Here is a 144179-nt window from a genome sequence, read left to right as displayed (position 1 = left end):
TTCAGGACAAGTTGTCTGTTCACCCCAGGGTGTGTGCCCTTCTCCACAGTGGGTCAGCACCAGACTCGTGCTGCTCTCTGATTCACCCTGGACCCTCCTGTGCAGAGCTGTCACCCAGACACTCGTTCTCATCCCATGGCTGTGCAGCTGTTCCCACCTCAGTGAAAGGAAATGTGTCTGCATCAGGGTGGACATGGGTGCTACTGGTGCGAGTCTGCCTGAATGCTCCATCACCAACAGCCCAGGAGGACTTGGACAGAGGAAGGGGGTGAGGGAGGGGATGCACAAAGATAAAGTGAGTGTTTTGAGTTCCTCAAATTCAAAATTTGTTTCCAGGTCTTCCAGCACGCAATAAAGGCTTTGTTTAATGTTTTGGAATTCGTTCATTCTTTTGTTTTTACACGTTCTTATTCTGCATTTTTAAATTTGACCCCACCTTGCAAATCCAGTTTCTCTCACACCAGTTGTGAATGCTGCAAATCAAGCTCTGAATTAATATATCTCCTGGATTCAAATAGAGAAGCCATAATACTGACTTCTAAGACAAGCACACAAAAAAAGGGGAAATCAGTTTTCATTCTAGCTGGAATATTTTTAAATGAAAGGGCAGAAAAATGCATATCCTATCAAAAAGTGTAAAAAAGATCTCCTACTTTGTGTCGGTGCTCAAGGATATAGAAGCAAATGGTGCTTGCAGTTCTGGGGAGGAGACATTGCATACCAAGGCATGCAATATGAGTGACAAGTTTGGATGTTGGGAGGAAAGGAGTCCCAAAATGCTCAAATATTTTTGGTTGAGCCAACCTCTAAAAAACTGGAATAGTGGTCCTGTGTCCAGCTCGCACTGTGTGTATGATTTGAGTTGCCTGATTCTGTTTAGGCCAACCAATGTGAGTATTTTTCTGCTCTGTACCACAGAACATTGTCTCTCTGTATCTTTACAACATGATCTGCTTGACTCTTGCCAAGCAGATTAGTGGAGGGACAGGACTGGATACAACAAAACAGATCAAAATAGGCTGTGAACTGATGGGGTAGAAGTGATTTTCCAAAGGACATTTTACAGCTGTGCTGTTTCCATCTAATTGAATTGATTTTTTTATTTAATTACACAGTATCCATTTTCCCTTAAAACCTGCCTTTTTGTCTTCTTAAAAGCTTTATAAATTTTTCAATAACTATTGGATTAATATGAAGTGCAGAACTGCTTCCTTTGGCTACCTTATCCTAAGGTACGAATTTCAGGACTAAACACAGTTCTGCCTAAGACATTAATGTCCCAGACTAAAGGAGTTGATTTCCTAGAGGAGGAGACCATAGAGATGGCAGTCTTGTGTTCCAGACATGTGGGACAATGCCAGACTGGGTTCCAGTCATTTGAATTTTGGATATGTGGGATAAAAGACTTCACCTTAGTAGGAGGCAAAAGCCTAAAAACTAGTGCAAGGAAGGGGATACATGTCAGTTTAACAGGTGAATAATTACAAACTTGGCCATCAAATGGTTTATACCCCACTGGCAACAGGGCCAGAGGAATCGGTTTAATCTGTTGACTTGACAGAAAAGCTGCATATGATGTAATAGATGATATAACTCCCATATTTTTTTTCAGCAGTTTTAGAGAGTTTCAAAGACGTTTACAAAGGAACTATTTGGTTTCTGCTAAGTATTGTGTAAGCTTTGAAGCAAACTTCTTTACAAGTCTGTTCTCTTGCTATAGTCTCTGAATTGTATTACTTCCATCATGACTCTTGAAATAAACATGAAATGAAAATAAACTTAAATTTTGACCTTCTTTCTTGTTCCTACACTTCTGAGAGGTTCTAAGAAGATTTTAAGATAATTTTAAATGTTCCTTAAAAAAGAAGAGCTTATAGTGTCTCTATCTGCTGCTATTTGCCATGGAAAATCCTTAGAAATACAATGAAATGTAACACATAAAACCCACCGAGCCACCATCTAATCAAATGAGTAGATTCATAATGACAGAATACCATTAAAATGCAGGCAGAAAACTTCTCAGTGCTCTTATTCTGCTCTTCTTTTTGTTACTTTAAGCCTTCATTTAGGGAGGAATGGAAGCAAACTGAATAATGAATACAGTTAATACAGTCTCAAGGAGTCTCAATTTCTTTCTCTTGAGCTGAGTTGAAGGTCAAATAGCTTCAGTATAGTAGAAAGCACCAAGATGGTCCTTTTTAGACTCTTTTAATGACTACAATTTAATGATGACAAGGAATAATAATGGATAAGGAGATGAGATATTTTAAAGCTTTAGTTTGCTTACGGAAAATAAGAGAATAATGCATTCCAGTTCCTTAGGCAAATGACAATAAAATAATCACTTTGCTAGTTTTAGGAGGTGCAGTGAATAGCTCAAATCAGAAGTATAGACAACTGCTTTTTCCTTAATGAGTTTATCCCACTGATGAATGAAGACAAGTCAAATGATGCAGTTATTTCTCCATTAACTGGGTAATCATGGCTTGTTACTGAATTTAGTCAATGGATATTTCCATATATCTAGACCCTGCTGTGGAACCCTGCACTGGGTTGAGCAGCTTGTTCCCCAGTACAGTACCTGGGGAATGATTTTGCAGAGTATGAGTGCAAGTCAGCAAGAACACTGCCCAAGGAGACCTGCAGTGGCAACGTACACCCAGCATATAGAGGCACTTATCTATTTTTTAGTAGATGTACTCATAAATGTTATGTGTTGTATGCATATAGCAGTTATAACTAATGGCTATAACTAGCAGCTAGATCTACAGGGCAAAGGCTAAAGAAGATTACTTAGTTCACAGAATCACAGAATGGGTCAGATTGGAAGGGACCACAGTGGGTCATCTGTGGGTCATCCCAGCTTGAGCAGGGTCATCACAGAGCACATTGCACAGGATCCCATTGAATCTCTCAGGGAGGGAGACTCCACAGCCTGTCTGGGCAACCTGTTCCATTGCATGGTCACTGCACAGTAAAGTTCTTCCTGGTATTCAGTTGCAGCTTCCTTTGCTTCAGTTTGTGCCTGTTGCTTCTTGTTACTTGACACCACCAAGAAGAGCCTGGCTTCATTCTCTTGGCACCTTTCATTCCAAATCCCTTACATATACTGACTATTCCTCCTTCATGTTTTCTTCTGTGCCTTCAGCTGGACAGAGAGATGTTCTGCTGTGACCAAGCATGGCCAAGGAAGGATTCATAAACTGGGACACAGGGGCATGGTCGTGCTGAGTTCATGAAAGGAGGGTGCAGGGGGAGGCTTGTTGCTGGCCCTGGAGCTTTTGAACCACTGAGTCAGCACTGTGAGGAATGGACAGGAGACAGCTTAATTTGCAGCCAGGGTGAAAAGTGTTGCAAATCTGAAGGGAGATAACACAATGTGAATGGATGTGAAGCTGTTTCTGTATCTCCAAATCTTACTGCAATGCCAGTGGGCCTTCTATGTGATCAAGGACCAAGGGAATACAATGTGGCAGCACCCACATGGACATCATTATATAAAAAATTGTAATCTTTATGGTTAATACAAATTTATGAAGTTTTTCACTTCCTTTTTACATGTTAACTAAAGCAAGTAATGTGTTACATTTCTCTCTCAAATTGTCCTGTACTTTGTGCCTGATTTGCCCTCATATTGATATGTTCACATTCCACCCTTATTGTAGGATCTCCATGGAAGCTTTGGAAAGCTTTTCTCCAATGCTCACTCCTTCAGCAGATGTTCATGTTTACCACCCTGTTGACCTTGTTAGCATATTTACCACTGTGTAAACAGTTTGTACTCTGCTCAGACTGTGAAGTCTATTTTGGCCAATATTTTAACAGAGGCTTAGTGTGAATATGTGCCTATTAATCAGTATACCAGAGAAATCTGCATATTAAATAAAAAAGGAAGAGAAATAGAAAGGATCATGAGGACAATGAGATTAAATAGTGAGCTTTTCAGTGATCTCATATAGATGGCATATTGAAAGTATACAGGGCTAGACACCAGGTCACATGTCTAGGAACCTCCTTATAAGAATAGTGGAGACATATAAGGAGAAAATTAGAAAGTCCCTGCATAAAATGTCATACATCTAGCAAGGGACATGAAAGGCAACAAGAAAATACACTAAGTTTAGATTAATAGTGAGGAGATTATGAAAGGAAGAGTTGGTCTTCTACTCAGAGGGAGACAAAGCTATTTATAAATTATATTGAAAGGACTGAAGTGTTCTGTTTCTTTTTTGCCTCAGCATTCCCTGGAAGAATGGGGAAAAAGGGTATGAATTCAGGTAGAAATAGAAAATCTGCTGAGAGCACAAATCAGTAGATTGATTTTTCCCCAAAAAATTTCTCTGGAGCTAATGAAATTTCACAGGTAATTTTGAAAATCAGATGAAACACATCTGACAGCAATTAGAGGCTAATCACTGGAAACTGGAGGATGGGTACAGTTGAGAGCCTGCTTGTCTTTATGATGGGGAATAGGGTGAACTGGGGAATTGCAGTCTTGCCAGTTTATCTTCTCCTCCTAAAATATGAAGAAATAATCCAGCCATCAGTAAACACCCAGAAGGTAATGAAGAATAAGTAACAGCTATCAGAGAGTTGTCAGGAGCATAAGATCTTTACCAAAGGTCATTTCCATTTACAGGAGCATGAGAGGCCTCGTGGGCTGTGGGAAGGAGGTCATTTCAGAAAGGCTGTGACACAGAGCTCCTGCTTCTGCACTTGGATGAGCTGGCTGCAGGACTGTCATCCACCCTCCATGGCCAACATGGACACACCAGCCATGCTTTCCATGGGCACCTCTCCTGGGACCCTTGTAACCCAGTGTTTTTGCCGGTGATTTGGTGATAAACTAAGAACTAGATTTACTCAATTTTTAAATAGCAGAATGCTGGGAAGGGTCGACCGTGAGTGTCCTGGGGATGGGGTGTGGTGTGAGAATGCTTCTGACTGATCCTGCCAAAATCAGATGTGTTTTCTGTAATGCTTTGTAGCTGGCTGGGTTGCCCTTTCTGAAAGCCAAGCTGCACTGAAGGCAAAGCTCTCCTTGCTGAGTCCTGCCAAACCTCTTGTGGCCTCAGCACAGGGCTCATGGACGAGGGGGTCTCAGCACCTCGTCTTCCCCGCTCCTGTCTCGGGGTTACACACACTGCCAGCCTGGCTGACATGGGGGCATGGAGATTTTCACCTCCTACAACACAGTCAGCGTGGAACAAGGAATGAGCATAGCCAAGACCAAGCATGATCTTTGTGATCTACTGCTCAAAGCTCACTTTCCTGCACAGGAGGTCCTGTGGATGGGGTACATCCAGACCCAAGCCCCAGGAGGGGCTATTAGCCCCTCACGTTCTCCAGCCAGCCTGCTGCCATGGGGACAGCCTCAACATTGGGACTGAGCCTAAAAATCATCTTAACATGCAGATTTAAATAGCTTTAATAATGATTTTTACTTGGACTTAGAGTTGCATGTGATCTCTATGTTTTGCAGGGACATTTAGTGCTGTCTCTTCTGCTGAGAGAGCTTTGTGTGTGGACAGGCAAGTGCCCAGGCTCATTAAGGGAGGGTGTATTCCCAGACCTGGAAAGCCTGCTGCAAAACTGCTGCAAGACCTAGAGGGAGGGAAGCTGGGCTCTGCTCCACCTGCCAGGCTGCTTCCTGCTCTCACAAAGTCCTTAGAAAAATGAAACCAGTCAACAATTTGCAACCTGCCCTAAAATAAACTTTCTAAATGTGATTCAAACTTTGAGAGATTTCAATCTTGAGCTGTCTTGAAGCAATTTTTTTTTTAAATGTTAATTTTCTACTATTGACCTAAAAAATCAGTCATTTAGACAGCCCTGCTCTGTGCAGAAAGGATAAAGCTTATCACAGAACCAAACACAATTTTTCAGGACCTGTTGGGAAGAGGGAAAGACCATCCTCCTTGCCATTATAGATTCAGAGCATGTTTCTTTGACCTGTCCTCCTCTCAAGATAAGCATTCTGCATATGCAACTAACTGTAATAAATGCATCAACAGGCAAGTGGAAAATAAGCAACTCAACCAGCTAAACTAACAACTTAAAGCGAAGCATCTCTCTCTTCCTGAGAAAAGATAAAAAAACAAGTGTCTGACAGCATGTTGGGCACCTCACCTTGCCTTTTGAAGGGTAAGTCATGGTTAAAGCCTGGGAGTAGTAATGACACTTCTGATGTCCCCCATTAGCAGTGGTGCTCCCTGAGGTGGCATCTCACAGCATTCCCTGGTCACAAAGCACAGCAGTGCCAGCGCAGCCACATCCTCTTTGGGAGTAAGGATGAGGAGAAGAACAGCTCATCTCTGTTTTGCTGTACCCAGAGAACCCAGCACCATGGAGCACCAGGAATAGGCTGGAACATCACCATGTATGCAATGCCCAGCTCTGGACATGTCTTCTGGACATGTCTCTAAGGTTGGACAGACCCCATGTCCAGAGGTCATTCTCCAATTATTTGTCACTATTTCTGTCCAAAATAAGATTTATTCCCTTTTTCCTTCTATTGACAAAACACAAAGGTATTGACAAAGTATTGACAAAGGTAATTTTGAGCACTCGGTTAAAAATACATGCCTGTGCTTACTCTGTGTTAGGGGGTGGCTACTAATGATAGCCACCCTTTCTGAAACTCTGGCCAGTAGTGTGCACTGTCAGGGCTGCAGGCATCAAGGGCCTCTTGTACATCATCCTGTAAAAAGCTCACTTTTTCCTGTGTGCAAAAATGATAGCAAGATGCTATCTAAAATATCAGAGTTACATAAATATTTGTAATCTCCCCTTTTTTTTAATCCCAAATCCCCAAGGCTGAAATTTGATAGCAAGGGACTGATGTCTATTCCTGCTGTTCCTAAAAATAAATCTGCAGGCTAAATATATCCCACAATCAGAAGGAAACTTGTCAAGATGCATTTAAAATGAAAATCTGATGTTGAAAAATTATGGGAATGGCCTGCAGTATCTGACCCACAACTAAACACTGTACTAAACACTTAAGATATGTTAAAACAGGAATGTACAGTTTGTTATCAGCTTTTACTGAGTCAGGAGAGACTATTGCTTATGGGTATTTCTTCATGGGGGATTCCAGTTCTGTCAGAAATTTGCCTCTGTCACCATATGAGCTCTTGAAAAGAATTTTTTCTTCTAGTCATTTTAAAATGTCATTACAAAAATGAAAATGCTAACAGATTTCAAATCACTTCAGGACATTTTGCCAAATAGAAACATGTTGACTTTTTAAACAAATGGCATGCATTCCCTGTAATTAATTTTAAAATATTCATTTTTTCACTGACAGACATCAAGCAGCTATTCTGCAGCTGTCTCAGGATTTCTGAGCTTGACCTTAATAAATAATACAAGGTTTCCTTAATTTGAAGAGTAACATATGCTTTTCTTCATCCCCACTGAAGTGGATCCATTTATGTTTCCTGCAGCCAATGTGTTTGCTAGGGCAGCATATGCCTTTTGCACAATGTGATTACCTTTATGTGGGCATGTAGGCCACCTCATTAATTAAATATTTTCAGAACCTTACATTTAACAAGGACAGAATTATTGTCTGTCCCCTTTCCCTGTATGTGGTGGGGGATGTAAACTGTGATCTTAGAGTTGATGTTTCTCTTTGGCCATAGAGGTTCTGCCAATAGCCACTGATGGCTTTCACCCAGCATGTGCCCATCCTCATGGGCAGTGCTGGGAAATGCGGCTGGGACACCAACCCAGCCGTGTCCTCAGGAGCAGAGGGCCACTGAGGGGCACTGCCAGCTTCTGGGCTGCTTTTGGTGGATCCCCTCAGGGAGCCCTTTTCCTCAGCAGGTGATTATGCTGTGGGTTACATCCACATTAAGCATCTGCTAGCTTCCTGCAGACGAAGGAATATAGACCACTGGTGAGGCCAGCATGTGCTGGTGACTTTGGGTGATGCTGAGTGTCCTGAATTCATTTGGTTTGTGAATTCATCAGTTTTGCCAGTCTCCAGAGCCCAGCAGTCTTTGGGAACACTGCCCAGATTTGCCTTCCTTTGTCCAGTCTTTAGATTGTTGTTTTCTGGTTCCAATTTCTGTAAGAATGTTCACAGATACTTGCAGAGGCCGTTCATCCAAACTCACATGAGGGGGATATTTATACAATCTAGTGCCTTCTGTATATGCTACTTTTAGGGCAAAGGAGATAAGCCCAAGTCTATGGCAGACACCAAGGAGTTAGTTAAAGCAAGGGGGTGCAAGGTGTTTTATTTACCTCTCCTGCCATCACTGCTTGGTGCTGCACCTCCTCGTGGCATAGCATCTGCTGTCAGTAAGCACTGCATTACTTACATGGCAGACTCATTGGTCTGAAGATGCAGTCTGGGATGCATCACAGTCTACAAGTGTCCTGTTGTGAAAAGCTTTTTAATAACATGGCAAAACAAAAAGGCCTCCCTCAGGGTCAACAAATCGGCTGCAAAATGCACGAGATTTGCCTCAGATACCGGGGCTGAGTTGGAGGTTTCTCAGCAGGACATCCTTGCTGCCATAATTGGTAGTCAGACATCAGTTCATTGGCCATGCAGGTGTGGAACACTTTGAGGACCCTTTGGTGCTGGATTTTTTAGGTTTCCACTCCCAAGGGGTTTGCTTTTCTCTCTGGAATACTGGAGGATGCTGTCACAGAGATTTTTGAAGGAGTCTTAAAGCACAGGGTTCCTAAAACACCACAAGCAAAGGTCCATCCCTCCTTGTCATGGCAAGGATATGGGACACAGGAGGAGGAGGAGCACAGTAACCCACACCAACATTTAATCACACAAAACTGCATTCAGATGGCTCCTCACTTCCCCTTCCAGGAAAAAGGTTTTTATACCAATGGAAGACATTAACTGATTGGTGAAATGAAAGATCTGCCTTCATTTCTGCTCCCAGTCACCTGTACTGAGCACATTGTGCCTGTCAGCACAGTGGCCTGGATCACACTGTGCTGCCTGCTGCCATCTCTGGAAAACACCCACTTAAGCTATGTAGAGAAACAGCTATAATTTTTTGAGATTAACTTTATTTTCCATTTTTTATTCAAGGCAGGATCAGACCCTACAGCGTTTATTGTTCTTCCAGTGACAAATCCTCTTGGAAAATATTGCTAGGGAAGACTCTGGATCTACTGTAAACAAAATATTAATCAGCAACAAATACAGAGTAATTAGCTTACTGAATAAATCCTATATGTCTTTACAGATAATAATATTGCTGGTAAAATGACAACCACATAAAAATATACAAATGACCTAATGGAAAAGAGTGAACACTTTAATAAAGCAGAAGCTTACTGCATTGAGGAAGTGTTTCTATTATTAGACCTTAGTAAAAACAGGCTGCATTTCTTGGTTTGATTCTTCTTGAATCACTTAGCAGATGACAATCTAGTGCTCTGGCCAGCTAGCCTGGAACATAAACCCAATATTTTGCAAGGGGCAATTATTCTGTGCCTTCAGGTACGTCCTGGGGTTGGCAGCAGCACAGTCCCTCTGGGAAGGCAGGGTAAGAACAGGCAGTCACTACTGCTTGCACTTACCTGTACTTGCAACTAAGCTCTTGTCAGCAATTAAGGACTGGTCAATGCAAACCAGTGAGTTAGTACATTTTTCCTACACTGTTACTACTCCTTTTCTCCTTCTCCTGAAATATAACACCATGGGATTGTCCCTTGGCTCTCTCTGTGACTCCACTCCCCTCAGTTGTGGGGCAGAGATGCTTGTACATAGGTAGTGCCCACTCAAAAGTGTATCCCATGGGATACAGAGGGCTTGGGGTACCTGTGAAAATCTGGGGCCAAACTGGAGGTCAGTAGGGAGGACATAACCCTGGCCTTCCCTCTGCCTTCTTTCAGCATCAAAAATCTTATTCTCCTTCTTCCCACCCCTGCAGTTCCTACAGTGGTTAAATTCCACATGATGCTGAGGGATCTTGACCACTAATTGTAGTGGTGAGGACAATCAGTATAATAATAACATGCTAGAGAGTAATTGGAGATAAATTCAGGACCTGAGCCAGAAAAAGATGATCATGTCTTAGCTGTCAGATACCTTTCCCTTTAGGTTATGCATGAATGTTCTTAATATTAAAAGAAATCCTGTTGCAATAAAAAAACCCCAAAACATAAGCATTCTAGGCCTTCAAAAGTCTGGATATAAATTTTCTGTGTGTCTGCAATAACACCAGACGCCAAACAGTTGTACCAGGTAAAGCAATTTCCAGTGTATGAGAACAGCCACCAGCACAAAAGGCATGATTCCAGCACCAGATAAATATTTTCTCATGCTTATTATGCCCATCAGTCTTGCAAGAAAGTTAGCCATAAGGAAAAATAAGCTGATGCTGTTGTTTTTGCAAACTAGGAACAGAAGAAACTGAAGGCAAAAGAGCAAAAGGACTGGGAAATCACATTTGATTTTGTGTGCCAGGTGAGCAGGGTAGGTGTTGCTCTCAGGGTAGCCTTGTCTGCTTCCACATTACTGTATTCTTCTGTTTTCACATTTCCCTTCCCAACACATCTGTGTGACTGTGACCAGGAGCCTGACCTCCCCACCTGCTCCTCATCTGTGTATTTATCCAAGGATGTGCATGGAGCCCTGCTAGCCACCCATACCTCACTCATCTCCTGTGCTAGGAGAGATTTCATGGCCATCACAGACTCTCATTTAAGGGGGTTAAAAATCAGCAGATGACCATGGGATTTGCAGGACAAAGAGGCATTTTGGAAGCACTGGGAGTGTTGTCCAGGGAGCAGCTGACTGCTGTGAGGAGGGGGAGGCAGTATTCTCACCTGAATGTCAAGTTTCACATCTAAGGTGGTTCGGTACTTCCCTGAAACCAGCATGCTCTGGATTTGAAGGAAGGATCAGGAAATGTCATTTTGATTAAAATAGAAAACTATTTTTGAAAAAGAACTTTTGTAAGGAGTAAATGCAGCCAATGGTCTCAGTGGGAGCCAGGAAATATTGACAGGCATAGCTCCAGCAGTGAGGACAGAAAGATTCAAATAACAAATCATTTCGTAGGAAGTTCCTGTATCCCATTTTGTGCTTTAGCAACAGTTAGGCACATCTGATTCATGATCTAACTTTAAACCCAGTGATGGCTTAGAGGCTATATATTTCTTTGTTACTGGTGTCTGCTATCACAGGAGAAGTAGATGTGACATTGTTCATTAGTCTATACAATGGTGATGGTGTGATGCTGCATATCGGTTGCAGAATTTGGGTGTGGAGCACCTTGATCATGGTTTATATGAGCTCTGTGGAGAATTGAAGAGCTGCTGTGGATGCTCTTCTTCCATTTTCTCACTTCCACCAAGCTGGAGCATTCAGGTTTTTGGTCTCATTGCCTGCTTTGTTTAATGAATTCAGTTGCCACTGATAGGTGTGCTTTGGAGGATGTTGTGGGTACTCAAGCTTTCCTTTTTTTTCTGTCACTTATGTGCCACAGTTTCCCTGTTCTCACACTGTTCTCTGAACAAGGTGGAGATGACAATGCTAAGTAAAAGGTATCTGGTAATGGAGAGGGCTGGAGATTGCAGCATCGAAGACAAAAACTCCAGTTTTGTCTTTTGTCTCGCTGTCTTAAATGCTACCACAATTCACTAGCATGGATTTAACTGCATTTTATCCCTTGTAGGTGTACCTATATCTAGATTTAAGAAACAATGGAAGAATGAAATACTGAAGTGCATGCATAAGGAGTTTCCAGTAGAACAAAAATCTAGAAAATTTATTCATGCTTTAAATGAAATTTGGACATTTGGTCCACCTCTGCTTTTATTTCCCAAGATAAGCATTATGCAGTACAACTGAGCTATTGCTAGAATCCAGTTTTTAGTCACCATTGACAAGATAATAACTTTCCCAACTTTAGGATCATGCAGAATGTGCCTCCCTTTCATGGCAGCCTCCTCCCCAAGCCTCTGCTGCTGTGTCCCTGCAGGAGGAGGCACTGCTGCCGGTGAGTCAGCGCGCAGCGTGCACTCCTCCTCTCTCCGGGAGAGTGCCTCTCCCCACTCAGCTTCCCTGTTCTCAGTGAAATAAATGTCTTCAGTGCAGACTGAAGGAAGACATTTTATTATCCTAGTGAAAAAACAGGTGCCTGAGTCCCTGGGTGTGAGTCCCCGAGGTGCCACCACTGGTGGAAAGCAGTCAGGAGGAGAGCTCTGGATAAAGCCAAGGAAGGACAGGAAAAGCAGAGGCAGGAGGACAGAGCCTCAGCCACAGAGGGAGGATGAGGAGCCAAGAGACAGACCTTGCCAAGGGTTCTGCATGAGCCACCTAAATGCGAACCAGTGGCAAGAAATCACAACAGATATCTTTTCCTGCATGTGGTGGTTTAGCCCCAGCCAGGAACCAAGCACTCTGCAGCCACTTGTGTACATCCCCCAAGCAAACACAGGTTTTATCAGTGTGCACCTTGGAGAGCAGAGGTGTGAGCTGCCTTCTGTGGGAGGGTGAATGATGGAAATGACCATTTGGCAATCTAAAACTTCCAGAAAATCAAAGTGTCTGCTCATGGGTTATTAACCACGAGGAGTCTGCCCACAGTTTAAAGGAATCCTCCAGGCACCCAAGGTATGAGTATGCTCAAGGAAACAAATTAGAGCATCACACCAGGCCCCAGCCAAGTGCAGCAGGTGAAGAGGTGGCTAGAGACTTGTAAGAAAGGGCACTGAGCAGTGAGTTCAGTGAGGCTCCCTTTCTGCTCTCACTTCTGGTGAACTTTTGAGGTTGTGGAGGAAAATTACTGAGAGAACTGACTTCAAAGAGTTTTGCAGCACTATCATTTTAGGTCAAGAAAAAACAGGAAACTAACATTGTCTCTTAAATCTTTAAGATGTCAGTAAATAAATGATGTGGTTTTCAGAACTGTAAAGCATCTCATTTCTTCTGCTGACTTCAGCTGGTGCCATTGGGTGCTCAGCACTTCTGGAGATAAAATCATTTGTTTGCCAAGCCTCAGAAGGAAAAGCTGAGCAGGCTGACTTGAAGTTCTTGTTCTTGCAAATATGAATATGAAACAGGAAATAAAAATATGAACTGAATATGAATTGAACCAGAGCATGAAACTTATATCAGTAGTGCTCCCTCAGGAAAATCATTATTTGGAAGAAGAGGAAAAAGTGCACATAAAGACCAATTGGTAAACACCATAGGAAAGGAGGAAAGATAGGACTTGTTAGGCATTATTATTACTATTGTTTGCTGTTTTGGAGCTGGTCTGTGTCTGCCTTCACTTTGCAGTATTTGTTGTAGTTCTGCATTGAACTAATTGCTTCTAGCCCTGGGGGCTGTCATGAAAATGTAGGCAGTGCTAATGCTTTGACTGTTAATTAACATGATGGGAAAGCAATTGAGGAAAGGACTAAAATGTCAAGCAGTGGGAAAAAAAAATGAATATGAAAAATGCCAGATTCCTGTGCAGTGAGAGGGTCAGGGGCAGGCTGGAAGTGCTGCCAGTGGGGAGGGGCTCTGCCATGGTGTTCTCCCTGTCCTGGCCCACTGCAGCCATGTGGGAGTCTCCACCAGCCTGCTCTGCACAGGAGAGGTTACAAAAATGTTTTACAGAAAATCAACATTTTCCACTTTTTTTTTTCTTTTTTTTCTTTTTTTCTTCTGTAATATTTCACTGCAAAACAAAATCCCTTGGTCAGTTAATCTGAAATATTCTCAGTCCTTTTCCCTTCCACTGCAGTGTCCCAGCAATCAGAAGAAGTTTGAAATGGGGCACGAGAGAGGTAATCCCTTGGTGTGCTGGTGGCTAAAGGAAGCAAAAAGAGTATGAGATGCCAAGATATGATTTGTCTAATATGGTGCCCACTGGGAAAGCCAAAGATTAGTGTATGATGAAGTGAAAGACTTTTGTCCTGGCCAACATAAAATTAAATTCAGGAATGTTTGATGCATTGATTCCCCAGTTATAATTTGAATATAATGAAAAAAAGGGGACAATACAAAAATATTAGGACAACTTTTTTGCCATTTTTTCAAAAGATTAGGGTTTAATTTATTTTTCTGAGCAGTAACTCACACATTTTAATTCAAACATCCTCACAGCACAATGTTTATATAGATATTAATTTTAGTAAGTGATTTACAATTACTAATCTACTACACAGCAATACTTAGAATCCCTTTATTATATAGCATGCCTAGCAAAGCATTTCATCACACAGAAGGGAGAAATGCCTTAATACACTGTTGTGATGAAAAGAGAGAAAAATAAGATTCAGAGGCTGAACAAGATGTCAAGACTATAGGTAAAGAACAGGAACCTAAAGCTGCTGAAGTAGAATCACTGACAATGCACTGAGACCATCTTTGATTATATGTAGTTTCCTCATTAATGCATTGAAAAAACTTCACAAAGGGAGGCTGATAGCAGTGTTACAGGCAGGGGAGGTAAGGTGGAGGATGATGACTGACTGTCTCTGGCTCACCCTGCAAGCCAAGAGCAGAGCCCAGGTTTGTCAGACACAGCTGAATGTACCTTTTACAAGACTGGGTCCTTTTCTTCTTTGATATGACATGAAGCCCAGAGTGGCTTTTCTCTCTGGATCCTGATACAAGACATGAGTCAGAATAATGAAATAAAATGAACCATCACATGGTCTTCTCTAAACCACGCTATGCATTGTGTTAATATTTCTGCAAACCTGTTTGGCAGTGCCTTGTGAAGCCTTGACATGTGCCTAAGAGATAAGTCACACAAGCCATGGGCTCTGTTCCTTGTCCTGGAGCACTGTCTGCAGTGATATTATTGCTGCTAAGTTACCTGTGGTATCACTGGGCTTTAAATTCCAAAATGACAACACATCCTACCTCTTCCAGCCGTTGTCAAGGGAAGGGGATTTAATGAATTTGAGAACTGAATGCAATAAAACTGAATTTAGGGACAGGACCACTGTGATGCTAGCTGATGTAATTTTTAATTGACACAATTTCACTCAGTATAAGCAGTGCATAAAAATACTCCTCTTGCTCTAACTGAACACCATCAGACCACTGACTTGCAGCTGAACTGAAGGGTGTCTTTGGGAGTAAGGATCCCCAAAGAAATGCCATGCTAATCTATTTCCAACACTTAATGAGCTTTCAGTTGTTTGAAATCTTAATATTGTATCTTATTTAAACTGTGATTTCTTCTTACCAACCTCCAGATGAAGATGAGCCTATGAAATACACTTTTATTTCTATTCTCTGTAATACAGCATAAGGTGCTGGCCCAGAATTACGTCATGTGAAACACCGCAACGGTTTCTAAAAAAATCATATTTATGTGTATCTGCCTATTTTCTCTTTTGGTTATTTATGCAAAATTATGTTTCTAGGCTGAAAGTGCTTTCCTGAAAGGTGCCAATGTTTTTCCAGGATGTGTATCAGCAGATCAGCTCCTGACTCACTCTTTCCCTCTAGGACTTCTTAGACGGCAGCTGCAGCAGCCAGGCTGACTGCTGAGGCAGTTCCAGACATCTGCCTTGTAAGCAGGGATTTGAAAATGCTCCCCTTTGCATAACCTTTGCCTTAGGGTCAGAATTACTTTTCTTTTTTTTTTTTTTTTTTTTAAGCTAGCCATGGTGAAACCTCCCACTTAGGAATGTATTTGGTTTTATTCTGGTGAGAATAGAGTTTAGCAAAAGTAACTCATTAACAATTAACTTTCCCATGCACCTATGTTTTCTTTTTTTCTTGTTTCTCAGTGCTATTGGATTTCCCATGATGTGTGTTTTCATGGGATTAATAACAATGTGATATTCTATATCCCTAATGTATCTGAGCTCATTAGGTACTTTAGTACTTCATTTTGTAAGAATTTATTTCCTCTATTCAGAAGATGTACCCATTTGTTTATCACATTTAAAGGCTGTTCTTGACCCCAGAGCATAGAAGAATTCTCCTGCTGCTTGAAAACCCGTACAAAAGTAATACCTCTAATACCTCCATGCTAATATCTTTCTGTTATATCAGCTTGTGGGGTACCCAATGTACAGAGCAAGCTGAATTCTCTGCCTTAGAATCAGACTGTCATTATTTGTTTTTATATGTGTTTGCTATGATTACATTGCCCTTATTTCCAATATCTGTTTTGAAGCACAATATTAGTTCATTTATTTCCTGTGTCACAAACCAATCTCATGGTGAGCATTGCTTTGCAAATGTATTGACATAATGCTTCTCTTGAGAGCTTTGTCCTGCTGTTTTCTTTGTGCTATTTTTTTAATGTTAGAAGTTTCACCCTTTCATAAACTGCTTTGGTTGCAAATTTGCCCCTTGTGTCGAATACATTTGGATCTTATTCTGACTGTTGTTATCTTGTTTATGGCTTCTGGACCAAGCTGTGTGTTCACCCTTGACTCTGTTTCTCCTTAGATGCACATCAGCACTGCTGCTGTCTGCTGTCCTTTGTGTTTGGGAATCACATCATAGCTTTCCTTCTGCAATGACTCAAGACAAGTACCTTTCTGATAGTACCTTGCTGATTTGTATTACCCACAGTTCTCTCAATTCTAATTAGTCCATATGGTAACATGGCTCCAACTTTGTGCACCCCACAAACTCAGCCACAGCACTTCGCTTGTTTTGGCTTTCCAGGAGCAGGTGTACTGGGGAAATTATGGGAATGCAAGGACATAAATGAGGTTGTTAAAAATTAACATGAAGAACCTCACTGCATCTTCAGATGCTTAAATAACTTTTGAAATCTGTCCTCTGATATTAGTTTTTCTCATTGGATGGTTTTGAGAATGTAGTTATTGCACACACAAGGATTTTAATCTGCAAAATTTCTCTCCTGTCTCTCTCAGAAGCTTTGAAAGCTCACAGTCATCTCATCTGCTCTGCCTGTGGCTTTGGACTGAGCAGTTCAGAGCACCTCATTGCTCCCTTTTTATATGAAGGCCAATCTGACTCCAGAGAACAGAGAAGTGACTCACAATGAGCTTGCTGGACAATGAACTTCATTCCTTCCCTCAAGCACTATCCATGTTGCTCTGCTCAATTTTTAGCACTGGGTCTCAGCAAAATATCATCCTTCAAGGCCACAAGGGACCTTCTTCACCATGTATAATGCTGTTCACACACAGCCACGGGGTTTCAATAAGGAATTCCTGCACCTGCTTTGTGTCCTTCATTGCACTAAAAATATCCAGACAGATACTTACCTTTGATTTAATGCTCTGTGCTGCCAGGGACGTTCCTGTGATTCTAGGTCCATCCTTCCAATGGCTGATTATTTCCACCTAAAGATTTACACAAGGTGTCTTGCCTGAGGACATGACAATGCTTTAAGAGGAAAGTTTTGGTGCTGGGGCCAAGAACAAGGCACTGAGAGAGATGACTGATCCCATTGCTCTAGGGGTGTGATGTGTCCTTGATCCTTTTATTCTGATAATTTTTGAGTTGGGGAAAATTGCTCTAGTGTCCCAACACCCTCTATTGGAAGGTCTTCCCTGGGAGCAGGTGACTGTGCCATCCCCTCACAGGGTACCTTGTCTCCTCCAGGGATTTGACCAAAGCTGATCTTCTCCCTCTCTGCAGATCACAACTATAGGCATGAGGGTTTTTATCCCTTCATTTTCAGCAACTGCTCCAATAGATTTTGCTCAAGGAAAATATAAAGGAGCCAAGGGAAAAAAGGCTCCAAGTCTATGTAGACAAAGAGAATGTTCTTCCTTAACGTTACAGCACAAAATTTTTAAAACTAAACTTCTTTAAGCTCTCATTAATATAGTTTGAGGGGTTGGGAATTTTTTAGGTTTGAGTTTTGCTGGGAGTTTTCAGTTGTTGTTTATTTTCTTTGTTTATTTTGTTTCATTTTGGTTTTAGTTGATTCTTTTTGGGATTTTTTTCTGGTTTTTTGTTTTTGGGTTTTTTTGTTATCCTTGGAAACATATTTGTGATTTTCTAGTAGCTTTTAAAAATGTTGAACCTGAGATTTCACTAAATATATGTGATGGAAATCTACCAAGTGAATTTGGGCTGTCAGAAGGTGTAATGAGCTCTGAACAGCTACCCTGTGGCTCACCAGACTGGGGCTAACACACTTTCCCAGGAACACATATTGTGCATATTTTTCCATTTTCCAGGTTTTTGACATAGGTACTTAATTGCACTAGCCTAGGCAGTATTCACCTTGGAGGCCATGAGCTGTGTGTGCTTCTTCAAGCTGCAGAGAGGAGCTCTTGGCTGTTGAGGGTCTGTTTGTTCAGGGTTAGCAAGTGAGGATTAGTGACAGAGCAGGTGCTGTACCTGCACGTCTCTCTGTGCGGGGGAAGTTGCTGTGTCTCAGTAGCATGCCTCTGCCAGGGTGGAGAACAGAAACTGATGCATGCTCCAAAGCTGCAAAATCTGTGGAAAAAATACGGGCTGAGTGTTGCCCTCCTCCTTCAAATTGTAGAGCAATTTGTGCAGGTGGCAATGAAAGTGTCCCGTGGCAGTCTGGCCTGTGCAGTCCTTGCTATAAAACTCAGTATGGGATTGTCCTGGATGGTGTCTCAGCTGAGCATCCACTTAGACCTGAGGTAGCTGCTGGCTGTGACACTGCTGCAATTCTCTGCTTCTGCCTGGGGTCTTTCTGACACCAGTGGTCACCTGGCCCATCCCTCCAGACCTCAGCAAGAGGAGATGAAATCAGTGCATGACATGTATCCCCAGGTGGGGATTTGGGATGGAGGCAGATTCAGCGCCACACGAATGAGTCAGCCTCCCATGTCAGAGAGTGTTTCTTAATTTAGATGTACCAGGCTACGGTTCCTCCGTAGACACTCATCCCTGGGCCCCTTTTGTGCTCACATTTGCTTTATTGTTGGTTCTCTGATGGTCTCCTATGACTTTCTGAGGATGACTGACAGCACCAGCAGGGAAGGAGGAGCTGTGCCACTAAAGGAAACATTTCCACAACATGACCAGGCAAGCAACATCAATTGCTTTAAAAACATCATTGCTGGTAATAAGCTCCAGAACTTGGCCCACGTGTCATGCTTGTATCACAGAGGTATTGTCCAAATGATCATGGAATCAAGGTCTTTGAATGTGTCCCACCTCAACTAATGCACATTAAGGACAAAGAATTCACTCATATTATGATTAAATGCTGTTAATCTAGCTAATGGGTCTTTGTATTGAGGTCTCTTTTGCTAGTCATTGAGGCAAGAAGTGATGATTTTCTTTTCCAAGTGAAACCTTAATGGTGTCCCACAAAGGGTGTGGTGGAACTCCTAAAATAAACTTCCTCAATCATTATTTGCAGTGGGAGCATGACAGTAGTCAGTTCTCCACCATGTTTGGCTCACCGTTGTCTCTGGCTGTTGTTATCTTGCTCAGTTTTGGATAGGTTAATGGTGAACCTACAGAGCAAGTAATGGAGAGGAAGTAATGCCATTTTATTATTGTTATTAATTATTTTCACTATGATAGCTTCTAGCAGCAGAGGCACAGAACAGGTCCCTGCTGGGGTAAGTACTCTGCAGATTCAATGGAAAGAAAATCCCTGCCCCAAGCAGCACAAACATTAAAATAAAAGATTATGAGAGAAGAGACTAGGTCTCAGTGTCATAAAGCTCTTATTTCCTTCTGCAACAGTGAAAACATGAAAATCAAAGATTATTGCCTGACAGATGTTTCCATAAAGCAATAAAACAAGCAGGGAGAAGAGCAGTCTTCCATTAAGGCAATAATTTCCCTTTGAATGCTTGACTGCTGCTTCACTGGGAAGTTTTCCATGTCCTGCTCCATCCCCCTCACTAGCAGCCAGTCTTTTCTGTGAGTAGTTTCTTGAAGCCAATGAGGGAAAGCCTTGGGACAAGAAAACCTCTGGAGTGGGAAACCTCCACAACAAACCTCTTCAATGCTGTGCATTCTTTGCAACTTCCTATGGGGAAACTTCTCCCAGGGACTTTTTCAATACTCAGCAAAAATAACTTTCCCGTGCTCTCTGCAAAGTCATGTGCCAGAATTACTCCAAGTATTTAATTAATGGGACAATACCCACATGTACTGTAATGAAGCCAGCTCTCAGCCTCTCCATACAAGCAGCAATATTTATACCACCTATAAAAGGGTGAGTAAGTAATGCCCTAGGCACATAAAGCTCTAGGGTGTTATTTTCTCCTCAATAACAGAATGTATGAGCTTTGGATCTGGCTTTGGAGATGAAACTGCTTACTGCATCCCCAGCATTTCTGTGGCCAGTGGGGAAAAGGCAGTAATGCAAATTTCTGTTTTGTGGTATAATCTGAAGAAAGCTTCATTTAGTAATACCCATGTATTATTTAAACATTTATCACTTTGCTCTTTCTCAGAAGTAGTTCTCATCAATTTATCATGTGCCTTACATTTTGTTACCTACATTTTCTTACTTTTGCTAAATCTTTTAAAGGCAACCTGAAAAGTTACAGCACCGACCATGAGCCATTTTTCATGTTGATTGCTGGGTGTCTGAATTACTCTGCTGCTCAGGGTTCAGAAAATTGTATCTGAAAACCCCAATCCCTCTCTTCTGATGATAACATCCCACTGCCAGCACCCTCCATCTCCAAGACACCCAACCACAGACAAGGCACTGAAATAAGACCATAGGGATGTGGAGGAAAACAGCTTTTGGTATCTCTCTCTGCCTCCTCTGTCCACCTTGCAGCCAGGCATGGGGCAGCATTGGCTGGGGCACAGAACTGTGCCTCTAAGGCTTGGAGCCAGCCAGCATCTGGCTGCAGGGCTGTGGTGAACATCTGCAGCAGTGGTACCTCCTGCCTGGACAGGGGGGTGGGATCTCTGGGGGTTGGATCTTTGGTAAGTGCTGTGAGCTGCTCCTCTGGGTCTGGCCTCAGAGTCTGGGTGGTCTGCAAAAACCTGACTGAACCCTGGCCAGAAGGAGCTCCACAGCCACCCTACTTCACCTGTTATGGTTAACCAGCTTCCAGATACCGTGGGGCAGTGAGCACCCAGAAAGTCAGTGAGGGAAGGTGGAACAGTGGTATGGGGCAGCCGAGCCCTCTCTCCTGGCTGGCATTGGGAGAGCTGGCATGTGCCATGCTGCTCGTGCCCATCACCCCAAAGTGTTTCACAATGCACCAGATTCCAGTTTTGAACATTAAGAGCAGGCTGGCTGCTACCTCCCATCACGAAGGAGTTGTTCCTTTACAATGCATGTTTTATTTATAGATGAACATTAGCATTTGCAAGAGGAATGACTTGGGCTCTGAGTTATCACTTCCTATTAACTTGAAATTATTGAGTGTCTGAATTTCGTGAGGAAACCCAGCGAGCAGAAAGTATGAGGAAAATGTTCCTCTCCTTTCCTTGAAGCACAGAGAATAAACAGCCTCCTCCCTTTGGAGGGCTGTGCACACAAATGTCAAAAAAAAGTGACAGCAATTGCCTTTTTAATGAATCACAAACATCATCCATTTTCCATCTCATATGTGTACAGCTCTTAATATATATTGCATAACATGTACATTATCAGGTTCCTATTTGCCATTAATAATTGATTTTAGATTGCATAGAAGGGCAGGTCCAGCAGCCTTCTGTTGTGCTTTACAACCCTTGCTCCTATGAAAATGTTTCCTTCTAGCAACAGTACAGCAGCCTTGGGGTTTTGTTTGAAGAGGATCTGAGGGGCCTAAGGGAAAAAAGTACCCTTTCAGCTGCACAGGGCTGGGCATGGGCATGGGGAAGGGCTGAATGGCTCCCTTGCCCCACTGCTGTGGGGCCAGACCCATTCCCATCCCCAACAGTGGATTTCTGTGTTGGCTTGCAGGCAGCTTGAGATATAGGGCAAGGCTCATCTTGGCAAGTTTAGATACCTACAGTTTAAGCATCTTAATCTGCTTGCCTATGTCCCTCCTTCGTCCTGCCTAGGGGCCTGCTGCCCCACAGAGGTGGCCGAACAGGCAACAGCTGCTCTCCCATCTTTCCCAGCGACAGCAGGGAGAACATCACCAATTAGCTCATGAGAGATGTTTAACTTCTTCTTAGGTTTATAAGTGATCCAGCACAAAGCGTAGGCTCTGAGGAGGAGGGCATTCCTCACACCCCTAGGGCAGACTCTGCAATTTTACAGAAGGTCCCTTGCTGGCCCTGAGTGCAGATAGCAGGGCAAGGCTAGGAAATGAAGATTACTCTCATCTTTTAACCTCCACATCTGAAAGGCAATATTTTTAGTTCCTCATTTTCAAGCATTCTTCCTCTTCATTCAGCCAAATCACGAATAATCACTTGTATTTATGTAGCAACTTTTAGGCAGAACTCTAAAATGCTTTACAGATCCAAGATGGCTCTTTAAATTGCTTTCTTTTAATCCCCCTTATGCTCTGGATAGGGACAAGCTGGTATCAATCAATTTTTTCCGTGCTTATGAACTTCCATGATCGGTGACTGACAACTTTAATAATCATTTTTATGAAGCCTAGGCAGCATCCAGAGTAGCACCTAAATGGTCCCCAGGAGCTGTAATTAAAATTAAACCACCCATGGGTTGCTTTGATTACAACAGGGCAGGCCAGCTTAACCTTCAATTTATGCTGACTTAAAAGATGGCTCATACAGAGAACCTGTTTGCCAGACACAGATTTGAATTAATTATGCTGATTCTCTGGTTTTATTTTACTATCTGATTAGGCTTACAAATGAAATCACACTCCCATCTTTTGCAGAGGCTTTGGTGTGAATGCCACATCCCAGCAGCCTGCTCTGGGATACCTGTGGGCTTTCTATCTGTTGCCCAGTGCAAGGGATGTGTTTGGGCATCTGTAGGAGGTGGTGGCCCGTCACGCACCCACTGCTGAACTATTCCTGGCCGCAGACACAAAGCTTCTAATTTGATCTCAGAACTGATGGGCTGGAAATGTGTACTGAGCATAAACAGCCCTGGCAAACCCCAGCTCAACCAGATGCACTTCTTCCTCCTGCTTCTCACAAATGGAACATGTTTTCAGGCATCCCTTGTCTTCCAGCTGCAAGGAATAGACTCTTGATTAGCAGTAACAGAATCTGAAAAACTAATCAGAAAATACGATTTCTTAGGTAAGATTATTTTCTAACTTTTGTGTACCAAAATACAGCTTCACATAGGGCATTTTGCATAAATTAAGCTAGGTGTCTCTCATGTTGTGTAGTTTGAAAAGCCAGAACTGAAAGGTGGTGGATGCATTACAACAAAGCTGTAATTTTGTTACATTCACTTTTTGAAAATGTCAAAATACAGATATGAAACCTCCCCATCAGCATTTTACCAAACCCATTGCTAACAGTTCAGCAGCATGTAGCATTGCTTATCAAACTTTTTGTGTTAACTTAATAATTATATTTTTATTTCCTTTTCTTTCCTAAAAGCCTATATCATATCACCAGCTGAGCTACAGTCTCCCTCTGACACTATTGCTTTCTTGTAACTTGACAAAGAACATGGAGTTAGGGAATTTCTTTAAACGCCTATTTTCCTCTGTGTCATGGTTTAACCCCAGCCAACAACTCGTCCCCACAAAGTCACTCACTCACTCCTCCACAGGGGGATGGAAGAGAAAATCAGAAGGGTAAAAGCAAGAAAATTTGTGGGTTGAGATAAAGACTGTTTAATAGGTAAAGGAAAAGCTGTGCACACAAGCAGAGCAAAGCAAGGAATTAATTCATCCCTTCCCATGGGCAGGCAGGTGTTCAGCCTTCCCCAGGAAAGCAGGGCTCCATCATGTATAACAATGACTTGGGAAGACAAACACCCTCATTCTGACTGCCTCCATCTCTCCTTTCTTCTTCCCCCAGTTCTACTCTCTGAGCATGATGCCACACAGTCTGGAAAACCCCCAGGTGACCTGTCCTGGTTTTGTCCCCTCCCAGTCCCTGGTGTACCAGTCTTTGTGCTGGTACAGATGGGGCGATGGGCAGAAAAATCCTCGACTCTGTATAAGCTCAGCAGTGACTAAAACATCCCTGAATTGTCAGCACTGTTTCCAGCACAAATGCACGACACAGCCCCATGCCAGCTACTACAAAGAAAATTAGCTCTACCCCAGCCAAAGCCAGCACAATGACAAAATATTATCCTTTTCCAGCAGTAAAGACATTCCATGCACTTTTCCGGCACCTGTGGTAAATTCAGACTGCATTTTTCATTGCATTTCATTATCATACAGACAAAATAAAACTACTATGTGCCTTTATTGGGAAGTATGGCACAAAACAGGCTTGAACTCCCCTGCTGCCTCTTATTAGAACATGAACAGATGAGCAGGTTGAGATAAGAAAATACTAGAACATAGTGACTGCCCGTGTCCAAGAACATGCACATGCTGTTCCCATCACTGATGATCTGTAGGGTGCCACTGTCCACAGCTGCCTAACCCAAGAGACCCATTTTCCAGGGCACACACCTCTTGTGAGGCAGCAGCCAGGTGTCCTGAATTGGCAAATGGGGGAGAAATCTCCCTCCCTCCCTCCCTCTTTGTATCTGTAGGTGGAGATGGATCCCACTTGAGGATAAGGGCACCCCATGAGCAGACCACAGCACCAGCCTGGGCTCTGTGGCACACAGGACTCATGTACAGGACAGGAAATATTGGCCAGGCACAGCTTATTTCTCACATGTGGTTTTTTAATGTTTCTCCTCAAACTAAAGGCTTTTCAAGACACTGCTTTTGCAAGTTTGGGTGGTTAATATGATAATTTCCACTGTTCTTCTGTTGAGGATGTCCTTATATAGAATTACTTCCCATCTTCTGTAAGGTTATTGGCTCAGCACACAAGCAGTTTCTTCAAACACCATCCTAAAATGTCCACTGCAAAGATATCAGCATATTGAGTGCTTTGGTAGGAAGGTTTTGGAGAGTTTAAACCTAAAATTCCTCTCCTCTGTCAGCTTCAAGCACTCAACTCTTGAAGTGAGAGCCACAGTGCTGCATTTGGAGTGGGTCTTACTCTGAAAAGAGAATCAGGAATTTGCCAGATATTTGGCTTATCCTGTACTGCACTGTGTTCTGGATGTTTTAGGAAGGCTTTAAATATAGGGCTTGAGATTCACTTCTTAATTTACACAAATTATTAAACTGCCAATCTCCATATTGCTGGTGAAACCCTATTAAAATTTTTCAAATTATCATTACAAATTGAATCTTCTCCCGTGTGTCTCATGTACTATGAATCCTATTTTCTTAGCACAGCAATATTTCAAGTCTAGAATTAAAGCCAGAAGGACTGGTATAGTAATTAGCCTTTGAAATAACTTTATCTGCGGTACTTTGATGCCTTTTAATATTCGGTCAGTTAATGGCAGAGCTTTTCCTAGCAGCATTTCTGTCTCTGCATTTTTGTAATGCCATTTGAAATGGGGATTGGTTTAACTGGAAAAGGGCTGGGTCCAATCATCTGCAGTAGCTGAGAAATATCTTTGGATGGTGACTATAAAGACAAGGAAAGGAGAAGGACCAGGCTTTGCCTTGCTGTCAGAGACTCTGCGGGACACAGCCTGGCAGGGATGCATCTCCTGTGCCCTGCAACAGCAAGGGAGGAGCCTGGAGCCTGCCTTTGCCTTGCCTGTATGTGACCTCCCAAAGATGTGTCTCAGTGACTGGGTACAGTCCTGCACCTTCTGGGACCCCTTACCTGTGCATGTCACCCTCTGCTGAGTCCTGACCTATGGCAGCCTGGATCATGTCCCATTTCCAAGGCAGCTTCTCAAAAACATACTGCTGACTTGAGCTATGTAAACCTCAGCCACAAAATCACACGTAATGAGGGAACAATAGCTTTCAAAGAAAGTTTTAAACAAGCAGGGCTGTGCAGGGAGGAGAAAGAACCACAGCTACACACAGATTTTGCCCAGTGGCAAACCCATCACTAGCAGCTAGGTGCTGGTGTTTCTGGAGTTAGGCAAACTCTAGCCCATCTCTCTGCTTTAATCCCAGTCTTGTGATGGCTCAGAGGGAAAGTGGTTTAGAAGCTTCATAGTGGTTGGAAAGCCCTTGTGGAAGCATCCAGCCCATCCTTGAGAAAAAGTGGGACAAAACAGGCACAGGAATGCTTATGTCTACCTGAATCTTGAGACCCTTCAAGCAGAGCAGGCTTCCAGAACCCCTCTGGGCAGCCTGTCTCTCACTGTTCCGATGGAGTGCAGCCTTACCATGGCTGATGTGCCAGGCAGCAAGGCTTGGCATGTCCTCTCCCAGCAGCCAGGAGTTTGTGCCACTGCCAGGATGGAGGCAGGGATTACTCCACAGCGGGATTTTGCTCCTCTGCTTTGAATACAAGTAGTTGGGTTCCACTGTTAAAGCTGTTGTGCATCACTACTGGGAGGTAGCACTCTTGGAGACACAACTCTTGGAGATGATGTAGAGATAAATGATTTTTTTTTGCCCTGGGTGTCAGTGGAAAGTGAAGCTGCAGTTGTGACCTATAAGGACATGAATACATTGCTAGTGCAGATAGGTTAATGTTTAATTTACCTCCTGCCGTGTCAGTCAAATGTCAAGAAGAGAACGTGCATCCTAAAGTACCACAAAGAGCCAAGGTATATATGGGAAATCAGTTAATAGTTCAGGTCCTTTTGAAATATTTTAGGTTTCCTTTTCACCAATCAAATTAACATGGCCATTTTCATGGCTGCTTTGATTATGTTGTTGCTTCTTTCCTAGAGCTCTTCAAGCATCATGAGTGTGCAGCTGATAGGCCGAAATAAACTGCTAAGGGACAGATTATTAAGTGTAACAGCTCTTAGACAAAGAATGTTGGAGAACCAAACCAAACAGAATAAGTCAATTGGCTTCAAGAAACAGATTTCAATAACCAAAGAGAGATAATAAATAATAGTTTGTAGAAAAACAATCTAAAAGTAAATAGTTCAAGAGAACTGTCAGTTCCTTGTACAAAATTATGTTAAGATACAATTCTACCAGCATGTAGTCACACTGGAAATTGCAGCAAGAGACCAGTTTGGATAACTTCAGCTCTTCAGTAAACTCATACAAGAATATAACAGAAAAAATGGGAATGAGGTCAAAGTAAGCAAGGATGGCTATCAAAGAACAGCATGTGCTGGAAGGGAGAAAATAAAATTTGTGAGAAAAAGAAATAAAGAATAGCAAACCCCACAATGTGAGGAGGCATCATAAATAGAAATATCAGATGACACATTGGTTCACTACTCACTGCAGAAGGAAAGCTAATGACAAGAAATACCAAGGAGACAGAATGCTTCTTTTGAGTCAGTTGTTACAAGATGCATTGGTAGTGATTGAGCAGCTACTCTAACAGAGGGGAAATGGTTCAAGCTCAGATTAAAACAGAAACATGAAAGATGTTAGAAAGTACAGCAATACATAAAATATTTTCAAATTGTTGGAGCCTCATGGAATTTGAAAGTTGGATGCTTTCCAAAGATACTTTGAGAAGTCCATGTAAAATTTCTGAGTTGAAATGAAGAAGCAAGAAATTCCATGGAAGAAAAGTGTATCTCTTGCTAAGAAGAGGCAAAAGGAGGCTCTGGTAAATGTACGTCATTTTGCTTATTTCTGAATCTCAGAAGAGGAATTGAAATAAAACCATCCTACTTTTAAGTGCTTCAAATATATCATATATACAAGAAATAGCTACTGTAGATTTGCCATACACTAATAGTGTGCATTGATGGCTTTGGGCTGTGATCTTCCTGGCATCTCGCAGATGTCACAGGATGGCTCCTGAGACTGGACTGCTGGAATGGAAGGATACAGGCTCTTCAGGAATGACAGGCAGGAGACATGAGAAGGGGGTGTTCCCCTCCAGGTCCATGGGCAGTGGGAATGTGCAGCCATCACCTAGGAAAGGACAGTGGGAACGGGTGAGACCAACATCCCACCCTGATGCACTGCCCAGCCTGTCCCTGGGGAGTGTGGGAAAGGTGCTTCTCTGGTAATGAGCCTGTGACAAGCTGCTCCAGGCACCTCTCTGCCCTGCAGAGTGGGTGTTATCAATCCACAAGGGATAGTGGCAGCTCTTTGATTTCTTCAACAGCTGATGTGGAGTGACTTTGAAAGGGCCAGGGCCATTTCCCTGCTCCAGCATGTGCATCCATGGGTAGTGCAGGGGAGATCCTCCTGCCCCGATCGCAGCCGTGGCAGGCATGGGAGGAGCAGCTTCCCCTCTCTGGTGTGGGGACGAGCAGGACCATGGCTGCAGGTGACCTGACCAGCATTGTGATATCACCAGTTCAATGTGGGTGTAGGTGACACTTGAGACAAAAGCTGTTGCAGGACATACAGGAATTAATTCAGGGGATTGTCAAACACCATTGATAAAATGATGGAGGAAAACATGTTTTATATACATCCTGCTCTAACAGGTTTTAACACTCTGGGCTTTCCTTTCTAGTTGATTGTTAAGAGACAGACAAGGAATTTTAATCCTATCTGGAGCATACAGTCCTTCAACTGATTTTAATTACCATAAACACAGTCAGAGTTTTTCAAGTTTCAGTGTTCAGATGCAGTAGGCAAAGCCTACTGCATAAAAAATAAATCAGATTGCACAATGTGAAGATTAATTCATGGTCGCTGTCAAGGAACTTGGATATAATAAAGGAGAAATAAAGTGTTTCTTGTAAACCTAATATTAAAACATTGTTCCTTTCTGTTCTTCTGCAAAGAACATTTTAATGGGACTCTGTAGGTGAAAACTGCATTAAAAACAATTATCTCTGTAATTGCTATCTTGCTGCTCTTGACCTCAGAACACACAATCCTGCACTCACTGTAAGAGAATTATTCCTGGGATAGATGCCTATGTAAATGGAGTCAAATATGTGAGACATTTAAGATCAATGGATAATAGCAAAGTAGTGTGATCAGAGGCTACAGGTGAGTTTTTACTTGTAGGGGGATTGTGCAGAGGCTGAGCTCCCAGCATTTCTCAGCCCTGCTGCTCCAAGCACTCACACAATCACTGTGTCTGGACCTGAACAGCCAGGGTGTCTGATAGCAGCTGTACTCTGAACTGCTTCCAAACACTGCACTGTTTACAACTGCAAATGAGTGCCCACGAGCAACTGAGGCTCATGTTCCCTCCTACAATGGTACCTGGCATTCAGTCAAAAAAACCCTGGCAATTGCCTTTGTGTCAGATGATGAACCTCACTCTGGATTTGCTGTGCAAGCTGAGATTTCCAATGGGAGATGCATTAAAACAACAACAAAAGTTTCATCCCAACTTCCTATATATGACAAGATTAATATCTATGGTACTGGGCTGCTGAATTAGGATTCAGGATTCTGGATTCTGTAAACTGTCCTGTGCTGTTGGAGAAGGGATCCCCAGTACCCCTGATGGAAATCATCCAGTTGAGTTAAAATGAAAGCAGGTAACAGGACTTCTTAGAAACTTATCCCCTTTCTGCTTTTGCACTGGAAAGCAGGGAAGCATCATCACATTTATTTTATTTCAATCCCTCTGGCAGGACAGCTCAGTGCTGGTGGCTGCATCCCTGCTGCCTGCTAGCTTGCAGCAAGCTGAGGGAGAGCCAGCACCTCTTGCACCCTCTTGTGTAAGGGCGGAGGTGGCTCTGGTTTTCCCACTCAGCTGGAGCTGCTGCTGACATGCCTGACACCAGTGTCGAGGGGCTGGAGGAAGCTCAGGACAGCCCAGCACCACATGGCTGTTGGAAAGATGCAGCTCCTCAGCTGCTCTGACCTAGAGGTTGTTATGAGCTACCCCCATCACAGATACTATTTTTAATCACTTTAACCATTGCAACGAATTCAACAAGAGAGCCTAAAACACCTGTTAGGTGTGCCTGGTCTATGATGCTCAGCTGGGGAATTTGAGGGTTAAAAGCCTTTATCCCCATTATAAAAATGGGTGTCACTCAGCCTGCTGCCATAAGTGGCATGGAGAATTTCTTCCCCAGGTTTTGCATAAGACAAATAATGTTCCAAGATCTTTTTGTCTGCAAGGCAAACTCTGAAAAACGTCCCGTTGTTCTCTTGAACCTGCAGAGACCCAGAAGCCCCAGCCTGGGGCAGCAACCACCACATTTACCACCACCTTTACCTGAATGGAACACTAAGTGTCAGGTCTGGCCATGCCCCAAAGAGCTGAGCTGTGAGAACTGGGTGGGGTGGCACCCAGAGGACCTGGCATGGGTGTCCTGTTTTTTTCTCAGGGGTTAGAGTATTAAACTGTCCCTGATGCGCTGGAGCAGACAAGACTGAAGCCCCTGCGGAGTATTACAGCCTATCACACACGAGGAATGAGGGAGCACACAGGCAAAGAGGGACTCTTGGCCTCTACTTTTGACTTAAACTGAGTGCAGGTGACTGAAAACAGCACATGAGTCAGGGTTTATCTATAGGTATGACAGCTACCTGCAAGTAGCTCTATACTGGTAAGTGTGTCAGCTTGACACAACACAGCTACAGCAATCTCCTCTGCATGTACCAAGAGAAACTGTGAAGGAAATAATCTGCCTCTATACATAACCTTGTTATAAACATCTCTTTACCAGAATTGAGTCCAGACTCTTCAGAGTGAAATGCCTGCTGGCTCTTCCCCAGGAGAAGAAATGACCTCCCCACAATGCCTGTGCAGCCTCCAGCTGAATCTCCTGCTCCCAGGCAGAAGGCAATTAGGTGGCCAAATTTACAATTTCTGGGTCACATGAGCAGTGAAGCTGCTCCTGGATGGTGTCAAGTGAGTTTTTTCAGTTATACAAAATTCAGATTTGAAATGAGTGGGAATTATCAGTTTTATTTGGTTGCCCTTACTCTCAAAAAGCTCAAAAGGAACTTTCATTTTATTTCTGGTTACACTTTCAGTGCCTCTTACATTCAGAAATGGTTGTTCCTTCTCCCTGCCTGACAGTGTATTAGTCAGAATCCTTTTCACAGGCTCCTTTATATATTGAAATTGGTTTTAGAAGAGGGCACCTTGCCAGTTATTTTTCTCCCATTTTCTTGGAAAAGGATCAGACATATTTATTGTCCTTGTATTTGTAACCATGGCAAAGTATCTTATCTTCTCTAATGCTTATGTGGTAACACTGCTGTTTTCTCCTGGAAGTGTGTCAAATTGCTTCCCAGGGCTTTTAAGTCTGTTAATATTTTCATAGGTGCCTTTCTTACAGATGTATTGGAGTTGAACTATACAATCTTCTCAGCAGATTTTGGGCTTTGTGTTTTGTAATGACATGAGTTCTGTGTTTACATGATCAAGGCTGGAGATCAGTTGCTTTGTTTGGTGGATATGGAAGAAAAAGGAGGAGTAACATTCTCCTGACCAAGAAATGTGAATACCCCCAAGCAATGCCAAATCCCTGGGGCCTGTCTGCTGCAGAGAAAGACACTGTATTTTTTCCAGAAATGTACTAATCAAAAAGCAGAGCTTTTGAGTGCTGAAAAATGACACCAAAGAGTAACATAATAGGAAAGTACAGGTGTGCAGAAACTGTGTGAAAGAAAAAAGCTGCATGAAGAAAACAAAGATAGTAAGATAAAATGCAAATGTTCTACATGCATTGATGCAGTGAGGACTAAAAGGAAATATATTGGAGGAATATTGCAAATTGCTGCCTCCTGTATTAAACCATTATCTTCTATTAAGATCTTCAACAGAGCATATTTTCTTGCTTAGATTTTTGACCACTCTGAATTTCAATGGATTAAGCATAACTAAATCAGTTTAGGACATCTTTAAAGATGACCTGCAAGGGAAGGAAGTACTTCTGCTTCATTACCAAGTAAGCATCTTTTTCTTAATGTCATACACCAAGGGTATATAACACTTCTTGTTCTCAATATTTTTAGTTTTTCATTGTGCTTTGGAAATTTCTAACTGATTTTCACAAGGCATTTGTGTACTTTTTGTTGTGTGCATATACAATCAAATCATACAATTAATTTTTCTGCAAGACTGGATACCAAATATGTTTATAAAACAAAGAGAATGATATTTGAACAACTGAGAGAGGAAGAAGTTTTTAGTCACTATTTAGAAAGGCTTTGACTTTGTTTTCAGGGTTTACTACCTCCAGCTTTCCACAGTGCTGTTTGTATCAGCAAAAATGTGTCCAGCAGGACTAGGACTAATCCCCTTTACTTGGAACTTGTGAGGTTGCACCTTGACTCCTGAGATCAATTTTGAGCCCATCACTACAAAACAGACATTGAGGTGCTGGAGCAAGTCCAGAGAAGGGCAATGGAGCTGGTGGAGGGTCTGGAGCACCAGGCTGGAGAGGAACAGCTGAGGGAGCTGGGGGTGTTCAGCCTGGAGAAAAGGAGCATCAGGAGAGACATTGTTCTCTACAACTGCCTGAAAAAAGGTTGTGACCAGGTGGGTGTTGGTGTCTTCTCCCAGGTAACAACTGAATCAGAGAAAATGGTGTCAAACTATGCCCAGGGAAGTTCAGACTGGATATTAGGAAAAAAATTATTCACTGGAAGATCATCAAGCACTGGAACAGGCTGCCCAGGGAAGTAGTGGAGTCACAATACACAGAGGCATTTAAAAGACATGTAGATGTGGAACTTAGAGACATGGTTTAGTGGTGGATTTGGCAGGACTGGGTTAACAGCTGGACTTGATGATCTTAAAGGTCTTTTCCCATCAACAGTTCTTTGATTCTGTAATATTGCTGCCTGCAGGCAGAGATAGAGCCCAGTGAGCTGCACAAAGGAAAGATCCAGCATTGTAAGCAAACACAGCATCTCACTTTGCCCTGGGCCCTTCATCCTGCAGCTAGCTCTCATCTTCATGCACCTGTAGAAAAGGTTTAATCCTCTTACATTATTGGGATGGTTGGTTTAGGAGCCACTATTTTTAAACTAGAATTGGAGATGAAAGAGAATGACAGAGTCTGTCTCAACAGGGATGAAAGACCCAGAGGGCAGCCACAGTCTGTGTGTGTATATGGCCACATCTGAGCTGGCCTTCTTTTATAGTCACCAGAGAGAAACAGGCACAACCTCTGTGAAAACTCACTTCATTCTAATGAAGCTACCGGAAACAGTCCAGCTTAGTCACACCCTGTGAGAGCCCATTCTCACTCTCCACAAGAAAGGGAGCTCAGGGTCATGGGCTCATCCATAGATATTTGCACCACAGACTTCTAACATTAAGGCAGATGAATCCTTTGATTCCTTCATAGCTAGCTTCAGTTCCAACACCTCCTGCCTCTATGTGTATTTTTTCCTGTCTTCAGAAGTATTATATGACTTATAAGACAAGCTTCTTTGGGAAAGAACAAACACAATTGATCAAAAATGAACTATGCCCTCTTGATACAGCAAATAGACTTGGATGAAATGAGACAAGATAAAAACCTGTCAATATTTGAAGGCCTTGTAAATGATAATTTTAGCACAGTTGTGCTAATTCGCAGCCTGTCTGCTGCTGTAGAGTCCAGAAGTGGCCCCTTGATGCTGTTATTAGCAGTCATTGATTTCTACCGTGCTACAGACATGCAAATTTCTTGCCAAAGAAACTGATCTTTGGAGGTGTGCAGGGTTCAGAAAACCTGTTGACTGCCCTGAAAACTGAGGCCACTCATGTAAGAGATAAGGCAGGCCCCATTGTCTCCACAGTCTGTCCCAGCCCCAGTGTTCAGAGATTTTCCAGCAGCTCCCTTTCCCTGGAGGTTTGAGCCAAATGAATACTCAGGCTGGTATTAATGCTCATGTAAAAGTGTTCATGCTCCTAATATCCCAGCCAACAATTTCTCTTTGAAAAGATAGGCAGTAACCCAATGCAGCAGGATATCCTATCATACAAGCACTCCCCTAGATTTGATTTTCTTCCACTGTTTGTTGGATTTCTTCTTTGCTCAGGAGGACATTAGTTTTGGTGGTTCTCAATCAGCCCTGAGCTTTTATCCCTGGATGCTGGGCTGCTGGTGAGACCAGTTTGACATGATGGGACTGAAAGCTGAGAGAGAGAGCAAAATTTGTGGGGTGTGATCTAAGGTCTTCAGCTAACACCTTCACAGTTGTTTTACTAACAAGTGGTCTGTGCCCCTTGGTCCATTAAGCCCATAAGGACAGCTTACAGGGCTTTGTGATCCCAGAAGGAGATTAAAGCAGATTCAGTCGGCAATTTAAAGCCAGGCTTGAGAGGGGAAAGGAAAGCCATGCTGTCTACTGCTAATCACAATCAGGAAAATTGTGTTCACAGTTGACTGGTGGCACAAAGGTAGGACAGGGATAGATCATTTAGTGCAACACTTGGCAAGATCCAGAAACAAAAATTCTGGCCCGAAAAAAGTGGTCTAAGGTTAATGGAGTCCTCACAAAAAAAACCCACGCTTGTCAGTCGGTGGGACTCTGTCACAACAGTCTTACGTTGTTCCAAGGATCAGCAGCAAAGGTATTGGCAAAAGCAGGTGCTGTTCATCAGGGCCTAGTGAGCATTCCTGAGATCATAGTGCAGCTCAAGGGTAGGGGTGGTTCTACCACCACAGCCCTGAAGGACCATTCTCTCCCCCTGCATGGACAGTCATGTGCTTTGGAGAGGGGAAAAGCAGGCATCACCCTGCTGGGGACAGTGGGGCTCAGGCTGCAGGCAAACTCTTGGTAGCACTTTGGGAACAGTGAGCTGCAAAGATTTATCCTCTAGCCTGTAAGGCCTGTTTTATGTTATCAGTTTTAATTTGGACAGGGCTTGCATTATGCTCTTTCACTGTACCACTCTATTCTTGGGGGAAAAGGCTCACAGAAGTACCTGATTTATCTTCCTTCCAGTACTTATTGCTTTGTGCTTACTGCTGCATCCTCTTCTGTGTCTTAGCTAAAGCCTAATACATCCAACTTTCTTAGTCCCTTCCCACAGCAGTCCCAAGACACTGCTAATGAGAACAAATTATATTTTGGCATTAAAGTTTTTGAGATCCAGGGGAAGGCCTAAGGTAGAAGAATCTAGAAGATATGTACCATCAATTTGTGCAAAGACATTAAAATGGGACTCTAATGACTGGAAGCTGATCCTGGATAAATTCAAGCTAGCAGGAAAACAAAGACTTTCAGCAGAGTAATTCATCAGTAAAATAGCTGGGCTGGGATGATGGAATACTCAGTGTAATTGAAGATGAGCTGTCCCCTTCTGAAGAGGTGAATTGCTTGAATTTCTTTTCTGGTCTTTAAATCTATGTGGGAATTCTCCTTTACTGGCTTCTTGTTTATTTTTGGTTTCGTTTTTTTTTTTTGTTGTTGTTGTTTTGTTTGGGTTTTTGGGGGTTTTTTTGTTGTGGTTGGTGTTGTTTGTTGTTGTTTTTGGTATTTTTTTCTCCCTGCTCAGGCTTGCATACTTTGGAAATTATTTTGTCTAGTTGAAAAATCAATTATCACATGGAAGTCCACAGGAAACTACTGTCATGTTTGCCATGCCAAAGGGAAGACCAGATACTTGATATATCCCTCATAGACTTGTAGGGCTAGTTTTGAGTTTATGCTCTTGTCTGCAACCACCCTACTGCTCTGCTTGCATTTTAACCTCTGAGTATCCCAAGTAAGTTCACTACTTCACAGCCAGGGTAATCTAGAGCTGGTGTGTTGGATTTCAACAACAACAAGGGCTGTTGTAGACACAAATGGATGGGGCAGCTGCTGTTGAAGGTCCATTTTCATGTCCAGATGTTAAAAGATATGCAACCCCTGCTTTCCTGTGTGCTACTAAACTTCAGCAGGTGCTCACCCAGGAGTCACCCAAATCCTTGGGCAGAGGGGCAGATAAAAGCCCTGAGCTGCAGTGGGTTTATGCCTCATCTGCTCAGAGGATACATATTTGTTGACATCACCTGGAGAGCTTGGTGTGTTTGTGCTGGTGAAGCAGGGAGGTAGAGCAGTGGGATCTGGTACCACATTCTACCACAACCCCCACACGTGCTAGAGCAGCAGTATTGCCCTTTTCAGATGGGGGAAAGGACCTGCTCCCAAAAACTCTTCTCTATTTCTTGGCAGTGTCTCTGGTAGGAAAGGTGGTTTGGAGAAGTCATATGAACTTATAGCAGGTCCAGCTGATGGATATTTCTCATGTGCTCCAGTAAAGGACTCCTCCTCAAGCCAAAGAATCTGCCTTGTTTTAGGTATCAGAAAGGAGAACAGCAAACACCTGCAGTCACTATCAGCATTCAGAAAGCTCTGGCCCCAAGCTGAAACCAATATTGGGTGTCAGGATTTCAGGAGGCCATGGCTGTACTTGGAAAGAGTGACAGAGCACTTCTTCTTTGTGTAAGGATTTTTAATCTGTCTTCTGAAAAATACAGGACACTTCAGCCATCACCTGTTGAGGTTATCTTAGGCACTCTTACAAGAATTTCTCTGACCTGTGTTAAACACAGATCATTAAGTCCTTTTACTACAACAGTAATGTCTCCTGTAGGAACTCCTGATGGACAGTTATACAGATGGAAAGAAGACAAGAAAAGGCCCCCTGCTCTATTTGGAAAATATCCTCCAGGAGCCATTGTTGGTAGAGTCATCATCATCTCTCGGCCAGAAGCTGGGAAGAGCTCCTACTGCCACAGAGACACTGCTCTTTGAGGCAGCCAAGCACGACAATGTACTCTTTCAGTGTCTAATATCACTGGTGAAGAAAAGACAATTCCTAAATCCTTCTTAGCTGACAGTGAGATTAAACCTGGGCCAGCCCACAAGGCTCAGCAAATGAGCCAAGAACCAGCTGTCAATCTGAAATATATGGTGATGGCCAAACCCAGCACAGCAGAGTCTCAGCTGAAACCTTTCCACTCATGGGTGACCCCCGACTCTGCAGACAGAGCTGTGGCTCTTGCACCACCACTGGAAATTCAACATGGTTTATTACCATCTGCCTGTTGTCTATTATAGCATTTATAACAAAAGGAAGGAAAATTTTTTTCTGACAGTAAATCTACATCATGGAAACAAAGAAAAAGCTTTGTTTTGACTTGTAATCTGAACAAACCTGACAAGGAAGGAACAAAAAGCGAAAGAACAAAAGGCCATTTTTAATAGCATTTTAAAAAAATAGAAATCATGAAGCTGAAGTAAAACAGCTGAAATGTTCAAAGCGTTGCTGCTAGAGCCATTTCCTCTCTGTATTTTTCTAAAGTCACCTTCTAAATAACTAATGCAACTATTACCTCTGCAACCCTGTCAAAAACATTTGTCTGCTTGTTTGCAAGTATTAAGGATTTACAAGGAAAGAGGAGTTGTGTACCTGAAATTCATTCTCAAAACAGTTAAAAATAATCTAGTTTATAATAATCCTTAATCTCTAGGGATTAAGGATTCCCTGTGAAACCAAATGAGCAAGGCAGTAAAGTACAACTGCCTCTGATATATTTGCTGTATCTTATCTCCTTCCCCTCAGTATACAAGGAATTATACTTTTCAACATCTGTGAACCCCAGACTTGCTGTCTTGACACCCTCTTGATCCCTATTGAAAGTTCAAATAATTCACGATAATATATGTGAGTTTTCCCATACACAAAAGTAATACTGAATTTCTCCCTTTGGTGTTCACTGGATGAAATGCACAGTTTTAGTATAGTAGAGAAGACAGGCATGAGATCTGAATGTGGTCTTGGAAGACAGCAAGCTTTTCCCACTCCAGTGCTCAAGTTACCCAGTATTTAGTGTACGGCCTATGACAAGGGCTGCAAGAACCCAGGAGTCACCAGAGGTCCATGATCTCCAGGTGTGACATAACAAAACAGTACACCTTGAAACCACTTGGCTTTCCCAGCTGCAGCAAAAGCGACATTCATCACTGAAGATTGCTCCAGAGAGTCATGGCACTGTTATCCCAAACCATCCTCAGCCCCAGTCTTGTGCATATCATGGTGGAGTCAGAGCCACATTTGGCAGGCTCAACTACCCTGTGAAGAGCTTCCAGGGGAGAGAATTTGGAGAATGCACCCCATTAGGGTTTCCTGTGTTTTGCTGATGTGTAGAGCAGTCTCCATGTATTACCTTGTTCAGTGCTTCTCCCTGCCTCTTAGATACAGTCAAGCAGATTTCTCAAATGCACAGAAGAGAGTTTGGGAGCAGATCCTTTCCCCAGCCTGGAAAATGGGGATGCTGCTGCTGTGGTACACGAAAAGTATGTGGTCCTGTTGTATCAGACACCACTGCTCAGCCCTATATCTGCCTCCTTCAGCAGGAGAACAAGGCATCCAAAGTCTTGTGGCACAGATGGAACCTCAGCAGCTCTGGCTGCCATGCAGCCCACACTGTGAGGAACTGTGGGCAGACAGGGTTCCCAGAGAGATGTCCATCTCCACAAGCATTGATGACTGCTGGGATGACACTGAAACTATGAAATATCCCAGCTATTTCTTGGAAGTCAACCCAGAGGCCACACTCAGTGGGCCCCATTGTTGTGCTGAAGCAAATACTCTCCTATCATCCTTGCTCTGTTTATTCCAAAGCAGCATGGTTCTGTGAGCTCAGCAAGGAACATGGAGTTAAATGCACCAGGAGATTACTTCTGAGAATGTACATCAATCTACTCCCTTCCTGGCACTCACCTCCACATTTCCTCAAGATCATGTTTTCACAGAGTGCTTTGTGATGAAAGGGGTCCTTGGATGACAGCTGCTCCACTGTCCTGCTCAGGTTACATCAGGTTTCTCAAGGTAACACCCGACTGAGAATGTTGCCAAGAGAGAGGCTGACTGTTCAAAGGAGACCTACTCTCCTCTCAGCAAAACATGTAGGGTTTGAGCTGGCCTGGAGGATGGTCCCTGGTCTGGATGGCTGTGATCAAGGCAGTGCTGGTCTAGAGCTGAGCTCTCAGTCATGCCAGCAATACCTGGTCTGCTCTTCATTGCCAGCTCACTTCCCCACGCATCCTGTGAGCCTCTAAAACCATTCAGATTGTTTCCTCTGGTTGAAATATTTTTAACCTGCCTGAACAGCCCTAAAAAGTGAGATTCTGCCTCAGAATTTTTTTCCTGTGGATAAACTGATAAAGGAAAGAGGACTAAAGAGATGGAAGAGCTCAGAGCTGAAAATAGGACATGACTGTAAGAGGAAGCACAAGAGGGACACATACAAGAAGCGAAGGCAACATGAACAGTGAAGGAGGACAACGCTCAAAGGAGAGTTTCTTTTAACTCTCCTACTAGGAAAGGAAGTGGTATGGAAAAGACAAAGGATTCTCATACAGAAAGCTCTTACAGCATCACCTGAGTTTTGTCCTTGCACCTCCAAAGGGAAAAGGCTCTGCCTCCCACACCAGGGAGGATGTACCACAAAGGCACAGACCCAAATGTAAATGGCAGCAGTGCTTCCTCCACTGCTTCACTGAGGGCAAAGTAGGAACTTCAAAACACAGATTAGCCAAGACATGGAAAGGAATGTGGTCATTTTAAATCACGTATTTAGAGCCACATCCTGTGTCTGAGCCCTGCTCTGCCTTAGCATCCACCTGCTCTCAGTGAGGATTGCTCCATCACCCTTTTCTCCTGACAGGGAAGGAAGCAGGAAGCAGGCAGTGAGTTACAGTGCTCTCCTTGCCGTTCCCAGCTCCTACAAAGAGGAGTCTGTGTGGTACAGGGGCCTCACTTCTACCCAGGGAAGGTAACTGCAAGTCCAAGTTTAAGACCAGAAGCTTCACAGCCTCTGTGGGTGAAAAATCAAACAGAGCAGACTAAATAGATTACACTGATTAGGAGCTGCAGAGAAGAACCAGACAGTACTTTCTTTGGGGGTATTAGCTGTTACCCAGATGAAAAATAAAGTCTTCCCAGCTGATCTGTCCTGGCTAATGTCCTTGCAGATAGGCTTTGGAATAAATTATGCAAAATCAGTGGTTTGGGTTTGTATCTGATTGGTTATCCCACATCTTCTAAGACTTTTGCTATTGAAGTTCATTTATTGAAAGAATAAATAAAACATATGTTTAGTAATTGGAAGGAAAACTAGCACTGTTTTCCCAGCATGTGGAAACATGCAACACTGTCTTGAATTCAGCTACATGAGAGCTAAGTGGTTACATAACCATAGTTGTAGAAGGTTTTGTTCTGCACCCCTTGGCCAGGAGGCTGCCAAGACTGCTTTCAAATTCACCGCTGTCCAATGTGATTCATGGCATTACTGGTGCAGCCCAGGATTCAGCCCCTCACTCACAAGTCTCTCAGTGCTGCAGTTGCTGACAGCTCTATCAGGACAGCAACTGCTGGTTCCGGTCACATCTGCCACACTCATGCTTAAAAATGGAACAGCAGGACCTGCAAGCAGGGCAGGGTTGAGTATTGGAGCTTGGGAATGAAGCAGAACTATCAGGAACAGTGAAAAGAGCTTGCTGGTGCATCCAAGCCTATTTAATACTTCTGGGCAAGTGGCAATGCAGTGTGCTGCAAGCAGATAAACACTTCTGAGATCTTTAGTTTGAAAGGTTTAGTCACATCACATTTGCCACAAATAAATGCTACACCAAGGGAAATATTAGTGGAGGTCTCTTTTCTGACTGAAATTATTTTTCTGACTAAATGATTTTTATGCTGCCACCTGAGCTTCTCCAAGTATTACAAAACCACTCTTGACCACAGTAAGTCATCCCTGTGGGTGAAGAGTAGAAGGATGCTGCTGGCAGTCCCACTGCTGGGCAGTGAAAATGCTAAGCTCTCCTTTCCCCTCTCCTGCTGCCCAAACTGCTGGGCTGCAGGCCTGGCACAGCCCCCAGCCCCCTGCCCACACCAGCTGCCCTGGCAGTGCAAGGCTCCCCCAGGCTTGCTCCTGGTGCCTCCCCACAGCAGCACTGGAGACACATCTTCAGCCCAAGCCACCTGCCCCCAGCCTCACCACCCTGACACAAATCACTGCTTACAGAAATTATGTATTTTCCCCTTCGGTCTCTGTTTTCCCTTGTGCAGAAACCTCCCAGTTAGGGATAGTTTTTTTGGCTGTTTAGTAGATCAGTCCCATGTTTATGTATTAAAATTTTCTTCAGCCTGTTTATTCCACATCCAGGAGTTTCATCAGCAATTGTGCTTAAGGGTAGCCTGTGTTTTTATTATCTGCTTAATCAGATGAAAGAAGGCTCTTTTGTCTTTTTTTCCCTATTTATTCTTAATTAAGAAAATGATGAGACTTGTTCCATAAGAGGAATTCAGCCTTGTACCTCCTAGGCAGGAACATGCAACGCTGCCAGGGGAAATATTTTGAATCAATCTTCCTTTTGGATCTGGTTATAAAAAAGTAGTGGCACTGACATAATCAATTTGATAAAAACCAACTGCTGACTTACTGACCCACCAACCTTGGACAACTTAAAATGCACTTATTAGAACTTATCCCTATTTATTTTTATAGATAAATATATAAAATTTAAATATATAAAATAAAATATGTAATCAATACACAAACACTTCTTTTTTTTTGAGGTTAGTATTGATTCCAGCAAAGCACAATTATGCTGAAAGATAGAAAAAATATAATAAAATATATGAAATTTTAATTCCCTAGAACAGCTCTCTGCTCTTCCCAAACCATCTGCTTCTCAGCCAGGTGTCTCCTGCCCTTGCAGGAGGAACACTGAAAACCAGGCTGCAGAAGAAGGACCCAATGTTACAGCTCCTTCACTACAACTGGTTTTGGGTCAGTGACGACTCATCAGTTTTATCCCTTTAATATTCTCTTCACAGCTTTGCTCTTCCTTTTGGGCATCAGTGCTGTGCCCAGTTCCTTTCCTTACCACTGCAAAGAATTTCTAATATTTCCATGGGATCTTCATCAGTGAGCTCCTTGTGGCCACTTGCACTTCCACAGGCTGGGGTTGCTGGGGATGGCATCTCCAGTGCTGCCCAGTGGTGTCACCAGTGTTGTGCCCAATGGTGACAGTGGTGGCAGGGCTGCACACCCATCCTGTGCTCTGCTTGTTCCTCTACCCATTTCCCACATCCCTGCCATGGTGCCCACTGCCACTACTCTCTGACCACACAAGCCTCCAGACACCAGCCCAGCGCTGCTCCAGCAGCCAAAGCTGTGGGGCTGCCTTCTGATCTGGGAAAGACATGAGAGAAGTAATTGGGTCCCTTTGGCAGAGTGACTGTGTTTGCAAATGCCCTTGTCCTCCTCTAAGCCCAAAATGAATGCTCATTCACACACAGGTGCCAGCATCTTTGCTCTGTCCTTCTTCTTCCACTAGAGCCCACGGCAATAGATGAAATCCTGCAATACGACCTTTTCTCATATCACAGCCAACACTTGACTTGCAAGAGATTTTCATCAGCTTCACAGAGCACTGTCATGGCATTACTTCAAGTGCCAAGTGCTTGAATTTAAACCTGGAGACTTCCTTGGAGAGGCTCGTTGCAGACCAAGGCACTCTGTGCAATCACTTCTGGATCCTCCAGTGGTAATTTGCCATCAGTTGAGGCTGCCAGCTCTGCAGAGAGCAGTATCCAAGGACAGCCTGTATAAGGACAGACTTCCAGCAGAGAACCCAAAGAAGGAGGCTCACCACAAGACAGCTTCTTATGGTTTCATTACTATATGTTCTCTTAATTGAAAGCACCTATTTGGCAAATGCCCTCTTTTTGTGTCAGTTTTGTTGGTTTTTTCTCAGTTCCTTGTGAGGGCAAATGTGAGCCTGGTGATTTCTGACAGCAGGTAAGATCTATGTTACTGAATTTTTACCCATTTCATATCTTTGATCATTGGGAAATTTGCCTCCCTCTCTTTGATGCAACAGGACAGGGGGTTATTATTGCTTTTCCTGTCAACTCCTATCAGCAGCTGGGAAAATGGTGATTTCCTTGCAAGAAAAGTGCTTTCCAAAAGCCATCAAAGCTGTGATTCTGCCTACATTTTGCTGAGGTTTTGCTTAGGTTTAACTGAAGGTTTTTCAGCAGCTACTCAGGTATAAATGAGAAATATTTCCATGTCTGACTCATCCAATACTCCACCACATATCCTACTTGGCAAGAGCTCCTGTTCAGCTGCTGCAGCACAAATTTCTTGCTCTCAGGAGGAGGCTGAAAGGTCAGAGACCCCTCTCAGAAGTGTCTTTTAAAACAAAAATCTGTGAGGTCACACTTACACCCTCTTATGTCCCAGGGTACCTGTGCCCACTGCCAGAGCAAGGCCTGCCCTGTCTCCCTGGCTAGGGGGCTCTGCTGGCACCTGGACCTCAGGTCCTCAGACATCAACTCTTCTGCCTCTGCCAGATGGAAATACTGGAGGAAACAAATATGTTCCCAAAAATAGTGCCTCCCCCTGTGGTTTTGAACAGCCATGTGTCACTCACACTCCTGCTGAGTCTGACTTTAGGTACAGCTGGCTGCTCTGGGTAAAGAGGGCTATTACTTCTTCCCAGAACAGACTGTCCAGATAATGGACATAGACAATGATTCAGTCTTTAGAAAAGCCCTTAACCCCAGGAGAAGGGCTACTGAACCAACCCTAAGGGCCAGGGCAGAGGCAGCAGATGGCAGTCCTAGAGGAGGTCACTGCCAGCCCTGCCAGCCTCACCCAGGGCCTACAAGTCCCCACTGGGGTTCACTCCCTCAGGCACCTGCCTGAGGGGCTCAGGTGGGTGGTCATGATGAAACAGGGGTGGCTGTCACTGCAGTGTTCTCACACTCCAGCCCTGTGTGCAGCAGAAGGTGCTGGACAAGCCATGAGGGCGGAGGGATGGAAAGCATGGCAGTGGGAAGAAAGGGAAGAGAGGAAGGTGCTTCTGCTGTGAGTCTCTGCTGAAGCTCAGATTTGAGGTTAAACACTGCAGAGAGACTTAAAACAAACTGGTGGGAGAGTTTTCAAATCACGCAGGGACTTTTCCCTCCTCAGCTCTTGTGACATCTGCCTGGGCACAGGCACAAGCCAGCAGGGAAGGCAAAGGAGTGCATGGCCAAACCCCTGCACTCCAACTCCTAATGAAATTCATGCAAATTTTAGAAAGCGATTGAGATGTCTGGAGCTTCCTCCACCTGTCACTGCCTTATTTCTAACAGATGCCATAATGAGGCACCTGGAGGACAAGATCATTTAGTTTCCTTTACAGTAATCACAATTTAGATGGTCCATAATTTAATAAGAGTGAGAAGGGAACAGCAACCGGAAGAGCTCTCTGGTTTCCAGGCCTGATGAGCTGCAGCACAGCAGGCCCTGCTCTGCCGTGTTAGCAGTACAGCTTTGCAGTCCCAGCTTGCAGGAAGAGCTGCCTGTTGCTGTCCTCGGGGGTCGAGCATGCTGCACCTCTTACAGCACCCTGCAGTCCAGCACCCAGCAAAAGCCAGCACCTTCTGGAAAGAAAAGCACATATTTCAGCTCCTACCAGCTCAGCCGGGCCTTTGGTCACGCACAAATGTGTCCCGTGCAGCCAGAGCACCCCGCAGTGCTGAACCCAGAGCACAGGGGCACATCTGCCCGTGGAGAGTCGGCTGGAATGGCAGAGGACTGCCTTCGGCTGGGAAACCTCGCCCAGACACCATCCACGGAGCTTGTTCACCTGTTTATGTATTTTAAACACAGACTTGCCTGCAGCTATTTCTGCAAAACGAACAAAGGCCGTGCTGGACGGTGAGCACTCGGCAGGCTCCCTTTGCATCCAGGCAGGGCTGGTGCTGCTCAGCTGGGCAGCAACTGCAGCAGCAGCTCTCTAATATGCAGTGCAGAGCTCAGCCAAGCTGCATCCTCACCGACTCCTGTTCTGAAAAGATAAAGGTCCCTTTTACTGATAAAAAGTCTCCCTGGTGCCGGTAGGTGTTTTTCCCCTTCTTTCCCAAAGCCCTCTGTATTCACTGATGACACTGCTTCTCCAGGCTGGCCTTACTGGGAATTTTCCATGAGAAAACTCATGGAAACAAAGATCCTAAATGATTGGCTTGTACCTCATTTGCTGCGATGCTGCCGGGAGTGGTCTCAGAGCTGAGCTCTGTCCTGCCCTTCCCGAAGCAGAGCTGGGACTGTGCACACCCAAAGCTGCCATCCAGCCTCAGGGACACCCGGCTTGGTGCTGGCTGGTGCCCGAGCTCATTTGGCACCTCGGGATCTGTCCCTGCCCGGGCAACATCTGGCTCTGCAAATGCTGCCATAGCTGCAAGGAGACCACGGGCAAGGGGACTCCTGGCCCGTGCTCTGGGACGTCTGTGGCACCAAGAACTCAACACTCATTTCGTGTGGTCCCTCTCCGTCAGTCCCTGACTGATGAGGGGGTGCCTGTGGGGGTCTCCATCTGGCCTGGGGTGAGGGGAAATGCCCACACAGAGCTGGGGGGAAGGAGCTCCCCTCCATGGTACTGCTATGAGGATGGGCGAGAAGGGAGGAAAAGGAGAGAGAGGAGGGGATCACCTACCCACAAAGTACAGTGATACTTTAAACATCCTATTTTTCCTATTTCAGTCTAACACATTTTAAATAAAGCAACATTTCAGTTGGTTTTTCCATTGTGAAAAAGAGCTTTTGGAAGCCTGGTACTTCCTTGCAATGACAGGTAATAGACAGATCTATTGATAATGACACAGTACATGCATGAACGAGCATTTAGAGTCCTTCTGTACCATGAAATATCTAACAGTGCCAGAAAAAAAAGTCTCACTAATATGGTGGGTGTGTGCTCAATCACATTTCTTTTCTTGCTAATTCTTCCAGGACAGTGGGAAATGTTGCAGTTCAGCTGACAGCGTGTCTCCAATAATGAAATGCTGCGATTCAGTGGTTTTTCACACTCTCACTGGCATCTTCTTCTTCCTGCCCGTGTTCTTCTGAGAGGCTTAGCAAGATGAGAAAAGCTGCTTCAAAAGCAACAGTGTGTCTGCAACTGAGGTGTGGGTTTAGGGTTTTATATGCTGTAAAACCTCTTCCTATGCTGGAGGGCACTTAGCAACAGGTAAATAGCCAATTTCATTAGCAGATGTGATTTCTCCACGGTGTCAGTTCTATTGATTGAATCGCTGAGTAAAATGCTAAAAAGCTGTTTTATTTTAGGCTTTTTGTAGGGCTACCACAGTGGCATTTGCTGAGATTTGTATAGGTTTGAGTTATAGAAAGAACACTAGTTTTGAGGAGGTCTCAATAGGAGAAAAGGAGGATGACTCATGTTTAAAACCAGAGGGGTTCTTTTATCAAATACTTATCATGGTTACAAGAAGAGTGTTGTTCTGTATGTTGTTACATACACAATGAGTGAATGTCTGCAGCTCCAACTGGAGGAGCAAACCATGAGCTCAACAGGTCAGTGGGAGAGAGCAATTACAGTTTGCATCGTAAAGTGATTTCCCCTCCACACCAAGGGGGCATTTATTTCTCAATTTTAACATGATAAACATGCAAAGCGCAGATTTAAGGGTATCTGATAATGTTACTCTAATGATAGCTTTATTCCAACATCCCTTAAAGATTCTTCAATTCTTTTATCCAGAGATTTGCCTATTATCAGTGAGTCAATCAGAGATATGAGGCAAATACAAGTTCTTGTTGCTGAAGGAAGTGCATAGTTTCAGTATATAGCTTCAGTATAGCCTAGTGCTATGAATCTTGAGGACCCAACAGCATATTCTGTGTTGTTCCTTTTAAAGGAACTACAGGGAGTATTTCTGGGTTTTGCTGGGTTTTGGTTGGTAACAGCAGTTGACTGAGTACATCAAGCCAAGGTGTCATGACAGTAGAATTGACTGTACTTAAAAATGGGACAGTTTTACTGCAAAACCCCAGGTGTACAGATGGGGTCTCCCATCTTGCTGTCCACTTGTACCAATTTGTTTGGCATATCCTGCTCCTCACCTGACCTTCACCACAAGACTCTTCTCTCCTCACAGCCTTTGGTCACACACAGGGGCTGGACATCTCACCTGCCCACTGGATTCAAGTCTCCCAAGTGTCTCTGTCTTCACAAGCCCCTTGAGTCCATTACTTTGGAAAAAGGTGACTGGAAGCATACGTGTATTTCAGACAAGATCTCACCAGGACTTTCTTCAGCCCTCCTGGTGCCTTCCTAATCACCCACCCACTCCAGTTCTCTCCTTCTGTATTATCCTTTTTTCTTTCTTAATTAGGCCGCCTACCTTTGCAGGACTGACAAAGGGGGCTTCAAGAGGATATTTAACTATTTAATGTATTATTTCCCTGTTCAGAAGACTGCACAATTAGGGAATCCCTAGCAACTCTCCAGAGTGTTCTAAACAAATTTCTAAGACAAAGATGATGTAATTTCCCTGAGATGCACTAGAAGGGGCCTCCAGACAGTTTGGGTGGTTTGTCTATCTGCCCATGTAAGCCACTCTTGCTGTCAAAGATGGCAACATCACCCATCACTGCCAGCCTTTGAGAACAGGACCCCTGGCACAGACACAGTTACCACACTCCTTTTGGTAATCTGCATACAAAACGCACCCAAGTGCTTTAATTTTTTCCTCACAGGTTAAAAACCAACTGCTTTTTTCCTCTCCTGGACTCTTGTTTCAAAAGTGTCTGTGTTGTCCCTAAAGTGTGGCCCCATGGACCAGACACAGTGCCAAGCTCAGGCTTCAGTACAGCTTAGCCTGGAGAAATTATTCTCTCTTGCCATATGAACACAACTGCTGTCAGCATCTTCCAGGGTGATCTTTGCTTTTTATGCAGCAGGATCGCAATTTGATTTATATTCTGTTTGCAGCCCAGCTATAATCCACAGATTACTAAGTCCCAAACTGCTGCTTAAAAAGGTATCTTTTATTTTCATTCCATTTGCGCTTATTTATTTGCCTCCTGAATGTAGTATTTTCCACCTTTTTTTCCCCCTGACCTTCCCTCCAATTTATCAAAACCATTTTTTCATTTATTCTGGCCTCTCAGCCTGCAATCCTGATGAGCTAATACTTTTATTCACTTCAAAAATGTAGCCTCTAACTCCATTGTTTACTGAGTTAATGACATTTGCCAGAAACAGTTGTGAGAGACTCCTGCTGGACCCTCTTCCAAGTTTGACTACCTATTGATATTTTCCATTCCCTCCTGCTCACTGAAAGACATCCACCAAGGCCGCCTGGCCACTCTTGTACTTTCAGGGCTTTTCTGCCTGTACCAGTGGAAATATTTAATCTTCTCTGCAGTCTGCAGTAGCCCTTTGCTCATGGAAGAGAGACAATTTTCTTATCCTTGAATTCCCTCTGGCTGTGATTGTGTCCTGATGGCCCACTCAATTTAAAACAGCATTCAGTGCTAATCACTCTGCACATCCAGTCAATTGCTTTGATTTCATGATCAGCCTGAAGCAAGCAAACCACAGAGCAGCCTGTGGCACAGGGACATGAAGGCCCCTCAGTCATCATGGCAATCTTGTTCCTCTCAAGGCTGGGCAGAATTTTTGCTCCCTGGGAAACAAAGCAGAGCAGAAGTGCTGGAATTGCTGAGTGCACAGGCACAGCCCGCTGTGGCTTGGGAAGTGCTCCCAGCAGCTGTGGCACGCACTGCCCCAGGATCCACACTGCATGGTTAGTGGACAGGTGTCTCACAGCACTTGTACACCTTCTGCAGGATGGGACATCTCTTACAACACTCAGTCACTTCAATGCCTTTGATGGTTTGCAAAATAAAATCATCAAATAAAAATTCCAATGATGACGTTGATTATTGTCAAATGTTTGGCTGTAGGCATATGCTCCAAACAGAAGTACTCTACACTCCTTCTTCAGATGGCCAACTTGAAAATACCAGTGATCTACAGTCACTTGCACACTCATGGCAATGCACAATGCTGGCTGGAAGGAACACCTGAAATCATTCCCTACCAACTCAGTGCCCAAGCAGCAAAAATCCACCACGGAGTGCTGCAGAAAATGTGTACAAGTGCTATAATCCAGTTTAAAAGTAGAGGACATTTCACATGTAAAAAATGAGCAGTATGAAACAGCAACCCAACAATGGGAATGGACACTGTCTGTCCTTCTGAAGATATTTTGCTGTGATTTTCCACCTGCTCCCCCACACACTCATTCATTAGGGCTGGTCCTGGTCTCACCCATGACCCTTGCCCTGGTAATTCACTCAGGTTTAGAAATGACCTCTGGTAGGGAGGGCAACCCCACAGAAATGCTCCCTGATCATTTGCCCAAATTGTTCTGACGGTCCTCAGTGCTCCTCAGAGTCTTTCCAGTTGAGCCACATGATATCATGTACTGGACCTAGTACATGAGCCAAGGGCTCATTATTCCGAGCACAAGTGGATGGATTACCCCAGGTGGCCATTATGCAGCGCTTTCAGTTATGACACCTTCCCTCAATATCTGTTTTGTGATCCACTCCTACCTCAGACACTGGCCTAAATAATTGCTGCACAGCCAAAAAAGGCTGTAACTGTGCAGTAAGTTTTTGTTACTCCTGTACTCTTACCTATTTGCCCTGATAGAATTTGCTCCTCTTTCAGGCAATTTTTCTAATTCATAAAAATAATTTCAACTTTTAATTCAATTTTTGGAAATGATTAAACTATCTCTAGTTGATATAATCCAATACTTTAATATTAAACAAAATTATATATATTGCTTCATCAATGGAAATGACTGAATAATACCAAAAGCAAGACAGGTCCCTGTGGAACAGCAATTGTTTTTTGAGTTTGATGGTGGAAGACTGATAGCATTTTTCTGAACAATCTAACCAGCCTTACAGTACTTCAGAACACTTCAAACAATGCCAGTATCTTCTGCTTTGCTTTTAAAATGTCTTGTTAAAGCAGCTGTTTCTCTTTTTTATCCTGAAGCTCATTATATTGCTTTTAAAGAAAATTGTTTCAAAATGGTGTAGTACTAGCAAACTTTTATTGGTAGAGGTAAACCTTCATCTAGATTTATTTCTTTTTAAATGACAATTTAATTCAATGATTATCCCTGTTCTGTGAAGCTTGAAGGAAAAAAAAAACCATTGAGTATTTAGGTTATCCCTAATGGACTGAATGCTCATCCTTTTGTTAAATAATTGATTTAATTTTCCTTCCCTTTCTAGGAGATGTTTCATTAGGCTTTAGCAGTCAAAATTTTTTGTTTTTCAGTTCTTTTTTACACATATCTTGCTTGTACATTTATATTCTTTCTATTCTTGTTAATTTTTCTTTTTAAAGAACTTCTGGCACAATTATAATTGCCTCTTACTATGCTCCCAGGTTTCCCATTGCATTGGTGTAAGTTCTCATTATGTGTCCTTTTATTAGTTCTTAAAGATGATAAACAATTTATCATTCTGTTTGTTTCAGCCACTTTATTAAGTATGCTGCAGTGAATTTCATCTGCTCCTACTTAGGTAAGAATTTCCAGCTTTCCAAAATGCAACTTTCCAGAGAACACTGCCCTCACAAATCTCCTACAGACACCTCTCTGTGGCACAACAAACTCTTTCTGTAGATCACTAAGCTGATTTGAAGTCCATGTACATTTTACTGTATAGCTTTCCATCTTTGCCTAAAATTGAAAAATTCTATTTTGTGGCCAAGATCAAACCAGTTTCTTCTTCCAGATTGACAATTTCTCACTAGTCTGAATCAAACCTAGGGGTCACTCTTGAATTAGACTCCATGAGCCAGTGTCCCCCACTCCTTTGTAGGAACATTTGTGCAGTTTGCCCTACCAGAAAATCTTCTGCATGTATTATGAAGAAAATAATCTACTCCAAGATGGATACAATGGAAGAGAGTTTTTGTCAAGGCCAACAGTTTCTCTCAAGACAACTAATTTGTCACATAATATGTCACATTTTACCTTTCATAAACATAAATACTCCCTTGCTACTCTTCAGCTGTGTCAAATTAGTAAGGTTAGTAAGTAAGCAGATACCATTTCTTGAGAAGGAATAAAAATTTTGTGTTCCATTATTCTTGAGAATAAAGCCAGGGGTAAAAATGGCTGTAGGTGATCTTCTGGAGAAATTCAAAATCTGAGCATTAACTGTCATTCGAAAACTGTGAGCCTCACAAATATGTGAGACTACGTAATGATTCTCACAGATTCAAGATGTCAGGCACATAGACAGGGAATCTCACAGGTCTGGAAAGAGCCCTTTTCCACTAGAATTCTAGGTCCACCCATCACAACTATTTCTTTCCATTAAATATGTTATATTTAGCACCCAATGCCAAACAGAAGGAAAAAACCCCAACAGTGTGGAATAGAATAGGCTGGTACTTAGGCTGGATAGACAAAACTTTGATGAAATAACAGCCTTCTTTAAAAGTTCTTTCACTTGTTAAATGAACTGCTAGATTAGTTTTGAGACTAATCTTTGAACTAATAAAAGGTACTGGCTAAATGAAAGCTAATAAATTACTCTCAACTGAGGAAGTTTGTTTTCTGTCCTTTTAGTGATATGTTGAATACATGGTTCACTGGGAACCAATACAAAAACAACACAAAGATTTGTCTAATGAAATGGAACAACAGAAACATAGTATAGCTTCAGTTTTTTTCCAAAGTGCCAACACTGTCCGTGCAAATAATAAATGTAGAAGATTAAAGGAGAACACCACCACCATATGACAGATTTAAACTTACTCTTTATGATGCACTTTGATCAAAATTTGTAGTTGCCAAGTATCAAACTTCACTCATGCAACACCTATCCACCAAGAAATACATACTTTGGTGAGAAAATTAAAGTCCATATTTATGTAAAAACCGTTTCAAAATAAAAATAAAACAAGATTTTTTTTTTTTACCAAAAAAAGATTTTTTTTTGCTTTTGTTAACAGAATAATTATTTGGAAAACATAATTTCTCACATGAAACAGTTAAAGGAAGTTAAATATATTTAAAAATGGAAGATTCTGCATTTACATAGTTAGATACCATTAATATTGAAGATATCATTTCTGGCAAAAAACTTCTCATGCTTAAAAAATGCACCTTAGTTTTATACTGTACATTACAACATACAGTAGTAAGAAACAGAATTAGTAAACAGGTTATATGCAAAGAAAAAGGTTACATATACAAGACAATTACAACTGTGACACAAAAAAATTAAAATCTTCTGTTTAAACAGTATTTGAAGGCAATTCACAATCATTTCAGGAGTTTTGTGAAATTTAAGGCCATTAGTTCTAAATAAAATGTATCTGACACAAACTCACAAAACTGTGTATTTTGTACAAAATATACATGCAAAACCATTTTATAATTATATACGAACAGGCATATAATAAATTTTTTGGGTAGTTCCGTACACAAAATTTTGCACAAAGCAACATAGTTGTGCAATTTTTAAACCAGTTAATTAACTTTATTATTCATGCACCCTGAATGGAAATGTGATTAAATGATAATATTAAGCCCAAATATTAAGAGTCAGCATCCCTTTGAATGGGCAATCTAGACAAAAAGAAAATTAGGTTTTTTAATTTTTAAAGTTAAAAATGGTCCATTATAAAACATCTGCTGTAATCTTCACTTCAAAAGACATTTCTAAAGCAAAATTTCCAGTGCTTTAAGGAATGCATGATATGATTAACAAGCTCAGTGAGTCAACTATAACACTATGATAGTTCTGGATTGAGGTAATTTTCTTTAATTAATTATAGCAAGTAACCATTCTGATTTGTTTCAGTAGCTAGTTTAAAAAACTGTAAACTTAGATAAACTTAGATAAACTTAGAAATTGGAGAATCTCTGAAAAAATACACATACCTCCCCCTCAGAGTCTGGAGTTAGTTGTAAGTAATATGCAATTACGTTATTTGCACTTAGGAGTTTAAATCTTCGATACATGAAATGAATGGATTACTTGAAGCACTTCAGTTACTTTAAAACACATAGAAATATTTGTCCTTTTCTTAGCTTTCATTTATATTTGTCTGGACAAACATTCAAAGAGATATTGCTTCTCTTGTTATCTTGTGACAAACTATTGCAAGCTAGAAGACATGTGAGTCAATATTCCAAATTTTTATTAAGAATAGTTATAAAAGTACTGAAATTTAAAAATAGTAACATGTAAACATTGATACAGAGTAATAGCATTCCTATACATTTATATACACACAGCGTTCAGAGAGGACCCAACCTTCTGAGTTGAAAACCTGACTTGTGCTTTCCCCCTCCAAGAAGTACATCAAAAAAATAGGGTGTTTGGATTAAAAAAAAAAAGTCTCAGAACATCAACATTTTGCTCCTAGCATTTAAAAGCTTTCCAGTTGCTTATGCAACTATAGGAGAATTTTGGTATGTGATGAGAACTTTTCTAGCTCCAAGAAGTTACCAGAAGCTACTGTTGCATCCAGAGATCTGTGATAAATGCCAAACAGTTCAGAGCAGTCATATCTGAGTCTGCAACACGTGAATCGGGGGTGTGTAGGGTGGTGGTGCAGGTGATGGCTTTATTCCTCTGACTCTCATGTAGGACAGAAACTGCTCTGGGATTTCAGCTAATACATCTTTAGCAAGTCTTGCCATGCTTAACACATGGTTTCCACTTCTGTCAATGTAATCTCGGAATGGCACAAACTACAAAACAAGAGATGTTCACTCAGGTCATTATGCAGACAACAGAATGCATCTTAAAACATAAAAATAACAATGCTTAACCTAGGGAGTTAGAGTACACAAATATGTTATCTCACACAGTTTTAATGTACATATACATACATTGCATTTTATGCTATTTTATACATACACATTGTATCTCAATTTTTATAGGTCTGTCTTCTAAGAGAAATGGTGTAACGCTTTCACTTGGGTGAACCCCTTCACATGAGTCTAGTTTGTATTGCTGATGACATGCCTCACTGATGTGTTTGGGTTAGCTCTCAATTTTTTCCATGCAAGAACGTAATTTTTGTCTCAGAAAACTATTCTTAGCTGACATTATTCCTTGCTCCTGGGGCCACCCACCAGACTGCCTCCACTCTGGCACTTGGTGAATAGATCTTTTTGACCTCTGAAGTGAATAAAAAAGAAAGGATGACTTAAATTTTTGGCCATTTTGCATTGTACCTAGAAGAACTATGAACCACCTGAACACTTTAAATATGATACTACCAAATGCATAATGAAGCTAAGCAAAAAGAATTGGATCAAAAAGAACTTGCTATGTGATGTCAAGATGTTCAACACCTGAACCAGTAACCTGCCCAGCCCTGGCTTGAATTTTGTAATACCTAATGAGAATCTTGTGCTACTGGCATACAAAAAGAAGCAATCCAGGCTCCTTGATTTTTTTTTAGTTGTGTATAAAGTACATCTAGTCTAAGTTAAAGAACGTGTGTCCCATCCTAAGAGATCACCTTACCCATCAGTCTGCAGACATGAAATCTCAGACCACTGCTGTGTAGCAGACTGGGGCTATTTCAACAGTGTAATTGTTGAAATGCAATTATACAATATAGATGTCCTGATTTAGCTCTTTTTTGCCTCTCCTTACACTGCAGAGATGTCAGAGGATCTGCAGGAACTATGGACAGGTAAGCAAATCTAGGGATGTACAAGGACAGCTAACATGGAGATGGCAGAGGAATAGAATGAAAGGTACAAGAGAAACCAAAGGGAAACTGATGGAATGTCAAGTGCTTTTTCTATAATTTAAGAGTTTAATTAAAAAGGCTAATATGCAAAATCCTCAGGAGAAACAGCAGGTGCATCACTACAAGTAAATATTCTCCTAAAATGTCTTAAACAGCAAAAGGATATGGAAGGAGCAGAAATTAAACAAAACTGAGGAAGAATTTCTACAGATTTAATACAGAGTATACAATATGTATACATACTAGTGACGAGGAAATCATGAAAAACACGAGCCTTTATGTCAGTTGCAGTCAGTAGTAAATGTAACAGATAAAGTGACTCACTGTTAACAGACAAACTTATCCTGCACAAATTTAATAAAAAATATTTCACAATACTGTTAGAATTAATAGGTAATAATTTCACTAGTTAATTTTAATTAACCTAATACACAAAAAAATATAAACTTTTTATATTTGAGTAGTTAGTTTTATAAAGGAAAATCACTTTTAGCCTCCTATACACAAAACAAAGATCAAACCAAAATCAGAGAGCTTTTTAGAATCCTTTTTATTTAGTTAGTCTATAAAGTAAATATTTGTTAGTATTTAGACAGAAAAAGAGTACAAAACACTGTCTTCAGGTAATTCAATATGGCATGGGACAACATTCTGATTAAAATATATTAATAATAAATACATGCTTTATTACAATTCTGATATGCAATGAATTTCAAAGAAATACAAAAGGGTATTCATTGCATTTTTAAAAAAAATTATCTTTCAGCATAGGTTAGTAATCCCTGATGCACAGCATTTTCACAAATGCATGTTTTGAACATGTCCTTGGATTGAAATATTACATCTACCAGCAGTTATCAATCAATCCTTAAACATTCACATATGTTGCTACATTCACTTGTAGCATTAAACATTTGAAAAGTTTGAGTTCCTGCATATATAATAAATGGAAACAAATAAACGTATCCCAAAGTTCATCAACTGCTATCTGACCTTAATTATCATGCAGCATGAGCAATTGATATGGCTCAATTACTCTCCCTCTATATATATTCCACTAAACAATATAAAAATCCAACCTGTCTGGAAGAGAAGTAAGTGAAAATAAGTAAGAGGAAAAATAAGTGAACACTATGAAGTTTGACAAATAGGAGGAATAAAGGAAAAAGAAGAAATGGCAGATCTCAGGTAAGGTTTGAATCTAAGGATCTAACAGCAAAATCTGTCAGTGTTTAAGAGGCATTTGGACAATGTCCTTATTAACATGCTCTAGCTTTTAGTCAGCCCTCTATTAAAGTGGCCAGGCACTAGATGTCTGTTGTAGGTCCCTTCCAACTTAAATACTCTATTTTATAAATGTATTCAGCCACTACCAGGAAAATACGGTTTTCATATACGATTTACTTTTAGACAGATACCATTTTTTCTAGAAACATCATGTTTCTTTATATTTTCAGTAGCTAACTCTCCTCCATGTCTGTATCACACAAAGACTATAACAGTGTCCTGCCAGTTAGGGGTCATTTCATAACAGACGCAGATCCACTACTGTGTGTGTTATAAAAAGGCTTAGCGTTATCACAGAGCGCTTCTGAGGTTGTTATAAACACCTCAAGATAAAGTATGTCAATGCTAAGATAAAATGAAAGCCAGGAATACAAACAGAAATAAGAATTCAAAACAAAGAGGAACAGTAAAATCTATCTATGAGAATATATTTTCTCTCCCACCTGCACAATGTCTCTTTCTGCAAACCTTCCTCTTGAAGAAATCCTCACTACATCCCCATCCAGTTCTTCCATAGCTTAAAAAATAAACAAAAAACCAAACAAATCTATGAGTTCAGGTACACAATAAAACAATCTTACTGAGAAAGATTTTGTTTAGGCAACTTAACACTTCCAAGCAATAAAACCAACAATTCTTCTTTCGGTAACACTGTTAAGATAATTTGCAATAGAAAATACATCATGTTTGGTAGCTGTTTTGCACTTTTTCATAGTGACAATACATACTTTTATCTCTTGTCACCTCCAGGAAAGAACAGACTATGAGAAAGTTTTTACCTTTTCATCTCTCAAAACAGCAAGTATATCTGGTTTTGTAAGGCTGTATATATATATATACACACACACACATATACTTTCTGAGGTGGAGAAGAATTCATCTTCAGCAGCTATTGTTACCAAAGATATCAGAGGATCCAGCACAAAGGTAATAACTCATATTCACAGTGAAAAAGCAGTATCTTCTAATGCTAAGGAATGAGGAGTGCTTAAAAAAATTACTAAATTTATTGGGCAATTATTCTTGTATCTTCTGAGTAGAATACAAGAAAGCTCCGTTGTCCAGATACCTGGAATCTATTCTAGGTAGAAAGATGTACCTGCTCTCTTGTCAGTATTGAAATGGAAGGATTTGGGATCTCAGATTACTGCTCAGATGTTGAATCTGCAATTCTACAAACCTTTTTCCAGTGTATGCTATGAAAACCAAAGCCCTGCACCTCAGCTTCTCAGGGGTTTACAAACCAGGCTGAATTCACTGAAACCAGCACTTCAAAACCTAGTTCTTCTGAAGCAAGAACTAGAAAGTATAAATGACACTCTCAGAAGCCAAGCTGAACAGAGCATATTTGTTCAAAGAAACAAATCAGTAGGTCTGCAGAGCATGTTGCCTGATGCTGCTGCTGCAAAAACATGCATGTGTTCAAACCAGGAGACTGAACAAGTATTTGGAGGAGTGTCACTAAAAAAATTCCAAAACAGACATAAAGCACATGCCACCCATGAAACTCAAATCTAAACAGTATTCAGGGAAGTATCACATTTGCTTAGTCTGCTCTTAACACTCTCTAGGAAACTACCCATGGCCACATCAGATACAGAATACTGGGCAGAAATAGTCCTGTTGTGACCTGTTACAGTCATCCTCACATCCTTTAAGTAAAGCTCTGCCAAATGTGTTATCGACCCAAGCTTCAGACTTTTAAGAACCCCTCTGGTATCCCCCAGGGGCTGGGAGATCTAGGGAACAGGGAGATCTGAAGAGGAGCAGCTTGGTCTCCCTCTGGCAGAACTGAAGCTTCAGGGACAGAGCCAGTGCCTAACAATCACCCTCCTGCAGACACACTTCTTCAGCATCCATAGCAGACATGCAGCCTGTTGTTTATTCCAGAAGGGATTTCTGCAGATGGAAGTAATCTCTGTCCTCTTGGGCACTGAGGGACTACAGACTTGGCACACACCTAATGGGTGCATCTCACTGAGGCAGTACATGCCACAATTGTGGCTCCAAAGATAGGAAGAGTATCCTGCAGTACAAACAGAATCCCAACTTCAGGGAAGGAGGAGAGATGACACCCCAAGAACATGTCCTGAGAAAGGTAGCAAATCCTGGGCAAATCCAAGGACTAGACAAACAGGGAGAAAGGGAAAATGCAATGGAGGGGTGAGAGAATGGTAAGTAACACAGGACCATGTTAGAATTCTCAGGAGTAAAAATGAAGTTTACTAATTTCCATCATATGCATTTATAAACTGTCTTTTCTCACTGATTGTGGCATACAATCATCTGAAATGTAAGTGTTCACCTGGACAATTTCTTCATAGAATAAGATACTTAAAATTATGACTAATATACCACTTTCCAAACAGCTTAAGAATAATGCTTGTAATAAAACAAAATAAAATTTAAATAAAATAATGTCTTATCTTTTCCTATTTTTTCCTACAGTTAGAGTATTTGTACAAAATTAACATATCATCAGTCAACACTAAACATCTGTGGTAGTAATATTACGTGCACAACAGAAGGCATACTGTCTAACCAGATGTACTAGAATTAAAAAAGAAAGAATTTAGGACTTTGAAGAACAGATACACACAATGTCTACACTTCATAGTGCAGTGATACATACTTCAACAATCAATACAAATAATGAAAGCAGCTTAGTTACTGCAACAGTGAATGGTGTTCTGGAATATCACAGAAAGAATATGTAAATAACCTGGTAATTTCTCTCCTGCAGTAACATCCTGTCAATGCTGCTTCACAGCAGGGCTCACTCCTTTTACCAAGTGAAACCCTGTTTAATCCAGATCACCTCAAATGTATTTATTTTTCTCAAGATTTTATTATTGCAGTAAGATCAATATTTCCACTCAACTGACACTTCGTGAGGCATCTAAATATTTGTGTTGAAGAAATTTAACATTTCTTGAGTATACTTACTTTACTGTAAATGCTGAGCCCCCATATGGTTCTGACTTGAACAGAGAGCCTGAGGGGCTACACAGCTCCACATGGTAGCTTGTAATCACACTGAGTTATCAATCAATCAATCCAGCTGGAAATGCCAACAGCACTCACTTTTTGCTTCATATAATGTTCTTTTAAAGACCAATATTTGTTTGAAAAGCCACATATTACTAAAATGTAAGCAAATATTAAAAAAAAAAATTAGAAAAAACACTAGAGCACTTACCATCAAACTCTGCTGGTCCTACTCCCACTATAATTATGGACATTGGAAGCTTTGAAGCCTTCAAAAGAAGAAAAAGAGGTTTAATGCATTACATAACCTCTAACCAACAAAATGAGATCTGAGAACAAAGTGAACAAAAAACATGCAGAAATGATGTTTTAAAGAACAATTTTTTTCCCCTCTAAAAATTTGAGTGATGTAAACTGTCTGTTCAAGTGGTACAGAACATCTTGGATGAAGATAGAAAGGCACATGACTACTTTATTTTTTCATCACCAAGACTTTGAATCATATAGGATGCTAATTAATGACAACAAACTATGTTAGCATTTAATACTGACAACTAAGAGGACAAATTTCTCTCAGAAACTTTTATAAACTGACAGTAATTGCAAATATGTACCTAATAACAGTCTGACATTAATTTAAATGTGCTTTGCTATTTCTTGATATTACATAGCTGCTTGCAACTATGGGACACTATTTTGTACATTGATCTTATGCCAATTTTTAAAAGAAAATAAATAATCTATTTGAACAATATGTATATTACATCTAACCCATTAATGAAATTTTACTCTAGTCAGTCATCCATGCAACATACAAGCAATATTGGCCTGTGGTAAGATTTTTAATTTTACTTTATCTTTTTCATTCAAAGATAATATCTGTCTTTCCTTGAATAAACTCTGTAAAATCTTTAAAATTACAAAGATGCTATTTTAAATACTGGACTCTCCTGACGTGATAGTAGCATCAGTTTATAAAAATAATGTGAATCTGCCTCTGATGAAGAAGGTATCGACTAAAACCAAAGAACATTCAGCAAATGTCAGGGCTGACAACTTACTGAGATAATTCTGATAATTCTGTTGCTTATTGAGATATTCTGATGTCTACAGTCATTTAAAACAATAAACAGGAGTATAAACTGGTCAAAAAAATCATAGATCTACACTTTCTTATCTCTTAGATCAGAACATTCTTCTTTTCAGTTGTTTCCTAGAATGTTATTTCTTGATTGTAAAGAAAGTATCCTTTAAAGAGATTCCTACTCACAGAGACACAGAAATATGTGATACAATGAAATATGAAACAGTAAGTGGCAAGGACAGCATAAAGACAAAGAGTTAAACTTTTGCATATAAACTTAAGTGTTGGCATTTCCTGAATGACAGCATAACCTTTAAACAGTTTGGTAAAACAGAATGCGCCTGACATATATGCTGTAATGAGAAAGATGCCTAAAAGCACAATTAATGCTAAAAATTGAAATGTACTCTGATTTTTATACACATCAAGTTGCATTGGACATCATTGCCCTTTTTAGTATTATGGATATTATTAAGATTGAAAAAACCGCTATTGAATAGCATTTAATTAGTTCTGTCATGGTATGCTGCGCTCACACTACAAGAAATATGCACAAAAATGAAGGCCTCTTCATAAAAAACCAAGACAGCAAATATTCCCAAACTTCCACTTATTTCAAGCTAACAACACATCTGCTGTGTCTCCAGATAGTTGTAGACCAACAGTCATTATTCCTTGAAATGAACTATTACTGAAAACAAGGTTTTTCTGTATGTCTTAGCGGCAAATGAATTAATCTTACAAGATACCAGCCAACTGCACTTGCTGGTCTCTTATGCACAGACTTCACATGGAAGGGTGACTCACAATCCAGAGCTGCTCTTTTTTCCTCCACTGAGCCTTTCTGTGACCTAAAAGTAGCTCATGTAAAAGAAATCGTTTCAAACTTCTAGGCTGGGCTAGAGAATGATTTTCCAAGATTATTACTATACAAATTCTGTAGGTGCTAAGGCAGAGCAGTGGGGCAGGATTTTCATGGGCACCCCACAAACTGCAACAGTATCAAATCCCCACAGGTGGTACTGAAAGCAGGTCTTCCAAACTGTGCCACCTAATTCTACACTATTCACTTGGACATGATGCTAAATTACTTTAATGTAGGCTTTTCAACTCATCACTTTGCTGTTAACTAGATCCACTGTGGTATGTTAAAAACTATTGGTAGCGACTTTTCCAGCCACATCTAGAAGTGTTTCTGTGTGTACTTTCATCTGAAATTTTCCGTGCGCAAAAGCACAATAGCACCTGCTCATAATATCAAATATTACCTATACACGTGGCAGTTTTGAAGAGAAAAACACTGAAAATAAAGCAGAACCTAAGAAATAAGGAACTTACATAGTTTTAGGGGACTGTTTTGAGGGAAATCAGATAACTGGTATACTTGCCATTCAGGGTCAGAAAGTTGGGGACGGTTTTTAAGAAGTGTGGGGATCAAAGCTGTCTGCAAGTATAAGATAGAAAAGAGTTCACTACGCAAAACTGCATGGTGGGGTGTGCTTGAGGAAGGAAGAGGCAAGAAGTAGATGAGGAAAGTCATACAAACCTACAGTGCTAGAGAGAAGAGTATCATTTACCAGACAACACTATCTAATTGGCTCAAGTTCAACATTTACTTTCTTTCATCTTTATGCATAAAAAACTTCTCCCCTTCGGTAAAAATGGGCACTTATGGAAAAATGCCAGTGCTCGAAGCATTAATCCATTCACTTTATTGACTAAAATATGAATTTCTAGAAAGATAATTTAAACACTTTCAGTAAAACTTACATTCACTATGGATTCTTTTGTCTGAGCCATATCAGATATAACTCCATCTGTAACAATCAGAAGAACAAAATACTGGGAGCCATCTTTTACTGAAGCAGCATACCTAAGGGAAGAAAAACCAACATTATAATAGTATAAAATTTGACTACCAAGGACTAACAAACATAACACAGTGAATTTCAAAAGTAAAGATATTCATAACTAAACCAGACATTCTACTTTTAAATGAGAACAATGAAAAAACATTGCTAATACAATACTGATAATCCGCATGTGTTGCATCAGTGAAAACTGGGAACTGCATCACTACCAAAAAGAGCATGGACAGAATGTCCTTTATTGAATCATGAGATGTTAGAAAGCCTAAGGTGTTTAATAGGTATCACCTACAGGGAACATATGAAGGGTATACAATAATTGGGTTTATAGAACAAATAAAACTTAACAGGAATCAACATGTTGCATATATTCCTCCTTTTTTTCTTTCTTTGTCTTACAAATCCAGGTTACTTACTGTTGACCAGGATTGCAGATTTTATAGTTCACACAGTTCACATTTATGTGCACATTTATAAAATGGCTGAACATGCACCCTGCAACCCTGGCTTAGATATTAATTTCTTTGCACCACCTGCACATGTCTCTTCCTTCAAGACTCAAGCTTCTACATGTGATGTACAGGAATGCAAGATAAAATACACCCAGTGCCATTCCCACCTCAGTCAAAGGACCCAAGAAGCAACTACTCTTTGAAAACGAGCAGCTTTTGAAGGTTTGCGTCCTGAAAGAGAGCGAGTCCAAACAGCCTCACTAAATTCGTGGCCTGAACAGAAGAACTTTTTTTTTTGTGGGAAGTTGTTTGCTGCTTCACAGCCACTACAGTTCCAACTTTTATGAAGGCTCTTGGTGCTGTGAAGTCAAAAAGTAGAACCTCGTGCAGTGAGTTTTATAGAGATTGGCAAGACCGACCATAGAACACATTTTCACTGCCATGCAGAGACTTCTTTTATCTCGCTTTTCCACAATGCTTATAAACTTCAATGATGAGTGCACTGACAAGGTATGATGAGAGAGTACAATAAACATTATTAGCCTATCTGAGCACTTAACACTGCCTACATATCAACACTAAAGAAACAGAACAGAAATTTGGTTATTTCAAATTTTTCACAGACTAAAATGCTCCAAAGCCTTTTGCAAGGAAGATGTAATATGAGGAGAGGAAGTTGAATCTGCTGTAGTTTAGATAACTCTCTAACTGGGGAAAAGATAAAAAAAAAATCATTATCTGCCTGAAAAATTTCCAAATACCAAGATCACAACAGGATATTAGCATCTGACATTGTTTATAGAGATTTCATTGGAGGCATTCTTTTAAGTACAAGGGATGTGGAAAGAAGAAATTTCTTTGAGGCTGAAGGTAGGTTCAAAGAGTAACTGCAGGGCACTACCATGCCTATGAGAGTCACGAGAATTATGAAGAAATTGAACCTTGAAGGAAAATGGTGTTACTGAGAACTGGACTGATACATAGATTTCTCAAAGGATGATCATGTGGTAGAAATCCTTGTGAAGACATACTTGGCTTTCCCACTACAATGTAGTATGATTTGCTACCAGAAGGAACTCCCAAAGTTTGCAACAACTTGATATTTAGACAAAAGTTCAGTGGAAGGACTACTAATACTGGTGGACAGTCTTCTGTTATTCTGCAAAAGCTGACAAATATTCCTGGAAAACAACTGTTGAGAAAAAGAACTAATTTTATGCCAGTGCTTTGATAATACTGGATCAAAAATTTCAATTTTTGCAATGAACAGAAGGCTTGAGATAAATTGCCATGTTCTGAGTCAGGCACCTCAGGTGCTATGACCAGTTCTGAAGAAACAGAAGGAGCCAGAAAGATTGTTTGGTTTGATTTCCAGATAATGTGGCTAATGCAGACACTGAGTGCCACATATACAGAAAACTGCAACTGAAGAGATCATGTCAAAGGAAAAGATTAAAGGAGACAGCTACTCTCAGATGACAAGCAATGTAATGTATGTGTACATAATTTTAATGGTATGAACTGAAAACAAAACAACTAACCCAAATGATAAATAGCTGAAATCAGCTATCTAGCCATGCTAGGGGGAACAGAAAATTCTTTGCACCACAGAATTTGCAAATTATTTTCTGTTGGTCTGGAGAACTAACAACAGCAGACCAGATAGTATACAAATATCTCTTGCTATTAAAATTAGCTGTTTTGCAAGCTCATAAATAAACATTACCAGTACAATGATTTATACACTCCTACTTCTTTATTTTGTAACCAGTAGTTCTTTGTGTCTATAAATAAAATAAATCTGTTCAGCAATTCACCTAAGCCATAGCACTTTCCTATATAAATTCATGGAGGTGTTATACTGCCAAGGTCTTGAGCTCAAGATTATAAGTCAAGATCTTGTCTGCCAAAATAAGGCAACATTATCCTTCTTAAACTTTTTTAAAAACACAGGAAGTTTTTTACTTTGAGGTGTTAGATGAGGTGTTGCATAACAGCACCGTGGCTCCCCAATGATGACAGCTGTATCACTGCCTTAGAAATACCTGCTAGCTGGGAATTGTTGGCACAGGGAGACCTGGAAGATTTTGTTGATGTTTAGGACATTTAAGGATTATAGAAACTACATATACCTAAAAAAACTCAGCTTATAAAAATTTTTGATAGATGCATGTATTTTCTGTGAAGCAATAGTTCTGTGCTCTAAAGGACAAAAAAAGGAACATGACATGACAAAAATTTTATTTCCCTATGATTTCTGATCCTTATGATTTTGACTCACGCTGGTCAACTGGATCACTTGTATTTCTTTTTAATCAGCAATTAAATTCTGCACAATACCAGCACATGGTCTTCAAACCTACAAGTCACAAGGTAATCATGGGACTGAACAAAAGAACAACCCTCAATAAATACCTTTCTCTGTAACTGTCAGCCTTTTATATGCAGTAGTTGTTCTGACACAAAGAAGTTTCTGCACAGCACCTGTTGTGATGCTTACCTGGCTACATGATTAATTACAGGAGCAAAGTTTGTTGGTCCATAAAGCTGTACAGATTTTAAACTCCTGTAGTATGCCTCCATTACACCATCAATTCCATGGCAGTATGGATTTTGAGGGTTTCCATTCTAATGAAAACAAGAGATGATTAATCACTATATGTAATTATGAAGTAAAAGTTATGTAGGTTAATGAACAGTAGCCGGTGTACATTTTTAAAAGGTCAAGACCTAAGGTGTCCCACAGCATTCTATGATCTATTGAGAGATTTTACTACAAATGCCCAGTGTATATCCTATATCTGCTTGTGAGTGTTAACTGCTGAGGTAAGCAAGTTCTACCAGCCCTAACAGCCTGAATCAACATAAACACCACCTTTGGTGTAATTAAATACTCCTTCATACACACAACGTTAACAGGCATTCCCCTGTGTGGATTTAAGGTACAAATTACAGGTCAGACGTACAACTGGAAGCATGTTTACAAGCACACTTCAGGCTCAATGATTTGCTCTTTTAAAAATGTGGGAAAAAAAGAAATGGTAGTCAGACCCTGAGGTTCATACGCTTATAAGAGTGTAAGGTAAACAACAAACTTTACATTGTTTTGGCCTGATATTTCTCATTTGAAAAACTTATTTTTGACCTGGTATAAAGAAATTAAGAAAGGAATTTTCTCTTTGAGAGCCCGTGAAATGGCTGGTACTATAAATTCTTAGGGTAGGCATTTTACTACGTATCTCTGTAATGACTCTTTAATGAGGATACCTATTTACAGACAGTAATACAAACATAAAAGCTGAATTCCAGACCAATGTCAGGCCAGGCAAATGATCTATGTAAGGTTTCAAAACCTTTCAAATCATCCTACCCTCCTTCATATGCCAACTCCTCACTGGCCTAATGTGCTAGTACCTCATTCTGAGGGAAAGTATACTTGCCTGAGCATCAGAAAACCAAAGGGGGTTTTTGATAGAATTTGTCTAAAACATTTAAAGAGAGAGCTGAAAACATTGCTTAGCATTGTGTGGGAGACACCTATATATGCTTATATATGGAGGAAGGAAATACACACATACACATATATATATATGTGGTGCTTTTTCTTCTATAAAGGTATCACAATGGCTCATAAATTAACTGAATTAATTATAGAAAGATCCTTAAAACTGAAAGATGTATCAATATATTTGAATTTGCTATACAAAGTCTGCAATTTAAATGAGCATTTGCAATTGTACCCATGTTAAATGATTATCTATGTGGAAAATCTTTCCCTGAGGTAAGAGGTACGTGGCAGTCTTTTGTAGCATAGGCTGACAGAAGAAATACACATCTACAGTCACCAATCTTCTGCCATGTCTTTGATGGTATCTGATTAGAACTCCCCTGATGTACTGACATTTGCTGTAATTCTGACAACTTTATTCTACTCTGAGAAGAACAAAACCCTCAAAATAAGCAAGTAGATAAAACATCAACACTAATCACAAGCACCAGTTATACCAGATCAACGTTTCTGGCAAGTCCTGGTAGATTTTAGGTTTGCAATTTAACTGAACCATGGACCAATCTCAGATTTGTTCTCATCAAATCATCTTTTAGTTCACTTAGATATCTCTATGTCTCTGAACTAGCAGTCTGTAAAGATAGAGATCCCAGAAAATGAGACAAAATAATAAGAATAATAATGAAATATTATCTTGGAATATGACTTGTTTGCTTCTTTAGAGAGATTAGCTTTAGTCTGAAGTCTTTAAAGCATCTGTTTCTCAAGCTGCTACAGCTGAGGTTAAAGATTATTACTTTTCTTTATTACAGTTTTTGGCCTACAGGGACTTCTTAACTCCAGATTTCTCTCCATAACTTCAAGTGAAGTAATTTCACCATGATGAAAAGTTTTGAAACAACTATTTATAGTCAGCATAGAAGACTTAGCACATTCTCTGTTCATTACTTGTCCAGTAACTACTTAAGATTAGAACCTTAACTCCCAAAATTCTGTTGTAGTAGAGAAATTTGAAAAATATATATTTATTTACTTACCAGTGCAAATTCATGTGATACTCTTCCATCTGGAGGCAATCTAGCCCCAAAACCTAGAGCTGGGAACATTTTATCACTATCATAGTCCTGAATTATTTCACCAACAGCTCTTAGTGCCATGCCATAAGCATTCAGCTGATAGGGATTCATGTAGTGCAGTGAAGTTGGCTGTGAAGGGTTACCTGTTGAAGCAAGGATAAGATTAACTTCAAAATGGAATCACTTCAGAATTTTTTCTCTTAAAAAATCAGAAGTTGTATCAGGTAAAAATGCAGTGTTCTGAATAAATTTTAAAAGCAGTAGTTTTTTAGTAGCTCTAAATACGTATTAGCAGAAGTAGCTGCATTTCAGCATTAAAAGGGCAGCAAGAAACTTGTAGATTTGTGCAATTTATACACTTTAAAAGATAAAATTTACAAAGATACTAAGACATTTTGAAAGCTTTGGAGAGGATCACAACTTATCTCTGCTTCACTCTACTTCAGCCTCACTCTATCTGGAACTATATGGTCCTTCTTAATGGGTTCTTCTAAGTTTTCTCCCAGCAATTATAAAAAAACCATCATCATCATCATAAACCTACACATATTACTACACATACTACAGATATTTGAAAACTGCTTCTGATTTTAAATTTTATCTGTAGCTTTTCAAACTTTTATCTGTTCTGTTTGTCCTGCATTCCTGCATAGGAATTGAACTCTCTTCTGTTGCTCAGCAAAATGGAATCCTGAGTCCAGGTGGTGCCAGCTGAATACTGTTACAAACACACACATATGTACACTTAAAACTGAACACAGCACAAACACACACAAGATGTTTATTTTTATTCTTACCATTGGAGGCTGTGAAATCAATAGCGACTGTGAAATTGATTTGGGTTCTGCAGAAAAAGCAAACACAAATCTTATTATTAGTTGCACTGCTATGCAGAAAAATAAACAAGGGATGGTAACATCATTTGTGGACAAACTGTAGGACACTGACTTTCTAATAGAGGAAATAAACACTGAAAATACACTTATATCAGGTTCAAGCCAAGGGCTACACAACACTAACTTATTAACATGCTGAAAACAGTTACTTGACTCCATCATTCTTCTTTTCACTGTTTTTTTTTTTTTTTAAAAAACTAAATAAATAATTAGTAAGAACTTCCATAAATATTATTAATTCATTTTAACAGTAATACTGATTTTTCCTTGGACATATTTTAATCCTGATCATGCAAGATGTCCTCTCTCAGCTGAGGTGGAATACCCAAACAGAGCAATGCGCCTTATGGATTCAGTGTTGCATAGATCTCTACTACTTTAATTTAGTTGATATAGAAATACTGGATCTACTTGAAAGTGGACAGGTGATTTTATTTGCACTATACTCCTATATATAGCACAAGAAATTAAGAAAGTATCTTAAAAGGAACAGTAGTCCTCACCTCACAGCCACAGAGAGAGCAAAATAAAACCTGTCATCTTTTAATATGAATTCCATCAGTTCTGACATATATAAGGGAACAAATTAAGCCCGAATGTAGTTTTTGACTAGGCTTGATTTTAGTTTTTTAAACAGTACACTGGAAGGAATCATGGACTTTTCCCTGTGGCTTCAGAATGACAACTAGCTGGTCGGTCAGCAGGGGGGAGCAGCTGAAGGTTTGAGGACCACTTACTGCACAGAACTCTACACCAGAGCTGCCAGAGTAACTAATTCTACCAAGAGGATGCATCCTCTCCATGGTTATCTAAACCCCCAATGCCACTTACAATTTCCCCTTTGCACAGCCTTGTTGAGTCAAATGCTGCTACAGCATGACAAAGATTTTTCAGATAAAGTCTCTTCAATATCTTCCTCTTACATAGTTTTATTACTCCTTGATAGTCTCCAAGGATACACGAAACACATGGCAAAGCTTCCAAAATACCTAGCTATGGCAGCCTCCTGTGAACAGCAAATGCGCCTCCCATTACAGTGGATAGTAATAGTTTACTATTACTACCCAGATTAAAACAGCTTTCATGAAAGGAGACCTGAATTTCCCTTTTGACCATCAATGATTCAATATAGTTCAGTTAAAAATATTTGTCTAAATCCTTATGAATGCAAAAAGTGTATGGGTGTTCTTTTCCAAAGACCTGGATGCAGGTAAGGCTTTTAACATGATGCAGGAAAACATTTCTTCCTATCTCCCACTAATCTGGGACAGAAGAGATGACAAGATATTTCAGTTGCAAAAGGAGTCAGCTCCTGAATTTTACTGATTTACAAATAACGATCTCACTGCCTTTTCCAATAAGCCAAACAGGCTAGAAACTTGTGCACAGAAATGTCTTTTCCACAAAGTCTCGGAGCTTTGTGGCTTCTGGTCTTTCTTCCAGACAAAAAAAAAAAAAAGAGTAGATGCTAAATTAGGTTTGACAGTCATTCCTGTAAGTCCAACTACATTTCTTTCCAAGACGGTATCCCTTACATTGCTGAATTTATTCATATATTTGGAGGTGTTCTGATAGCACTGTTACTAGCTGGGGCTGTATGAAGTGGCAGGAGAAATGTGATTTTTGAAATACACATTATTTTTAGCACAATGTACTTACTTTAAATGTGGGAAGGTCAGTGTGGCAAAATATGATTAACTATCAAGATGTAAGGAAAAGCCAGCTATTAAGATGGCACTATTTGATGTAATATTCAGATGCAAAAGAGACATTCTCCTCTTTTTTGCCATACTGCTCTAAATTCCAGTCTTATGGAGTAAAATGGAAGTCTGAGTTTATGGACAAACCTCTATTACATTCTCCAAAGCTCTTTAAGAAAACAACAGTCATACAGATGATACTGGTAATGGAATATCCCAATTAAACATATGCAGACTCAAAACGTAAATGAAATCAATACTGTAATCAAAATTTGTCAAAGCTGTCAAGATTTCCATGACATCTGCATTAATTCTAAACACCTCAAATGAATTACAATGGAAGTTTTGAACATGAAGTATTTTATAAGCACCCGTTTATGGAAGAGCAAATATGCAATTGTCCCTATTGCAGAATCATTGCTTTCTACCTCTTGCCTATAAAAATGGAAGAAAAACAGGGAACTTAAACCAAATTTTGGAGGACATGATGGGAAAACAGACTGATTAATGACAGAATCTTCTATTTCCCCTTCCTTCAAATATTTGTCAACTGGACTTTAACTGATATGTAGCAATATTAAATGATACAAACAAAGGAAGGAAGAAGCCTAGAAAATAACTCTGAATCTGAGCCTCCTTGTCATGTTTACATAACTACATATGTTGCAGAAAGACAGGTAAGATTTTATACAAGTACTTCTACAGTTTTCACTAGCACGCATCACTAAAAACGATTCTATATAAAATGATAAAATAAGTACTAATGCTCATACTTTTAAACATGAAGCATTCTACTGAATTATATTATCTTTTTTGTAAAAAGAGCAGAAAAAAGTTTAAGTGGAATTTATTCATATCCCAAGTCTTCACTGACTTGCAGTTAATAAGATATATACAAAATATCAATATGAACAACACAATATTATTGTACTCAAAATTTATTCAATTTTTCTGAAGAATGTAGATAATTAGGTTTAATAACTTGTATTGTAATATCTCAGCAAGGAATGTGATAGACCATCCTGAAAAGATTACATAAGCAGCTCCTACATAATTTCTTCTCAAATGTAGACATAAACCTCAATTCCTTATACCTGCTCTTTCTGTATAGATGAATTTTGAATGAATGGGGAATAGGACAGTCATGGAATATTTGTACAACACACTCCATAGCAAACAGCTGCACTAGAGGCAAGATTGTTTCTTCATATATTTGTGTATACACAGACTTCAATCAATAGAAATTTCTGGTAAACAGATGGATGGTCATTTTCAACTTCTGTCAAAGTCCACAAAAGGAATGTAAGACTGCCACTGTTGGGATCAAAGGCAAAGCCCTGCATAGCTACTGTCAAAACACAGCATAGACTTCTTTTTCATTTCCACTGAACTCTGGCTGAAGAGTTGGAAAAAATCCCCACAAAACTGAACCTGCCTCCTCACAGGTAATCAATGCTCTAAAAAACATGTAGAATGTATACTCAGACTTTATGCCCAAAAAATAAGTGCCTAGGAATGCATAACAAATTTTCATTTATTTTAGAGAAGTTCTGCCAGGGATGTTAAGAGCCAGGAACTTTTCAGATTTAGTCCCATTTCCCAGCATGTTCTAAGGTAAGACATTTGACACGTTTGTCTTCTCTTTAGAAAAAATTACAATAAATGAGAAATCAAATGTGTTAAAAATTTTAATTAGTATTGGAAGAATGCCTTTGAAGAGGAAAAGCTCTAAATAAATGCCAATATTAAATACAACAAAGCTCAGTATAATCAGAAGAAATAGACAGCATTTTAATAATTTAATAATATATGGACAATTCCCTTTTGTTTAATCAAATTTCCTCTGGCCGATCAGAGGCCACTCTTTCTCAGAGCTTTAATATCAACTCCAATTCCAATACTTGTTTTGTATAGCAAGTTCAACAGTATAAGCAAAGTTCCATTACTTAACTTAGTTACTATCTGCATGCTTTATGTAGGAAAGTACAGCCCCTAAAATGAGGAAATAATACAGCTCCTTACATATGCTACAGAGAGCCACAAACAAATTGTGAAAACAAGAAAGGTTTGTTGCTAATCACATACCCGCCTTTAATATAGTCAAGGAATGAAACTTCTGTTTCAATTAGGAAGGAAAGCAATGTTACCTGAAAGCAAATAAAAGAGAGTCAGACATGAATTGTGTGTTTCCCAGTTGAACAAGAAGAGACATAAGCACAATGTTTTTCGAGCTCTGTCCTTAGGATGTAATTTCCTACAGTATTAAGGGAAAAAAGAAGATTAAAAAAGATATTAAATAATTTCAGTAGACACCTCTTGAAAGGGAAGAGACAGATTGAGAAGTCTGTAACTGCCTTCTTTTTTCCAGTTTAAGGAGAAGGGACCGAAGATTGTATTCCAAAGCAGGTTACCACATACATATTTTCTGAGTTCTGCATACTACACCTATACCTGAATAATATTACAGGGTATATGATAATGCATCTATTCTATGAGCACTTTAACACTATTTAAAGAGAGCACTTCAACACTATTTAAAGAACACAATTATTTATGTAATTACTCATCTCACACTAAAGGTGGTATCGAGTATTAATACAAGCCTAGAATGCAAAAATCTAGTAAAGTACACAGGTATAGGAAATATAAAAAAAAGTTTTAAAGCAGTATGTATATATGTATGTACATATATATATATATATATGTACATATACACACATATCTATATATATAAAAATGCAAAGGTAAGAAATCTCAGCATTCGCAGATTTTATCATTCAGAAATGACAAAGATCCATAACACAGAGTAATCTAAAGGCATTACTGGAATTTTCAGCAATCAAGTTACAGAGGAATAAACTCAAGTAGAAAAGATCCAGCATTTAAGATCTTCAAATATTGTGCAATATTTATGAAGCAAAGAATTAAAATTAATTTAATTTTATTTATACAAATTTTCTCATTATGTAAGTGCAGTGGGCAGTCAGTGAAAACTGCTTAAGTAACTACTCAGAGCAAATCCACGAATAAAGATACAAGGAATAAAAAGGGAATGGAAGTCTGTCACAATATTTTGTGTCCAATTACAGCAAAATATAAAAACTGAAAAGAATCCTATGTTGTAAACTTAGAATGCGATTACAGGGAGTAATTCTGTCTTCTATCCAACTTCCTTTGTCACAGTTCTGTGTGATTGAGTGATTAGCTAAGATTAAAATCACCAAATTACCCTTCTAGCTGAGAACAGAAGACCGTAACAGTGTTCTAGCAGGCTATTAGTAGCATAGCCTTGCAAAAAAGACCAAAATTTTATTCATTTTCCCACTGGACACAGTAATATTAATGGTTGATCTTTTCTTACAGCTGGTTATCTTGTTCATAATTAATTTAAGGAAGTATTTTCACTGCATCTGATTTTAGAAGTTCAAAAATGGATGGAAACAACTCCTAAAGTGGCTGAATTATTTACTTACATATAGGCAATGACTACCAATGTGTCAAGCTTTATGCAGTGAATTTTTTATTTCACTCCTAGGCTTTGTTTAAAACTAACCATGTATTCTGAAACACTTCTGTCTAGTATGTAATTTGACTATCTGAATTTAAAATGACCCCTTAAGTAATAATAAATGGAGATGTGCACTGTACGTATATAGACCTTAAGTGCAGTAGTGAGACAGCAGTCAATGATTTATGTCCACTGTAAGTTCTCCAGAACTCTAACTCCTATTCATGAAAATTACGGTCCTGGTGCCTGGCTTGAAAATTTAAAAATTTGTGGAATAAAGAATATCTTGGGTAAATGATGAGGACAAGAAAAACACAACTGCAGGCAAACACATAAAGTGACCATGTGGAGAAGCAGAAGGCAAGCCTGAAGGACTAATAGAAGTAAGGGCAAACGGGGACAGAGATGACTTGATATCAAAAAGAATTTACAAGACTAACAGAATAGAAGGAAAAAGAAAAGGTAAAGAAGGAAAAAGAAAATATATATTACCTATTTATTGGAAATTTTAATGTAATTGGAAGTAAAGAACAAGACAGTTGATTTTGCCTGCTCAAACATGAGTAAAATATGCTTTTTCAAATGCAGACAGATACTTGTGAAGGTGTATTAAAATGAAAGCATTTTAAACCAAAATCAACATGAAAATTGAATGTGAAAATACATTTTTTGCTATTAAGTATCCTAAGCCAGATTTCATAACTAAAATTTTGAGTATACTTTTAGCACTGGTTGAAAACTACCACTTTACCTAAGTGTCTCACTCACTAATTTAATGCAATAGAACTTGATTTTAACATGATAGATTTTATTAAAAGGAATATGTTAGCAAAGAATAAATTACCTAATAAATTAGATATTGTATAGCAAATTTTAACAGGCAAGCTACTTATGCCAATTTTTCATAATTTAAAGCAAAGGTAGAAAAATAAGTGTTTATTTTCTCACTGATAAACAGAAAAGAATGTGAAAATGTCAAAATATTCCTTCAAGGCTACTTTTCAGCATGAAAGTAGCCCTTCTGACTTCAGTGGAACTGTTCATGTGGAAAAAACCCACATGGGGGAGGTGTTTACAAAAAACATCTGTTATAACTGATTAGATTTTCAAATATACCAATCCTCAATATTTATCTTCACTTTTTTGTAAATGATGATCTGAGCACCATGGATGCCAGGCCATCAAAGCTGAGCAACTGCTGAAAGGAAATACTTCAATTGCTATGAAATGGTTCATACACATGAGAACAAAATATGGAATGCAAACAAAAAAAGAGAAATTCTCATCCCAAACAATACTAACAGATCATTCAAAAGTAAATCTACAGAAAACCTGTTGGTAAAAAAATTTGTTGATTATTTTTGATTTAGCCGTGGCAAGCATACTAGCTCAGCCGGTAAATTTAAAAAGAAAATTTATTTGTAAAAGTGCAGGTCTATTTCAGATAAAAATTAATAAGTGTTCAGACCAATAGTTTCAATTATTTGACGGAAATTTTGGTAGAGCTTATTTTGAAAACCACTGGTGACTTGAGAGCACACTTGGACAAATTTTATATCAAACTCTTCAAATTAAAAAAATATCTGAAAATAACTGCTGTGTAAAAGTAAATAGTTCATTGTGGCCTTGACAGAAAGCTCTACTCTAATTCTGTTAAATTACAAGTCAACTACACTCTGTTTGAAGCAAGAAGCATCCAGTAACATAAAATATATTTACTTACTGTTCCAGAATTAACATACTTTTTCTTTTTTCCTTTTTTCTTTGGATTTATTACCTAGAAACAGATACAAATATTAAAGCAGCATGATCCAATATAAAGGTAAGTGCAAGGTATCTTCAATGTAGAAAGTACTCTATTTTCAGTGCATTCTAAGTGCATTTAGCATCCTGTTTACTGATGCATCTCGATGATGGGTGCATGTTGAAAACCAGTGAATTTATCTTTATGGTACTTGTCAGGTGAGCCAGTGCTGGTACTCATATTTGCAAATAAGGGATGGGGACAACAGAGGTGAGAATGTTCATCAAATCTGAGAACTCAGTGAAACACTCTGAATTTTCACAAGATTCTGCATTTTTCTGCATTCCTGATCAAAGTGTTTTAGTGTACGGTGTCACTACTTTGTCATCTCACAGTGCATCTCTTCACAATCCAGTTAATCAGCTTCCATCTGCTCTTCATAGCACCTGAGAAACATGAGAGTTTTTCTACTCCCAAGTTCTGTACTTGGTGACAGGATCTGGCTGACAGGAAGATGGAATTTCATGAAATAGGCAATTTCATGAAGATGTTGAAGATCACCACCTGACTGGCATACAGGAGTGGAGGGGGAGGGCTCAGTGCACTCCTCGTAGCCAAGAATCTTCACGGAGCCGGACTACAAAGCATTAAACAGTTTTCTTGAATGTCTGGAACCCACATATATAAAATTTCTCACTGTAGCCACCAATACAATTTTTTCCCTTTTGAATACCTACAAGTCTCATTAATTCTGTTACACACACATGAAAACATACTCCTGCTTTTCCAGAAATGCACATGGAATTGGAAGCAAAACATTATTTTGTTAATTAGGTCATTCAACTCTCTCCTATTTATCTAGGAAATTCAATGCCTTATGGCTTACTGCCAAGTTTTACTGTAAACTATTCACAGATGTTCTGCAAATGATAAGGAACGAAAACATTCCCAATTGAAATCTTAGTCACTTATCTAGTATAAAATATTTGAAGAATTATGCCTGAAAATGGGCAAACTAGTAATACGTGTCTTCCAAAGATTTTCACCCCAACCAAAATGGAATTACATTTAAAAGATTCTATTCCTTGCACAACACAGAACACCTGTGAAATGTAAGGCAGGAAGAGACAACTATGATTTGAGGTCTTCCCAAACAGGCTAAACAAGTGACTCAGTCTTTCCCCCCAGTATGCCACACTGATGTTATACAGCAAATATTCTGCAAAGCTTTTACTCCTTTACATGCATGTAAGTCCACTAACACTTAAAAAATCCCAAGTAATTCCTGCCCCTCAATTTAACAGTGTCTGATGAGCTATAGATCAAACCTGTGTAATGGTGGTAATTAAACAATGCAGCAATTCTTGTTGAAGCAAAATCTTAGCCAGAAAGTGACTCCTGCTGACATTTGCCCAGAGAGGAAGATGAAGGTAACAGGCTGCCTGTCTGCCCTGTGGCAGTTCATTCACTGCTCTCCAGAATTCAATGGTCAGGCCTGAATTAGCAGCATATTGCTTGCTAGCAGTCATTAAATGCCAAAGAGAAGATTCATTTGAACTTTCTGCTTCAGGTAACTTGACAATTGGCTTCTTAGGAATTGCAAGGAACTGTACTAGAGCTTGGAGTGAAATATCATGGGAAACAAGGCAGCTAATTGGGAGCAAAGATGAATCAAATGACAGATTGTTTCTCCTGTAATTCATAGTACTATAATTACTATAGTATTTACATGGGTTTTTCTTTTCAAATTTCAGATAATTTTCGAAATTAAACAACACTTCAGCCTCTGAAAGTTTTACATCCCTGCAGGAACCTAGAAAGCTACATGAATTATAATGAACCTGTTAAAAAAATCTCAGTTGTAAAGATGGTTCTAGCAAGGTTCCTAATATTTAAATACGGTGCACTCACTCAAACTTCTCTACCTGCCTTAGTTAAATTTGTAAAAGCAAAACATTTTTTAAAAAGAATTTGCCCAGTATCTTTTGTTCTGATACTTCACAGACTAATCAAGTTGAAGCAGTACCAAAGTATGGAGGATTGCAGTGTGGGGAGACAAACATGAGCTGCTTAAGAAATGTATGCTGTGGCTGGGAGTATGATACTGGCACTAATTTAAGAAACTGAAAAATTACTTAAGATGTTATGACAGAATATTCCTGGTAGGGTAGGATTCATGTCAGTGATACAACAGGAGAGATTTTCACTGCACACAGTAATCTGTGTTATGACACTATTCACAGGAAACTACTGCAACTTACTGTAACTCTGGGGCTCATCTTGGATCTAAATAAGAAAAAACCCCATGGCTTTCAGTTATCTTTGTCCTGCTCTGCACAGCAACACCTTTGCACATCTTCAAAATAAAAGTACAGCACATAATTGGAGTACCCTCCTTCCCTGCCTTCTTTAGTGCTTACCTAAACCATTATATTTGTTACCATCTATATTAGGACTACGAAAATACTGAAGTTTAATGGCAGTAGTCTGAGACCAATTAAAGGATACCTTAAGGAATAGCAAAGATCATCACACCATACAGAAGCAAAAAAAGAGGATTATAGCCACACAGGCTTGTCTTCTCATTAGTGGCAATAATAGCTTTCCATTGTTTTCAGTATTTTTCATTGTTGTTTTTTCATTTATTTCCTGCGAGTGAATAAATACTCATAATACTTACCTCATAAACATTGAACTGAGATTGCCCTCTCGACAACTCTCTGTAACTTGTTGTGAATTCTCCAATGAAATCATGGCTGTTTGAAAAATAATATTTTAAATCAAATGCAAAACACTTAGGAATTTAAACATGTATTTTATCAATTAATGCAAAAGAGACACACAGCCAATATGAACTGATGCCCACAAAACAAGTAATGGCAACAGATATAATTTGCTTAAAAATCTTTATTACTCTCTCCATTTTGTGTTCATCCTTTTAGTAATGCAAATTTAGAGTTGGAAAGTATTAGCTTAAATATTTTTGATGGCTTTTGCTTAATTTACCAACAATGAGGACTGTGTTGTAAATCAGTGATTTACCCCAGTGTAAGTTTACAGAATCTGAAAAAAACGGAGTGGGCTACCAAAGACTCTCACCATTTCCTCAGTGGATGGCCACTGGCACTACAATCTCAGAACTGTGTATAAGACTATGTAAGAGAAAGGGAGTTTCTAAAAGAATGAAAGGAGCAACTTAAACCAGAAAAGACCAGGCCTCCCAATCTGTGTAAAATGAGATTGGACTCTTAAGGGGAAGACCCAAAGCTTATTTCAGCTCCTCTCTCTTCCCATCTGGGAAGAGAAAAACAATCCACAGAGGCTATTCAGCTTATGTTATTACCTTTTATTTTCAAATCAAGTTGTATATTCTGATGGCAGAAATTCAAACAATAGCCCAATGACTACATACAAACATGCTGCAGCAAACAGGAAACATGACCCATTCCAGACAGGATCGTCTCTGGGGAGCAAAAAAATCTGTACTGCTTAAAAGCAATTGCTCCTTTAATTCTAAGAGACACTGGAAAGCTTCCTTTCCCTATGGCTATATACAAACACTGACAAGACCTGAGCTAGAAAGATATGATTACTCTGATGAATAATGTTAAAAAGGCATGGGCATACACAAACCAGTCTCAGAGCCCTCTGCACTTAAAAGAGCATCAAACCGGACCTTTACAACCAGTATACAGGTAGATGCACATGCCAGCACTAGGCTGCCTCTGAAGGCTCAGTGCCTGCTGGATAAAATATGCCTTTTCCAAATGTGTAAGTCATTAAAATAAAGTATTAATAATTTACGTATTATATAAATTATATAAATAATAATTTATATATTATAATAGATAATAATAAAATAAAATATTCTAATATTAATCATCACACTTTAGCAAATGGATCTCCTCATCAGTCTCTGGACTGAGAATCCAAAGTACTTATTCTCTTTGCCTGCCTAATACCAAATTTTCCTAGACTTACAGACTCATTCATAAGCAGCATATCAGAACAGTGAACCAGAGAGTCTTAGCACACAGAACTATCATCTCCCTAAGTTTTCAGCTTTTAGACCTGTATTTTGAAGTGCTGAAAATCACTTTTGAAATTGTATTAACTTTGAAATTTTTTTATTATCTAAAGGAAAAAAAATAACAGAGGAAAGGTCAATCATAATCAGAAGCATGTCAACAGGTAAAGAGAAAATGCAAGAATTTAAAAATCTACTATCTGGAGAAGCAAGATGAAGGACAAAAAATAAGGTGGAAGAGTTTAGAATCTGAAATTTAAAATTGCTTCTGCAGTATTCTCAGATGAATGCTTCTGTGGCCCCAGGTTAGCATGACAATATTTACAGCTTTATAACTCAACACTTCCCCCCATTTTTTGTGTAACAGATTGTAAACATCAAGACTGTGAAATGATTTTTGCAACACATATGCTAAGTGATATTTTTTCTAAAATTAAATTAAAAAGCTTTCAGAGAGAACTAAAAACATCATAGTATTGTTGATGTGAAGTTGTACAGTGTCTTGTTTTTTCCCTTCTGTTAGATCTGTCTGCAAGTGCTTCATATATAAGGACATACAATAAAAAAACCCTAAAAATGTGACTCTGCTAAACAACTGGGCTTGTCCCAGGTAACAAAACCAAGTTTTTTGACTTCTTATAGCATCAAATATTTTGGGGTTTGTCACAGCTCTTAGAAGCAATAAAAGGTATTAGAACAAGTTGTTCACATGTTGACAATTTTTGTGCAAAAACTGGTCTGACACAAAGAGATGTTTAATACATAATCATGTTAATGTTACCAAGTGCATGTATTACTTTTTGTCAAGTTTTATGTGATATTTGAAAATATATAAGAGCTATTTGATGATGATAATATGATCATGATATTACATTACAATTACTCTAACAACCTAATGTAGGAATATGAAGGAAGAAGCTGAACACAAAGCACCATGGTGATATTTTTCAAAGCACAGGTAACACAGAATGGGGAAAAGGAAAAAAAAAACTTCATAGTCAAGACTCAGGAAGTCAAAATCAAGTCAAGTCATGATTCAGAAATCAAGTATATGCACCATAATTTTGTCTTCCTGATTGCAGAACAGCCTGTAATATTCAGAATAACTTGCTTTGATACCTAGAGAGCAGGCAATCTTTCAAAGATTGGTCCTGCCCAGTCTGCACATCTCAGGATCAAACAGATTCAGCGTGGTGAGGTGTCTAGCTGGTGTAACAACAGCTTATAAAAACTGTCCATCACAAATGTAAATTAATATAAACTGAGGAACAGTGGAGTTGTACAAAAAATCATTAAACTCTTGAATGGGATTAATTTCAGATATACTTGGCAACCTCAAAGTTAAATTAGGCACTTAGGTTTTGCTATCATCACTCTGTAAGTTTATAGGCATCACCAACTGGCACTTTATTCCAGGTAGGATGGATTCAATCAGACCATTCTCCCCTGTAAGCCACTGAAGTAGCTTAAATGATTAGTTCAATCTACTTGTCTGATTTTTGCATTGTCTACAGTCACATGAGATGAGTGCTGTCTCATCTTTCAGAGAAATTTTGCATATAAGATGTCAGTGCTCGGTATGCTCTATACTCAGAGAGAAATCAAAAAGAAAAATCATACCACTAGAATAAAAAGGAAAACGTAAATGGTCCTTCACTTTCTGTTTTTCAGATATTAATTTTATAGGTATTTAGATTGTGATGTCAGCAGACGCAGATAGTATTTGAAACTATTTGGGACTGGAGAGGCTAATTGCCTAAAATCTACAGCATGTTCAAGATTTCACTCAGACTTGCAGTTACTTAGTGTTATTTGTCAGATTGGATAAAGTGATAGCATGAGGGGTTTGATACCTTGATAAAAGATAATTCTTATTTTTTAATCAACTTGACAATATGATTTAACTTTTCTCTGCTGGCTTATTTTCAAAGAATGTGGTTTATACACAAATACATAAAATTTTTAAGGATTTGCAAAATCTCATTGAGAAAAGAATGTTAATAGAAATTCTAACTGGGATGCAATGATTTTTTGCTACTATGGCTTTTAAAATTTAAATACACTTATTTTAATTGCTAGAATGTGTTATTTTGTCTCTCCAGGGAATATCTGATCAAGCAGGATGAATTTACAATGGCAGGTATTCATAGAGGGTAAATGTGAGATAAGAATGCTCAATAATCAACAGGCTTCACGATGGAAAACCAAAAAGACAAAATTACAATCCGAGAAAGCTAAATAGGCTTTTGGGTCTTGTCAGCAAGGAAATGAACACTAGCACAAGATAAATTTGCCTATTATGATTACAAGACATGTTGCCACAGAAGCACAATATCATTATCTATAATACTAGAAGCAAATTGCATTTGTAGTATTAAAGACATTACTGTGGAATAAATAATATGCTTTTAAAAATCAAAATTCAAGTGAATTTTCATATATTTTAAAATCTAAATTAAGATTAATAGGAAATAATTAAGACAAATCAGCTTAAAGATAAATGGAAATAAACATATTATTGTATTACATTTCAGTTCTAGTACCAAGACTTATGAATACAGTTTCTAATCAAAGTATTAAGATATAAGCTCAAGCATTTTTAAAAGAACAAGACGTACTAGTCCCTGTGTTAAAACATAATTCTACCTTGTCAAAATAAAGGCAATTTGAAAGGTTCATTTCTTCAAAGAAAAATGTACAGCCAGTACACTGGGGTTTACAGCTCTTAAGAAAAACAGATATCCCTCCTGAATTTAGCAACAGAAATCCCACGTATATTCCAGTGTTCTCTTTCAAGGGTAGTGATAGAAAACTCAGGTCTTCCAACTCCAGAGTTCACAATAATGTTTTGATGAAGACAGACACAGAAATAAACATTAAGACCCAATCTGAAATTAAGGTAATTAATAGGTGGATTCTACATTGCAATATTTAGGTCACTATGAGCAGCCATTGCAGGGACATGCATTTTATCATGTTTCAGGGATGAATATAAACACACAGCAGGTTTGAAACAGCCTAATTCATCAGTATTCACCACAACTGCAAAACACAGAGCTGTATCACAGCAGAATTTTTCTCTAGTACCTGTACCTCTAAATACTGACAAATAACTAACTTTATCTAATATTATGCTAATAATATTTCTAATATTTCTCTATTATTATGCTGGACACTAAAAACATTTATAAGATGTATATATACATTTATAAAGTGTATAAACATGCAGGATAAGGGATAACCCTTAAGTTAAACTGAAATATTGTCTTACCTTCCATCTCTATCCCAGTCATACACTTCTACTTTAATTGTCCTAAAATGAAAAAAACCAAAACAATACAACCCTATTTAAATGTGAAGTATATACCCAGATTGCTTTTAAGATTAACAGCATAGGGGTGCATCAGTTGTGCCAAATCCTAAAAGCAGAATTTTTCAGTCATTTCTCATGGGGCAGTGAATAGGCTGTCAGATAACACAACACATCTTCATAAATCAATAGCTAAATACAGTGGAAACTAAGGAAACAATTAAACACACTGGAAGTTTAACCAATTTACTTTTACTTGCTGATGCTCTGAATTTTCTGTGGTTTTTTGAATAAAATGATTCTTTAAACCTTAAAGTATTATCAAAGTTTTTAAGAACTGTTTCCTTATGAGTAAAGTGAACCCTTGAGGGCAGCTCTAACCTTGCTTCAGAGATGACTGCGAAACAGATAAAAAGGAAAAAGCAGACATTTCCAGAGTAAAGATCAATCATATTCCTTAAACCTCAGGACTGGATTTCTTAAAATGCAAATACTACAGAGCATATTATCATCAACATCCTTGAGGAAACAGGAAAGATAAAAGAGGTTAGAGATAGTATGTAAGCTTATTCATCTCCTTTTACCACAGAAAGTATATATATGTAACCAAATTCAACTGTCGCTAACAGGAGTCCTATTTGGCCTAAAATGAACTGAACATAGGACAGAAAAATAACACATCCAGACCTCCTGTATTTTAAGCAACAAGTTAGCCTACTTTTATTCTTCAGAACTGTTTCATGTGAAGTCATCAGGGCTGTCTTATTAATGAGGGGACAAGAATCTAAGCTACTGCATTATAATTTGCTTCCCTGCAAGCTGATCCTCATTCTTCCAATGACATCCAGTCAAATATATATTAATTTTCTTTACTAAGAAGGGACTCTTCTGGGATAAAGCTGAGCAACAGCTGATATTATATACAATATAATATCAAGTAATTCACACCGGGATTATTCATTTTTTATATTCCAAAATAGGTAAAGGAGTTGCTTTGTCTGGATGGACCTCTTTTCAACTCAAATTTAAAAACTCCTAACCACACCATTTGTTATATTTCATAGCTCTTGCATAATTCGGGTTGGATTTAAGTAACCTTACAATGAAAACTGATTAAAATGGAAGTTGTTCTGCCAAACAAAATGAAAAAGAACCCCAAACCTCTTTTATCCCACCAAGTATTTCAACCTTCAAAGGAAACTAATTTCACCTTCAGATGAATTCAGCAAAAAAAGAGGCACTATCACATTTTTTGCCCTAGACAATCATTATTTTACTGATGTTTGAAAACCTGTTGTAACAGACAGAATACACTACTAAGTTAAGATTTACATGAGGTTTAGTGGGATTTAAGTTTTGAATTGTCTTACAAATCTGTGTTCAAATAGCAAAATCATCTCAGTGAGAAAACTTGGATTATTAAAATAAATTATTAAGAATATCAAGATAAATTCCTGAGGAGGATCTTCAGACAGGTAACTGCAGTAAGAGCAATTCATCCTTGAATAAAGCTCCTCTCTACTGAAATTTATTTCATATTAAAGGATTAATTACAGATCTTGACTTTTATCTATTTTGCATGACATGCAAGATATTAAAAGACCTTTCCAATCTTCACATACTGAAACTTAACCTTTACCTTAAAGGACACAGTTTAGATGATAGGTTTCCTATTTTAGTATTAAAAAAAAAAACACCTTTCATTTAAAATAATCAAGGTTAGACATGGGTATCCATGTTTTAAATGAAAAGGTGGACAGAGTTCATTCAGAAGCATGCATTAGCTGAAGATTTAGTCTCCACAACGCCAGAATAAACATTTACTGTGACATGTTTCTACTAATGACATTATTCCCACCTTTCACATCTATCACAGAACCCAGAGCACCAAAATTTTATCTGTGAAACTATCACTATCTTAAAGAGACCTTTGGGGACTCTGTTTTTACGCATTATCACGAGGATGTTAGCAAGTTAATCCTAAGCTGTAGAAAGAAGGGTTTTCTAATTAAAAAAACCTAAAATCTCCGAAGTTTTTCTGGACTATCAGCAGGTTAATTTAAATAACCGCTAATGACTACTTCTTAATTTGAAACATGATTGTTGTATGCAGGGACTATGAAGTTTCATGGAGCCTTTATTCACTTTATTCACACATTATGTTGAAAGCAGATCAACAGCAGATACACAGTAATAATTTGAGGAGTGCTGTTGCACTTTTAAGTTCCCTTAATTTGGAATGCTGGAGTTATTTCAATATACCTGCACATCTTTTCTAATTATTATGAAAATGATTTTTTTAAAATATGATAAACAGTGTAGAGTCCAGAGACTAGCTCAATGAATACTATTTTGCTTATGCATTATGCACATTAACCCAATTACAAGTAAAAAATTCTGTCTGAATATCCTCATTACAAAATTGATTCATTTTTATTGCATCTAAGTGAAAGAGCAACCAACATGGCAATTTTTAAGAAGTCCAAAAATACCTATTTCCACTGAACTAATTTGTTCGTTATTAGTGGTAAAATGTTGATTAAATGCACAATAGTATTAAAGATAGATCCTTCTGCATGGAACCACTGAAAACTTCAAATCTGAAGATAACTACTTTCTGTGTTTCTCACCTACTGATTTATGTACTTAAAGGCTTTCCATTATCAGCATCCTCTGACATTACATTGTCACCCAAGGAAAACACATGATCATTTTTTTTTCATTGAAACATTAAAAAATACTTGTGTACACTTGTCACAGAGACCATGCTTTAAATTAGTCTTTTCTTTTTAATTCATACCATAGAGAGCAAAGAATTTTTTCCAGAAAACACCACTAGCATCTCCGACAGATTTAGCATATTTGCTTTATTTTTCTAAATTCTCTAATGAGATGAACCATTTTAAGCAGCTATTATACTTTCAAAATGTTGATTAGATAACACCAGGGCCTGGACTGCATAGAAAAAGTTACATACAAAAGAACACACGAGTTAGGGAGTAAAAAATTGTATATGCTAAAAAAGTTTTAGCCACAGCTTACCGGTCATAGTCTCCATTACACAGTGCTCTGACAGAAATCTTGAATGCCTGCCACACTGGATTTAATGTATTTTTCACAACTTCTGTTTTGTGGCAGATTGTAAAACTGTAATTAAAACAAAAAATAAAGATGCATTTTGTATTTATTTACTTTTTCTTTTGTGTCATCAAAGATGGAATTAAAAGAGCTGTAATCATTCATATGTACAATGTCCATATAAAATATAAGGTAAGAAAAAAAGAAATATGGTGAAATCGGAAGGAAGGAAAGACTGAAGAGACCCACTGGAGAGATATTATAGACTAGAGCGCTAAACAACTATCTAAATGTTTTTACCCAAAACTTCAACAGCCACTTAACCATTCAGTGAGTATTTCAGGGAAGAATAGTTTCCATCCCACTTGTTTAAACAGACCTTGTACATACAGGAATCAGTCACAGATCCAGAAAGAAAATGTTCTTGTGAGGATCTGACTCTTGCTTAGATATTAAGAAACTGATCCAAGGGAATGGTGGCTTTCAGATTCTTATTCCCCACTCTGTCCATGATTTTTTAACCAGGGCTGCCTTAGGTAAAACATATATGCCTCTGTGAGATTCCATTATCACCATCACTCATGAGCTGTATTAGTACATTCTGCTTTCTCTAAATGATGCAAAATTAAAATACTTCCTTTGAACCCCCATCCTGGGGACTGAATCATTCAAAAGAAAACAAGAGACAAGGTCACTGGTGGAATTATTACTGAAATTCCTCATCCAGTTGCAACTAAAGCTATCCTTTGAGGGAATGTCCTCCTTGTGCCCCAAATGCCTACACTTTTATCCTGGCTGTGATTCATAAGACATGACCAAAGCCAAAAAAATTAAAAAAGAAAGCATCCTTTTGCTACAGGTGCAGAAGTATCTGCCCCAGCATCTTGTTGGATTCAGGAGACCCATAAAGCATCAGTGGCTCAACACACCCCTTAGAAGGAAGAGGGCAAGAGAGGCTGCATGTACCAGCACTCCCAATAATACCCACAGAAAGTCCACCAGTGACCTTAATGCCACTCACAAAGGAGCTGTAACTCCTCTAGGCTTGCAGTTTTACACAGGCAGTGTTTACTCAGGAAACTGTCCTTGTAATCTTCCTCAAAGAGAAAAAGAGCAGGTAACAGACACACACCCATACACAGATTTATGTCACCAGTTCCAGTTAAGCTACAGAAAAAAGTAGTATCATACATGTAGCCTTAGGTTTGATGTATGTTAGATGTGAGGACTTTCAGTTTCCAAGAAATCTTAACCTGCCAGTAGAGCCCCACAAAGGCAGAGTGTTGGGTTGACCACGGCATATCAAGGCTTAGCAGTGGAACAGAAGAGATTAGTCTACTTTAACAAATTAAAGCATGAATATAGCAAACAGCCGTTCATAAAAAATATAAATTCTATTTTGGGGATTTTTAAATTCAATTTTCTAGAACTCTGTCAAAAAGATAAAAGATATTTCCTAATTAAAATTTGCAGTATACAATGTTTTTATCTAACACAATTTCTAAGCAAGAACCTATTTTGCAGCTCTAATTTCCTTTGATAATTCAATTTAATTGGATACTATATCTTATAAAAAGTAGCACTGTTTAGCTACTTTATTACAATTGTCATAGTGCTCTACATTTATGAGACCTCTTAGAACCCTAAAGTGCAGTATTTGATCAATTTGTTTCAAGTTTTATTCCTGTACTGCACAACATGACAAACTGAAACCCAACAAACATTATAAAAGAAACACAGCTTAATCTGAAAAATGTAAAAAAAACAAAACAAAACAAAACAAAACTATCTGTAAATAATTGACTAATGATTAGCAGCAAAAATACTCAACAGGTACCTACCTGCCATCTTCATTGCTTCGATGAAACACAAGGAAAGGATCAGATTTCCCAAAGAAGTCTTTCTTGTCTAGCTTGTTTGCACAAAATTGCATTAGAACTGAATCCTGAAATTGGTAATAAAGAAAAATTACATACAGCAAGCAGTCTACGACACTAAAAAAAAAATAAATTCATTGAACTATGCAAATAGAAAACAAAATAAATGGGAGTGTCTGTCTTCTGAATGCCCTCTACATATTCACATTTGTGCAATGTCGTCATAGTGCAGTTTGAATGGCTGGAACAAAGAATTCCTTTGTAGGGACACCAGAAAAAGAACAATTTTCCATGCTAAAATGGCTCAGGATTTTTCAAGGATTTCCTGACATCCAAAACTGTATTCTGAAAGTAGATGCACTGACAAGGAAATTATATTAAAAGTAATTTTAAAAACTCAAGTCAGTCACGACTCAGTGTCATTCCTTCAGTGACTTCGACCTATTGTTTGCTTCTATTGCCTGTCCAGCAAATGGCTGCTGGCTCTTAAGAATCTGCAACTTTCAAGAAAATGAGCCTGAATGGTTCATCCAATCTAACAACAAATAAGGAGAAAAGTTTCTTTGCTGTGATCAGGCAAACTGAAAGTCACAGAGGTCACACTTTGGGCAAAGCCAAGAATGAGAAAAGGATTATAAATGCAAAGATAAACCTGCAGACTCACCAGCTGAGGCAGGGCCTGCTGGAAGACTGTTCCATACATGGACCTGGAAATGCAATAGCAACTAGAGGAGGATGAAAATGTTGGCTCACCACTGAGTGGGGGAGGGGACCAGGTGACAAAGGACACTGAAGGTCCATGTTTCTCACAGCTTTCTATGTTTTGGTCTTACTGCTAAGATTTGCCTTCAAGACTCTTGGGAACCTGAGACCCAGACCTGAGAAAGTCTGGAACAAGGATAACTTGCACTTGGTAGAGGAGGAACATGAAAGGTAGCATTTAAAACAGAACAGACATACAGAAGCCCATGGGACTTGGTAGGATGCACCCGAGAGTGCTGATGGAGTTGGCTAATAACACTGTGGAGCCACTTTCAGCTATCTCTATAAAGTTATGATATTCAGGGAAAACTCTCCCATCTTTGAGAGAGGGCAAGAGGATCCAAGCCAGTTTTATCCCAAACCCTTAGATGATAGAGCAAATAATCCTGGAAAACATATGCAAGGACATGAAAAAGAAGAAGGTGGCTAAGACATCAGCAGGGATTTACAAAGGGGAAATTGATGCCTGATCCACTGGAAGCCTTTCCTCACAGAATGAGAAGCTGAGTGGATGAGAGGAGCCTAGTGGATGCTGTTTATTCTTAATCTTAGCATGGCCTTAGACACCGTCTCCCATAAATCCTTGTTCACAAACTAATGAATTATAGACTAGACAACTGGACAGCAAGGGACACTGAAAAATGGCTGAACTGCTGGGCTTCAAAGGGTCAATACTGCGTGACACAAAATCCACCTGGGACCAGCCACTAGCAGTGTATCCAAAGCATCAAAAGTGGGCCAAGAATGTTGAACATCTTCATCAATGAGCTGGATGACGGACAGAGTAGACCCTCTGCAAGTTTGCAAACAATATAAAACTAGAACTAGCAGTTTATACAATAGAAGGTTGTGCTGCCATTCAGAGATATCTGATACAAGCTGGAAAAACTAGCCAATATGAACCTCATGGGGTTCAACAGAGTGAAAGGATATGTACTGCACTTGGAAGGGAATAACCCTATGCACCAGTACAGGCTGCAGGCCAAACAGCTGGAAAGCAAATTGGCAGAAGAGGACTGAAGGGGCTTGGTGAACACCAAATTGATCAATGTGCCTTTGGCAGGAAAGGCCAACAGCCTGCTGGGCTACATTAGGAAGAGTGCTAGCAGAAAGTTGAAAGAAGTGACCCTGCTCTGGTGAAGGCTGCTCCTGAAGTACTGCTCATTCCTGGAGCACTGTTCTAGGCTCCCCAAGGAAGACACAAACATGCTGAAGCAATTCCACAAAAAGCATCACTAAAATGATTAAGGGATTGGACCATCTCTCATCTGAGGAGAGGCAGAGAAAGCTGAAATTATTTAGCCTGGGGAACAGAAGGTTTATCAATTTGTGTAAGTACATGACACATAAACAGCCTATGTTTAGTGGCATCCAGTGGAAGAAAAGGTGGCAATATATACATACCTGAAATATGAGAAATTCCACTTAAATATAAGGAAGATTTTTACTCTAAGTGTGCTGAAAAGTAACTCTGTAACAGTGCTTGTGTAGATTGCTTGGACTCCCAAAACCCAACTGCAAAGAGCCCTCAGTAACCTTCCCTAAGAAAGCCAGGAGTATTGGACTAGACAATCTTCCAAGGTTTTTTCCAATCTCAGCAACTCAGTGATTCCAAAATAATGAGTTTTGGAATAAATTTCATTTTATTTATGAAAAGCAATGAGCACACTTACTCTGCAACATCCTAGTTCCTCTGCTGTTACTATGACAGTTCCACACTTCTTCCCAGGAATTCCTCTGCAAGAAAACACAACCACATCACCTTAATTCCTTAATATCATGTATGAAAGTTACAAATGACACAGAGAGCACATGGTAAGTTTCCAAGTCACAAAGCTGATGGAATGTAATTCAGTTTCCCTTTTCTGCCACTTGATCTGTGTAAAAAAGTTGATTTACCTTAAGTAAATTGGTAATGAGTTGCATATTTATTCTAACTAGAAAGAAACACATCAGTTTTAATATTAAAGAAAACAGCATTAAAAGTTTAAATAGATTGAAATAGTAACAGAATTCTACTGTCCAGCCTCCCATTGATGTTTCCTTTAGAGATGACTCTACGACTGATTTGTGAAAAACATCCTATTTCAAGCTTTACTTAAACAAAATACCTAAAATATAGTTAAAAGTAAACACCAGCATTATTTTACAGCATTTATTCTGAAATGTCTACTGAAGAAGACACATAATTATCTCACCATCATATCTGATACAGGAGTTGCAAAATAAATTACTATTCACCCAGGCAGCAATTTAAAACATATGCTGCACACCAGAAAGCCCAAAACAGTTCCTCAGCATAAAAAACAGCAGAGAAACAGAAAACCCACACATAATCTGATAGCATTCAGTGCCAGCAGCCTTTTGGAGAGGAAAACACTCAACACAGAAGGCCATGGGGCCTTATAAAAGGAGGACAATATTAACATGATGGCTGATAAAGAGGTGAAATACTTCATCAAGATTAGCACAAAATTTCTTTACAGAACAAAAAGTTCTCATTATTCAGGAACTAAAAACTACCAAGTGACTTGTGCAACTTTTGATACTATTAGGTACAAACTTTGTATGCTTAAATCTACATGCATGAAAATAGTACTGGACCATTTGCAGACACCAAAGGGTTTGTTCTCTTATAAATTCCCTTACAAATCATTCATTAAGAAAAAAATCCTTAAATGTAAAGTAAACACCCTGATAAAAACTTCAGTCGTCAGAGATCAGGCAAATGGAACAAACTTTAACTAGTAATTATGCCCTGTAAGAAAAAAATAAAATAATTTCAAACTGGTTGAAATTTCAAGTACAAAAAAAAATCATTACTTAGTGATTCATCATTATAGACCAGTCTATCCAATTGCCAGAGAAATATTGACTAATACTAAGTTGAAGACAAGCATGTAAGAGTTCCACCTGTTTAAATCCAGAATGCAGTGTCATTGCCCATCTTCCATAGCTCTAAGGGATAGCTGGTAGTGAGCAACCCTGGAACTGGCTCTATTGCACTGAAATTACAACAGAAAATTTATGTTCAGGCAACTAGTTTCTCAGGGTTTCTCTGGAAAGAGTTACAGATCAGGGTTTTTGGGGTACTAATTAGTGATAAATAGATAGATAGATAGATAGATAGATAGATAGATAGATAGATAGATAGATAGATATTAGCTGTAATCTGTATAGCATAACTGCAGTCAACGCCACCATGCAGGACTAGTTATCTGAAACGCAGATATAGAAAATGTGCCAGTCTAAGTGTGAACAGGGTGCAAACTGAATAAAGGGAAACAAAGTGGGAAAATCTACATTTCAGTGGGTCCTACTAGACTTGAGAGTCCAAAACCTGTAAGTTTCTCTACAGTGATCACCTCTTTTTGCACAGTATTTGAAAGAGCAGGTAATTTCACTGTTAGAGGAACAGAAGAGACAACCATTATCAAATGAAAGGTCTTCAACAATACCTGCATGTCTAGATAAGATACAGTCCTAAGAAGTAATTATTGTCTCCTTAGAACAAATTATTCCATAATTGAGACACCACATCTGCTGCACCAAGAGAAGTTTAAAAGAAAACTCTGAAGAGTACTTGTGCTTTAACGAGGACTGAAAGGAGTCTGTGTAAAAGATGAAAATTTATGTGGAAATTCAAACCTGAGAGGTGAAAAAGAGCATCCAATTTTGCAAGCTGGAATTGCAATGAGGCAGTGGATGGAACATTTTTCAGGTCATTCAAAATTTACAGTCTTATCCCAGAATTTGCAGAGCCTAGCCCTCTGATAGTCACATCCACAGATAAAAGGACAGGACAAATATGTATAGGAAGTCAGTTCAGGTGTTTTTCTATCAGTTATGTTCACAGCAAGATGACAGGAGGAAGAACTTTACATAATAGGCCAGCTGGCTCCAGTACAGCCTCATCAGCAGGCAACATTCAGATGTGAATAACTAGCATAGAACACTCATTAAGCTTTGCAATAGCCCTATCTCCTAACCAAAGGGAATTCCTACAGGAATGCACTTAGCAGATCCTGAAAAAAGCCACTGCTCAGTTATAAATGTGGCTAGCATCTTCTCTCTAGGAAAACAGAACATGTAAAGATCTAATTCTGGATAATGTCTGAGCAGGTGACATTTTCGTGAGAGATAAATTAAACCACACCATTTCTGGAAGTAGATGTATCTGCATATTATCCTTTCATGTCAATACAGCTGGAACATGGGAGGCCAGTCAGAGTAAATCTTACATAGACAGCCTGTTTTAAGAAGGCATTTAATGAATCTAGTAACCCAACAGGTAAAGAGAACAAACATTACTATTAAAATGTCACATTATCCATTTCATCTTCTCTGAATTACGAGAATTATTTTCCAATAGAAATTATCCAAAGGAGATGTTCACATATGCACCTGACCAGTCTGTAAAATAAAGTGCAACACTAAAGTATGTCCTTGAACAAAAAATGCTCACTGTCAGAAGTGCAACAGGCTACCACACTACAATACTGGGAGCATGACTCTCCTGTAACAGACTGCATAAAATTCCAAGTCCACAATGGCATCAGAAACAGAGAGGGAGGTTCAGGGGACAATCTCACAATTGCCAAGAAGAAATACTATCAGGTTCATGCCTCAGAGCTGTAATCCACTGGTGCTTGTAATACCAATGAAATTGCACGGCATGCATGCCACGTAGGCAAGGAAAAATGTGAATTGTGAACTTTTGTACTTGGCACGAAGAAGTGCAAGGTGTGTTTCAGCCTTCCTGCTTGACCACAGCAATGGTGACCCTCTAGGCTCGAGATGTTTGACTTTGAGGAAGGACAAGACTACCTTTTCATTGTAGACTTCCTAAGGGAACATTCCCGCATGATACACAATCAGACTCAAAGCTGGACAGCTCACAGCAGCCATGGAGTCCTGAATTGTGTAAGACTTTTGTAAATGCTTAAAATAGATAGAGCTGAAGAATAAGCTTCAAGTCTTTCCAATTTTAATTTTGAAAGAACATGAGAGCTTACTTGAATGCCAATCAGAGAATGGAATTCAAGCTTCTCAAACTGCTTAAGTATAAAAAGTGCTACTTCTGTAGGGTAGCTGATTGGGACTAAAATGGCACCAAGCATTCTCTAATTTGTACATACATTGGCAGAGAACTGAAGAGGGAAAATGTTAATTAACTTCAGAAATATGGTGAAAAGATAAAGCTCTCGTAACTCATAGATCATAAAGAGCATTCATGCTATGAGAACACAGACCTGACGTAATAAAGAGAATAGTAAATTCAAAGCAGTAAATAGCCTGAAGACATGCAATATTGTCTATTTAATTAATTCTCATTGTTTGAATATTTAAAGACATTAAACACACTTCTATAACCAAACAAACCTGAAATGCAATGCAATAGTTAAATGAATAACAGAAATGTCTCCTAGACACCAAGATGTCCAGACTTCAGAGAGTCCAGAATGGACAATCACTCTGGCACACTTGTCAAATCACAGCACTGTCAAAAGTACCAGTGACAAAATAAAACAGGGACACTATGAAGAACTGATACAAAGTCAAACACTTTCTCATTAACCTGTGCATACCCACATGTTGGGTCCACTTAGCAACTACCACACAAGAGAATATCAGAACCCAGACCTGAGAAATGCTTGTTTACCCAAGAGAAAATATATTACACAGGCCAACACAACTACGAAGACCTTTGTTCCACGGAATCTTCAGAGATTTTTTTTCCATTTCTCATAGAGAATTTCAAACTTTAAACTTCATCTGTTACTGATTTCAGACTTCATTTAACCTGTACCAAATTTTAACTGCTGAATGGATGTCTTTTAATCTACATGTTCAAAAGGAATTTTCTCAGGGAAAAAAAGTGTACTGAGCTGAATAATTTACTAATTGAGGACAGAAACAAATCTGAAGACTTTCAAAAAGTCAGGTAAGATCTTACTAAATATAAGTGTCTTCAAAGTCAACACTTTCTCTGACCAAGCAGAGGTTGTCAACCACAGGCTTCCAGTATAATCAATTGATAACTGGCAATGAGCCAACCCAGTTGGGTTGGAGGTGTGACAGTGCAATTCACTGCTAGCATAAGCTAGGCCTGGACAGTGAAAAGTCAGTGAGCTGCTATTTTAGTAGAAGAAAAACAGGGCCAACCTCCTGTCCCAACTGACAAGACAGGATTTCTGTGCTCAAACTGTGCAGCCATCAAGAACTAAAAACATGTCCAGAACAAGCAGTGACTGTGTGTTGCCATGGCACAGTGCTGGGGCTCTGGTTCTCCTGGGACAGCCCTGGAGCTGGGCAGGGATTGTTTCCTCAATTGTGTTACTGGAATGCCCCTGCCTGTGCCTTGTACCTCTGTGATTCTTTGGGTTTTCATAAGCTGATGACTGTCCTGGGATGGGTCTGAAAGGAGCCAGGACAAGGTATTTGGGCTCCCCCATCTACCATTGGGACAATTCTCATTTGTTTGCACACAACCTTTTTAATCACATAACCTAACACAACTTTTCTATTATGACACTTACTGTACTGGTCCTCAAGGTTATTTCCTAGACATGTTTTTAAAATTTTAATATCTAGAATGAAATTAAGGGGAGAATCACAAAATACTGTTGTCTGAAACCACAACATTTGCTGATGTTAATCATTTTGAGTGATTGTGTTAGAAATCTGATAATCTGGTCATCTGATTCTTCACTGTTTCTTTGTGAAGGTTTTTTTTTGCAGGAACTCAAATGCTTGAACAAAAGGTAACACAATTTTTATGATGTACTAATTTGCAAACTAAAAAACATTTTTTAGATTAGTACACTCAAGCTATTTCTAATGCAAAACGTAACAAGGTTGACAAAATCTTTGGATTAGTCAATTCCTTTGCTAATTGTTCAAAATGAAACCTAAATTATCATAGCCTATATTAAGAAAGACTTCTATTGCATGTAACTATTTACCCTCTCTTAAAAGCTGTATCTGTCAATTCTGTAGATCAAGATACCTCACAGCAAAAAAGCTCCACAATTCCTGCCTCATGCAGCAGTATGCATTCATCCAACATCCCAGAATACTTACACAATTGATTTTTCCAGTCTGCTCCCCTGTGATCCCACTATTTCTCCCAGTGTACAAAACATCTGTCCCAAAAAATCCTGAAAAGCAACAACATAAAAACTCAGAATTCGTATTTCACACAGTGAAATTTGGTTTCCCATTTATCTGAGCTGTTCCCTACTGAAGAACAGGTTCTGCTGAACACCACATCTTAGAAATAACTATGCAATAATGAATCATAAACAGACACACTACCACCTATTTGACATAACAGTAGGTTACATTTACAGATGTAATTCTAAGTCACTACAGGGAGCATGTAATTGGAGATAAATGGCTAAAAGTCTCATCTTTTCACTGTGAAGCACACACACAGCATTCCTTCTACTACTCTCTTAGTTTGCTCCAGGTTCTCAAAGGTTCTCTTACCACAGCCTTCCTGCATTTATCTTTTAAAAACATCACTGAGTAGCCTCTGAATTCTACCCTTCTCTAAATTTTAAAGTTACTACTTCATCACTCCCACTTCAATACAACACGAGTATAAAATGTTTCTTCTAACATTGAGACATAATCAAAACTTCAATTTTAGGACCCAGAAAGGTATCAGCAAATTGCAGCATATTACATATCTGAAAAGGCAAACATGCATGCTAAAATATGTCCTTTGCAAGAGAAATGTCCCATTAAAATTATACTTATCAGGATTATGTGTTTTCACTCATATCACAATCACTGTATTTGTCTCTGTGTATCTGATATTACTTACAGTAAAAATAAAATAGACATACTGAAGAACTGGAAGCATTTTAGCACAAAAAATTATAATAGTGAGGAAGAACTTACATGTTTTGACAGGTTAGGACTCTTTGAGTCAACATCATAGCTTAGGAAAAAAAAAAAAAAGAAAACTTATATCAGACTTGCCAGTGTCTCAGACATTTCTGATGACGATTATGTAAAGAAACAAAAATCAAACAATTCTTTCGCCTATCGCCACGTATTAAATTTACACAAACAGGTTTGTGAATGGGAGTTCCCCAGTAAGGAAGACAAACTGAATCATCACATATTATAGGACTATGGTTCACTAGTTATTTGAAATTAAATAATTCTGAACAAAGTGCAAGCTTTAAAGAGAAATTCTTTTGATATTCCTGTTTGAACAATGAAAGATTACAAAAAGCAGACCAAAAATTAAAAAGGAACCCTAGAAAACAAACTAACTTGTAAATTGTTTTCTTATGCAATTTTTCAGTCATTTGAATAAGCAAATAGAAGTAACTGACAATAAACTGAACTGCTTTTAGTAAGAGTTTGACTTGTTCTTCTGAGTTTATCATAATCTTCACCTTCCTCCAGCTAGAAAATATCAGTTTCCCTTCCATAATCAAGTCAAGAGTTAAAAACTCTCAAAATTTAAGAGAGATTGAAAAAAATAATGTAAGAAATTCATACAAGATTACTAATCTCTATAATAGTCTTCCATGTTTATCAGATAATCCAAGTAATATTTTTATCAAATAATCCATTCAGGTTCAATACCAGTAACGAAACTGAAAAGGTTTTTATCTGTTATGTTACTGCCCATCTCAGGCTCCTCTGCATGTTTCTGTTCCCACTGCATGGAATGCTATCCCTTTGGTTGTGCTGGGATGCATCATGGACCAGACCACAAGTCAGGATGTCAGGAATACCATAACATAGCTGGATGTTGTGCAGCACAGTCAAAGCTTTAGAAACACATTTATTAAGAAAAGCAATTCCTAGAAATACCATTAACACAAGTTCCATCCTCCAGTTAAAAGCAAACTCTGGTGAAATTGAACAGGAAGATACAACTTAAAAGTTGACCTGAGGGATAGCTACAGAAGTAAAACAAAGAATGACTTCACTGACAAAATCACTTACTAAGTACCAGCTGTGAGCAGAAAGGGGCCTGTGACACTGGTGGCTGTACATTTTAGGGGGAGGATCATGCACATTTATTGAAGCAGCAAATATCAGAGCTATTCTTGCCACTTTTTTGTTCCCCTTGCAAAATATATTAATCATGTAAGGAGTTTCTTTGAAAACTAATACTTTGGCCAACAGTAGTACACAATTTCACCAAGGAACTGAATACAGAAAACTTTCTAAGGTTTCAGAATTGGGATTTAATCCGTTAGTGGCTATATGAGATCCACATTTTTAACTCAGAGTTAAGATATTTAATTTTTCATCTATCATTATTAGAGGGCTCTACAATAAATTCACATAAAATGGCCACAATATGATCACTTGCAGGCAAAAACAGTAACAGCTATTCAGCTTTGAGTTCAGAACAGACTTGTGCCCAGGTAACCCAGGACAGCAGCAGAGAGCCAGCTTTTCATTAACAGACAGGAATACATTTTTCTGACTACATAAATAATTAAACAGGAGACTGTTTTCCCTTCCAGGTCCAAGTCCTCTCCAGAAAGCACTTACCCAGAAGGTCTTTACAGACTCCCCTTTCTTTCTGCAGACTGAGCTTGGCTTTCTCAGTTCACTTCTATCACTTCTCATTTCTACTGCACTGCCCCCTCCCCATAACATGCATCCTATGAGAAGCAGGAGGCAAATAGATACAGATTTCCACATAGCCCCCACTGTGTGGCTATTTTAGCAATGCTTTGTATTTGGAGAAGAATCCCTTATTTCACAAATTGCTTAGTTTTGACTTAACATCTATTTTAAATAACCCATTATAGTTATACTCCACAGATTGAATGACATTAAACCCAACTCTTAAAACTGCAAATAAAGTCTGCATCAGACTTCCATTGTTGAAGTCAAAGGATTTGTACCTTGCCACATCAAAGTACCCTGTAATCTTCCTAGCTTTAAGTATTTCCTTTCATTCCTTGAAATAGGTGGTCTAGGACATCTTACAAAGGAAGTGAAAAGAAACAGGGAAAGGATTCTTCAACTAAAAAAGGACATACAAAGAAAATTTGTGGCCACAATGCATAGTGGGATTCAAAACTGCAGCAAAAACTTAATTATCTATGAGGGTTATTCATATTCTTTCCTAGGGCAAGGTTAAGAAAGAACGCCTAATAAAAAAAGAGGAGGAAAATTAAGGAAAATAAGACAACCTTGATTACCACAAAGACTGAAATAATCAGAAAGGAGTGAAATGTAAGAGACGACGTGCAGTGGTGACATGACCTGGTGACTGGACTCTCAATTCTCTTTTCCAAAGAATAAAGTCAAAGTCAAAACAATTCTACCAGCGGAATAAAATGAGCACATCTGGAATAATGTCAAAAGCCATCTACTTCTAGATCAACTGCTGTTGTTTTAAAATCTAAAATTCAGTATATTTAGATGTATAGTAAAGAAAATTTTGGGTTTGTGCTACTTGTACAGTATTTTATTTCTGGACAGTATATCTGTACCTGTTTTGCTGACTATGCTGCAAGAATATTTTAACATTTTGACACCTTTTTCTTTCTATTATCCGAAAGTAATAATTGTAAGCATAATTGGACTTTGACTAGTTAACATCTGCCAGTTTCTTAAAACTTGGTCATTATCATGTTACACATTTATTTCTGAGGATGCAATGCTAAATCAGTCATGTTTATTACATTAATTTATCCTATGTCAATAGATACCATCTCCAAGTTAATTTTATGCTGAACAAAACTTTACATGCTGACAGAGGCTGAAATATTGGAGTCAAAGTTGTTAACTTACAAATCAAATCGCAGATTCTCTCTTTCTTCAAAGAAGTAGTCCATTATAAATTTTCTTACAAAATCTGGATTTAAAGTATTATCAATTACTTCTGTTCTTCCAAACTGTAAAAGAAAAGAGCAAGTTTAAGCTACATGCTATAAGGAAGAATAATTAAACTGCCAATATCAGGAATATGTGAGCTATAGGACAGCCTGTAAAAACTTCTCTTGAACAGATGCCATGAAAGAAAATTACTGCATTCACATTAATAGATCAGCTACCTGTAGATGAAGACAGAGTGGCAGAAGACCTCATATTTCAATACAGAGAAATACCTTGAACTAAAATGCATCAAGATCAGCTCCCAGAGCCAATTAAAATCCACAAAAATTTGAATCAGTAAAAAAATCCAGTTTCCTGAAAAAAAAACACATCAAAAAAAACCCCAACCAAACACAAGAGCAAGCAAAAGTTTGCATATATTATTTATTTCAGACAGCTTTAAATATTAGGGAACAGAGTATTTCCATTGCAAATGTATCATTTTTGCACTGTCCATCTCCTATTTCACCTCAGTTCAGCTCTCTCTTCATCACTCCTCTCTCTGAGCTTTGGCAAAATGCCTTTTCCTTCTTAAAGTTTATAGGAGGTGCCTCAGCCCCTGCCAAGCTTGTATGTTAATTTAAAAAAAATTCAAACCTTAGCTGGGGAAGGCCTAGAGCAACCTGGCCTGACTTTGGAGATGGCTTCTCATGGATCAGGAGGATGAACCAGAGACAGCAGATGAATAGAAGGCTGGATAACACACAGGTTCATTCTCTTAAATTAATCCATGATTGTCATATTCCATATATCATGGGTTTAAATTTTATAGCTCCATTAGAAATAGAATTATGTATGAATCCAAAGGGAAAGTTACTTCAAAAGAAAATTATAAAATGGCTGTCAGTTTTAATTTTTTTAAATAACAAAACATCATAAATTTTTAAGTACTTTTCATCTCTTCAATTCTGTATTTTTTTCAATAAGTGATATTTCATTTTACACTACAACCATGTTACCCTTGGGAAGTCAGTCTGACTTGATTTACAACGCATTACAGACGTGTATCAGTAACCAAAGATAAACATGCAACGTACTGATGATCAAATCACAGTGAGACCAGAAAAGGCCTAACTGAAAACCCATTCATCTCTCACTAATTATACTTAGATTGTAACAAAACTTGAGAGACTGAATTCAGTGGCACTACTAACTTTTCTTTAAATTATTTCAAATTACTGTTTTGGGTTTTAGTTGAGGCTTCAGTTTTTTGTCCGTTTACTTATTTTACACGGTGACACAAATGATTCCTTCCCATATGCTTGGACTCAACGATCTTATAAGCCTTTTCCAATTTAAATGTTTCTGTGATTAAACTACTATAACTAATTAACTGATGAGCTACTAATAGAATTTACCTTACTTGTGGCATTAAAATGCTGTTCTCTAAAAATCATTAGTCTACACTTTTCAGCTAAATTAAGCACCTTTTGAAATCTGTTTTCCCAATTACCTATTGCCTTTGTAAACAGAAGAGATTACTTCTATAATCCAGTCATTTATGACTAACAACATAGCTACTGATTAATTAGTTCTCCACATGGCCTACTTTCCCCAATAACAATTGAATAAAGCTAAAATTTCAACATGGCCAAGAAGCAAAAGCCTTCAGAAACACTATCTGGGAGAGTAACAGAGTCAATGTAAATATTTAAATGGACTAATCCTCTACCTACCGCCTTAATTTTTTTTTTACTGATGGTATAGATATAATACATCAGAATACATAAAACACAATGTTGATTAAGCCCCTCCACAATGCCAACCTCTAAATTTTGACTATTGTAACAGATACTAGGAATGGATTCTACTCACTGAACTCTATATCTGACATAGTCAGAAGTTTAGGCTTTTGCTCATCTCTTGGAGGCATTTATATAGAATGATTCATCTGATCTAATGCAGACATCTAAATTAGGTCTGGTGAACTGCCCTCAGGATGTTACTTTTATCCATAACTGTAAACAGAAAACTGAGTTGAAAGTATTTATACCTGAACCTCCTGATAGACAAGATGGAGATAATTACGATTTAAAACAAAAAACTCAGATTTTTAAAAGTCTGTTTAAACGCCTGTAATTCCTAAACTTCCTCTTTAATTCTATGTACTTCTAGGTAAGATATTTTTTTATTTCTACCATCAGGACAATTATAATATTAAAAATGGTAAGTATTTGTTTTAACAGCTACACAAGAGAAGTATGAAAATTGCACAGAGTTGCATATGAATCTTAGACAATAATAAAAGCCAAAATTTTGACAAAATCATCTTAACCCTGGACCAGAAGAGGACCCAAATGCTTGAGTGATGATCTAAGCTTGACAACCAAACTGTACCAAGCTATCTCGGCACCTGTATGAATTAAGAATCTGCTGTTTTCACAGTTTGTTATCCAGACATTTAGAACCTTGTTTATGTCCTACATACTGCAACTCCTAATTTATTTATGATTAGGGAATTCCCATTATGAGTCCTTAAATTGACATTTCTTTACACAAATCATCAGAGGAATGTGATCCAGTAGGTATACTGAGAGGATGTCTAGTATCCACTTAAGAACAACACAGAGCAGCAATTTAGCTAAAAAATACAAATTAAATAGGTACACTGTTTTATGTATTGCAAAGTTATATGAGCTTTTCCCCAAGCATGAGACAAATTCAATTATCTCTTCTTGACAAGACTGAAACTCACATTCACCATGTTTCAGCAAAGCAGAAAATACAATTCTCTGGCCAACAGGAAAGGACCCCAAATATAAGAGAAGAGGTCTGTTTTCTGTGTTCCTGGTCACCTCCCACTGGAAATTTTACACAGCATCATATAAATCATATAAAATCATATAAAATATCAGTTCTGAAAACAACAGTATCAAACCTTCTCTCTTTTACAGGGAAAATACTAAGTACATTCCACGCTTGGCTCTATTCTTAAAGCCCAAGGCTGCACAGTGATGCACCTGTAGTGAAAAAGACCTGCAGTGAACAAGTTCCACCAATCCTCTCTGAAGGCAGGTAAACTGTATTTTATATAGAAAGATGACCATCCTCCCCACAACACTATCAATTCTTTCAAAGAGTAACATTAGAGAAGAAAAATTAGATGACTAAGTACTGGAACAGAATTCCAGGTTCTAAGGTACTTGTTTTAGTTTCTTAAGACATCTCTCTAGCGTGTTTACACTCACAGAGAAGATAAAGTCCAACCTATGCATAATATCCTCCCTCCCTTGCTGCCTACAATAATGTACACTCTATTCAGAAGCATCTAAATTGTCTGAAACACTACACAGCAAACAAAGGTACATCTTTAACACAGCTACAGGCTAGTTTTGCTGACACTGACCCTCACCACAGCTCAGTCCTGTTTGAATGTCTCCCTCTCTCTCGAGCCACAAACCTCAACCAAATTGACAGCTAAGTCTGGTTTAATTTATCTGAGGGAGACTGTAAAATGGGAAACTCATGTATTTTCTCTATTTTGTTTTCTTTTTTGATGGAAATGTGTGATACAGATACGGAAACTGAGATCAATGTAACTGTATTTCAAGTGTTTCCTGGTACATAGGACCCCCATACACCTAGCATGGCATTCAAGAGGCTACGACATGCCCTCTTCTGCTAGGACAAATGACCAGCCTTAGATACACCCAAAAGGTTTATACATCTATGAATATGCATCTTACCTCTCTCCATTCCTTGTTTCCAATTGCTTGTGTGTACAAAACACAGACTGTGGAGGAAAAAAAAAAAAAGTTTTGTTATTTTCAAACTTTATCATATCCTTAAATTAAGTGAACTAATTTTGTAGTCTTTTGTGCTGTGGAAATTACTAACTAGGAAAATCAAATGGTAATGTTTTCCCTCAGCTGTCAGTAAGCCTAACCAGAGTGGTGACCATGTGGTGTACTTGTTGCAGGAATCAGCTAATAAATGTAGTGCTTCTAAAATGGGAGGCAGCACTTACATCTGACCTCCAGCAAAGCACTTGATAATCTTTAAAAGTAAAATTGAATAAAAGCAGGTGTTCTTTAAATGTGGGTAGTCAGACTATTCTAGATAATCTAATGCATAATTACCATAAAATACATTTCCTTCAAGAGAGAAGAAAATTAAAGTAAAAAAACAATTGAGGACCCTACTGAAAAGAAACAGGGGAAACAGAACCAGGAAAAAAAAAAAAAGATTTCTCAAGTTTTCTTCCTCAATTTTACTTCAAATTATTTATATATATTTAAGCATCTCACATACACATACTTTAGTTTTTTAAACTAAAGCCTGAAAAAATGGAATCAATTAAATTTGTTGACCTAACCTGAATTTGAAAGACCGAGCAGAACTATCCCACAGGTGTCAGATCTCTGTTTCCAGTATAGCACTCACTACATATTACACTGCAGCTTTTCATCACAAGGACTGGTAACAGGGGTGCAGTGATTAAAATCAGGTCTTTTAAACACTATTTTAAGTACAGGTCATTTGCACTGAAGGAGCACTATAAACCTTATTTTCCACAGTCTTGAACTAGTTGCAGGTAACTATGATAAAGCAATTATTACCTGAAACTCCTCTTCAAATCCTTTCTAAATAACAGAAATACAGATATTTCAACATTTTTTTGTCAACATATTCTTTTCTTGTACCAATCATTATTTTTCAAAAGAAGGTAAAAATAATACTGTTTTAGGTTGCAGCCTTGAACAACAAATGTAGAGGTTTGATTTTGTTCTCAGTGAAGTCAGAATAATCAACAGACAAAAGCAGAAATTAAGTCAACCTTCTAACAACATTTTCTTCTTACTTAAAATGCATTTGCTCCACACACACACAAAAAAAACAACCTCCCCTTAGGCAGTAGCAAATAAGAGGAGAAACAGGAAAAAGCAATTTCAATATTTTACCTCACACAGAAACTAAAAGTTGACACTTTCATTTTTTAAGTAAGATGTTTCATAGATGAAAAAATGCTTTTACAAAAAAAAAAAAAAATTAAAAATAATTCTCAGGAGATAGTAGAGTGAATCCAAACCAAAAAGCCTATTTTTACAACACACTCTGGAGTAAGCTGCTGGAGTGCATTACGTGAAGAATGAAGTGAAATGGGAAAATGTGAGAAAACAGAATGAAATAGAAGCTATGCAATGAGCTAAAAAAAGTTCTGTAGGTTACTGAACTTCTGACTATCCATCCAGAATTGTAGAATCACAGAATATGCTGAGCTGGAAGGGATCCATCAGGATCCACGTCCAACTGCTGGCCTGCACAGGACACCTCAAGAGTCACCCCATTTGCCCAAGAGCATTGTCCAAACACTTGTTGAACTCTGTCAGGATGGTGCTGTGACCACTGCCCTGGGGAGCCTCTTCCAGTGCCCAACCACCCTCTGGGGGAAGAACCTTTTTCTAATACCCACCATAAACCTCCTCCAACACAGCTTCAGGCCACTCCATCATCTCCTGTCACTGGTCACCACAGAGAAAAAACAGAGGAAGCTGTAGACTGAAATAATGTCTCCCCCTCTAGGTTGCAGATGTGGCCAGTATTTTAAATATAACAAAAATATAGACTAATAAGCAATCACCTCATACAACATTTTACTGTAAGTAAAACGTGCAAGTCTGACAGGGATACATTCACGTGTGCATCTCACACTGATATTCCAAAAACAAAGTCAGCCCTAATGAAAGCTATAGAAAAGGCATATTTTCAGTCTTTCTGATAAATACTTTGTAAATTGAGAAAAATTTTTAAAATTCTTCTATCTTTCCTCTAAAATGCACCCCACAAATTTTAGGAAACCAACCACGATACTGGTCTCCATCAATGTTAAGGTTCACTGTCTCGAATGGCTCTTGGAAAGGGTTTTGTAAAGATCCTGATACACTAATTGCAATAATCACTCAAAAACTTCATTCATCAAATTCATATCCAACTGGAAAAATGCAGATAAACATGGTAAAGTTGATATAAAGCATTTGGAATGCTCAAACCAAAGATTAAAGGCTCTATAAGGCAAGCCATTTTTTAGGAAGGAAACAGTTACCAGCATTGTCATGAGGGAGAAGAAGGAATAAAGGGGAATAAATAATATTTCAAAAGCCATTGTATTATGCAACCACATCCTAAGACAGCTGAAAAAAATAGGTTTTCTCTCATAATATGAAAAATTGAGGGAGCAATGAGAAAGTTCACAGCAGTACACTGATGAAGAGTAATTGAGAAACCCTTTTGGAAGGCTTTGCTGTATGAGTTGCTCCAAGAGAAGATACAGCTACATTTGTAGTCAGGAATATTAATATTTAGTAATTTTTAACTCTGGACACTGCTACCACAACATCATATTCAAGATAAATTTAATTAAATCTTGCAATGAAGACAAAGGAGGAAATGTCAATACTTATTACTCTGTTGTAGATACAGTTGCCAAAATATTATTGATTATTACAGCCTGCACCTTTCTGTTTTCCCAGGTAGACTGGGCCTCCCTTACCTGCTCTGGTCCTTTCCCTTTCAATACATATATGCTCATCCTTTAGTCTGGCAATTACTGTTACATCAACATTGCCCATCTCAGTTTTCTCAAACACAACAACACATCTATTCCATTTCAAGGAAGACTTATCCTCAATGACACTGACATTTTCCCCATGCTACCTACATCTTTCCATGGTACCAGTTCTAGCAGGGCTCCCCAACACTCTTCACTAACCATCTTTTATACCTTCCAGGCAGAGGTGCCCTAACATCCCTTTGTCCCAACCAACAAGAGATTCTTCTTATTGTTATTATTCTCCATGGGGAGATTCCCCAGGGAAGAGCTTTTATGTCTTCAGTCATTCATCCTGGACTCTTTTGATCATCAATACTCAGAAGCCACGGGGCTCCACAGGAGGACATTTCATCTGACTGTGCTGCTGCCAGCACAGCTCTGAAGGACTCAGCTTGAGACGTCAGAGCCTGGGAAGAAAAGAATTCTGCCTGTTATTAGACAGAGGAAACATGCCAAAATCATTAATCTGTATCTCCTCGGCAGGTCTTATCCCTGCCTCATCAGGGAAGCACTACTTTAGTTCAGCTTTCTACAAGAAAAAAAACAATAAAACCCATAAATTAAAAAAAAAATATTCCTAGAAAAAACGGTCTCCGAACTGGGAGAGCAGAATGCTCCCAACACTGCAGTAAATCAGTATATATGGCTTGCTTTGACTCCACTGAGCTGAAAGCACTGTCAGTAAGAGGCTTCAGTATTGTTTAAAATACTTCATGAATAATGGCTATCCAAGCCTATCCCATCTGTATCTACTATCTCTACTCTACTGTTACTTCTGCCACTTGCCTCTGGGGAGGCAAAGTGATAGATTCCTCTTGGCATGAGTATTCTAGATTTCAGGGAAGTGGTCAGAATTAGAATACTGAGTAGCAATTACAGTATCAAAAAAAGGCCAAGCTTATCTCCTAAGAGAACCAGGAAAATCACAAATTCCTTTTTAATTTCAGGAGAAGGCTATTTATATTGACATGGAAGTCAGCTGCATTCCTGTGTGTCCCTCTGAGAAAAAGACCAAGAAGATAAAATTGGATTTTCACTACCACTATGATCCTTAGATAAATGCACTGGAGTATGAAAAACATATTAGAACTGGCCTAGTCAAAAGCAATGAGACCTCAGCATACAGAATGACTCTACATGGTTCTATCTTGTATGAAATCTAATGGCTGCAAATTCAGTGGCTGTAAAAGTGGATCTTGTGACAGTGGCAGGATGCTGATTTTGGCACCCTCTTACCTACAGATTAAACTTACTGTATACAGACCAGCCTAGAGAATGGCCTTTGTCCAAGTGAACGGCCTTTGTCCAAGTGAACAGACATTGAGGAAAGTTGTCCTGCTGTACTTGGAAATACAGAAGAACAAGAACCTTTTATACTACTGACCCCTTTCACAGCAGGGCCGTATCTCTGTGCCCAGCTAAAGAACAGTACAAGCAAACAAACTAAACTGGGTATTAAAAAACCTGCAGAGTACTAAAACTGGCCAGAGCTACTCACGTGGCTTTCAGAGTTGACAGGAATCAGCTGTGACTGTCACAAGGTGGTTCATGGCCTTCTCCCACACAGCTCACACTGCAGTCCCCTGCCACTCAAATCCTCCAATTTATATCTAATACAGTGCCCTGATAAAAACTTGAAGCACTTGTCATTAGTAATATTTGAGCCTAAGAACTACAGACACCATATCACTTTTGCCAATATGAGAGATCTCTGAATTCATTATGGGCAATGGGTCACAGAGCATTCTTCAAAACAGTTTGAGATTTTTTTAAATTAATTACAAAATTGTTAGGGACCTTTGAAAATCATCCCATCCAACCCCCAACTAAATTTTACCATCATTTTTAGCCAACTAAAGTTTTTTTATTAATATGCAAAACACTCGGTTTTGTTTCTGTGTGATTTCCCTACACCAGAGGCGTGGTATTGCTTATGCAACTCCTATATGCAACTCCTAAGGTTGTTTCTTGGGTTTTTTTTGAAAAAAAGCTTTACAGGTTAGAAACACCAAAGGTACTCCTAATTTCTTGTAGCTTTTCTCCAGGAAGTAGAAGCTTTTCCCTTCAAAAGTGTATTGTGGAATCTCTCTCAAGAAATTTTTGATGCAGAATGGAAACATACACTCTAACAAAACTACTCAAATGTTTCATAACCCTACATGACTCAATATTCAAATATCAGGGCATGGTTGCATGTCTAGAGACTTGATACAAGTATATGTGTGTCTTGGGTTATTTCCAATGCCAGTAGGTATCCTAAGGAAGAAAAGCCCAGGCTTAAAGAAAGAAAATGAACTTATGGATAAAAGCAAATGGAGAGCTGTACAGAAGAAAAGATGACACCACAACCTAAGGACTGATCCATGAACAGTACAAAACTCCTCTGAGTAATATTATCAGAAAAAAAATGAAATTTTTTGATCCTTGATTAAAGTTTTCATAAAGCATCCAACACCGGAAGATTGTAATGGCTTTTAAATCAAAAGTCCCATCATAAATTCATAGACATGAGAGTTTTGGAGGATCCGGTCATAATACAGCTTACAAGGAAAGTGAATGTCACTAACTTACAATTCTGAAAAGATTAATTCTAAAACCATCATACCACTTTTGATCAGGGAAGATAGTGTTTCCCAGAGATTAATTAACTTAATTTTATTTTTCAGCATTTGACTCTAAGTTTAGTGGACAGTGAGTACTAGCAGCAACAAATGCTTCTAGTTCATTTAGTATTTTGCTTAATAGCTTTGAAACAGATCTAAAACAACAGCTATTAAAAAAAGAAACAACAACCTAACCTTACAGAATTTATTAATTTCAGGAACCTTTAGGTTAAATACTACATAAGGGACTATCTAGCTCAGGAAGGTAGTATTAAAAACAGTCTTTAAAATTCCAGGTCACATAACATTAATTATAAGTGTAACTTATTTAAGTGTAACTTAATTATTCTAAGTAATTGTCACAAAGACAATGTAAACCTAACTGACACTGAAGAAGATCACCCACCTAATTTTATTGCAGTGTTTGCACATTTAGAATATGTAATCAGAAGAAACAAAAAAATACTATATACTCACTTGGATCAGATTTAGAAAATGTATCTCTGTCCAAAAGATTTCTATAAAAAAAAAGAGAAAAATAATCTTAGGTATAAAAAAAATTGTGAAATATGCAAATCAGATACCAATGCACGTATGTTTTCAACATTTTTAATCAAGAGTCAGCTTAGTCTTCTCCCCTCCTAATACACAAGACTTAGTCAGCACTAACGCTGGAGTTTACGTTTCATTTTATTATCCATTTTGGATTTGAGCAAACTGTGCTCATACACTTCAATACCATGAATCAAAGAACAACCAAATGTACATTATATATACATGTAACAGGCACCAGGAAGAGAAATACCTTTAAATCCCAAAGGCCTACCAAAGATTAACTTGCCAGTTCAACACAAAAACCTTAGACTTTACTTAAAAGAATGGCTATGAGACCTCAGAGCCATCAGGAAGTATCTCTAAGAATCTGTCATAAACAAGTAAGGTAAAGAGAACTTATCCATACATAGGACACACATAGGAATAAATATTAATTTTGTTTTGGAATGCAGTCCCAATACTGTAACTATGCTCCAGCCAGCTGAGAATCATGCACAGATGAATGGACTTAAATTAACAATTCTAAAGAATCAGGACTGACCAGAAACCATTATCAGAATAGTTACCAACATTCTATCATCCAAAAAAAAATAAAATAAAATAAACAATTTTTTTAAATTGTCTCGACAGACTAGAAAAATGTTCTGAAAACAGGATGCCATTGAAAAGGGACAAGAAAGAGCTAATAAACTTTGGAGGGTATTAACAGAAGAAATGCAGCATAGCTACATGAAGCTGGATATACAGTAATTACGTCAAAAATAGTCCTAGACATCACAGTTGACCACAAATTGAATGCAAGTCAGGAGTCTTGTACCTTTGGGAAAAAGGCATATTTGAACATACAAACAAAAATTTTGTCCACATTAGACTAATTGTCTGGTCTTCATAATACTGATAAACACTCAATTCAAGCAATAATGTTTTGGACACTCCGATTTCTTGCAATCTAAAACACACAAGGAGCTACTGGAGTTCAGTGAAAATGGAAATAATCTGAAGTATATAGACTGTATCTATGAAGGAAATACTGCTACAAATTGAAACCGACCTCGATGCAGACAGAGTAAGTAGGAACAGGTTCAACCATAAATTGAATCTTCTGCACTGCAGGCACAGAAGTTGAACTTTAGTCCACTGTTTTACTATCTTTCACTGTTAAAGGTGGGAGACATTATGTGAAATCTCCATTGTCTCCAAGAATATGTCAGATAGCTACAATTTCTAGTAAGGTCTTTGACCCTACCCCAGAGCAAAAGGAAGGATTAAATTTTACATCCCTTGTAGTTGTTTATTTTAATAACTAGTAGAGCCTCTTCAAGGGTCACCATTAACTACTGTCATTCAGATCTAAATTACATTATTTTTGTGCTATTGAGCAGTGCTAAAAAGTGGATTACTATTTTGTTCAATACAGGTGCTCTAAGAGGTTCAATCAGGTTCAATTACAAATCATAAGATATGTATTCCAAATTTAAGTATTGCCAAATTCATACTCCAGAACAGGCAATATGAAAAAAAAAAATAGCTTGAAAAAAACATTGGACAGATCTGTTTTATTCAATCTAGTCAAAGTAGGCACTAGCTTTAATATTACTACTTGTGAATACACCTGAATTCTGTACACACGAATTCTTCTGAACTTCTCTAGTCCATTCAGAAGTGTGATTTTTATGCATACAATTATACTCAGTGAAACTGTATCCTACCTTAACGAAAATCATGCAAATATAAATTGGAAGTATTAAGAAACCCAGGAAAATCAGTGAACCCAAGTCAGTAGTTGACAACAACTACTACAAACTGCTTTAAAAGACAGTACAGCAAGTTCTGCAATATTGGAATTGCCAAAATGAAAATTGCCTCCTATTCCTTCTTAATTATATATACCTAGATACACCATTAATTCCTGGTAACTAGAATTGGATTATCCCAAAATTAAATACAATAAAACAGCAAAATCAGACTTATATGTAAGAAATAGTACATCAGATTTTGGAACAGGCCTCCCATACTCACCATTAGAATTCCAAACAATTTTAAATGCTCTGCATGATGACTATACAGTGACATTATAATTGGTATGTTAGTGCTTGTCACTGTATATTAGGATTAAGGAATTTTAGTCATGCTCATACAGAGATAAGGCACTTCGAGTTCTTTACATATTTCCTACTCTTGTGTTCCTTTTTAAGTTTTGTTCCCCTCTATTTTCCCATATACATACTAACATGAAGAGTGGCCTGATACTATAAAGCTTACTCTGGGAACAGCATAAAAAGCAGGTAAAAATCTGTAGATGACAATCTACAGGTTCTTAAAGAATCTACAGATAAAGAATGTTTAATAAGTTAAGAACATTCTACAGAAGCAGTATCCCTGAAAGGATTGCAAGGGGAGAGACACACAAGTTTAACATAGTAATTCAGTCAGTTTGTGCAGTGAACTCATGGTTTTGAACTACAACAACTTACAACACCCTCAATTCAACCCTTCACACACTTTCCTGCAAATAAACAATGTCTTCAGCAAAGTTTGCAGCATGTCTGATTGCCCAAATCATAAAGAGCCAACCAAAACACCAACATAAGAACTTCGCAAGCTGTTCAAGCAATGCAGTCAATTTCAAAAGGAACTTTAAAGAAAAAGTGCCAACAGGAAAAAAAAAAAAGAAAATAAAGAGTCTGATTTGTCCACTTAATCACGTAACAGCTCAATAGGCTGCTCAATTTCATTTGTGTTTTCATTTCAGGGGGATAACAATCAAAGTGTTCCTTTAAATATAAGAAAACTACACAGTACCTACGCATAGGCCAAACTACAGCCACAAGGAATGGCAACACAAAATAGAAAGCAGGCTGAATGTATGTCTAGAACTTTAGGTAGTCTTTGTACTCTTAATTTTCAATCACGCTGAGCAATACAGAGTATTATTTCTGTTTTTTTTTTTCCTGAGAAAAGCACTGTCTTTGGTAGTAAACCATTTTGTCTCAGGAAAGCTCACAAACTCAGAAACCAGAAATATTTGAAACTTATTTTTCTTTCTCCTAATCAAAGTATTGAGAGAAACAGACTTTTATTTTAACTGAGCTTGGTGAGTATATTTTTTGTCTATGCCCATTAAGCCTTCCAGATAAAGCATGCAAAAAGAAAAGAAATTTCTATCAATTATGAGAGAGGGAAAAAAAAACCCAAAACTTTTTTCTTGAGAAATATGCATATCAAACACCTATAGCAAGCAAGTTTAGGAACACCTGTGCAGAAAGCATTATTCTACCTGCACAGACCTTGATGGAATTCATTCTGCACCTGCCCATTTTGGTGTGGAACTTCCAAAACAGTTGCAACAGCACAGATTTCTTCTAAGGGAAAAAAAAAATTAATAGCAGCCATGGCAATAATGCTGGAAATGCTGGGATAATTCTTCCTCTGTATAATGAAAGCGATTTCCCCAGGGTGGGAAAGAAAGTTATCAGTAAATAGATAAAGTTAAAACATATTTCACTATGCCTCACAGAATCACTTTGTTCACATAGTTTCATAAACTCCATAAAAACTTATGGAAATAACAGTCCAGTGCTCATGGACATTTTTTAGAATAGAATGTTTTAGTTGGAAGGAGCCAAAAATGATCATCTAGTCCAGCAGCACAACCACTTCATGGCTCACCAAAGGTTAAAACACGTTATTAAGGGCACTGTCCAAATGCCTCCTAAACACCACCAGGCCTGGTGCAGCTCTCTAGGAGGCCTGTTCCAGCATTTGACCACCCTCAGTAAAGAAATGCTTCCTAATGCCGAGTGTTTTGTACTGTTTAATCTAAAACAAGTCATGTGTATAAATCAGATGCTTCAAGATTCGCTGATCTAGTTAGCAGTGGTAGCTAACCAGAAACCATCACAGCCTGTGCTGCTTCCTACGAGCTCTCACCCACTGTATGCGCTGTACGTATGTCATCAGATATACGCTAAAAAGTAGCATATACTTTCCTTCAAATTTTACTTTATTTCATTCATCAGCATCTGAACTTCCTTCTCTGTTTTTTTTTTAACCTTTGTTACACCAAACTGCTAAGCAGAAGTAAATCCAATTCCCCCGTCAGAAATTACAGAATTTTAGCCTTGAAGAACAAACCACAGTAACTACAGAACTGAGCAGTTTAAGATCTGTTTCTTTAGTTTCAAAATTCAAAAAAAATTAAAAATCTGTATTGACTGGAAAAAACTTACTTATACATTGCTTTCAACAGCTCTGAAATCTCTAATGATAAGTATATAGTTCACTTCAGATTAATCTGTCAAAATCTCTCTGGGTGCTATGGCTTTATGGTTCTCTTCCTCTTTAGATTACATTTAAATGGATGCAAATATTTCTTGGTTGCAAAATAAAGCACTCAGCAGTTTGCAAACACAGAAGTTGATTAGTCATGCAAAATAATTTTTAGAAAATATCCATTTTCAGTATATCATATTTGTATTATATATTAAAAGCATACACTACTTCTCTCACACTTTTATCAATCCATGGGAAAAGGAGTTGTCCCTAGTTCATTAAATAAATGTGTTTTTGCTTCCCTCACTTAATGATGGGCCCACATCACTTTTCCATGGAAGATCCTGATAAAGAAAGGAGTATACTAATCACTTTTTAATGTGCAGAATAGTACCCACAGTACTGCTAATTGTAACATAACTGTATTAATCTAGTAGGCACTGCCCCTCAGCCTTCATGGTATCACTGAACTTGCAAGACTCAGTCCTAAGATGACGTGTGATCCAGAGAGTCCACTTGAGTGAAGAGCCCACTTGACCTACCTGCAGAGTAATTTCACAAATTGCAGTGGCAGTTTAAGTAGTCACCTTTCCACAGCTATTTACTCTCTCCTTCTCTATTCTGTCAGAGCACAACAAAGCCAGCTATTAGCCTCCACATCTCTAGATTCTAAATTCCCTGAACCTAGCAGCAGATGAGACAATCTCTCAGAATTTTACCTTCTTGTCAAAATAACTGGTTCTCTTAGAATAGGCTCACAGGTAAGACAACAGTGACTCTACTAACAGGCAATTAGGACCTGTTCCTTTCTGTTCAGACCATCCCCACTCTTCGGGGCACTAGAGGAACTGGAAAGAAAGCAAACATTTCTGATGTGCAAGCCTAAGAAAACATTCACAATACCTCTTTATAACCTTTGGAGAAGTAATTCACCAGGAAACAAAAAATTTTCAGCCTCACGGTAACTTTCACAGTCAAGCTAAGAATAGATTGGTTCAGAAGCCATTAGGGAAAAAAGAAAGGGAGAAGCAATGAGAAGGGTAAGACCAGCAGGGCTTCCATGAGTTTTAAGATAACCCACAGAAAGCCACCTCTGGCTAGATGTATGCAAGCAATTTTAGGATGAAACCTCTATTAAAACTGCTGATTACTCCTGTGGGTTAAAAAACCCCAAAGGAATGGCCAACTTTATTTACTCCAACACAGCAACAGTTTTACAGGAATTCTGTTGAATCAGACAGGAAGTAATGGGTTATGAAAGTGTATACTTGTGCAGATGAAACAGACCTGAACACAATCTTAGACTATTCCAGTTTAAATTTTTTAAAAAAAGACCAATTGGTACTATCACAAACTGGTGGAACTCTGCTTCAGTACCAACCTAATTTCTATCTGCAACCAACAGCATAAACCATCCAAATTTATGTTGTTAAGGCTGGGAAGGTAAACAGCCTCTGGCTCTGAGCTTCTGGTGATGTATCCCAGGAAATGGCACTAAGGACTGCTGGTGGTCAAAAGAGCTTTTCAATCTAGTGTCAACTCACCACTCCTTTCCAGTTACTTTCACCTAGACCATCCAAACCCATGGATATGCTGCCCTCCTTGAGATCTGATTTCTTTAGGAATGTATAATACAATTAATACACTGTTTCATTAATATATAACAACATATAAAACCTACAAATCAGTTTTTCTGAAACAACTCTTTAAAAGGTATACCTCAAAAAAGTAATTTTAAGAGGAAATATATACCATCAGTATAATATTCATCTTTTCTCTGCCAGTGCAGAACTGTTGGTGAGCCACTGCTCAGATGGGCAGAGAAAAAAATGAGGAAAATAATACCACAGAAAGTCTTCATAAAAATCCACAGATATTGCACATTTCCTAGATCTTTTTCTGCTGCCAGGCTTCCCTGGCATTGTGTACAATTCAGAATGAAATTCTGTATGCCACCATTCTGAGGCCTAGGATGGTGGGCTTCAGCTGAGGGAGGGTGTTACAGTGAGCCACCCACCAGTGTCCCACCTCCTGTCTCAGGAGAACATGAAGTTTACAGTGGTGGCAGGGGTGGAAGAGGTGGTCTCAGAAGGAGTATGATGTTGACTTCTTCCTCCCCACTCCAAGGACCCCCACCCTAAGTTAACATGCTCTGATTTCATACATTCTACATCCACATTTACTGTACACCGTACACAGCCTGTATTACACCTTACACCTGCTTGAGACCTGCTCTTTCATCACTTTTGGTTTTGCCCAGCTCCCAAACCGCACTTCTTTACCAACCACTGGTGATCTTTTTACAGCACTGGGGTCCCCAGTAAGGGGGACATCCTGAGTACCCTCTTTCACCCTCTGCTGCCACACTCCCATCCTGTGCCCCCACATGCAAAGTCTCTGCTATCACCATGACAATGCTCCTCTGCACTACACCATTCTGTGAGGGTCACAAATACATCATACTACACATAATAACTACTTGCTACTGCTATCTGCTGAAAAAAACATGGTTATACCACAAAGTTATACAAGGACAAGCCAAAGGGAAACTAACAAAGCAGTAGCCACCCAGTAACTAGAAGAAAGATACCGGGTTTGGGTTTGCAGCTAAGTAAAACCAAACAAGGCTCCATATAGGCAAAGGCATGTTCAGACATAACCTGAAAAGTCATAAGACTTGCGAGGTTATGTGAAACCTGAAGCCTGCATGAGAACTGAAATGTTAAAGGTTAATGACTAAAAAATCAGATTTGTAAAAGCAACAGTTACTTTGCTGAGGCTGGATTTGCACCCCATAAACAGAGGGGAGGAGAATTTTTGGGTGTGTGGTGGAACTGCTGATCTTCCTAAGAACACCCCAGAGCAGAGGAGGTGCACACTCACCCACCAGAGGATGACCGCTATAAACCGAGTTTTGCTTATCAACAATCTCCTTTGTTGAGCCAGATAAGGGAAAAGGCCAGTAAGAAGCAGATCCCGCAATATGAGGTTTGGTTTAGGGCAAACTTCGGAGGAAACTTCCAAATGGGTCCCTCGAGAAAGCAGATCCAAGCAGGCCCTCCCCCAGCTGGGGAAAAGAGTTCCTTGGAGGATAAAAACTAAAAAAACTGTTTATTTAACAAGCAAAGCATCCACAAGCATAAAAAATGAGTAATATTAAGCAATAAAACCTCTTGCTCTTCTGAGATGATGGCAAATTCATAAAGTCCTTTTCACGAGGCGCAGCTCAGCTCGCTCAGTCTCTCATCGGTCCCTCCTGTCTGGAAAATGCCGTCTCCTGGGCCCTAGTGGGCCCAAGGTGTGAGCTCCTGGGGTTTGTCTGGGTTTTTGGCCCAGAGCAGGGCCAGTCAGGTCCAAGAAAAAGAAAAGCCACAGTCTGGGGAACTTGTCTGCCTCAGCTAGCTAGAAAACTAACTAAAAGCAAAGGAGAGCATGCTGTCTGTGCTGCTGACAACACAGTCCAGGAGCTGGAATTAGGGGGACCCAGTGCCATTTCTGAAAACAGACTGAGTGCTTTTTTTCCCCCTTCGCTCTCAGAACCAGTCTTAAAGGTGCAGAACTTAATATCCAGCATAAACAGAACAGATGATTGGGGATACAAGCATCATAAAGTCACCCTAGGACAGCGGGGTAATGCTTTTTATCATGCCAATGTCCTTTCCTGATGAGACTCAGGTATAAAACCACCCCCTGCGGGAGGTATTGGGACATTCACAGGTAAGCCTGAAGGTGTTCATTCCTTCTGGTAAGCCACAACTGGCTCAACCTGTGCCGTCATGAGAAACAGTGGTCATGTCTTAGAAAAGGCCACAAATCTTCAAAGACCCCTGAAGCACAGGACATGATCCACACTATTCCACAGAGTAAAACTGCACTCCCAGGGGAGGCACCTGGGCTTTTCCACCTGAACGTGTATTAACCCTTTGAATCTTTTTTGGGGGGGACTTCTCCACCCCCAACAGATAAAGACTGTGACCACAACTTTGGTAATAGACATTGAAATTGCAACAATGAAATCTCAGTGCTGTATGGTAGTGATATCTTTCCTCTCCTTTTGTATTCTTACCCTTTCTTTCTTTTCCTTGTGTATTTTCCTAAGTGATATTTTTATACTTTTGCGTAATTATATTCCTACAAATAATAACCAAAGCAGACACATACATCTTTTCCTATGTAACCAAACTGTTCTGAAATAAACCTCTCAGGTGGATGCACTGGTCATTCAGTCTTGTTTCACCTTAATTCACCCCAAGGGATCTAGTAAGAACTTTCAGTTACCCCATCTCAGGGGTGGGTTAAAACAGCCTGCCCCCAGAGCGTGAAAAATCACTCTATGAAAAGCCACTGTCCACAAAGGAGACAGAGGAGTCCTACTGCTTTATTCGAATAAAGGGAGAGAGTCCACCTGGCCATATGCCTGTGGGGTTTCTCTCTCGAGGTTTCAGAGGGCGCAGCCTCCTTTCATCCTAAAATCTTGGCTGCATGTTGTCCTCTTCCTTTCTCCACTGGCTGCAGTACTAGGAAGGTACAGCCTTCCCAAACCGACTATCACGTTCCCCCCTTGAACAAGGAATTTTCCTCCAGAGTTCAGAAATTTGGGCTATTTGAGTTCTGCCACAGACTTTGTGCTGACCCATTTGTCTATTACCCTTAAGTTCAGAAGTCAAACTGTCTGGGGTCTGTAGCCTGAGGTTGGCAGAGGCACTAAGACCCACTTCAAAGACATCAACACCCATTTCTCCTTAAGACACTCACCCATGAAACTGCTCCTAAAGACATTAGCACCCATCTTTCGCATCACTAGCTATCGAAAGACAGAACTTCCAGTGCAAATGATCTGCTTTAAATTTTCTCATTCACATGGCTGCTTGTTTAAATTTCAAACAGCAGAGACACACAGGTGAAAACCAAACCCTGCACTCTATCAGGAAGGCATCTCCATGACTATGAACACTGTAAACCACTTATATTTTTCCTCATCTGAAACCAAATGCTTGTCTAGGCAGTTTCATTTCAGAAAAAAAACGTGTAGGATCAACCTTCTGTTGCCAGTTACACATAACTCCGTGGACTTTTAATCCAACCTAGAAAAACATACACAAAGAAAGCAGGAAAATGGAAACCAGATTTACAATCAAAATTAATTTTATATTCTGTATTTTGTACTATACAGAGTTACAAGCTCAAATAATTCATTATGAATATCTCTTTTATCACTGTATCTTTCTGTGATAGAGATGTTTAAATAAATGTTAGTATTTTAAAAAAACCCAGAAGGTAAATATGATGACTGGAGAGACATGATCTTGCCAGAAATCAATGCCTAGGACAATCAAAGATATAATTAAACATACTTTTAGGTATTGCAAACACTCAGAAGTGGCTGGTTAAGACTTTTAAAGAAAAGGAAACTTTTCTTTAGAGAAGGAAAGACTGACAAAGGAAACGAAAAATTCTGAAGTGGTATGCTTTGTTTCACTGTGCAAGAAACTTGAAATGGAATTATTTCAATTACTGAGAACAGGGGTTGCTTAATTCCATTCAGCTCATTCATTAATGTTAGATTTCTGTACAAGTTGTGAAGTGGCATGGGACTGATCCAAAACAGGCATGAGCAAACAACTATTTCTGTTAAATTAACTGTGACAAGGCGCTTATGGTGCCTTTATGCACACAATGCCTGTTGTGGAACAGAGGCAGTATAGAGTTTATCCTACATAAACCCAGACCAATAAAGACACTGCCTCATTGAACATAAAGCCTTTCAAAGCAGTATTATCACAACAACCATTATGAATTAGCAAAGTGACCCTGCATGGTGTCACTATTTTACAACAACTCTACCATCTTTCCAACAACCATGTCATCTTGGATACTCTACCAGAAGTCATAAAATTATAAAACTACAGATCTAGTTTTCTATAGATACTAAAAAACACTCTCAAAAAGATAATTCTGATTGACTAGTCCATAAATAAACATTAAAGTGGGATATAACGAAACTCTTGACCTTTTTATTAACATAAAACTGCAGAACAGCCACAGAATTATCAGGTACTACAGGAAAAAAACCTAGGCCTGTCCACACAGTAACCATGATAAACAGAAATCATAATTATATAGATTACAACAAAAAAATTAAAAACTTGAACCCATTAAACTACACTGAACTTTGTATGCTTACACAGAGCACCATCTTCAAGGTACGTAATCACCACAGTCTTGCCGTTCTCAGCATGAGATAAACTACTTCAGTCAACACACAGTAACAGCACTAACAGAGGGAAGATGGGAACAGAATATGGAGTTTTTCCAAGACTTAACTAGATTGGAATCAGTGGAAAACATCAATAGAGGGAAAACAGGATGACAGGGACATGGCCTGAAGCTTACCTGAAGCTCACATATGACCACAAGCTTACACACACAGCTGGTAAGAGAAGAGCTGTGTCTAGACACAGACCTATAGCCAGCATGCAGTGCAAACAGCCCTGCAGAAGAAGAGGAACCTTTGGGCTGGAAAACAGTAGTGAATAAAAGGATAGAGCGCAGCTTATTTCCACCCTTTTGTACAGACTGCAGAGACAAGGTCTTGGTCCTTCACCACAAGACAGTTGTGCGCATTTATGCCAGGCAGCAACAAATAAAGATTGCGTGGCAGGTGACAGCAACATCAGACCATGTGATGAAGGGTGCAAGGGGAGATGGCTACTAGAACAATTGATCCAGACAATCGTGGACAATTTCCAGCACCGGAGGATCCTCTGGGATATACACGTAAGTTCTCCTGCTCTATTAGAGCTGGCTCTTGAAACAAAGACTTCTGCTTCCTGATAAACTACATCTTACAGAGTCAGAAATTAATTGTGAAGTTTTTAGTTCATAGGCACTGAGTAGTAATAACTAGAATTAAATGAATTTCTTACTTTTCTAGCATTTTGTAAATTACAGCTAATGCTGGCATTCAAAAGCCATGGGAACTAAATAAAAAGCTTTTAGTCATAAAGAAATCCCAGAAAGAGCATTGCCTGACAACCAAAATATTTCTTGATTTTACAATTTTTACACAATTTCTCATCCCATGAAATGCATTTCTCCTAAAGGCTACCTGATGTGACCCTGAGGCTAAACCAGGGTGGCTTGAAGAATATCACCTATGTAATGCCATCTGCATAGTGGTGAATCTGGATACTCTGGCAACACTGGCAGTATGAGCATGCAGGCAAATTGGGAAATACTGACAGAGAAACCACATGGAATTGCAAGCTAAAGGAACAGAAACTGTATCCTTACTGAATAAGACAGACAGAAAGACAGAACAAAGGAAAGAAGAGTCACAAGTTTACTTTATGGCACCATTTGCACTGCTTCACTCATCAAGTTTCACCACCTGTACAAATAGGAAGAACTTCCTTCATGTCCTATATGGAAAACAAGCAAAAACCCACAAAAAACCAAACAACCCTCCCCAAAAATGCCACAAAACATCACCACAACAAACAAAAAGAAAAAAACCAAGAAAAACAATCTAGGAATAAAAATCAGCTATCAACTAACAATTGTTGATGTAAATTAGTGACCACATTGGTCCTACAACTCTTCAGGTATCAAGATAAAAAACCACCACGATCCAAACTGTTGCTAAAAGCATTTCTCTCCAGGTATTAATGAATACACAACTGCTAATTATTACAGAATTTTCAGCATTCTCTGAATTTTGCAGTTTGCTCTTGCAGTCTTTCACAATTTCATTTAACACCGCATTTCACAAGCTTTAGCCAATGAATGTGTTTACAGATGAATCACAAACGTGTTAACCATTAATCTCTGCCCTAGTGTCACTCATTTTCTACTCTGCTTTGAAGCATAATTTTGTAATCAAAAATTGTCATCCAGCACATACAGAAGAAAGGAATCTCCATGGAAATTCCCATTTTTCTGCACTTGACATCAAGACAAATGAAAGAGTTTTAACAAAACTGACATGGCTTTTAACGACATCTACAGAGAAAGTGCCGCTGTAAACTATATACTGAAATGAGCTACAAGTAAGGTCAGAATCGATTGCCTATGTTCTATACCTGCATTTCTTTGTAACTATCTGATGGATTCTTAAACCACTGTGAAACATGGCAGGTATATATAAATTATACCTGGAATTAAAGGAACTCCCATATTAAGTGAATTGGGTCAAATTCAGCATAAATGCTCTGACATCTGTAACTGCGACAGGCTATTTGAAGAACTTAAAAGTAATACTAAAGGTCCTGGATTGCTTTTATACATTACAGCACATCCTTCCTCGAACAGCTGGTGCTTGTGAACTTTGCAGAGACAGCCAGCAAGTACAACGGGGTGTTTATATGTCAGCCTGGTGACTGTTTCAGTATTACAAATTTAACTGTACTCTATTTCTCACTGCTTCAGCCTTCTTTTGAAATCCACACTTAATAAAACATAAAATCATACTTTATTTACTAAGGAAAGAGAGGGAGTGGTCTGACAATTTAAGTTTAGAGCACTGCCGTTCTGTCCTGGTAGTAGTACTGGTTAACAGGAACACTTCTGGGAAGCTACATTACAAAATGAAGCAATGGATTCTAGAAGAAACTCTTGTCTCATTTCCCATCAGGAAACACACTGACAGTTCAAATTTTCCGCTAGAAGCTGCCAACTCTGCTGCTGAAAGGCGTCACCGCTTTGCAACTACTAGGAAACACTTAAGGAAGTCGCAGAATGTGAACGAGGACACGAATAAAAAAGCGCACAAATAAAAGTATTTTTTAGACATCTAATGAGAAAATCTCCGCACCACAGAAGAAAACAAGATTTTTGAAATACCGATAAACAAGCGTCAAAAAACAGAACCACAGACACTACATTTGGTGTTACGGGTTGGCATTCCATCAGTTTCTCGGCAGCAGCGTTACGATAAAACATGAGGAGGCGACGCAACACTCCCGTACTGCTAAGTTTTGCAAAGAGAGCCTTGAAGAACCCACGACAGGGTAACTCCGGACGGAAGGTCTCCGTCCCTACCACGGCACTCGGGACAGCTCCAGAAGTTAAATACCTGCCGGATAAGGAGCCCTGCGCGCTCACCGACGCGACTCGCGCTCCCCGGCAGCGGCGCGGGCAGGATGCGGGGCGGCAGCGGCCGCTGCCCGTCTCGGCAGAACCCGCAGCCGCCGCGGGAGCCGGCGCTTCGCCCCCGGGGTCCGCCGGCAGCACCCTGCGGCGGACACGCCCGGTGTGCGGCCAGCGGGCTGCAGCGGGCTGGCAGCCGGCCCCGAGCTGCGCCCGGCTCTGCCCGAGAATGCACTGGGGCAGCTCCCCGGGCTCGGTGCTCCCCTAAGACAGGAGCGGGAGCGCCTCGCACAGCTCCGGGCATACGGAGGGCGTCCCGTGCTGCCCTTCTCCTCCCCGCTCCGCCGACAAGCCCGGGGCGAGGGGACCCCTGCCCGTCCGCCCCCTCCGACGCCGCGGGGAGACCGGGTGGCGCGGTCAGGAGCCTCCACCGTACCTGCAGGACACCGAGAGCTCCACCTTGGTGGCCGGGATGCTGGAGCTGAGTACGTTAAAATCCCCCACGGACGCCATCTTCGGAAGCCCACCGCTTCTGCCCGGCTCCTGCCGCCCCGCCGGCTTCTCCAGCCCGAACATGGGACAGAGCGGCGCGGGCGGGAACGAGGGAGGCGGGAGGCGGTGCCTATTGGCCTCCACGGCGCGACGCCGCTGCCGCCCGTGCTGCGGAGCGCGGTGATCGCGGAACCCCGCTCCGCTCCGCACCCGCGGGATGCGCCCGCCGACTGGAGCGGCGGGGCGGGAGCGGGCCGTGACGTCACCGCGAGCGGGAGCCGCGCGTGCCCGCCCCGGGCGCGGGGAGCCCGACGGCCGGGACGCACCGGAGCCCTCAGGGGAAGTGCGACCCCAAAGCGTGCGGGGCGGGGAAGTGCCCCGCTGGAGGCGTGCCTAGGGTGCGGTCCCGAGCGATTTCACTCCCGCGCCTTCCTAATCTTTTCTGCTCATGTCCCTGCACGGAAACTCCCGCTCCGTCCCGTCCCGCAGGCTGTCCGGGGAATCTCCTCCCGACGCGTCAGCGAATGAGGAACCTCCCCGGTGCCTTCCCCTTGGCTCTGTCACGGGCACTCCCGCTCCGTTCCGTCCCGTTCCGCAGGCTGTCCGGGGAATCCCCTCCTTCCGCGTTAGTGCGTGTGCGGGTCCCTGCGCCCTTGCGAGCGGAAGCTGCGGACAGTGCGTGAGGGCCGAACTTCCAGGCCCGGCGCGGGGTAATTCTCCCGGGGCCGCCGCCGCAAAAGCCCCGGGAGGCGAAGGCGCGAGGAGCGCGGGTACGAGCGGGCCGCGGGGCAGGGACGGTGCCGCCAGGGGGCGCGGCGGAGCGGCCCTGAGGGCCGGGCGGGCCCTCCTCGGGGCGGGAAAGGGGAAGAGCTCGGTGGCAACTGCACTCGGAAAGGCAACAGGCATTCCAATTGCAAAGGAGTCGAGAGAAGAGAGGTGAAGTTACCTTGGTCACTGTGTGCACTGACACACTGAAGAACGGGGGTGTCACTCCCTCACACGTGCGCAGACTTTTCCTTTTTTTTTTTTTTTCCCATTTTTTTTCTGTTCATAGTAATTGACAATACAACAGCTCCATCATCTTATATGTATTGTGTTTAATTTGTATCCGTTATTATGGCATCTAAGTAGTCCCCAGTATTTATTTCTCATCATAGCAGTTTGAAGAACGTCACAAGGTGGGAAGTTAAAGGTGAATTAAATGCCATGTCTGTAGCCGCACAATATGTAGGACAGGTCGAAGATATCAACCCAAAATCATGTACTGAATTTCTCTGCTCTTCTGTCTGTTAATAGTTTTACGTATGGCAATAAAGTTTAATCTGATTATTTGTAAAAAAAAATAACTCCAAAGCCACATCAAAATACATTCCTTTTGAATTTAATTTCTAGATTGTTGCTGCTGTAATTCAAGTTCAATGCTTGATCTCAGGTAATACATCAAAATAATGGTAAGAGAACCTGAATGTCGACACCTGATTAGCTCATAGCAAACAGAAGGAACAGCAGTGGGAATGCAGAAGACAATAATGTGTTCTTATGTACAAGATATATATTTCCTGTGCACAGCACACATCTGAAACACAACTCCATTGGCAGAAACTGAAGGAAGATATCAGTGATATTTTGTTCAAAAACTTCTGACCACAACCCAGTTCTAATCTTCTGGCTCTTTGTTTTCAGGAGGTTATGTTTTCAGGTTCACCTGAAGTCTCATTTCTTTATTTTCATTCTCTTGTCCAGAGCAATTTGTTAAGCACACAGCAATTTCTCATCAGACATCTCTTAAACCAATCTGTCTAAAGTTCTCAGTGCAGCCAAGAAACCACATTCCTTCACAAATATTCTAGGTGTGTCTGTAGGCAGCCAAACCAGTAAGCCTACAGCTGAAATTGCTTTAAAAAGCCAAACCACAAAACCCAAACAGAAAAACAAGAAGAAATTTAATTCACTACTATCTTTTTCTGTACAGTAGCGTGAAGGGATGGGTGAAGGACCAGTGTTGTCTTGAGAGGCTAATGCCAAGTACAAATAAGCTACTAGATTACTAAAAACTAAAGAAAAGTTTTTGAGAAAAAAACTGGTTTTCATCTTTATAATACAGTTCCTCCCTCTCTTATAATCCACTATAGGGATCTAAACATGATCAGTGTATCCCATAGGGCATGTCATGAATAACCAGATACGTATGAAGAGTTATTATAGTAAGGATAGTACATCTCTATAAATGATATAACTGTTAAAGTACTATAGGTGTGAGTAACTTAAAAGTATATCATGTAAGTGTGACATGTTCTTACATTATTCTCTACTAATCCACTTTACTTTTGGTTACGTAGGGGGTTTGTTTTGATCCTTTTTTATATTACCTGATCTTAATATTTTATTCTACTTAGAAAAATGGAAGTTGTTGGCGATTGCTGATTCCTTAAATAGAGCACTCTATGAAAATAATGGAGGAGTTAAGGAAATTCAAGTCTTCAAGTGTTGCTGGGGAGATATCCATCTTCTCTCATCACGTTTATGAAGGCACAACTATTTTGTCTTTTAATGTTTCAGCTGAGAGTAAGTACACAGTTCTCATGCACTGAGAGTGATTTATATGGGAAAAAGAAACTAAAAAGTAAACCAAGGGGTAGTTGAAGGATATGCAACAGTGGGATTAAATATACATTATTATCATTCCAGACAGGCAGCTTGTGTTTTCTCATTCTTAAATAGCACTAAGGTGTGGGGACTGGAACAATGCCCAAGTATTAGGACAGAGGCAGCTGTATTATCTGAAATTTATGTACAAAATACCTATCAGATTACAGTGCAAAAAGAAGCAGGAAAAAGCATAAGAGCTGTGTCTGGTATATGGTAAGCTGACATTTGAATGACATCAGTGACTCTGAAAATTTTGAAATGGGAAGCAGGACATATTTTCCTTGCTTTCTTTTGTGATTGTTACTTTATTATTACTAGCTGTTGCTAATTAACAGATACCTACATGAATTGTTTTAATATCTGCAACCTAATTTAAGGAATGAGGGATATATTTGCAGTAATTACAGCATAAACTATGAGCAAACCAGAGATTCCAGAATAGCTGTAATGCGTAACACTGGATGATTGCTTTAAAACATCACAGCTTCCAGGTTTCAGCAGTATAATTGAAGCCGAATGCCACAGGATGCAAACATTGATTACTCCCCTCCACCCCCTCAGCTTTCTGCCTTGTAGATCATTATTAGACATCTCAAAAAAGAAGTTTTATGATTAAATCTGTGCACTACTAAAAAAAATAAACCACACACAAAACCAACACAGACTAATTTGCAGGAAGTTAAGGAACTGGAAATGGCATCTATTCTGGTTATGTGATAGAATAGGTAGATGATTATAGAAGTGAGCTTAGAAGTAGGCTTCAGCATTATCAGAACAGAACAATGAGACTACAATGCATTTTCATAACAATGACATGCCTACTCAGTCTGTATTTGTGATGAACATACCATATTCCCTTGTTCTTCTTCAAGTATCTGTTCAATAGTTTGCTCAAGTAACATTAATCAAATGTCATATTTTTATCCTGGCTGCCACCAAACTGGTTCTTTCAAGAACCTGAAGAATGGAGTGAACTTAGCCATAACCTGGTCCTTTCTGATAACTGAACATAGCACTGAAACAATTCCAATATCATAATGTACACTACAGTTTGAGAATTATCTCTTTCTTTCCCGCCTTTGTTTAATATAGTCAATTTCCTCCTTCTTTGTTAGTGCTGATAGTTTCAATCCATTGAACAAAGACAAGGAATTTAGCTTTTGCTCAGACAAGTGGAACCATCAGTGCCACCGTCACTACTGGAACCATTGTCAAGAACCGTGGCTGAATACAGACCACAGGCTTTAAAATCCATCTGTAAGAGAAAATGCTAATGGATACATTCAGTCCCTTTATTCTTCTAGTATGAATTATCTCTTATAACTCCATGATTTTGTGATCTGCTTTCAAAACACACAAATACTAGTGGAGCTCTATTTTTTGTGAAAGTAAAGTCTAAAGGAGGTGTCAGACAGAGGTTAGACATAAAGAAAAACTCTCTACTTCTTTAAGGTTTTCACCTTATATACTAGTTTTTTAAGGGCTAATGTCTACAGTCTCACAGGTATCAAGGAGAATACGTTCTTCTGTAGAAAGTATCTTCTGTGTTTAAAAGCCTTTGAAACCTATCCTCTCTGTCTGCATAAGAGCACCTCCATTGTGGGGACCCAGAAAATCTTGTCACCATGGCATAAGTGTGAGGAAGGTTAGTGAGTCATCAGTGCAGAGACAGTTAATAATTTCACCCTTTCTGAAAGATACCATGATGAAATTAGTAATGCATTTGTTTGTATACCTCTCTACTGTTTCCATGCAGAATAAAATCATAAAGTATAAATACCACCTCCCCTCTTCAAACACACAAAGGACAGCTGCCTAACAAATACTCGTCTCACTATATTATATTTATTTACACTAGAACTATGTTATGTATCAAAGTACCTTTAGCACTTTAGATAATCTTCCTGTATTATTTCAAATTTTCCTCCAGTCTGATCCAGGCCAGAAGAGAGAGATCAACAGCACAACCATAAGGTTCCTTCCTGCCACATCCTAAGGAAAGTATTCTTCATAGAATCAGGTTAAGTAGTGTCACTTCCTGATGGAGTTTTCAGTTAGTTCAAAATGGCAAAGACTCCTGAAACATTCTCAGAGTTATCCAGGAGGTGTAATGGAATCCGTTTCACATCTTACACCTAGTACTGCATAGTCAGGTCTATACATCTATGAACTGAGGAATTTTAAATCTGCTGAGCACTTTTTCTGGCTCTCAGAGTGAAACAAGTAGTGTGGAACTCAAGTTCTAAAAATGGGACTTGGGAGTATTTTTAACAAAGTCAAATTAAAGTTCAGAATTTCAGGTTTCATTTTAAAGGACAAGGAAAACTGATTAGATGTTTTTGGATGAAAAAGTATTATTCATGTACCTTCAACTGAGCATTGGCCATCCAGATTTCATTTGTGGACAGGCTGTCAGAAAAATGTAAGGGTGCATTTAAAATCATTTTTCTAGAAAGACAGTTTTTGACTGGGTCATGGCAGCAGATAATTCCAGGTTCTGCTAAACTAAGTGTTTAGTATGGCAGAAAGGATGGTAACAAGAAGATTGTCTGCATACAATTTATCTCAAAAATTCTAAATAACAATGTTTTTTTCAATGAATATAAGATTAGGCAGCCCCAAAATGAAACCTCAATATGTTTGTCATAAGATCAGCTGAACAATTCAGTAAAGTATTTTAGTCTCAGAAGAGGTAGAGGAGAATCTACTTCTTGCTGTTGAGTTACTTCCCATGTTCTTGGACTACTCTTGATGACTGGAATTATTTTTTCCTTCCCTTCCATGCCCAATCACTTCTACACCTTCCATATTTCTAAGAAATATCAGCTGATTTGCAGAAAATATTTATTAGTTACAAATCTTTTAGGAATAATATATTTCACAGTTTCTTTCTCTGCCTAATCTCGACCCATACCTTTTCCCTCAGCATGCTTCCAGAATATTCATAAAATCAATGCCACCATTAGCAATACATCTTGGGAGGACAAGTCTTCACATGTAACGTTGCTTCGTGAATTTGGTTAATGCAGAAGAAATTAGCACATAGCCTTTACAATTTAAAGGTATGTTATGCAGTTATTTTCTTCATGGCAACTAAAGCCAAACTCAGTTATTTTAGGAAAAAAATCATTACAAGCATTTCTGAACCAAACAGCAGCAATGCCCAAACTGCTCCATCCTCCTCCACAACTTTGTGTATTTCCTGATAACATCAAGAAGGTATTGGGTCACACCATTTTAGGCATGGAAGAAATCAGTAACTCTTCCAAAACAGACACAGATTTAATCTTTGCAAGTAGACTCCAACAGAGATTTCATGAGGGAGCACCAATTGCTTATCTATTACTTACCTGTAAATATTCAGACAAATGTGTACACAGTGAGGGGTATGACCTGAACTAAGTGTTGTATCCACTGCTTGTCAGTAGTCACACACTTGAACTCACATAAATAAATACTCTGGATGATGTATCAGGTTCATTTGTCATTTCCTCTTCCCAGGAGGATCCCTGTGGAGTCAGGGTAACACTATATATACTAATTAGCCAGTAAGAAGCAACCCCAAACTTTTCTGTCAATTGCTTTTTAACAGTTTCTTTCACAAATTTCTCAGTATAAGCCAAGATAGTGGAATTTCAAAAAACTTGTCACCATATGTGCCTGTACCATTTCTATGGCTTCCTCATTTTGGAAAAGAATAGTGGGTGTTTCTGTATTCCTTCAAAGATCAGTGAGATCCCAGCATGTTGCCAGGTCCCCCCATGTACTATTTTTTATGCAGTCAGGTTTACAGTGAAGCTCTGTCCCAAATTAATTTTGACGGCTGTATGTGATTTACTTTATTGACTTCTTGATTATTTTGTTTCTCAAGATTATACTTTTTTTTTGGAAGAAACCAACAAATACCCTTTGGGCAAAAATGAACATGGTTCTGTTTTCAGAGAGGAAAATCTTCATGGCTCCTTAAGACCCTCTGTCATATTTGATAACTCACTGCTAGACACAGAACCAGAAAGCATAAGCCTCTCCCACACAATTGCTTCCTATGGTTTGGGTTCTGGAAAGAGAAGGAATTGTGTAAGGAAAGATTTGTGAAATTGTGTGAGGATATAAAACATTCTGTTTCCCAGCTGAAAGACTTTCTGAGTGGGTAACAGATCTTACCAGTACTATCTGTGATGTTGATTTGGCTTCCACAATTGATTTCATGCCTCTACCTACAAGAACTCAAGCAGCAATAACTGAAATAATGGGAATATCATTAAACACCTCCACTCCCATAATGATCAATCATTAGTCCTTGATAGGAGCTTCAAGGTCATATGCTCAATCTGACAAAGCAGACTTTAAGCCATTAAATCGCCTTGGCTTTCACCTCCAGGGAAGGCCTCTAGCAGTAGGGGCTTTTCTTCAGCTACTCAAAGAAACATTATCATTTTAATAAAACACTATTTTTCTGAGCTATTCTGTATGGTTGGGTTCTAGAGCCCACAGTTTTCTTCCAGGGTGCAGACACCAGGTTTCTCTCAGAGAGGAACTGTGCAGTGGACTGGGTTGCTCTGCCCCTTAGTGGGCTTGGCTTGGCTATTTCTTGCACAGAGAACTGGGAGATCTCTGCAGCAAAAGGAAGGTTCTTGTACACAACATATTTTGAAGAAATTCAATTACTGCAGGACATCATCTTCTTTTTCTTCCAATTTACCAGAAGCAAGCTCCAAAGTGACTACACAAACTCTCAGAGAAGCTGATTTTAATCACTCATGACTCATTTATAACTATGAATTAAATTTTCCAACTTCACAGCATTTATTTTGATTGCATTTTATAATGACAGCTGCCATCCTAGTTACCAAACACTAATTTATGATATAGGTTAATTTTGCGTTATTAATGAACTATCAAAAAGGCAGTGTGACTTATAGTACTGACATTTAGCAAGTCACTAAAATATCTAGAGAAGAAGTAAGAGCTTCAGAGAGTTTAATGAAAACAGAAAGGAACTGCAGACAGGAAAGTGAATTTTGTAAGAATATTTCTTCTTTTTTCATCCTCATGTATTCCCTCATTCATGAATTTTAATTTTATATTATTTTCCATTCAATTTAAATACCTTAAACAAACAGTTAACAGCATGTGGATTGTCTTTTGGGAACACTGTCCATCAAATATTTCTCATTTCATGGCAACCTTCAAGCAATTAAGGTTTTAATGAGGCTGAAAATTTCCAGCCCAAATAATGTAATGAGTTTGACTGTCTTCCAGAACAACTGTGGCACTAATGCAGGAATGCATTTAACCATATGTTTGAATTCATAACTGTGTTGCTGGGCAGTAGCTGTCTGCCTCTTAAGTGAGATATAAAGCTCACACTTAACATTTGCTGAGCTTGGAGGGTTCGTTGGACCATTGCTTTACCTGTGAGAGAAGTACAAGTACCATATTGCCATTTCTGCTCTCTCAAAGTACTTACTCATATCCACTAATTATTCAAATGAGACCTGATCCATTACTTATTTTCAGCTTTAAGATACCACTAAAGATTGCACAATATTTCTCAAATGGGAGGTAAATTAGATTCTGTTACTTAGCAGAATATGGAAAACTTAACTGTATTGACACCATGGACAGAGCTGTGCTGATGGGTGTCAGGACTTCTAATTCTGTATCTATGGTAAGAGAGAACCTTTCATTTCCTCTTCATTTTAGAAGGATTTTGCATCCTGATAAGAACAGTATTTGTTTTCCTAAAATGACTTCATACACATTATTTATTCAACTGTGAAATAAACATTCATCTTCAAAAATAAAGAACTAATTTGTTTGGGGCAGTTGCCAGATACCAGCAGCATACTTTCCAGAGCCACAGTAGCAAGAATTCTATGAAAATTATTCCACTATTTAGGTAACCATAGCACAGTTGTCTTCAAGTTATTCTGCAAAAAAAGATGCTGGCTTGTTGCCAGCACAACCAGCATTTGTCCCAGCTGAGAAAGTAATTTCATAAACACTTCAATTATTTTTTTCCTGGTGGGAAAAAATACATAAAAAGGAAACAAATGACCAAATTATAAAACAAATTTAAAGATAAAGTAAATGGCCAATATTAAAACTGTCACATGGACTGCAATGCTGAGTGTACTTCAGAGATAAAAACGAAAACTCCTAGAAATAAGAAAAATACATTTCATTTGAATAGTGATTCCCTGTTTCATATTTGTATGTTTGATTTAAACTTTAACTATAAACATACACACAAAATTGAATTAGCTAGTTCAGTAGCTTTTAAAATGGTAAATTAACCTTACTTTGCATGATTAAGTGAAGGATTAGAATGATTGTTAAACATCTTGTATTTTAAACAACCAAGGCCAAATTCATCCTTAGAGGAACTCAACAGAACTGAACTGATCAATAAACTAATTAACCCTCTTGAATTTAACAGCTAATTCAGTACAAATTAATATTACACTTAAAATATTAACTTCAGGTCCTTAATTATTTACAATTTTGGTGTATCTTTTCCGTAGTGCTATAATTAGCACAGATATGTGGGGATATATGGTAATTTTAGAAGTTTGATTGCAAGATATATTGTGAGTCCAGTTTGTGTGTCTCCCAAGAAGCATTATAAACTTTTGAAAGGGAAAGGCACTAAAACATCTTTTACTGTTGAAACTTTCTACTTTTTAAAAGCCTTTTTGGAAAATACTATGCATTCTTCAGCATTAATCTATATAAAGAACAAACTTGGGCTCCTAACACAGGCATAAACTCCCTACATATAATTGCTAATTCTACATAATACTACACTACATTATTGCTATACATAATACTAATCGTAACACTCAGTGGAGTTTTAGTCCTGCAGCATACCTAAATCCAAGAACCAGTCTTAATTCAATACAGAATAAAATCCTCTGCTATCTGGTAGAAGCAAACTCTCTGCACAAGCATTCTCCTAAATGTCACATAAATCCCAAGAGCTGTATCATGCACTGTATGTCAGAAAGGGTCATTATCAACTATAGTGAGAACTCAGCTTCTTTTTGCAGCTTCATTAGTAATCTTGAGTTTACCTTCTGCAAGTCTAACCTTTGCCTTGGGTTAGCATTGGCAGAGAAGCCACTCACTGCAGAAACTTGGTATGGCAAGGAAAGTTTAGGTGTCATGCTTCCAAAACCTACTTTATCATCCCTTTTCAAATTAAAAACATGTTTTACCTAGTATTCTATGATTCTAACATCTCTAGACTTAACAGTCCTTCCAGGCAGAAAAACTTAATTATGAAAATTAGTTGTTCTTCATTATTATCTAAAGATTAGTTTTTATCCCGTTTTTTAAACTCAATAGCTTTCATTTTACTTATTGCTGTAGATGTTTGTCAAACTATAAATCAAACATGAACCTCAATACAACATGAAGCCATCTCAGCATGGCAGCTAACTTAGCAGCACTATTTCACATTATCGAAAGCATGGAAACCTGTGGGTTTTTAGTAAAGAGTGGTGGGTTTGTTGAAGTTGAAAGTGCCCTCCATGTTTCACATAGACCTGCTCTGAGCATGGCCATTGGCAAAGCTCTGAGCAAGGCTGTTGTCAAAGGAAGGAAAAGTTGCTCAGGGTCTTGTTCAGCTGAGGTTTAAAACTCCTTAAGGCTGGCATTCTGCAGCTTCATCAGGTGTCCCTTTCCAACATTTAAACACTTGCAAAAATTTTCCCTATATCCAGTTAGGTTTTCCTTTGCTGCAGCTTGTGACTGCTGCTTTTTGTCCTTTCTGTTGTGCACCTCCAAGGCAACATTCCCAGGTATCATCAGAGAGCTCCACTCAGGTAATAAACAACAGCACTTACACTCCTCATCCTTCTCATCTCCAGGCTACACAAGGAGAGTTCCCTCTGCTCTTCTTGCTCATTATGATCTAATCATCAGACCCCTAATCATTCTAATGATCTTGCGCTTACGTGTCTCTGCAGTTGAATGTTTTTATAGCAGGGGTCCCAATGCAATTCAAAGCTGTGACCTGGGGGATAAAGTCCCTGCTGGCTCTGCTACCACAGCCCCAGGTGTTGGTAGCCTTCATAGCAGCTGGGGTGATCTTTTGCTCATTCACGTTCGGTTTGTTGTCTGCCCAGGGCTTTGCTGCAGAACCCCTCTTTTCCCCATGTCTGGGTGCACCCACGCCAAGTGCAGGCCTGTGCAATGGTCTGCACTGAAACTCACAGTGCTCCTGTTGGCCTGACATGGGTACCTTTCTCAACACAGAAAATCAATGTCATAAAAGTCTTTATTGCGTATTCTCTCAAACTTGATCAGGGTTTTTTTGGTGTCTGATAATAGTTTTTCACAGCACAATGTGATGTGGTATAGCAATAACATCAGTTTACAAAAATGGACTCTGTTTTTTTTACATAAACCATTAATTTTTGTTTCTTTATGAAGTCCAAATTATAGGCACAATATAGTGTAGGTCTTAATATCATTCTTGGCACAGCTCCCCAAACAGTCTGTGAACTTGATGCAGTAAAAGAGTCTCAGGTTGCAGATACCAAGTCATAACCACCTTCTGCACCATTGACTCATGTCCTCCTCACAGCCCTTGATGTTCCTAAAAAGCAGATACAGCACAAGAGTCTATTTTGCATTACTCTCCAGAACTTAAATATATATTTGACTACACAGTAAATCTTTGCACTTTATATTTACCTCATTCTTTATATTGTCTGAAGCTGAATTTCTAATACTACTATTTTAGTTTATCATTGCAAAGCTCTCTTAAAATATGCTGTTACATTTATAGTTGCTTTCCAAAATAAGCTTCTTACAGACATTTACAATATAAATCTAATTAATTAAATTGAATCTTCTTTTGTAGTAAAGGAAGACAAATAGGGTAAGAAATGCAAATACTAACACATATCACTTCTCCATCAAAGGCTTTTTCCCCCAGTATGCTTTCTGAAAAGTTGCATCTGCAATGCAAATGAAAAATAGTTGATATACAAACAAATAGATTATATACATCTTTATTTAACTCTTTTTTTGATGTTTAAAACATTTCTAAATGCCGCTTCCTCTTTGCAGAGAAAAGGCCTTTGAAACATAAATATCTTATTTTAGATCTGCAGAATTGTCCAAATTTTAAGAACTCATGTCCTCTTTAATTTTTGTTGTCAGCACAATGCATATACTTTATTTACAGTCACGGAGAAAGATATGCTTTCATGATCTGTTTGTCTTATTGAGGAGTAGATCAGATATGTACAAAAGGTCTTACAATGAAAAGGGATAGTTTCAATTGTATAAGCAACATTATTGCTACAGACTTTAGAATTGCAGATGTTATTTTTCTAAATATATGGAACTATGACTACAGGAAAAAAAATCTATCTTTTAAAAACTACTTTCTTAGAATAAAATAAAGTTTAAAATTAATAGGATTAAACTACATTGTAATGATTTTTTATGTTGCCACTGCTCCATGCTAGTGTTATTACATAAAAGTGAATTCTGAGGCCAATGTTGCATTCAAAATCACATTATGGGCAGGAAAGAAAACACCTTAAATGGAAGCCAACAATTTATTATTAGTCTAATGAAAATCTTGACACTAATTACAACAGACAGTTAGTAAGATTAGCCTACTCACAATAATACTTCCTGCTATAGTACAAATTATCTGATCAATTTAGAATAACATTAATAATGGAGTCAAAACTGTTGCACAAAACCTTCCTAGTATCTAGCTCTGCTCTTGGGCTCTCCCATGAGCTTTCGTGTTCGGTCCTGTATTTGATAGCATCAGTACTGCTTGAGAAAAAGAGGGCTGCAGCAAGCCATCAGTATCTCATGCCCTTTGCCAGAGCAAGTGTGATGTTCATGATGGAGTTCCTTCTTTGCTGGGAGGAAGTGTATGATGTTGATAGTTTCTTCATCTCTACTATAAGAACCCTCACTTGTGGCAGTTTTTCAAGCCTGGTCCTGCATGCTCCTGTCTCATTGTCCTGCAAGTCCATTTTACATTCATATTTACTGTATATGGTGATCTTTGCTCTTTCAGGCCTTTTGGTTTTGTCCAGCTCCCAAACTGCACTTCCTTACAAACCACTGGTGACCTCTTTACAGCACCAGGGTCCCCAGTAGGAGGACATTCCAAGCACTCTCTTTTCACCCTCTGCTCTCACACTTGGCATCCTGTACTCCTATTTGTCTCTGCTATCGCACCGTGATGATGCTTCTCTCACTGCTCTGTTCTGTGAGGGTCACAAATACATCATCATACACATAATAACTACTTGCTACTACTACCTGTAGAAAAAGGCTAATTACATCTCTTTTCCAGGTATTGGTAAGAATATATGTTCTATTTAAGAGGTGTGAACTTCTAACATAATATCTCTGTTTGAAAAGACAGGTGTCTGCTAAGGAAGGGAGAAACCTCCCTTGAAATGGAAAAATGTAAACCACTCCACATCCCCTGTGAGAACTATAATCTTGAAATCAAGGGGCTCTCAGACAATGATATAGGAATAGGAATAACAGTTCTTTACTAGGAAAATTAAAATAAAAATGCAGTAGTACAGAAAAAAACCAAACACTGACAGATTCAGACTACAACCTGACACCCTGCTGGTCAGGATGTTGGTAGCAATCTGATTAAACAGAGGCTACAGTGCTCCTGCAGTGACAGATGTGGTTCTGTTTAAGCAATAACCCTGTAGAAGGGTGTAGTTTTCCTCTGAAGGTCCAGTGGTGTAGATGGGTCCTGTCTTCCTCTGGGAATTCAGTGGAGAAAAGCTGACTGCGGTGTTCTGACTCTCCAAAAATATACATGTTTAGATGATTGGCTCCTCCCCCTGGGTGGAGCATCTCACAGTGGGATGATATCATTTTATCAGTCACCAGTGACACTCAGTGGCCCGTTAACAGAAGATATCCCCCTGGAGGGAGGATGGGTCATGGAAGAGGTAAAGAACACTGCCCCACCTGGTTTAAACAGATAGCAGTAGAATACATAACTTCTGGTTACATCTTGCACTGCAACCCAAGATACATAGACTTTAAAATTCTTCTTAAAGGGATAATCTGATCATTTGGAGACTTCAAGATGTAACTCGTAAGGACTTTGGTACTTCTGGACTCAGTACTTCAAATCTGTTCTGACCAAAGTAATGCAATAAATGTGAAACAAATCACAGCAGAGAGCTGAAGAATAGTTGGCACACTGTTATTATTAATAGTTCTCTGAATTCCCTTTGTGCCCTGCACTGTCTTAACACTGGAATTGTTCCTGCCTCAAAGAGATTAAATTAGGCTAAGGTTCAACACGTGGATTTTAAAGATAACTGCAGAGGGTGGTAACAGAGAGTGCACAGAAAACAAATAATGCTGGATAATTACTTCTATTGATAAAATCTGTGAATGGAGACAATGTGATGTAGTACATCTAGATTTTACTAAAGGATTTGATATAATTTCTCACCAAATGATGCATTGATTGAAAATTAGCACTATACAAAATGAATGCTGCACATGCCAAAAAGAATATGATTTAGAAAGTAATTCTAGAGAGCATCTATAATGGCGTGTTTCAGGATCAGTTCTATTCAATGTATTTATCATTTGCTGGGAAACTTCACAGATGAAACATAATTGAGACCGTTACAAGGAAAAGAAATAGGTCGATCAAGTGATTGGAATTTCATGGTAAACTGAGTTCCCTGGAATAATGGTGCAGTGTAGTTCAATGCAAACACACGCCTATAAGATGCAAAGATATCGATCATTCACTTAATATATGAAGCCCTGTTTTAGAGAGCAGCATGTTAAGCACAAAACTGGAGACAAGATGGATAGCAGCTTTAAACAGTTTATAGTGCTGTAGAACAGGAGATGAATTGTAGCCCTGTCCCCAAGCACAGACTGGCCACAAGCAGAAGATACTGTTTTCAAGAGGCCTCAGGAAATACAGAACAGGAGTCTGAGTGTCTCAGGAGAATTAAATCAATGCACATAATTTTTCCCCATTGAAAAACAATATTTTGTACGCATGAGTTAAAATATTAAAAACTTTTGAGGCATTGGCTGCAAGACAATTTACAGCAAGGAAAACTACCCTTCCTCAGAACACACTGGCTACAGTCTGCCCCTCTTTTAATCATCCCCCTTTTCATCATATAATCCACCAGTCAGGAATCGAGTTGCTGTCCCACAGGACAGAGCTTGGCTGGCTCTGCATCAGTTTACCATGTCCCAGCTGTGGTTGGTTTGGGGAAGCCAGAAAGGCCTGTGAGCTCTAAACGGAGGTCTGCAGCTGCACTCGGCTGCTCGGCACCCCCTGGCTGGGGGGCTGGCTGGCAGCTGCTCCTGCCAGCTGTGCTCTCTGCCAGTTGTCCCCTCAGCTGGCTTGCTGCCTGCAGCACAGGCACAGCGGCTGCTCGGCACTCCCAGCTGCAGGCTGCCCCCATGTTTTGCTGCATTATTTCACTTGGGGTGTTTCAGCTCTTAGGGAAGGTTCAGTGATGTGCAGGAATGTGGTAAAGTCATTGCCACAGAAAAAAAGAGTCGCCAAATACTATCACTTAAAGATAAATTCAGTCACTCCTTGAGATTGTTTTTGTCATCTCCTAATACTTCAGCAATTTACTGTAGATTTGTAGGATTGTCCAGGCTTTTCCCATCCCTATACCTTAGCTGATTTTAACAGAAATGTTGTCAATATTACAAAATACCTATGAAATGTAAACATGATGAAGCCTGACACGTTGAATGTTGAAGTCAGTAGCTCCCACTGTTCCACAGGTGCCCAGAGTGGGTGCGCCCTGCACCACAGCCTGCAACTCCCAAGGGAGGCCCTCTGGTCCCTGAACAGCTTACCTGAACAGAAATAAAGCCTAGAAGTCAATTCTGTACTTGCATGTAACAACAAACAGCAAAAACATGCTTGTAAAAATAATGCTTCAGATTGTGGTGGGATTTCAAGGTTTTATTTTTCTTTTTTGGTGGATTCTCTCTCTGAAAGAAATTGTTTTCATTCCTTTTTTTTTCTTACAGCTTCAGCTACACAGTTTAAACATCCAGCTTTTCCTGTCTGTAGCATTTGCTGCAGGTAGTGAAGCAACAGGAAAAGAGCAAACTGTTAGACAATATCAGTAAGACTGATCACTTGCCTATTTTTGGCTGGTTGTCAGAGCAAGATTAAGGAACCGGTTATCTCACAAGCTAACCTTTAATGGTACCCTGCAGTGCTACTATAGATCACTTAGCTGAGCCACCAGTTAGATGGTCATTGCTGTCATATATACAGAATGCAAATATTTCCCAAATTTAATGCTTAAACTATTAGCCTTGCTCTTCGCTTCTTCAGATCAGTTTTATTTAAAAACTGCATTTCAAAGAGATCTAAAAAATGAGAGATGGCTCTAAAACTTGTCTAAGGGATTATGTGGTAGGTTCCCCCAACCATCCAGGCTGAAAAAAAACATATTTTGAATGCGAGGGAGGAAAAGCTCTAAAACTACCACTCTGCAACCAGCTGTGCTATTCTGAACAAGCAAGTAGGAAAACGATAGCCCATTTTCATGTCTCATAAGTCCACACTCATGCACAATTATTCTGTCTCTTCCTATCTGTTGACAAAAGCTTTTTAGGTTATAGTGTGAATAACATAAAGTACTTCATCCTTGTGATTGGCTTTGCAGTGCTTTAGTTAATATTATTTTTCTGCAGCACGATGCATTTCATGCTGAAGGATACTATATGGAAAATGTGGGCCTCTCACCTTCTGTACAAACTGGCTTGTCTGGGGACTTCTGGGCACCAATTCCTGGGAACCAAAGGACCATCTCAAGAAGGAGCCCTCCCTCCTATGCCTTCCAGGTGATTCATCTAGGGGAAAAAATTCACCGTGAGATTTGCTATTCAGTTCCAGTATGCTGCCTGATGACCTGAATAACTGCAATTTAGAATCAACTGAAACTCCTTGGATGGAAATCTTCTCATCTGGTATTAAAGTCTACAGAGTAGGTGTGCTTGTGGGGATAGGTGTCTAGGCTCCTGCTGTGATCAGTGAGAGCTTGCAAATGCCAGCAGTGGAATCCAGGCTGGGGCAGACCCAGGCAGAAGCAGGAGCCTGCTTCAGTGTGGGTGATGCACTCTGGGGGTGCCAATGTCTGCACCGGTGGCAAAGGGCACCCCTGCTGATGTCCAAGTCTGGGCTGCAGATACTACCTTTAAACAGAAAGAATCTCACTCCATCTCTTTTATTTCCTGTGTTCAGTAAGACCAAAGAAAGCAGAGCATATAGCAATAATACTGTAGCAATTTATAGTCACAAATGGTATAAAACAAATAGCATTAAGAAAAGGAACTGTAATAGGTTTGACTTGTTAAACATAAGCAAGCATCGGTTGCATAGGAACTAACACATAAAACTCATTGTAATTGCGTCAGATACAATAGCAACTACAGGGAATATAAATTTCATACTCTCTCTAAATTAGCATCTCCTAATTTCTAGAGGTGGAAAAGAAGAAACCATGAAGAAAACATTCGCAGTTTAGGGCTGGATTGTGAGATGTACTTATAATAAGATAATTATTGCTTTTTAAGGTTCAGCAGAAGATATGCTTATTAAGCTTAATAATGGCTCTATTAAAAACACAAAGCCAAATAATCAACAATTGTCCTGCTTCACAAGAGTAACAATTAAAGGGTGTGATCTGGAGCAGTAAAAAGAATAACAGCAAAGTAGACAAAAGTGAGAGAGAAACCACTCTTCTTGGAAACTGAATATTGCAGATATTAAAGAATATCTGAAGTAACCATAATGCCTACAGTAGAGAATGTTTTCCACGTCAGTGGGTATCATTAAACAAAAACTGAAGTCACATTTAAAAGCATACTGCTTTTCTTCATAAAGCAACATTTTAGTAATTGCTGATCTGACCTCTGCACCTCAAAACAAAATATCGCAACAGTATTATAGATGTAACATAAAAATATTATTAAAAGTATTATAGATGTCCCATAAAAAATAGCAGTAGCAGGCTAAACTGATAATGCAGAAAGACGAGCACTAGAAGTATTTCAACATTCTGCTGGGAGTGCTGGATTCACATTGTCTCTCCAGATGTTAGACTGAAATTTTTTCAGATTTCTGCTAGGAATGAGGTTTTGCAGGGGGGAAAGATACAGCATGTATCCTCACCAATATGTAAGAATTAGCTCAAACAAAAAGCCCAAATTTCTCTATTTTTTTTTTCCGATTTTTTATCTCTTTGCACAAGTACTATTAATAGAATTAAGAATATTAACTATTAAGAAATACGTACAACACATAACACACAAAAATACTGTTGTCTGGTAAAAGTACACAGAAGAAAGTTCATCCACATACAAAGGAACTCTTGAAGACATAACAGTCATCTTTAAATTGTGGCTTCATGGTTTGAAACTTCCCTTAGGTGCTGAAAGGCAGGAAGTGTCTGTGTCAGATAGGCAAACAGACTCTTGGCATCTCACTGGAAAAGCTGTTTTAACTTCCATTGCTTTCCAGCTGCCACTAAATTCCAGACATTTTGAGTTTCTCAAACACCTCCTGTGCTAGCCTCTAAACCTCTATGATCACATGAAACAAATTAAGAAATAATGAAATGCTGCATAGTTTGTGCACTATATTATTTTCTTTTATGTGTTACTAAAATAATTGTTTCTTTTCTGCCATTAAGTACAGTACTTCCAGCTGCTTGATCTAAAAACACATCAGTGTTATGGAACTGTTCTTTTGTCTTTTCCAAATTGGCAATGGCTCAGAACAGCTTTCCCATCAGACTTTGCCCGTGGAAAGAAAAAGAGAAGAACATTGCTTGTATCTTCAAAATTATTGTGTAAAATTTTATATATATATATATATATATATATACATATGTATGTACATATGCATATATATAGATCTCGTAATTGCCATGCTTTTTATCTCGGCTTTCTCAGATTTATTCTCCAGAAAGCATAATCAGGTGGTGAAAAAAAATATCAATACCCTTTCAAAAAGCAGAGAAAAGTGTTTCTTTTGATTTTTTTTTTTGCTTCCTCTGAATTCATATTGAAATTTCTATATTTTATCTGGGCCTATTTATTTATTTATTTATTTTAAATACTAGGAGTTTAGAGACCTTTTATGGATGATTGAAAAGCAATCGTGGCACCATGGTCTACCAATGAAGTATTACAAATCTATGATCTCAAATCTTGATATAGAGGGGAAATGCTCCAAAATTGCATTATTACTGCTTGGAGAAAATATTGGGACAAATATTTAAAGGAAAAGGTTCAGACAGACTTAAAATGGGAAACCATGACAGAACTGAGAAGAACTTTATCATTCACCATCATCTGTTGATAAAGAGAGGATCTGGAGAAGGCAACTAGCAACTGAGAGTATTACTCACAACAGCTTTAGTAATGGTTATTCCAGGACCACAGAAGTCCTGTTAAGTAAACATCTCACTTGGCAGACACAATGCAGTCTGATCACTCCTGGCCATGAAAGATCAACGAAGAGCGATACCTGTGGGGACAGCATGAAGTAAAAGCAGGGCCAAAGAATAGAAAGGGTAAAATTTTGAGCAGCTTGCCTGATGTGAGCAACCTTCCAGGTGTGAATTTCAGCAGTATCCCAAAACACCAAGCTCTGTGTTGCTTTGCAATCTTGTTTGATATGTGAGAAATAGATTGTATTTCACAGCACTTTTCCAGCTAAGAGGGCGGTCCTTTGTTCTCCAAATAATCCCTGTGTCTGCAGGAGTTTGAGATCAGCAGCACATTTAATTTCTACACACCCCCATTATCTTCCCTCCATACGTGTGTTTCTGTGGGGGAGAGGAGGGAAAAGGCGGGAGGAAGCAGCGTAGTCCTGAGCTATTGGCTAGAGAATGGAAAGATTTTATTGTATCCACAAGCACTGGACTTTGGTCTCACCAAAACAGGAGGTGGGGCTGCTATCAAGTGCTTGTGAAATTGCTGAACCAAGAAGCAGTGGATAGAGCAGAAAACTTAGGAGGAAACTGCTTTACAAATAGCACCCCAAAATATTTTTGGTACATCCCTAAAGCTCCATTATAAAGGAGCACAAGCTACAACTGCAACAACCACCCAAGCAAAGTTCAGTAAACAGAAAGGACACACAACTCTCATTACTTTTGGATTTTTTTCCATTTGTGTCCTTCTCTGTAGTGAAACTCTGCAACAACCTTTAGAGAGTGCCTACACAATCCCTTCTGGGTCACCAGGAAAAGCCTCACCATCTGTCTCAGGCCTGGAACTGCTCAGAATAGCTCCAAGGCTCGGCTCTTGCTATCCATGCATCTATCTCTCTCTGCCTCTGCACTCTCAGGGCTTCTCCAGCTGACTGTACTGCTCCCAGGAAAGGGCATTTTCCTGCCCCCCTCTCCTTCATGGCTTTCACTGTGCCCTGAGCGTAGCAGTCAGGACAGTGCCCAGGAGTGTTTGGGGACCACCAGCCTTGCTATGTGGAACTGTGTTATCTCCCTAAAATTCACAGGGCTTGCTCATTTTATTGAGTAACAGGAGAGAACACCAGAATGCTCTACTGCAGATTTTTAAAATTTGAGATACTTGTAGGATGACTCTTGGTAGCCATAGGGCAGTGGCTGCCAAATCTGGGGCATGACCTGGGACCATTGCTAAAGCTTATATAAGCAACACTCTGCAGCTGTGCTATTTTTAATCTCTATAGTTTGTTTGTCCCTAGAGAGAGATCTCACGTTTGTTGGCACATTCTCTATCAGCTCTATTTCTCTCTTGGGATGGAAATGTGCCCCTGTCAGTCTCCTTCCCTCTGAGCCCAGTAGGTTCATCTCACCTTCACTTCTTAGTCCTCCACAGCATTATTTCATTTTATGCATTTGCAGTTGAGCACACTGGCAAGTCTCCAGCCAAAGTCTCTATGGGTCACTGCTGAGGCTCCTTCCCTGTGGACCTGGGAACAGGGAAGCCAAGGTACCACTTCCCAGCCCAGGCCATGGATCCTGGTGGGCCCCTGCACTGGGAGACATGCCAGGAGAGGTTGCATTCTGGCTTGCATGATGGTGCTGAGCCCTACCATCTGACCGTTCCTGTATCCACCCCAGTGACATTACCCCAGACTGCAGGGGAAAGTGGCATGTCACACTCTCTCTCATGGCTGTCACACTCTCCTTTCTGTGTCACACCAGTGGCTGCCTGGTTTTTACCCCTGGGCAAGGCTGAGGGCCCAGAACAATGTCACTGCACCCCAGAGCCAGGCACCAGCTCTGCTGTGGGACACTTTTTGTCTACTTCATGCTCACTCTAGACCCAGTGATATTTTTCATCTTTGTTGCAGACCTTGTTGGCAACATGAGCACCAAACAGTCCCTGCATGAGAATGGCAATGAATTGCTTTAATTTTCAGGTAGATTCAGGTCCCACCTGGTGACAGGAAAAAGCAATTACCAAAACCTTCACAAGAAGTTATTAAAATATATTCAAAATATATTACATATCAGTATTTACTAAAAATCCAATCATATAAATGATATTTCATAATCTTTGTAGCTATGTGGAGACCTCCAAAAGCACTGACTTGTTACAGAAATCTCCATATGTTTTGCAAAAAACCTACAAAATGTCCTTTCATTATTCATAATCGTGAACCCAAGAGAGACTTCTGTGATCACTTGGCATGACACAGCTAGGGATACAGTTCCAAGCAAGAGCATTTGTTTTAGAAAAGCATCCACTCCTCATTTAAAAATTTCTGCTGCGGGAGAATTCACCATAGCTCTTCAAAAGCTGTTCCAACAATTAAAGTATCAGTGTTTGGATTTGTCTTGTTTCTTTAACAGACACCAAATCTTACCTTTGCTAATTTAAAGAGCTTCTGCCACTGCATTTCTGCCCCTGTAGTTCACTGACTCTCATGGGACAAAGCCTTCTCCTGGCCATTAGAGACAGGTTGAGCTCCACAGTTCATTCACAAGAAAACAATTTTTTTGCAGCCTTTCAGACATTGTTTTGGCTTTACTTTGTGGCAAGCTTTTTTTTATTTCAGTATATTCCACATATGTCTGACACCAGAATGAGATGGAGAGTTCCAACAAGATGGTATCAGTATGATGAAAGGATGAGTTACAGCATCTCTGCCTTACTTGTCTGTATATCTGAGGTTGCTCTACCTCCTTTTGATTAAACCTTTCATTGGGAGTTCATGCTCAGGTCCAACAAGCTCCCACATCTCTTCCAGTGTCCCCTTTGCTCTAGCAGAGTTGCATCTTCTTTTGTCTCTTTTTTGTTTCAAGATATGCAAAACTTCATTGGGCCATACCAGAACAGTTTTTGTGTTCGGCTTGTTGAGCACAGCAGACCCCTCTGTCCATGTCCTCTTCATTTAATTTCTTCTACTTCAGTCAGTGTAGCTGATTCAGGCTACCACCATCTTTTCATGTTACACAAAATCAACACAAACCTTTTGCAAAAATGGACAGTGGGGATCCTTTGAGATTAAACCTAAAATCATC

At 39.3% G+C, this 144179-nt stretch overlaps 1 protein-coding gene across 2 annotated transcripts; it reads right to left on the bottom strand.

Moving 5' to 3' along the window:
- Nucleotides 1–51403: 51403 nt before the first annotated feature.
- CPNE8 (copine 8) lies at nt 51404–122365 on the bottom strand. Of its 2 annotated transcripts, XM_015628834.1 has the most exons (20): nt 121922–122365; nt 108049–108089; nt 102105–102151; nt 98335–98438; nt 95458–95497; nt 94633–94709; nt 89223–89286; nt 86752–86855; nt 84875–84979; nt 81794–81835; nt 77176–77251; nt 74475–74528; nt 71329–71390; nt 67445–67491; nt 66609–66790; nt 64564–64691; nt 61514–61616; nt 58871–58928; nt 56115–56188; nt 51404–53368 (listed from the first exon to the last, which is right to left on the bottom strand). In XM_015628834.1, exons 1-20 carry the CDS (start codon nt 122059–122061, stop codon nt 53180–53182), a joined length of 1737 nt encoding a protein of 578 aa, XP_015484320.1. In that variant the 5' UTR covers nt 122062–122365; the 3' UTR covers nt 51404–53179. The 2 variants fall into 2 exon arrangements, with proteins under 2 accessions (XP_015484320.1, XP_015484319.1); XM_015628833.1 differs by lacking the exon at nt 108049–108089 and having other exon boundaries at nt 121922–121998.
- Nucleotides 122366–144179: the final 21814 nt, after the last annotated feature.

Source organism: Parus major, chromosome 1A, assembly GCF_001522545.3.
Source record: "Parus major isolate Abel chromosome 1A, Parus_major1.1, whole genome shotgun sequence".
In the NCBI taxonomy this organism is placed as follows: Eukaryota; Metazoa; Chordata; class Aves; order Passeriformes; family Paridae; genus Parus; species Parus major.
This window is presented reverse-complemented; position numbering and strand designations above follow the sequence as displayed.

Excerpts from the sequence above, each read along its gene's own strand:
- CPNE8 (XM_015628834.1), bottom strand. The coding sequence starts at position 122,061 with ATGTTCGGGCTGGAGAAGCCGGCGGGGCGGCAGGAGCCGGGCAGAAGC. Across the intron at positions 102,152-108,048 it reads ATTTTCTAAATCTGATCCAA|TCTGTGTTTTGTACACACAA; the intron begins GTGAGTATATAG and ends TTTCCTCCACAG. Across the intron at positions 81,836-84,874 it reads TGTAATGGAGACTATGACCG|GACAATTAAAGTAGAAGTGT; the intron begins GTAAGCTGTGGC and ends TTTTCATTTTAG.